The 144,179-nt window shown below is 41.4% G+C and overlaps 1 protein-coding gene and 1 non-coding gene across 2 annotated transcripts; both read left to right on the forward strand.

Annotated features, from left to right (window-relative positions):
* Positions 1-35,552: 35,552 nt before the first annotated feature.
* IL13RA1 (interleukin 13 receptor subunit alpha 1) lies at positions 35,553-111,501 on the forward strand. Its single transcript, XM_068962014.1, has 11 exons — positions 35,553-35,666; positions 41,801-41,940; positions 47,679-47,817; positions 49,025-49,145; positions 61,211-61,398; positions 64,525-64,676; positions 70,469-70,516; positions 70,792-70,924; positions 74,521-74,617; positions 78,136-78,220; positions 109,034-111,501. The coding sequence occupies exons 1-11, from the start codon at positions 35,588-35,590 to the stop codon at positions 109,124-109,126; spliced, it is 1,275 nt and encodes a 424-aa protein (XP_068818115.1). The 5' UTR covers positions 35,553-35,587; the 3' UTR covers positions 109,127-111,501.
* Positions 40,379-40,506, forward strand: LOC138072093 (small nucleolar RNA SNORA35). Its single transcript, XR_011144243.1, has one exon. It is a non-coding gene; the product is annotated as a small nucleolar RNA SNORA35 (small nucleolar RNA).
* Positions 111,502-144,179: the final 32,678 nt, after the last annotated feature.

Below are 144,179 nucleotides of genomic sequence, written 5' to 3' on the forward strand. Positions count from 1 at the left end.
GTTCTTCTGACCACTTATCCTTTTGCTTTAGACTCAAACTCAGGAAAGCAGCTTTTTTTTTTTTTTCTGTCAGTACATTTGCACTCTAGTTGCTTGGTCCCCATGTTAGAAAATTATGAAGCCAACCTCGGTCAAATTCTGACCAACAAGTCTTGTTCTTTGTGTATTGCAGCATTTTGTATTCTTTGTGTATTGCAGCATTTTGTAATAATCACTGATTCTGTAGATCACCTAGGGCTGAGAGTCTTACAGGCTCTGGACTCCTCATCTGGCATGCTGAGTGTGTGCCTCTAATAGGAAACCAAGGGAAGCTATCATATGAACTGTTGAGGGCTGTAATCTGGGAATTGTCGACCATCTGTCACAATTTTTTGATCTTCCATTGTAAGCCAGCTATACAGACGATCAAGGCTGTATTCAGCGGGTAGATACACAGGTGCGTGCTAAGTCACTTCAGTGGTGTCCAACTCTGCGACCCCTGAACTATAGCCTGCTAGGCTCCTGTGTCCATGGGATTCTCCAGGCAAGAAGACTGGAGTGGATTGCCATCCCTTCCTCCAGGGGATCTTCCCACCCCAGGGATCCAACCCAAGACTCTTGTGTCTCCTGCATTGCAGGCAGATTCTTTACCTACTGAGCTACCTGGGATAGACAGGTAAGACATTATAATCTAGTAGCTGTTCCAAGGGTGGCCTTTCTCTGTCATTAACTGGACTGGGTCTTCTCGATTCTGTGTCCGTTTGAGAGATGTAAGTAATAGTGGCTAGCACTGTTATATTTGGATGTTTGATACTGAGAAGCAAAAGCAGAGCTAATATAGACGTGGAGTTCTGTTCAGTGCAAAGCTGACCAGGTCCTATAGTGCTCCTGCACTGAATTATTTCATAATTCTTCCTTGCCATAGTCAAGATCTGCGATGCTTCCAGAGGCACTGTATCATGAAGATAGTACTAGATCTTCCCTCCATAGCCCAAACTAAATCTAAATAGACAAACACACAAAATGAAAGAGGTTGAGTGAAGGGAAAGGGCTGATCTGACAGAATTATCCCTACCAGCACAAGTACAGTGAAAGTGAAAGGCTTCTGGGAGGAAACTAGGCTGCACTTGTTCCACCGGAACCCCAAGTAGGTACAGGGTCAGCTGAATACAATTCAGGCCATATGCAAGAGAAATTATGTTCAAAGAGGTAATCTGGGGTATTTACACAGAATGTTTTGGTTTTGAAAATAAGGTAATCCCACCACCACCACCACCACATCCTCCTTTGTTATGGAAAGTGAAAGTCACTCAGTCATGTCCGACTCTGCGACCCGATGGACTGTAGCGCGCCAGGCTCCTCTGTCCATAGGATTTTCAAGGCAAGAAGACTGGAGTGGGTTGCCATCCCTTCCTCCAGGGGACATTCCCTACCCAGGGATCGAACCGGGCTCTCCTGCATTGCAGGCAGATTCTTTACCTATCTGAGCCACCACGGAAGCTACCAGCAAAACATACAAAGCTGCCGGCTGATAGCAATCAATGCTGCCATACTGGCACATGCTGACTGCATATGAACCCTGCCCTGTGTCTGTCTTCCTGAACAGTAGCCAGTTATTGATCTTTGTAGCTTCCACACACATCTGAGCATCGACCACCCATCCCTTATGCCCCCAAACTCTTGGGACCCTCTGCTTACTTCCTCTGGCTTCCTTCCACTATCAGAATTACACAGAAGTGGTTTTCGATTTGTGATTGAACTGATAGGAGTTACTCCCTCAGGATTCCACTCTGGAGAGTCTCTAAAGCCATAGCCTCCTTCAGTTGAATTTAATGTATGTTTCTCACTTGGATTTCTTCTGTCAACGTTCACAGATCACCAGCTCTCTTAAAAAAGATGAAAAAGTTTTCAGTTTCTGTCCCCATTTCTTACCTATTTCTCTGCAGCTATAGAAATCCTGTAGGGGAAAATTTGCCCAACCAATCTTGTTTAAAGACATTTCGTCCTCACTTTGGGTGATGGGACCTGGAGCGAGGTCTGCAGTCTCTGTGTCTAGCAGGCGAGTGCCGGCCCCTCCCTCCCAGGGCCTCCTGGGTCCTGTCCTCCTCTGCTCAGTCTCTTCTTCTCGACAAGAGCTCCCCACCCCCCTGTGCTGTGTGCTCTCCTCACACTAGCTGCTCAGTGCTCACTGTCTGGATGAACCAGTTCCCACACCGTGACCCATAACTCCAGCTCATCTCACTGAAGGGCATTTCAGCAAGTTTCTGCAGCCACTGCAACTTGGGGGAAACTGACAGTTAGTCAGGATCTGAGAAGCCTGCACTAGGGAAATGTCTTGAGATGGAACTGGCTGTAGTTTCTCTCTCTTTACCCCAAATCTGGAATTTATCTCGCAGATGGATACCTCTCTACCCTCAGGCTCCCTCCCGGCCAGGTATTCTGCAGCACGGATTTCTTCCTTTGCATGGCTCTCAGCAAATCAGCCCTGGCCCTGCTCTGCTTCCTCCCCCTGATCCGATGTTGGGACATCCCTAGGAAGTCAGCTACCTCATCATCCCACCCCCTCTTCCAGGAGGGAGCAGAGTGGGGTGGGTATCTTGCACTTCCTCTTTCCAGGAGCCCAGCAAGCCACCACATCTTTGTAATTGTGACAAGGTACACACATGCACCTCCATTGATTCAGGACTTTATTTTTATGTCTTTCAGTAGATAGTCTTCTCCAGCTAATGCTTTTTTTCCTTCAGGGCTAATATCTTAGACATCTTGGGTCTTCTTAGAGGAATTAAACTGCTTTATAGTTGGTAGCAGTGATAGAACTGAAATTGTTTGTCCAAGTGAACAAGTTGGAGGGTCACTAGTAGTGAGAAAGGCTTCACCAGGAAGTGGAAAGGACAGCTACAGGGATGGTGAGGCAGACCTTGAGCATCCTCAGATTCCAAACGTAGCCTGCCTGTAGACCAACTGCCAGGTTAGAAATGAGGGTGAGGCTGCCCGCTCCTGCTTGTGGTATGCAGGTATGAGTGTATAGACCCTGAGCTTCCCCACCATCACCTGCTGGCCGACCTCACACATGCTCACTTCTTTGGCTATTCCTTTGTTGTCTGGTCCCTTACATCTTAGAACTGTGGTTCTTAATTGGGATTGATCATTGAGTAGGATCAATGCCAAGACATCTGGCAATGACTGGAGACATTTTGGGAAGTGGGCTAGAGACCTGGGGTGCTGCGCAACACCCTACTGTGCCCAGGCAGCCACCCACAACAAAAATGTACCTGGCCTCTAAGGTCAGGAGTGCAGAGTACCACTACCACGTGCCTCACTGAACTCCCTGAAAGCTGCCCCACCAGCTGGTTCATCCTCAAGGACCCTTTTGCTGGTCATCCCATCAGTAAATTCACTGGGAGATCTCTTTCCTACTAGGGACTTTTTTACCCTCAGCCACAACTGTTACCCTCTTGTGTCCCTGCATACCGGGCTTCCCAGGATGGTAGCAGTAAAGAACCCGCCTGCCAATGCAGGATACGTAAGAGTCGCGGCTTCCATTCCTGGGCCGGGAAGATTCCTTGGAGGAGGGCATGGCAACCCACTCCAGTTTTCTTGCCTGTAGGATCCAATGGACAGAGGAGCCAGACAGGCTACAGTCCATAGGTTCACAAAGAGACACAACTGAAGCGACTTAGCAGGCGCACACATATGTACCTGCATACCACAAGCGGGAGTGGGCCTCCTGACCCTCATTTCTAATCTGTCATTTGTTCTACAAGTGACCTTTGCATACATGAGCTCATTTTATACTCACTGCAACTTTGTGAGGCAATTACTAATATCACCCGCCTCCTTATGACTGGGGAAGCTGAGGCACAGTGAAGCTAGATAAGTTGTTTGAGATCACACCATCAATAAGTAGTCAGCTAGAATCTGAACCCAGGGAATCTAGTGTAGAAATTCACACTCTGAACCACCACATGGAGATGAATCAAGGAAAAAAGAGGACAGAGGCAGGAGAATAAAATGATGAGGAAGCAAGGAAGGAGGAGGAAAGCTTCAGTTCCCTGACATCGGAAGGCAATTGCTAGACGGTACCCAGCCTCTTTTTCCAGGCCCTTGGATCACCCACTTCTGTCTCTGTTACCAAAGCTTCCTAAGTACATCGGACTTAGGCAACAGTTCAAATCAATGAAATAAGTGGTGTCCAGAGGAATTGACATTTTCTTTCGTTAAAAATTTTTTATTGGAGTACAGTTGCTTTATAATGTTTTGTCAATTTCTGGTGTACAGCAGAGTGGATCAGCTATATGTATACATATATCCCTTCTTTTTTGGATTTCCTTCCTATTTAGGTCATCACAGAGCATTGAGTAGAGTTCCCTGTGCTATACAGTAGGTTCTCATTAGTTATACATATACATATACATAGTAGTCTATACGTGTCAATCCTAATGTTCGAAATTTATCCCTCCCCAATTCTGAAAGAGATGGAAATACCAGACCACCTGACCTGCCTCTTGAGAAATCTGTATGCAGGTCAGGAAGCAACACTTAGAACTGGACATGGAACAACAGACTGGTACCAAATAGGAAAAGGAGTACGTCAAGGCTGTATATTGTCACCCTGCTGATTTAACTTCCATGCAGAGTACATCATGAGAAACGCTGGACTGGAAGAAGCACAAGCTGGAATCAAGATTGCCAGGAGAAAAATCAATAACCTCAGATATGCAGATGACACCACCTTTATGGCAGGAAGTGAAGAAGAACTAAAGAGCCTCTTGATGAAAGTGAAAGAGGAGAGTGAAAAAGTTGACTTAAAGTTCAACATTCAGAAAACGAAGATCATGGCATCTGGTCCCATCACTTCATGGGAAATAGATGGGGAAACAGTGGAAACAGTGTCAGACTTTATTTTTTTGGGCTCCAAAATCACTGCAGATGGCAACTGCAGCCATGAAATTAAAAGACGCTTGCTCCTTGGAAGAAAAGTTATGACCAACCTAGGTAGCATATTGAAAAGGAGAGACATGACTTTGCCAACAAAGCTCCATCTAGTCAAGTCTATGGTTTTTCCAGTGGTCATGTATGGATGTGAGAGTTGGACTGTGAAGAAAGCCGAGCGCTGAAGAATTGATGATTTTGAACTGTGGTGTTGGAGAAGACTCTTGAGAGTCCCTTGGACTGCAAGGAGATCCAACCAGTCCATTCTGAAGGAGATCAGCCCTGGGATTTCTTTGGAAGGAATGATGCTAAAGCTGAAACTCCAGTACTTTGGCCACCTCATGCAAAGTGTTGACTCATTGGAAAAGACTCTAATGCTGGGAGGAATTGGGGCAGGAGGAGAAGAGGAACGACAGAGGATGAGATGGCTGGATGGCATCACAGACTCGATGGACGTGAGTCTGAGTGAACTCCAGGAGTTGGTGATGGACAGGGAGGCCTGGCGTGCTGCAATTCATGGGGTCGCAAAGAGTCGGACACGACTGAGCGAGTGAAATGAACTGAACTGAACACCAGTTTCCCCCCTGCTACTGCCAATAAGTTGCTTCAGTCATGTCTGACTCTGTGCGACCCCATAGATGGCAGCCCACCAGGCTCCCCCGTCCCTGGAATTCTCCAGGCAAGAACATTGGAGTGGGTTGCTATTTCCTACTCCAATGTATGAAAGTGAAAAGTGAAAATGAGTCAATCAGTCGTGTCTAACTCTTCACGCCCCATGGACTGCAGCCTACCAGGCTCCTCCATCCATGGGATTTTCCAGGCAAGAGTGCTGGAGCGGGATGCCATCGCCTTCTCCGAGTTTCCCCTCTAGTAACCAGAAATCTGTTTTCTACATCTGTGACTCTATTTCTTTTTTTTTTTTTTACCCTTTTAAAAATATAAATTTATTTAATTGGAGGCTAATTACTTTACAATATTGTATTGGTTTTGCTATACATCAACATGAATCTTCCACGGGTATACACGTGTTTCCCATCCTGAACCTATCTCCCTCCCCTTACCATCCCTCTGGGTCTTCCCAGTGCACCAGCCCCAAACATCCTGTATCATGCATCGAACCTGGACTGGCGATTCATTTCACATATGATATTATACATGTTTCAATGCCATTCTCCCAAATCATCCCACCCTCGCCCTCTCCCACAGAGTTCAAAAGACTGTTCTATACATCTGTTTCTCTTTTGCTATGTGACTCTATTTCTGTTTTGCAAATGAATTCATTTGTACCTTTTTTTAGATTTCACATATAAGCAGTATCATATGATGTTTGTCTTCCTTACTTCACTCAATATGACAATCTCTAGGTCCATTCATGTTCCTAAAAATGGCATTATTTTCTTCTTTTTTATGGCTGAGTAATGGCAACCCACTCCAGTATTCTTGCTTGGAGAATCCCATGGTTGTAGGAGCCTGGTGGGCTACAGTCCATGGGGTCGCAAGAGTCGGACGCGACTGAGCGACTTCACTTTCACTTTCCCTAACGTTCTAATGTTATTTTTATGTAGTAAAAATGCAATGGTTTTCCGAAGGTATCTGAATTCAGGAATAGAAAAATGCTACATTTTGGGTTGCTTTTCCCCTCTCTGCCAAAGCGCAACCTTGGACAACAAACTCAAAAGATCCACCTATGTCCTCCCTCACCATATAGCTGTAATTTTGACAAGTGTGTGCATGTGTGCTCACCAGGTATCATCAGTCATGTCAGATACTTTGCGATCCCATGGACTGTAGCCCACCAGACTCCCCTGTCCATGTGCTTCTCCAGGCAAGAATACTGGAATGGGGTGCCACGCCCTCCTCCAGGAATCGAACCTGAGTCTCTTGTGTCTCCTGCATTGCAGGTCAATTCTTTACCCACCAAGCCATCCGGGAAGCCCACTTTAAACAAGAACAGGCCTTAAAATCCTAGGAAGACTGGAGACTAAACTGAAGATCGTTCCAATTCTCAAATAAATTCTCAAAAGCCATCTCACCTTCACCTGCACCTTGCCACATCTTTAGGGTTCTAAAAGAAATGTCAGCTTTATGGCTAAAGCAAACACTGACCCTGAGAACAAACCTGGAACTCTCAGCTCCTTACCCAGAGTGGGAAGAAGACACTGGGGTTTGGCGTGTTTACTTCGGTAGGTAGAACTGGAAGGGTGTCAAGATTCCCTGGCTTGGCGTCCAGCTGCAGCCTCTCTCCTAAGTTCTAGAGCCTATACCCAGCTGCTTGCTGGGCTTCTCCCCTTGGAGACCCATGGGTGTTTCAGGATCACCATGCCCCCACCTGACCTCCTGCTCTTCCCTGAACACCTGCTCTTCTTCCTGTGTTTCCCATCTCAGTGATGACAATATCTCCCATCCAGTTACCCAGGCCAAGAACTCAAGAGTCACCTAGGTCAGTGTACATTTTCCATAAAAAGCCAAATGGGAACAATTTGGGGCTTGGCCAGCCATACGGTCTCCATCGCAACTAGTCAGCCCTGCCGTTGCAGAATGAAAGCAGTCATTAGACAGCATGTAGCAAGTGGGTGGGGCTGTGTTCCAATCAATCTTCAATTAGGTGCACTAAAATGTTTTCACATAATTTTCATAGGTTCCACAATGATAGGTTCCTTTTGATTTTCTTCCCAGCTATTGAAAAATGTAAAATCCATTCTTAGGTCGTGGGTCATACAGAAATAAATGGGCTGGATTTGGTTGGTCTAGAATCCTCACGGTCCTTCCTTCTCACATCTAATTGAGCAAGTCCTACAGAACTCACTTCCTGAACGCATCTTGGATCTGTCCCACTTCTTCATCGATACATACACCATGTGACATCTTTTCCCATATCTACACCACTTGTCCACATGGCTTGTCCTGACATGGACAGTTAACCAAGATTAAAGACTGCAAAGAAAGATCCTCTATGACTACGGTAAGCAGAAGTACATGTCCCTCCCAGGTTACGTTCCCCACAGTGTGAAGGATATGCTAAAGAAGCGTTTGCTTCTTCCTACATCTGGTACTGCAGAAAAAATCTGTTAATGACTGCCAGTGTTTCATGAGGTGGCCTGGGAGGAGAGGGGAAATGATGCTCTGAAATCTAGTGCATGTGAAAGGGAATATGAAGCAGAGAATGGGAGAGAGCTCCTGAGTACAAGATGGCTCTGTCTAACCTCAGGGACTGCCTGGCCAAGGTCAGGGCCTTATCTCCGGGGATCTCCAGACTGAGACACTCAGATCCGTTTTGGTTAGGGGCCATGACATCTTCAGGTGGCTGCTGCTGCTACTGCTAAGTCTCTTCAGTCGTGTCTGACTCTGTGCGACCCCATAGACGGCAGGCTCCCCTGTCCCTGGGATTCTCCAAGCAAGAGCACTAGAGTGGGCTGCCATTTCCTTCTCCAATGTATGAAAGTGAAAAGTGAAAGTGAAGTCACTCAGTCGTGTCCGACTCTTGGCGACCCCATGGACTGCAGCCTACCAGCCTCCTCCGTCCATGGGATTTTCCAGGCAAGAGTACTGGAGTGGGGTGCCATTGCCTTCTCCACTTCAGGTGGCTAGAACTCAGCTAATCTGCCCAAGACAGCTGAGGCATTGCTTCTCAGTTTCTAGTCTTCTGTCCTGTCTACACTTTCAGCGCAGCATTGTAGAGCAGCAGCATTCTTCCCTGGAAAGGGAACCAGTGGTCAAACATCCCTGGAGTTCACCCTGTCTGTAGGATGACAGTCACCTAGTCCTGGTGGGAACAAGAGACGTTAGGCAAATCACTCTTTGATGTCATGCCTCCAATGTAAAGAAAGGGGAAAGCCAATTCCATTTTGATTTTATTCATTTGCTGGAATTTAAGAAGCATTTTAGATTTTTAAAAATATTATTGAAGTGTGAAGATTTCCAATGTTGTGTTAATTTCTGCTGTATAGTGAAGTGATTCAGTATATACACACATATATATTTTTTCATGTTCTTTTCCACACAGTTTATCATGGCATGCTGAAAATGGCTTTTTGTGCTAGGCAGTAGGACCTTGTTGTGTATTCATGGTATATATAATAGTTGGCATTTGCTAATCCCAAACTCCCAATACTTCCCTCCCCCACCCCAATTCCTCAAGGCAACTGGAAATCTGTAAGAAACATTTCCAATTTCTGATTGTTTCTTTTTTCTATGCTGCCAAGGATAGGATGATTAGAAGTAACTACATGTCTTTTAAAATGACCTTTTCCTTTCTGTAAAAGTGAACTACCACAGCAAAACTGCTCCTTGCATGACACAAAACTCTGTCCCAAAACAAACACCTAGAAATGTTGTATAAAATACAACATCACACATAGATATTTCACACTGTCTCCCCTCTCCTCAAACCTCCAGTTTCTTCTCTACCATGCCACTCTCAGCAAATGATCTTTCTTCTGATTTCACTGAAAAAATAGGAATCAGAAGAGGATGTCCACATCTTCCCTGCTGCCAACTCCCCCAAACTCTATGCTCCCTTTCCTCCTGATCTCCCCTCATCTCATGACCACGTGTATGCTGATGACTCCCACAGGCATATCTCCAACCCAAATATCTCTAAACTTGCAAATGCTATGCCCAACTGAATCATGTCTCCCCTTGCATATCTCACATGTAACCAGGTCTCTTGATTTCCATCCCCCAAGCCTGCTTGTTTCCCAGAATTCCTCGTCTCTGTAAATGACATCACCACTCAATGTTTGCTCAGGCCAGAAACCGAAGACTTGGTTCTGTCACCTATGTCTCACACACACCTTGTCTTGACCCTTCAGCATATACTTTTGGCTGAACCTTCACAATATACCTGTAATTTTACCCTTTCTAGTCACCCCCATTCTGCTGTCCCGTGCTAAGTCACTTCAGTCATGTCTGACTCTTTGCAGCCCAATAGACTGTAGCCAGCCCAGCTCCTCTGTCTGGGATTCTTCAAGCAAGGATACTGGAGTGGGTCGCCGTGCCCTCCTCCAGGGGATCTTACCGACCCAGGGATCGAACCTGGGTCTCCTGAGTCTCCTGCATTGCAGGCAGATTCTTTACCACTGAGCCACTGGGGAAGCCACCTCCATTACTGCCATCCTAATCTGAGTGACTTTCATCTCCTGCCGGGCCAGCCACAGTAGTCTTCTCACTTATCTCCCCCATCCACCGTTTACTACCTTAGACTCCGTTCTCAACTCTGCAGCTGAAGTGGTCTTCGTGAAACTTAAGACAAGGTCTTCCCTGGTGATCCAGTGGTTCAGCGTCCATTCTTCTGTTGCAGGGGGCACAGGTTTGATCCCTGGTTGGGAAAATAAGGTCCCACATGCAGCGTGGAGAGGTCAAATAAATAAATGAAATGTCAGTCAGATCGTGGCATGCCCCTCTGGTCAAACCCTCCAGTGGATCTCTTCTCACTCCAATAAAAGCAAAAGCCTGCTATGCTCTGGCTGATCTGGTGCTTTGGCATCTTTGGTGTACCCCTGATCTCTTTCTCTCTCTCTACTTTCCCACCATGCTCCAGCGACACACACCCTATTGTTGTTCCTTGAACACACAGTGTCCACTTCCACCTCAGGGCACTTGGTCTTCCTTCTGCCTGAAATGCTCTCACCCAAATATTGGTAACCACTTGCTCCACTCCCAGCAGTCCTCATCCCCTTAGTAAACATGCTTTACTTTTCTCCATCCCAATTCATACCCTCTGACATTATGGTATTGCATATTCTGGTTTGCTTGTGGTCTGCCTCCCTCAATTAGAATGTAAGCTTCATGTGGGCAGGGCATTTGTCTTCTTCACTGGTGTCCTCCTCTGAAAACAGTCCCTGGCTTCATAGTAGACACTCAATAAATAATTATTGAATGACTGTCTGAAAGGCACAGTTGAGAGTACAAGAAAATAAGGTACCAGAAAGGATGAGAGAACTAAAAACAAGAGGAGTATATCGGCAACTTGAGATTTGATGAGATTTGATCTCTGTGGCCAAGCCTGTTAGCCCCCAATATGCATTCTCCTGTGTATCTAAAACCAAACTCCTAATCTTCAGTTGGGCAGTCATCCAGAATAAAGATGACCATGACTAGGTTCTGACCAATGGGATATTAAAGAAAATGTCATTTGGAAGCTACTGAGAATCTTCCTTAAAAGATAGCTGCCGTGTCCCTTTTTCTTCACCTCTTGCTCTTTTCTGCTGGCTGGAATGTAAACGTGAAAGCTAGGACCTTCTTGGACTATGAAGTGACCTGAGATACAGAGGCCACATAGACTGGCACAAGAAGATAGAAAGAGCTTGGGTACCTGAGGACATGGTGAAGATAAACACTCTATGCCAGCCAAGACTGCCTTTCTCTGGACTGGCATATGAGACAATTTTGCTCTTATCGATGTCTCTAGTATTTTGGAGTATCAGGTTCAGCTCTCAGCTGAGCCTAATACTAATCCGTTCAATGTACATACAGAGAGAGGATCCAAGGCTTTGAGACCAGGACCCTCATATTAATCATGGACCATTAATTTGTTATTCCCTCAGTGAAATGGAAAATTAGGGAAAACCATGTGTCCACTGGCAGAGGAGACTAAATGAAAGATTGCCTACCTAGGCCTGGGCTCTGTCCAGAAAAATAGAGTTCCCTTGGGAATTCATAACCACTAATAGGGAAGAATACTGGAGTGAATTGCCATTTCCTTCTCCAGGGGATCTTCCTGATCCAGGGATCAGATCTGCATCTCTTGTCTCCTACATTGGCAGGTGGATTCTTTGCCACTGTCACCACCTGGGAAGCCCCACTAATAGGGAAGGGTTTTTTTAAATAAGACATAAAAAGCACAACCCAAAGGGTGAAATGATATATCTGAGGAAGATAAAGTGAAAAAACATAGTTCTGAATGACAAAAGACACCATAAATGAAGTTAAAGACACGCCAAAGAATACATAAGAAACAAAGGATTAGTGCAAGAAAACATCAAGAATCCTATAAACCACTAAGAAAAGGCAATGTAGTAGAACAATGGGAAAAAGACCTGAGAGGTACCTTATAGAAAACTTTTAATGACCAACAAACAAATGAAGAGGTGCCCAACCCATATTGATTATCATACTGATTATGGATATGGTCATTAAAATAGTAACTCACCCTTACTCAGACCCTACTATGTGCCAGGAGAAATTCTATGTGCTTTCCATAAGATATCATTTCACATCCATCAAACTGGCAAAACTTTTAAAAGCACAACACATATCAACTTTTGGCAAGGATGTGAAGCAATGGAAACTTCTTGGCACTGCTGGTGAGAATAGATGTACTATACAGAGCAATTTGGCAATATCTGTTCAAGTGGAAGATGCAAATATCTGTTTTAGATGGACATTTAGAGAAATCTATACATATACCCAAGAATTTTCAGAGCAACCCCATTTGTAATAGGGAAAAAATGGAAAGGATATAAATGTCCTCCATCAAAAGAAAGGACAAATAGACAGAGACCTTCTGGAATTCTCTACAAAAGCGAAAATGAACTAGAGCTACATGTAGCAACATGAAGGAGTCTCAGAAAGTGCTACATGAAACTGGTGTTTCAGAATGATACATGTACAGATTACCATTTGTGTATAATTGTTTTTAACTTTTTATTTTCTATTGGGGTATAGTCAGTGAACAATGGTGTGATAGTTTCAGGTGAACAGCAAAGGGACTCAGCCATATGTATACAAACTTCCCCCACCTGCCTCCAGCATCTAAGCTGCACATAACACTGATCAGAGTTTCATGTGCTATATAGTAGGTTCTTGTTGGTTATTAATTTTAAATAACCAAGCATTGTGTACATGCCCATTCCAAACTCCCTAACTATTCCTTCCAACCACAAGTTTTTTCTCTGTATATATAGTTTCAAAATATGCAAAACCCCTATATTATTTATGAATACCCTCACTGTAGTAGTAGTATAAATATACTCAAGATAAGGGCACTTCTAGGTAGAGATGGTTTCTGAGAGACTGAGAAAGGTGCATACAGGGTGTCAACTCTGTAACCTTTTAATACTTACAAAAGGAAACTCAGGTACACAAGGCCTAGGGTTACAGTTTATTTTTACTTATTTTTTAAAGTGAACTTTTATTTACTAGTTGCTTTTATTTATTTAAAAGCTCCAGACATACTTTTTATTATATTTCAAAAATTTTTTGAATTTATTTATTGGGCTGAGCCTTCATTGTGGCACAAGGGATCTTTTCCTTTCTTTTCTTTTAAGCTGTGAATGTAGGCTCCTCAGCTGTGGCATGTGGGATTTTTCAGTTGTAGCATTCGAACGTTTAGTTGGGGCATGTGGGATCTAATTCCCTGACCAGGGATCGAGCCCTGATCCCTGCACTGGAAGCACAGAGTCCTAGTCACTGGACCACCAGGGAAGTTCCTAGGGTTACAGTTTAACAAAGCTAAATAACGGGTATATGTGTGCTCAGCATGTTCAGTTCAGTTCAGTTCAGTTCAGTCACTCAGTCGTGTCCGACACTTTGCGACCCCATGAACTATGGCACGCCAGGCCTCCCTGTCCATCAGCAACTCCCGGAGTTTACTCAAACTCCTATCCATTGAGTCAGTGATGCCATCCAACCATCTCATCCTCTGTCATTCCCTTCTCTTCTCGCCTTCAATCTTTCCCAGCATCAGGATCTTTCAAATGAGTCAGTTCTTCGTATCAGGTGGCCAAAGTATTGGAGTTTCAGCTTCAGCATCAGTCCTTCCAGTGAACATTCAGGACTGATTTCCTTTAGGATGGAATGGTTGGATCTCCTTGCTGTCCAGGGACTCTCAAGAGTCTTCTCCAACACCACAGTTCAAAGGCATCAATTCTTCAGCACTCAGCTTTCTTTACAGTCCAACTCTCACACCTGTACATGACCACTGGAAAAACCATAGCCTTGACTAGACAGGCCTTTGTTGGCAAAGTAATGTCTCTGCTTTTTAATATGCTGTCTAGGTTGGTGATAACTTTTCTTCCAAGGAGTAAGTGTCTTTTTATTTCATGGCTACAGTCACCATCTGCAGTGATTTTGGAGTCCCCAAAATAAAGTCTGACACTCTTTCCACTGTTTCTTCATCTATTTCCCATGAAGTGATGGGACCAGATGCCATGATCTTTGTTTTCTGAATGTTGAGCTTTAAGCCAACTTTTTCACTCTCCTCTTTCACTTTCATCAAGAGGCTCTTTAGTTCTTCTTCCCTTTCTGCCATAAGGGCTCAGCATGTTAGTCTCTATGGAGTCCATTTCTGTGGACTTGAAATATTAACAATAAAATATATAAACAAATAAAAGTAATCCATTCATTTTGGGAAAAAAATTAGAAAATGGCTAAAAAATGACATAATTGCATCATCCAAAATGTTAACATTTTAATCCAAGTTTTTTCTTCAAATTCTAATATTTATTGAGCCTGTACTTCATGCTCAGTCAGGATATGGGACATTGTAGATGCCTTGAACCAATAAAACTATGACATCCTGAATGACACGTGCCATATGTGTTGCCAAAATCTCCAGTATAGGGTTTCAGCTCTGTTAAGAAGTATCTTTAATGTAGGTCTAAAGCTTTTCAATGCACAAATATTCAATGTTCATCAAAGAGGTCACCCACAGTTTTCTGGAAACAACGGTAACTAATACTTTCATTGAGCGTTTACTATGTGCGAGGATCTGTTCTGAGCACTTTATCTGTATTAACACATCTAATCCTCACAACAACTCTCTGAAGTAGGTGCCATTATTATCATAATCATCCCTATCTTCAACAGGAGGATGCTGAGGCACAGACAAGTTAAGTAACTTGCACAAGGTCACACAGTTGGCAAATGATGGAGCCAAGATTCAGACCAGACAGTCTTGGTCCAGAGCCCTTGCTCTTAACCACTGTGAAATCTTATTTTCAGTATCGCTAATTTTACAATAATAATGATTTCAGTTTGTTGTGTGTTGCAAATGGACATGAGTCAATAATTGAACTCCAATGTGGCACTGCCTTAATTAATTTCATTTCATGTGTATATGGCTTGTCTCAATCAGAGAGAAAGCTTCTGAAAGGCAGACACCATGTTTAAATACAATTTTTTTTTGGCAGATCACTAAGTCATTCAATAGTATTTTTTGCCCACAGAAAATCAGCAATAAATATTTACTGAATGATTGAAGGGAAATTGCCGGAGTCCAGCTGCAGCAGCCAGGGATTCAAACTGAAGGGGTGAGTGGTTTTGGCGAGAAACTGAGGCAGCCTCTCAGTTTTCTTGGACTGCCTGTTTATTTCAAGCTTATGATTCTCTTTTATACTTTTACAAAAGCATTAGGTCAGAGGTTTGATATTTTTAGATCCCATTGACCCAGATTTATTTTTCTCCAAAAATCATTGTTGCCCCTCAAAAGGAGTTCCTTCCTCAGTGATTCTCTTGTCTACTTTTTCTCATGTGTCCTTGTGAATACACTGTAACTCATGCTAATGTCTGGGCTGCATACCACATTCCTCAGTTTAATTCTTATCTTTCTAAGTCCTGTTTGCCCCTAGTATCCTAAGCTCACTATTTCTAAGAAAGGACTTCTAGCTATAAATAGCTCTAAAGTCCCTAATCTCTATAAGCTATAGTAGAATATGCTAACATTACAGCATCCCTTAAATCTTTAGCTTCTAACTATTTTAATTATTCCTAAGCCCTAAATTCAGCAAACTCCTTTGCCATAAACACTTTCCCCACAAATAGGCTTCAGATAGCAATCCCTCCCTTGGTCTCAAGCTGCGGCCTCTGTGCTCACCCTGGAACACTCTTGTAAAAGTCCTTGAACAAATGTCAATGATTAACTTTATGAATTATTCTTTGAACAGAGCTGCAGGAGGCTTTATGCCTTCTCATGCTCCTCTCAAAAACAGTAAGCACCTTAATATTCTCTTCAGTCAGCTCAGCTGAGGAAAGGAAAAAACAAGTCAGAATCACAAAGCCTAACTCCTTCATTCCAGAACAAAGGGAGGGGGTATAGGGCCGTGCCTCCATTTTGTCAGTAATGGCTAACACAGCTCCCGACAGGAAATACAAGAAAATTCATGAACCTTTCCACACAGAGGCATAGAAGGTTAATTTCTTAGGTCAATCAGGAAAGATATTCCTCGAGACTTTTCTATGATTTTGGTTTTCATGAATCTTTTTGTTAACAAAAGCTTTATTGAGATATAAAGTGAATTTAATGATTTTTCAGTATTGCCATTGAGTTGTATGATCATCACCACAATCAACTTAAAACCTTACCATCACTCTGCCTCAAAAAACCCTGTGTCCATTAACACCACTTTGCAGCCTTTCCTCTTTTCTTCCCACATCTCCTCCCAGCCCTAGGCAAGCACTAATCTAGTTTCCGTCTCTAAGGACTTGCATCTTCCAGACATCTTGCAATATGTGGTTTTTGTCTGACTAACTTCTCTCACTTAGCTTAATATTTTTAAGGTGGTTGTTGTTGTTCAGTCGCTCAGTTGTGTCCGACTCTTTGCGACCCCATGTATTGCAGCATGCCAGGCGTCCCTGTACTTCACAATCTCCAGGAGTTTGCTCAAACTCATGTCCATTGAGTTGGTGATGCCATCCAACCATCTCATCCTCTCTCATCCCCTTCTCCTTCTGCCCTCAGTGTTTCCCAGGAGCAGGGTCTTTTCCAATTAGTCGGCTCTTCACGTGAGGTGGTCAAAGTATTGGGAGCTTCAGTTTCAGCATCAGTCCTTCCAATGAATATCCCTACAATGAACTATTATTTGGCAATGAAAAGGAATGACTCATTAACAATTTTATGCAACCAACTTACTAATGTATTGCAAGATTCCAGACATATTTATACTTAGTTTTAAAAAAGTATTTGTTGTAAAATATTTGTAATACAAATTTTTCCATTTTAAGTGTACAATTCAGTGACATTACGAATATTCACATTGCTGTACAACCATCACTAATGTGCATCTCCAGAACTTTTTCATCATCCCAATCTGAAATGCTGTGTGAATTAAGTAATAGCTCCCCACTCTTCCCTCCCCTCCAGCCTCTGGCAATCACCACTGTTCTTTCTGTTTCTATGAATCTGACTCTTCTAGATAACTCTGAGAAGAGGAACAAGACAGTATCTGTCCATTCGTTACTGGCTTATTTCATGTAGCATAAAGTCTTCAGTCTTCATCATTGTTTTCGCATTGTCAGAATTTCCTTCCTTTTTAAGACTGAATAATATTCCACTACATTTTGATCATCCATCCACCCGTCAAGGGATGTTTAGGCTGCTCCCATGTTTCAGCTGTTGTGAAAAATGCTGGTATGAACATGGATGTACAAATGCCTGTTAAAGTCACTGCTTTCAATTCTTTTAGATATATATCTAGGAGTAGAATGTGTGGATCATATGACAACCTTATTTAACTTTTTGAGGAACTGCCAGACTTTTCACAGTAGCCAGTTTTCCACAGCAGCTTCATCATTTTATATTCCTACCAGCAGTGACCCAGCATTCCAACTTCTCTAGATCCTCATCAAAACTTGTTCTTTTCCTTTTTTTAAAAAAAAAATAATAGTCACCCTGATGAGTGGGAAGAGGTACTTCACTGTAGTTCTGATATGCATTTCCCTAATGATTATGCCATATTTTCCTAAGCTATACTATCCAAGAACTACCTTATGAGATTTTTAAAAATTGTTTCAGTTCAGTTCAGTCGCTCAGTCATGTCCGACTCTTTGCGACCCCATGAATCGCAGCACGCCAGGCCTCCCTGTCCATCACCAGCTCCCGGAGTTCACTCAGACTCACGTCCATCAAGTCCGTGATGCCATCCAGCCATCTCATCCTCAGTCGTCCCCTTCTCCTCCTGCCCCCAATCTCTCCCAGCATCAGAGTCTTTTCCAATGAGTCAACTCTTCGCATGAGGTGGCCAAAGTACTGAAGCTTCAGCTTTAGCATCATTCCTTCCAAAGAAATCCCAGGGCTGATCTCCTTCAGAATGGACTGGTTGGATCTCCTTGCAGTCCAAGGGACTCTCAAGAGTCTTCTCCAACACCACAGTTCAAAACATCAGTTCTTCGGCGCTCAGCTTTCTTCACAGTCCAGCTCTCACATCCATACATTACCACAGGAAAAACCATAGCCTTGACTAGACGGACCTTAGTCAGCAAAGTAATGTCTCTGCTTTTGAATATACTATCTAGGGTGGTCATAACTTTTCTTCCAAGGAGTAAGCATCTTTTAATTTCATGGCTGCAGTCACCATCTGCAGTGATTTTGGAGCCCCAAAAAATAAAGTCTGACACTGTTTCTACTGTTTCCCCATCTATTTCCCATGAAGTGATGGGACCAGATGCCATGATCTTCATTTTCTGAATGTTGAGCTTTAAGTCAACTTTTTCACTCTCCTCTTTCACCTTCATCAAGAGGCTTTTTAGCTCCTCTTCACTTTCTGCCATAAGGGTGGTGTCATATATGTTTTGGAGTTTTATTGTCTTTGGCTGCACTGGTCTTCATTTCAACATGCAGGTTTAGTTGCCTTGGGGCAAATAGGATCTTGGTTCCCCGACCAGGGATGGAAACCATGTTCCCTGCACTGGAAGGAAGATTCATAACCCCTGGACCACCAGGGACGTCCCCTCCAGCATATATTTATCTCACCTTCTTCTCCGCATCTTTTCTGTGGATTTCAAGAAATTAAACTGCTCCTATTTTCCACACTGGTAGAAGCATTCACTTTGGTGAAGACAGTTATGATACATTATATATAGTTTGTATTTTTAGAACATGTGAATCCCAGAGAGGCCTGTTGTTACTGTACATGCTAACAGGGAGGTATAGCATCTCATTCACATTGTAAGTTGATATTGCAACTTTGGAACAAATTTCAAAACATACTGAGAGCATCTATTTACCGCTTACCAGGAAGAATAAAAGTATATACAAAATTGCTATCAAAAGATTATGGGATGATTTGGGAGAATAGTATTGAAACATGTACATTACCATATGTAAAATAGATGGCCAGTGCAAGTTTCATGCATGAAGCAGGGCACCCAAAGCCGGTGCTCTGGGACAACCCAGAGGGAGAGGGTGGGGAGGGAGGTGGTAAGGGGCTTCTGATTCATGTTGATGTGTGGCAAAACCCATCACACTGTTGTAATTATCCTCCAATTAAAATAAATCACTTAATTTAAAAAGAGATTAGACTCTCATATTTGTGTGAAGCCCATTCAAAATACAGATGCTCAACACCTCAGTTTATTTCGATCCAAGCACAGAAACCACCAGAGAACAGAAAAAGACCCAAAACGCCACCAAGTTCCAGTGTTCCTCTAGTGATATAATCTCTTTCGAAAGAATGTCATGCTACACAGGACAGAGAAAAAGCGAAGATATGAAGTAAATGGGGTGAGGAATGGTCATGGCAATCAAATACCAGGTAAGAAGAAGCTTTTCTTTTTGGTCTGGGGACATTTTGCTTTTTGGAAACATAATGTGTTACTTTCTCCAGGCATCACACATGTGCACAGGCACACACACAAAGTACGCAGCTTGCTAAATTTAGCTGCAGTTCTGTCACAACAATGATAACAAAGTTTTCTCCTGACCACAATGTGTTTGAGTACAAATGGTTCCTCTTTCCAGGCTCTGCTTAGTACATACACAAATTCCTAGTATGGTGACACCCACACTCTCACAGCGGGACAACTTCTTGAGAGCAGCCAGCCAGGATCCGGCCATCCTCTCTAGGAAGAGACACAAGGAATTAAACTGTTTCCTAGCTGGTGGGTCTATGGCCTTATACCCATTTCACAGAAACTGATGATCGCAGCTGATTCTGTTTGACCGTGGCCAGCCTAGAATGACACGCAAATGCAGCCCCGTGTTGGGGGGGACCTCCATCACCTTGTGGAATGGGATTCAGTCAAGGTGCCACTGTCTTCTCCCGCACCTACTGTGCCACAGAGCCGCAGCACACAGACTCCTCCCCGAAGGGCTTCAGCACCGAGCTGCCTTGGGGATGGAGGGCTGAGTGGAAACAGGAAATCAAATGGCCGTAAAGGAGAAATGAAAGAAAAGGGACTGACAACAAATGGGATATTGTCAGCAGAAAGGAGAACAACAGAAGCGGAACCGCAAGATACAAGGGAACACTAAAGATGAAAGAGTACTCGGACTTCTAATAATAGTTCCCATTTAGGAGGGCTTACTCTGTGTTAGGCACTGGATAAGCATTTCATGTCACTTTGTTCATCTCATTCAATACTGACAACAAACCCTGTGGTATGCATATTTTACAGAAAATAAAACATGCTCTTGCAATGAAGAGCCCCCAGCCACACACACAACATTTAAAGAAATCGAAAGAGGAGGTGAGAAAAAGAAACAGAAAAAATGGGACGAATAAAAAGCACAAAACCAGACGGTAGAAATAAGTTGAAACATACTAGAGCTAACCTCTACAGTTAGAAGACAATGATTGCCTATAGGATAGAAAACAGTGATTTGCACTCTATGCTGTTTCCAAGAGCACATCTCAAACATAGCAGAGACAGGCGAGTAAGGATGTGTGGAAAGGTACAAGGTACACACTACTAACCAAAAGAAAGCTTATGAAGTTACACTAATATTAGCCAAAACAGAACCTGAGGCCAATAACATTCACAGATTACTGAAACCTACTTCGTAGTGATTAATAACTCGGTTCTCTATGTGCTCAATCCATCAGTCATATCCAGTTGTTTGTGACCCTTTGGACTGTAGCTCACCAGGCTCCTCTGTCCATGGGATTCTCCAGACAAGAATACTGGAGTGAGGTGCCATGCCCTCCTCCAGGGGATCTTCCCACCCATGGGTCGAACCCGTGTCTGCTGCATTGGCAGGCAGATTCTTTATCACTAAGCTATTGGGGAAGCCCTCGATGGTTCACTATGAAGCTATAACAGTTCTAGATTTGCATGCCTCTGATGAAATAGCTTCAAAAATACACCTTTGTAAAGCAAAAAGGAACACAATTGTAAGGAGAGCTTGATAGATCCACCATCAGAGTATCATAGTGGGAGATTGTAACATGTCTCAGTGACTGTGGGTTCATAAAGAACAGAAAAAACTCAGCAAGTGCATGGATTTGACCAACACAACCCACAGACTTGATATAATGTAAACACAGAGAACACTGGGCTCCATAATTGGAGAATTGTTCCTCAAACACTCATGGAACATTTACAAATATCAGCTATGCATTGTGTCATAAAGCAAACTGAATCAAATCTGCAAGGCTTGGTACCATCCTGGGAAGTGAGGATGCAGAGGAGTTAAGTGTTGGCCTTGGCTTCTGTGACTTAGAAGTGGGGAGGCTGGTCCAGAGAGCCCAAGGCCACGGCCCAGCCCCAGGAATGCAACACACAACGTGGTCTAGCTGCAGTCATGCTGCTTTAAGTAGCAGAGAGTCAGAAAGAGCAATCCAGGTAAGGAGCTGTGGGCGATATGGTGTCATTTCATTGGGGAACTAAATCAAGATAGGTGTTGCTCCTCCCCTGCCCTCCCCCAAGCCTGGTGCTTTCCACGTGAATAGTGAGACTTCCATTCCTTGCTTGCTGAAGCAAATGTCCAACAGCCTGATAAGCAAAGTGACCTCTAAGTTCAGTTCACTTCAGTCGCTCTGACTCTTTGCGACCGCATGGACTGCAGCATGCCAGGGTTCCCTGTCCATCACCAACTCCTGGAGCCTACTTAAACTCATGTCCATTGAATTGGTGATGCCATCCAACCATCTCATTGTCTCTCGTCCCCTTCTCCTCCTACCTTCAATCATTCCCAGCATCAGGGTCTTTTCAAAAGAGTCAGTTATTCGCATCAGGTGGCCAAAGTATTGGAATTTCAGATGCAACATCAGTCTTTACAATGAATATTCAGGACTGATTTCCTTTAGGTTGGACTGGTTGGATCTTCTCACATTTCAAGGGACTCTCTAGAGTCTTCTCCAACACCACAGGTCAAAGGCCTCAATCCTTTGGCACCAGCTTTCTTTATAATCCAATTCTCACACTCATACATGACTACTGGAAAAACCGAAGCTTTGACAAGAAGGACCTTTGTTGGCAAAGCAGTGTCTCTCCTTTTTAATATGCTGTCTAGGTTGGTCATAACTTTTCTTCCAAGGAGCTTTTCTTCTTTTAATTTCATGGCTGCAGTCACCATCTGCAGTTATTTTGGAGCCCAAGAAAAGAAAGTCTGTCACTGTTTCCATTGTTTCCTCATCTATTTGCCATGAACTGATGGGACCAGATGCCATGATCTTCATTTTCTGAATGCTTTTAGGCCAACTTTTTTACTTTCCTCTTTCACTTTCATCAAGAGGTTGTTTAGTTCGTTTTCTGACAAAAGGGTGGTGTCATCTGCATATCTGAGGTTATTGATATTTCTCCTGGCAATTTTGATTCCAGCTTGTGTTTCATCCAGTCCAGCATTTCTCATGATGTACTCTGCATATAAGTTAAATAAGCAGGGTGAAAATATACAGCCTTGAAGTGTTCCTTCCCCAATTTGGAACCAGTCTGTTGTTCCATGTCCAGTTCTGTTGCTTCTTGACCTGTATACAGATTTCTCAGGAGGCAGGTCAGGTGGTCTGGTATTCCCATCTCTTGAAGAATTTTCCACAGTTTGTTGTGATCCACACAACCAAGACTTTGGCATAGTCAATAAAAAATAAGTCGATGTTTTTCTGGCACTCTGTCCCTTTTTTGTTGATCCAAGGGATGTTTGCAATTTGATCTCTGGTTCCTCTGCCTTGTCTAAATCCAGCTTGATCATCTGGAAGTTCATGGTTCACGTACTGTGAAATCCTGGATTGGAGAATTTTGGCCATTACTTTGCAAGCATGTGAGATGAATGCAATCATGTGGTAGTTTGAGCGTTCTTTGGCATTGCCTTTCTTTGGGACTGAAATGAAAGTGGACCTTTTCCAGTCCTGTGGCCACTGCCAAGTTTTCCAAATTTTGCTGGCGTATTGAGTGCAGCACTTTCACAGCATCCTCTTTTAGGATTTGAAATAGCTCAACTGGAATTTCATCACCTCCACTAGCTTTGCTCATTGTGATGCTTCCCAAGGCCCACTTGACTTCGCATTCTAGGATGTGGCTCTAGGTGAGTGATCACACCATCTCTATTATTTGAGTCAGGAAGATCTTTTTTGTATAGTTTTCCTATGTATTCTTGCCACCTCTTAATATCTTTTGCTTCTGTTAGGTCCATATCATTTCTGTCCTTTATTGTGCTCATCTTTGCATGAAATGTTCCCTTGCTATCTCTAATTTTCTTGAAGATATCTCTACTGCTGCTACTCCTAAGTCGCTTCAGTCGTGTCCGACTCTGTGTGATCCCATGGACTGCAGCCTACCAGGCTCCTCCATCCATGGGATTTTCCAGGCAAGAGTACTGGAGTGGGGTGATCTCTAGTCTTTCCCATTCTATTGTTTTCCTCTCTTTCTTTGCATTGATCCCTGAGGAAGGCTTTCTTATCTCTTCTTGCTATTCTTTGGAACTCTGCATTCAAATGGATATATCCTTCCTTTTCTCCTTTGCCTTTTCCTTCTGTTCTTTGGAAGTGCAAACTAGCACACTGATGCCCAGAGCAGTGTCACAGCTATGCAAAGAGCCCCCTCCTCAGAGAAACGCCTTGGATAGAGGGGATGGAGAAGAGGCAGGAGGGACTGGAGGTTTGGTGTTCAGATGTAAATTGTAACTGCCCTACACATTCTAGACAAACAATGGAGGCTTTTCAGGGCCAGAAGCTGGAGGAAACTAACATGCAAATGATGTATTTGCATCTTTAAAGTGAAGAGTCCTGAGTCCTGAGGCACCAGCACAGATGGGGCTGTTGAAGACCTGATGGTGTGTACAGACTGGCCCTGCCTGGGTCGGGGAAGGGGGCAGGACCTGAATAGGGTTTCCCTCCAGGGTGGAGAGTGTAGTGAGAAGGTGGCAGGGGTCCTGGCTGAGACCTGGGCTAGGGCCCCAGTGACAGCACCCTAATCTGAGGCCAAAGGAGAAGCCCTGGACTAACAATGAGGCACAGCTGCTGCTGCTGCTAAGTCACTTCAGTCATGTCCGACTCTGTTCAACCCCATAGACGGCAGCCCACCAGGCTCCCCCGTCCCTGGGATTCTCCAGGCAAGAACACTGGAGTGGGTTGCCATTTCCTTCTCCAATGCGTGAACATGAAAAGTGAAAGTGAAGTGGCTCAGTCGTGTCCAACTCCTAGCAACCCCTGGACTGCAGTCTACCAGGCTCCTCCGTCCATGGGATTTTCCAGGCAAGAGTACTGGAGTGGGTTGCCACTGCCTTCTCCGAACAATGAGGCACAGAATCCCTGAGAAAAGAAGAGAAAAGCTAAGAGAAAAATAGCTAAGAAAAGAAGAGATGCTAAAGGCAAAGGAGAAAAGGAAAGATTTACCCATTTGAATGCAGAGTTCCAAAGAATAGCAAGGAGAGATAAGAAAGCCTTCCTCAGGGATCAATGCAAAGAAATAGAGGAAAACAATAGAATGAGAAAGACTAGAGGTCTGTGCAAAACCAATACAGTATTGTAAAGTAAAAAAATAATAATAATAAAAAATAAAGGCAAAAAAAAAAGAAAATTAGAGATACTAAGGGAACATTTCATTCAAACATGGGCACAATAAAGGCCAGAAATGCCATGGACCTAACAGAAGCAGAAAATATTGAGAAGAGGTGGCAACAATACACAGAAGAACTACACACAAAAGATCTTCATGACCCAGATAACCACGATTGTTGATCACTCACCTGGAGCCAGACATCCTGGAGTGGGAAGTGAAGTGGGCCTTAGGAAGCATCACAATGAACAAAGCTAGTGGTGGTGATGAAATTCCAGTTGAGCTATTTCAAATCCTAAAAGATGATGTTGTGAAAATGCTGCATTCAACATGCCAGAAAATTTGGAAAACTCAGCAGTGGCCACAGGACTGGAAAAGGTCCACTTTCATTTCAGTCCCAAAGAAAGGCAATGCCAAAGAACACTCAAACTACCACACAATTTCAGTCATCTTACATGCTAGCAAATTAATGGTTAAAATTTTCCAAGCCAGGCTTTCACAGTACATGAACCATGAACTTCCAGATGTTCAAGCTGGATTTAGAAAAGGCAGAGGAACTAGAGATCAAGTTACCAACATCTATTGCATCTTTGAAAATTCAAGAGAATTCCAGAAGAATGTCTACTTCTGCTTTATTGATTATGCCAAAATCTTTGGCTGTATATATCACAACAAACTGGAAAATTATTCAAGAGATGGGAATACCAGACCACCTGACATGCCTCTTGAGAAATGTGTATTCAGGTCAAGAAGCAACAGTTAGAACCAGACATGGAACAACAGATTGGTTCCAAATTGGAGAAATAGTACATCAAGGCTGTATCACCCTGCTTATTTAACTTATATGCAGAGTACATCATGAGAAACGCTGGGCTGGAGGAAGCACAAGCTGGAATCAAGACTGGCGGCCAAAATATCAATAACCTCAGATATGCAGATGACACCACCCTTATGGCAGAAAATGAAGAACTAAACAGCCTCTTGATGAAAATGAAAGAAGAGGGTGAAAAAGCTGGATTAAAACTCAACATTCAAAAAACGAAGATCATGGCATCCAGTCCAGTCACTTCATGGCATATAGATGACGAAACAATGGAAACAGTGAGAAACTTTATTTTTGGGGTTCCGAAATAACTTCTGATGTTGACCACCGCCATGAAATTAAAAGAAGCTTGCTCCTTGGATGAAAAGCTTTTGAAATCTTTTACCTCAGATTGGGACTCAAACCCACATGGCTGGGACCAGAATGCACATGGCTGAGACTTGAACCCAGCCAAAATTGTGCTTGGGACTTGAATCCATGTGGCTGGGGCTCAAATCCAGAGAAAACCCTGCTTGGGACTTAAACCCATGTGGCTGGGGCTCAAACCCAGCCAAAACTCACAGTACCTGGTTTCAGGACCTAATGAAACTTAGCTACTTGATGTCTCATCGCAGAAAGAGACAAAGTGACAGGTAAGAAGTGGATTTATTCAGATTCAGAGAGAAGCACACTCCACAGACAAGTGTGGGCCATCGCAGAGGGTGAATGCAGCCTCCATGAAATCTGGCATGGTCACTAGGGAGAACAGTGTGGAGATTCCTTAAAAAACTGGAAGTAGAACTGCCATACAACACAGTAATCCCACTGCTGGGCATACACAGTGCTGGGCATACACACCAAGGAAACCAGAATTGAAAGAGACATGTGTACCCTAATGTTCATCACAGCACTGTTTGAAATAGCCAGGACATGGCAGCAACCTAGATGTCCATCAGCAGACGAATGGATAAGAAAGCTGTGGTACATATACACAATGGAATATTACTCGGCTATTAAAATGAATGCATTTGAATCAGTTCTAATGAGGTGGATAAAACTGGAGCCTATTATACAGAGTGAAGTAAGTCAGAAAGAAAAACACCAATACAATATATTAACACATATATAAGGAATTTAGAAAGATGGTAACGATGACCCTATATGTGAGACAGCAAAAAAGAATCATATGTAAAGAACAGAATTTTGGACTCTGTGGGGAAAGGCAAGGATGGGATGATTTGAAAGAATAGCATTGAATCATGTATATTATCATATGTGAAATAGATCACCAGTCCAGGTTTGATGCATGAGACAGGGTGCTCAGGGCTAGTGCACTGGGATGACCCAGAGGGATGGGATGGGGAGGGAGGTGGGAGGGGGTTTCAGGATGAGGAACACATGTATACCCATGGCTGATTCATGCCAATGTATGGCAAAAACCACTACAATATTATAAAGTAATTATCTTCTAATTAAAATAAATTAATTAATTAAAAAAAGAAATGTGGCATGGTTAGTTTTTATAGGCTGGGTAATTTCATATGCTAATGAGTGGGAGGACTGTTCAAACTATTTTGGGGAAGGGGCAGAGATTTCCTGGATTTGGGCCACTGCCTCACTCCTTGGTCTTTTAACAGTGCTGTGGAACTGTCATGGCACCTCTGGTGTGTCATTTCACTTGTTGATTGAGGATTAAGTTCTAGTCTTGTCTGCCATTTGGTCCCATTTGATTCTAATCAGTTTATCCTGTGTCTTTGGGCTATGTCATTTTTTCAAAAGTTGTGCCTTGCCCCTTTCCCTCCTGTTACACTGTGACCAACATAGACAGCACATTAAAAAGCAGAGACATTACTTTGCCAACAAAGGTCTGCCTAGTCAAAGCTATGCTTTTTCCAGTAGTCATGTATGGATGCGAATGTTGGACTATAAAGAAAGCTGAGTGCTAAAGAATTGATCCTTTTGAACTGTGGTGTTGGAGAAGATTTTTGAGAGTCCCTTGGACTGCAAGGAGATCAAACCAGTCAATCCTAAAGGAAATCAGTCCTGAATATTCACTGGAAGAACTGATGCTGAAGCTGAAACGTCAATATTTTGGCCACCTGATGTGAAGAACTGACTCATTTGAAAAGACCCTGATGTTGTGAAAGATTGAAGGTAGGAGAAGGGGACAACAGAGGATTAGATGGTTGGATGGTATCACTGACTTGATGGACATGAGTGTGAACAAGCTCCAGGAGTTGGTGATAGACAGGGAAGCCTGGCACGCTGCAGTCCATGTAGTTGCAAAGAGTTGGACATGACTGAGCAAGTGAACTGACTGACAGAGGCCCTTCCTCCAAAGAGTCAGAAAGCAGAAAAGGGTCAGTTCCATAGAGGAAGGGTTTGCGGCCTGAAGGGAGTGAGGCCGTGGAGCCCCTGCAGGTGATATTGAATGCTCTCAAGGGGAAAGAGAGAGAGAGTAGGGATACCAGGCCCCAACCCCCCATCCCCATGTACTCTTTGTAGCAGAGTGCCCCAAGTTGTTTGGCCCATGGAAGAATCAGCCTCCAGGCCCCTGTGATCTGATGGTGGAGCCTGTACTTTGCCTAGAGGCTGACTCTGTTCCTGATTGCCCAAACCTCAAACTGTCCTTCCACTACCTTCTTCCCTCTAGACAAGAATGAAGAAGTCTTGATGACTCATCTTAGACCACCAAATCTCCTAAACACCACATATATTATGTATATCACTACCTGGTTCATGAAAGTCTCCTTATTGCTTCTGAGATCCAGCCATAAGCTGACTACTATTCACTCATGTGCTCTCTCCCTCTCTCCACTTCTCCAGCTCCCTCCCCACTTCTTTCTCTAAGTTCTGGTCATCCTTGAAGGTCTAGTTTAACTCCCATCTATTCCAAGAAGCTCTCACAAGCAATTTCAACCATATTGGTTTGTCTTGCCTTTCTCTGAAACCTGTAACACAAAAGAGCATTTCATTTACTTCATTTTCTCTAGTTGTTTTCTATGTCTTTCCACAACTTAGTAGTTCCCCAAGGGCAACAGCCAGAACTATTGCCTTTTGTTGGTTGGTTGGTATCCCTGACAGCACCTAGCAAAGTGTAATTTATTTGTTCATTCAAATATATTTATTGAGTATGTACTATGTCAGGTATAGTTATGAGTGTTGTGGATACAGCTGGGAAAAAATCAGAGCAAATTCCCTGCCCTCCTGAAGCTTACTTTTGACTGTAGAGAGAGAGAGTGACCCATGATGGGAGATAGGGTGCATTGATGTGGTTTTCAATTTTCAAGGAGGTGGTCAGGGCAGGCCTCAATGAACAATGATCTGAATGAGGGGAAGGAGTGGGGCAAGAAGCAGAGGACATAGGCAGGGCAAAGGCCCTGAGGCAGAAGTGCAATAGGCCTGTGTGAGGAGGGGACTGGAGGTCTCTGGGGCTAGAGGAGGGCACACTGGGGGACAGCAGTGGGAAAGAGGTTAGCAAGGTAGGATGGGGTAGGGCCTTGGAGGCCATTGGAGAGTTCTGAGGAGAGGAGTGCCTCATTGATTTCAAGAGTGGAGGTTCCCTAAAAAACTAAAAATAGAACTATCATAGGATCCAGCAATCCCACTCCTGGGCAAATATCTGGAGAAAACCATAATTCAAAAAGATACATACATCCCAGTATTTATTGCAGCACTACTCACAATAGCCAAGATATGGAAGCAAGCTAAATGTCCATCAACAGAGGAACGGATAAAGAAGATGTGACGCATGTACACAATGGACTATTACTCGACCATAAAAAGGAACGAAATTGTGCCATTTGCAGAGACCTGGATGGACTTGAAGACTGTCATACAGAGTGAAGGATGTCATAAAGAGAAAATAAAATATCGTTTGATATTGCTTATATGTGGAATCGAAAAAATAAAAGGCTACAAATGAACTTATCTACAAAACAAAAAGAGTTACAGACATGGTTACTGGGAGGTAAGGGGAGGGATAAAATTGAAAATTGGGATTGACAAATATACAATACTATATATAAAATAGACAACTAATAAGGACCTACTGTATAGTACACGGAACTCTACTCAATACTCTGTAATGGCCTATATGGGAAATGAAGCTAAAAAAGATTAGATATATGTACGTGTATAACTGATTCACTTTGCTATACACCTGAAACTAATACAGCATTGTAAATTATAACCCAATAAAAATTTTGTAAAGAGTCAATTTAATCATTGCTGTCAAGGGTAAAGATGTAGAGATCAATGGGTTTCAGGACATTGATGAAGACTCTGCTCAGAACCTTGCTACTCTGCCTTAGGTTAAATTCAGAGGATCACATCACAGGCCTCTTGTGTCAACAACATTGCCTTGAGTGTACCCCCGCAACATTTCTAGACAAAAAGCACTTGCTGAAGAGCAAAGAACCTAGGAGTCAATTAAACCCAGACTGATCAGGTTACATCTATCTTTGTAGTCTCCATGGTGCCACACTGTGTCTTCCCTCTAGCCATCACAAATAAACTCAGAACTTGAGTAAGATTATTGTGCTTGCATGCTATATACATGGATTCCAGAGAAGCCCCTGGTTGTTATCCCTTCCAATCAGATTGCTGGCCCTAAGCTCCTTCTAGGTAGAAATCCTGGAATCATCCTGAACAGTCTCTGGCTTCCAGAAACCTGAATCCAGTGGGAAAAATGGACATGCCTACAAACCTCTGTATTATATGCTACAGTAGAGGAATTTGTCAAGTGCCATGGGTACTCAGGGGCTTCCCAGGTGGTGCTAGTGGTGAAGAACCTGCCTGCCAAAGCGAGAGAAGCAGGAGAAGGTTTGATCCCTGGGTTGAGAAGACCCCCTGGAGGAGTGCGTGGCAACCCACTCCAGTATTCCTGCCTGGAGAATCCACATGGACAGAAGAGCCTGGTGGGCTGCAGTCCAGTGGGTTGCAAAGAGTCAGACACGACTGAAGTGAGTTAGCACACAGCACACACACACGTGACCTATAAGGGTGAGGCGATAAGGACCTGAACAGAACAGCAGAGGTGAGGATGGGAGGAGACTAGATCTGAGAGGTGGTTTCCCATCTAAGTGTTTTTGTTGAGTCACTCAGTCGTGTCTGACTTTGCAAACCCATGGACTGGAGCATGCCAGGCTTCCCTGTCTTTCACCATCTCCTGAAGCTTGCTCAAACTCATGTCCATCGAGTCAGTGATGCCATCCAACCATCTCATCCTCTGTCATCCCCGTCTCCTCCTACCTTCAATCTTTCCCAGCGTCAGGGTCTTTTCCATTGAGTCAGCTCTTCGCGCCAGGTGGCCTAAGTATTGGAGCTTCAGCTTCAGCAATCAGTCCTTCAGTGAATATTCAGGATTGACTTCCTTTAGGATTGATTGCATTTAAGTGAGTGCAGGGCTAATAGGTGGAGTGGACAAACTATGTACACTAGATTCAGGGAAGGGAGGTGTCAAGGATAAGTTTTAGCATTCATGTCTCACTGATTTTTGGTGGGCAGGGGGACGGTAGCTGGCTAGGGATGAAGTTCAAAAGATAACAGAGTATCCTAGCTCAGAATTTCTCAAGTGTTGTCTTATTGCGCTGGGAAAGTCTACTGTGGGCCCTGTGCCCACTGGATGCTAGCAGCACACGCCCCCACACTTCAAGTCATGTCCCCCCAAAATATCTCCAGATCACGCTGCCAAACGTCCCCTGCAGGGGCAAAATTGCCTGTTTGGGAACCACTGCTCTAGTGACAGGAGGGAAATTCCCTCTTTGCTATTTCCCTTTTTGCTTTGCATCGCAGTGGTGATGACGGTCTGTTCTGGTTTTGCTTAATAAAACATAGAAGACCTTTTGTGAGATCTTTGCCCAAGGAGCCAGAATTCTTGGTTAAGCCCTTAGTCTGTGCTGGGGTCTTGTCCTTTATGAACTTTGGAGGCGGCATCTAACTGGCTGGAAGGAGATTTGACATTGGAAAGAAGGATATCATTCTCTCCTCCCAGATATTTTCTTGTGCCCTTTTCTAGGGCTTCCCTGGTCGTAGCAGTAGAGAATCCACCTGCCAATGCAGGAGATGCAGGTTTGATCCCTGGGTTGGGAAGATTCTCTGAAGAAGGAGATGGCAGCCCACTCCAGTATTCTTGCCCGGGAAATCCCATAGACAGAGGAACCTGGAGGGTTACAGTCCAAGGGGTCACAAAGAGTTGGGCATGAGTTAGTGACTGAACAACAACAAGTCCTTTTCTAACTCCACTTACAGAAAAGAAGAAAGCCCTAGGGAGAAGGGTAAAGATCAAGAAAGCCAACTGGATGCACCAGTCAGCCCAGAACTCCAGCCCCACCCAGTCAAAGCAAAAAGAGCTGTGATTGGGAGTCTCACACTCAAGTCATTAGGGCACAATAGATTAAAGGTTAAAGCTCAACCTGATGCTGACTCATCAGGACTTTGATTACACAAAAACAAAATGAGAACTCTATGTTTATTGCAGTCCCTGGAAAGTCTTCCTTTTGTCTTCATTTTCTTGCAGACCTGGGCAGTGGCCTAATTCAATCCAAGACGGTCTTTGAATAAATGTACACAGAGATTACAAATAAGAGTTTCATGCTGAAGAAACAGCCTTCCTAACCCTTGCCTAGCCCTACCAAAAAATTCTTTTTTCAAATGTTGCTTGATATTTAGGATCTAAAAGAAATGAAACTGACTTATATATAAGCCTCTTACTCAGGACAGCAAGCCAGGACTACCTTGGCCATGCCACTGCCTGGGTTTTTTTTTTTATTTTCCCTCACAGTGCTGACATTTTCAGGGCCTTTTCTGGAGGCTAATGACAAGTCATGATCCTATTTTCCAATCATTTGCTGCCATTACTGTTCATTTCATTAAGTACTCGCTCAGTCTATGCGAGACAGTGCCCATGGTGGCACTCAGCCATTCGCCAGGGACTCCTGTTCCAACTGGAGACTTCTTTAAAGGCAGATAATATAATCATTTTGGAAACATTATTATAAACTTATTTATGTTATGTTATAAACGTATAATGTTTATAGCAAATGTCAACAAGTGTATGTGTGTGGTGATGGGGGAGAAGGTTCTTACATTTGAGGGTGACTGGCCTATTTGTGGGGGGATTTAGAAATAATAGTAATGTCTCAGTTCTGCTGGTTTTGATACTTTACATAGTGTTTTCATAAGCATTATTTTGTATAGTAATGTACACATGCAAAGGCTTCCCAGATGGCTGAGTGGTATAAAATCCACCTGTCAATGCAGGAGACATGGGTTCAATCCCTGGGTTATGAAGATCCCCTGGAGAAGGGCATGGCAACCCACTCCAGTATTCTTGCCTGGGAAATCCTATGGACAGAGGAGCCTGGCGGGCTACAGTCTATGGGGTCACAAGTCAGACACAACTTAGCTACTAAACAACAACAACAAAAATATACAGAATTTATTCTGAAAATTGAACCACAAGACTCAATATCTCAAGATTCAGAGCAGGCAGGCCTGCCTATTGGAAGCCTCTCTTGCCTCTGCTCTCCCATAACTTGTCCCTTCTTTGTGTCCCACAGTTCCCTGTTCTTGCCCTTATGATCTCCCCTCACAATGGCTGCAACTTTTTGTTGGCAGGGCCTGATTTTAATGACTGTCTACCTCAGTTTACTGAACTTGAGGGTCTAATACCAAGAGTGAGGTCATTGTTTTGGATACGTTAAACATTCCCGTGCCCTTTGAGTAGACTCTGCATGTGTGCTAAAGTCGCTTCAGTCCTGTCTGAATCTCTGCAACCCCATAGACTGCAGCCCGCCAGGCTCCTATGTCCAGGGGATTCTCCAGGTAAGAATGCTGGAGTGGGTTGCCATGCCCTCGTCCAGGGCATCTTCTCAATCCAGGGATCAAACCCGTGTCTCATGTCTCCTGAATTAGCAGGCAGGTTCTTTACCACTAGCGCCACCTGGGAAGCACCTGTGTAGACTCTAGACTAGGTGTACTATCAGTATTTTTATTGCTATACTTTTTGCAACAGATTTTAGGTGTGTGAATTGGCTTAATTCAACCAAACTACATCCCAGTTAGTGGGTCTCATCATCCATCCAGACAATAATCCTTTTTATTTTTTTGGCGGGGTTGGGGGAGCTTCCCAGGTGGCTCAGTGATAAACAATCTGTCTGCCAATGCAGGAGACGTGGGTTCGATCCCTGGGTCAGGAAGATCCCCTGGAGAAGAAAATGGCAACCCACTCTAGTATTCTTGCCTGGAAAATTCCATAGACAGAGGAGCCTGGCTGGCTACAGTCCATGAGGTCACAGAGTTGAACACAACTAAGCACCTAGCACACAATGACAAAATAATCCCCTCCCAATGGTGTCCATGACCTTATCCCAGACAACTGTGCATATGTTTGTTACCTTATATGGCAAAAGTGACACTGCAGGTGTGATTATATCAATGATTTTCAAAAACTAATTTTTATTGACATATAGTTGATATAAAATGTTTAGTTTCTACTGTACAGCAAAGTGAGTCAGTTATACATATACATATATCCACTCTTTTTAAGATTCTATTCCCATATAGGTCACTACAGAATATTGAGTAGAGTTTCCTGTGCTATACAGTAGCTTTTTATTAATAGAAATCAAGATTTTGAGATAGGAAGATGATCATGGATTATCTGGTAGGTCCTATATATTTTTTCCCTTTTACACTAAAAACATTTTGTACACAAATTTTAAAAGATTACACTCCATTTACAGATCTTACAAAATGTTGGCTATATTCCTTGTGTTGTAGAATACCTCCTTGCCACCTACCTAACACCCAGGAGTTTGTACCTGCCATTCCCCTACCCCAACCGCTAGCTTCTCTATAGCTGCTGGGTCCAATCAAATCACAAGGATTCCTACAAATGAAAAAGGAAGGCAGGAGGGTCAGAGTCAGAGAAAGAGATGTGACAAGGGAAGCAGAGGTCTGAGTGGTGCAGGAACCAGTCAAGGCACGTAGCGGTCTCTAGAAGCTGGGAAAGGCAGGGAAATGGACTCACCCTCAAAACCTCCAGAAGGGAACACAGGTCTGCTTACAGCTTGATTTTAGTCCAGTGAGACTTCTGACCTACAGAATTCTAATATGAATAAAATAAAATGTGTAGTTTAAAGTCACTAAATTTGTGATAATTTGTTACAGCAGCCACAGAAAAACTAAAGCGTTCTTCCTCCATCCTCATCATCCTTAATCCTCACAATCACCCATTTTCAACGTATTCAGTGCCTACATTTCCAGCTCACCTTCCATCTCCCAATATATATCTATGGAAAAGAAGTGTGTAGAAAGTTGGCTGTGAGTTTGGAAAAATCCAAGGACATAGTACGGTACTCTGTTGTGCTCAGAGGCTCTGTCCTGCCTGACTCTTGGCGACCCCATGAATTGTAGCCCGCCAGGCTTCTCTGTCCATGGGAGTGTCCAGGCAAGCATACAGGAAGTGGGTTGCATGCCCTCCTCCAGAGGATCTTCCCACCCAGGGATGGAACCTGGGCCTCCTGCATTCCAGAGGGATTCTTACCAACTGAGCCACCAGGGAAGCCCAGTATGGCACTGTCTCTCGTATTTAAAATGTAGCTTTTTTCTTTCTTTCTATGTTCAACTTAGCATTATGTATCACCAGCTTTCAAATATACCTTCCGTCGCGTTCACAAAGCAAGCTCCCACTAAGTGCCCTCTTTGGTCTTCCAAGTGCACCTTGTGAAGTCAGGCCTGGGATTTCTAACCCTGGAGTCAGAGTTTTAGGAAACAAGGGCTCAGAGGCCAGCGACTGCAAGCTCAGACTCCAGAAGGCCAGCTCAAGGCTCCTTCCTGGAGGCCGCCCGGCCCTGCTCGGGTGCTCGGCTGGGCATGTCCACGGTTCCTCGCGGCTGCACACCGTTCGCACCGAGCCCGGCGGCGCCGGGGTCGGGGCCGCTCTGCCTGGGCGGCGATCGAACTGCCAAGGCGCGACAGAGGCTCGGCTGCCGCGGGGCCAGGTGTCGCCCCTCGGAAGCCCCTGCTGGAGCCGCGGGCGCCCGGAACCTCCGCCGGCGCTGGCCCCGGGGTTACCTGCGGCCGGTGGGCGGGACGGCCCTTCCCGTCTGCGCCGGCCCCCACGCCAGCCTCCAGGGCGGCGGAGCCGGGAAGTGGGAGAGGGAGCGAAAGAGGCGGAGACTGCGGCGGCTGCAGCCCGGCCGGGCTCCGAGCGAGGGCTACATGGAGCGGCCGGCGCGCCTCTGCGGGCTGTGGGCGCTGCTGCTCTACGCCGGCCGCGGCGGCGTGGCTGCGCCCGCGGGTGAGTACGGTCCCGCGGCCGGGGCAGCGGGAATCGCGGCCGAGAGGCCCGCCGGGGCGCCTGGGGCCGAGGGCCGCGGCGGGAGTCGGGGTCGAGGGCCCTCTTCGGGACGTCCCGCGGCCGCGGCGGCAGGCGCCTCCCGCGCCTGGCTCGAGCTTGGGGGACCCGGGGCGACCGGGCTTTCCGGGATCCCGGGCGGCGGGGGCGGCGGGGGCGGTGGGGGCGGCGGGGCCGGAGGACGACGACTTGTCGCCGCACTTCCCTTGGCCGTCGGGCAGCGCCGAGGAGCCTGGCGCCACGGCCTGGGGCCCGAAAGGAGTTCGCGGGGTCGGGGGCGGGAGTGTCGCCCGTGGCCCGGAGAGGGGATGAGGGGCCGGGAGCCCGCGGGGACGGCGACCAAGGTCCGGGAGTGCGGGTGACGCGCCGAGGCTCCTTGCGCGGCGGGTCCCGCGAGGTGGCGGCAGTCGAAGGGAACCTCTGAAGCGCCTAGTCCCTCCCTGTAGCAAAGGACGGGTCTCCTCTGGCGTACAAGAAATCCATGGCAAATCCGGAGCACCATCCGCGTGGATGCCTTTTTCTCTAGTAACCTTTATATTTTGGAATAACTTTCGATTTACAGAAAAGTTGCAAAGAGGCGAGCTCTCATTTACTCCTCACCTGGTGCGGCCATTTAAATTAATCAACCAGAGTTACTGTGAAAACTTGGGGGGAGGGGCGCTAATGAATTCCTGAGGGACAGATTTTGGCCTGAGCGACCTTCTGGACGTTTTTTTGGTCGATAGTAGCTCCAAAGTTGATAGGTTTTAGTGTCCCGTGGACACAAACACCCACAATTTTTTTATTGCTTTTTCAGCCAGTGCGTTGGGCTTTGAAAGCCAAGTTGAAAGGTTGATTAGGAAACTTGGATGCCCTCTATTGATTCAGTCAACAAAACCTATGCCCACTCTGCGTGCCCTGTGCTAGGCAGTGTTCTAGGGGCAGAGAATACAGTGGTGAGCAAAACAGATCAAGTGCTTGCCCTTTGGAGCTGGCATGCTATTGCTAGAGTCAGAGTAAGGAGGGGGCGGGGTAGTAAAGTATGAGGTATGTTAGAGGGCAGTAAGCACTATGGAGAAAAACCAAGCAGTCCAGGGGGTTGCCATTGTAAATAGGGTGGACTAGGTAGACTGCCACTGAAAAGGCAGCGTTTGAGTAGAGACTTCAGGGAAGTTTGTAGTTTGTCAGTCATTCATTCAAGTGCCTGCCTTCTTTAGTACTGAGCCAGGTCTTGTGCATTGGCTTAGAGCCTTAGAGTATATTGTGTAATCGTTGTGCCCCCCATGCTCCTAGTTCACTTGGGGGGATCTGATTTCCATAATCATGGGGCAGCTAGAGTCCAGAGAAGGGAGGGGGTCACCCATCCCCTTGGTTGTCGTCATTTAGTGACTCAGTCGCGTCCGACTCTTCTTCGACCCCATGGACTGTAGCCCTCCAGGCCCCTTTGACCATGGGATTTCCCAGGCAAGAATATTGGGGTGGGTTGCCATATCCTTCTTCTGGGTCAGGGGATCTTCCTGACCCAGGGATCAAACCCGCATCTCCTGCATTGCATTGTATTGCAGGTGGGTTCTTTACTGCTGAGCCAGCAGGGAAGCCACCCATCTCCTTAGTCCCCTGATTTTCACAGTGCCACTCCAGCCCCCTCCCTCCTCCAGACTCCCTCTCCCACACACCTCACCCCTGGAACAACAAACAGCTGACCCTAGCTAATACTGGCAATCCCCCACTCATCAGGTTTGTCACAGAGGTTCATTGGTGACTTGGTTACTCAGAAATACAGAAACTTTTTCCCTTTGGAAATGTTGATACAATTGCATTAAGATATTTGGGGGGAAAAAAAGCAAAACAAAACAGGGGACCTGACTCTTATAATGGTCTGAGCTTACCCAGCTGTGGGACTTCAGGACTGGTCATTTCCCTCTCTTGTGCAACAGTGTTCTCTGTGAAAGGAGACTGAACTCCATGAGTTTCAAGGGCTCCTCCAGCTCTAATGTTTTGAGTGTTTAGAAAAATGATTAGGTTACCAGCTTAGGTTTAGTCTGTTTAGATTGGTAAGCCCACATTGTGGCATTCTTAATAACAACTAGCACTTCTATAGTGTTTACTCTATGCTGGGCAGCGTTCTAAGTTTTCCACTTGACCTATTTCATCTTTCCACAGAACCTCTCCTGTTGGTGCTGTTACCATTCTTGTTTTGTACAGGAGGAAACTGAGGCACGGCAAGGCCCAGAGTCTCGTTGGTGGTAGACTGCAGGAGGGAACTAGGCTGCTGACCCCAGCAGTCACTTCCAGAGACCATGCCCCTAACCACTGCATTCATTGCCTCTCCCTGCAGAAAGGAGGGGAGTCCTTGGCTGAGAGGGGAGCTGGGCGTCTCCCAGAGCAGCAGGGCAGGACTGGTGGGCATTCATGCAAGTATGTACAGGCCATTGGTAGAAAGCGAATGATCATGTATTGGAGACTTGCTTTATGACTGCCAGACTGTGTAGTCCAAACAATAAGTACAGTAGGCATTCAGAAGAGGGGAAACTGAGGGCTGGGAATTCTGAGGAAGAACTGAAATTTGAGCTAGACTTTTAGGGTGGGTGACATCTGAGTTGGTGGAGGAGAAGTTATTCCCAGTTTGGGAGACGAGCAGGAGCAGAGGCCCAGAAGTAACGGTGGTGGTGCCCCTGTGGGCTCAGGGAGGAGTCCAACTTGGCAGGAAGGTGCATTGGCCAAAGCAGTCAAGGCAGAAGGGCTTCATTTGACCTTGAAGCTGCGTTGGGGTGCAGACGGAGGGTAATGACACTGGAGGAGAAGTCAACAGGGAGACCTGACTGAGTGTGGGGCTGGAGGGAGGGGGGACTCACCAGAGTGCAAAGCTCCACAGGAATCTAGGATTGGAGGTGGCCCCTAGAAAGATCGGTCATGCACGCCTTCTGTCCAGGCTCAGGCCTAACTGCTGTATGTCTGCCTGCCTCACGAGACCCAGCAGAGCACCTGAGCATGATCAGGATAATTAAGAGAGGTGTTGCAAGGAAAGCACTGAAAGAGGTTGATGATTAAGATATAAAGGAAGGAGATGGATGACTCAGGTATGACTCGTGATGTCCTTGACTTTTCCCGACATATGCATGCTTCTGCCAGCTCCTGTGACTGAGTGAGAGAGAGCACAAGCTTTGAGTTAAGCCTTATTATTAGGGACAGCATTAGAAGTTAGAATGGGATCTTGCGCTAGATGACCATACAGACTCACTTGAGGTTTGAAGTTTAGTCAAGGGTAGTTAACTTGAGTCCCCCTGGCCTTCCCACTCCCGTTTCCGGTCAGTGATCAACCCCTACGAACTGGTTGGAATTAGGTGCCTAAGAAAAGTTTATCAGGCCGATAAGCTTGTTCTGTCTCTAAGGCCATGGGCAGATATCAATTCCATAGAAAACCAAAGCAACCATTCAGAACTGTTGGTCTCTTCAAAAAGAAAGAAAGCACATAGCACGTATTTACATAGCCCTTGTTCTGTGCCAGGCACTGTTTGGGGCTTTTCATCTGTCGTAACTCACTTAATCCTCATAATAACCGTTTTCTTTGGTTATAATTATCATCTTCATGTTATAGATGCAGAGAGAGGCAGAGAGGTTAAGTAACTTGCCGGCTAGTAAGTAACAGAGCTGGCATCTGAGTTCAGGCAGCCTGGCTCCATAGTCCGTGCTCTTAATCACTATACTACGCTGAAAGGAAATGTCTTACAGATGAAGAGCTGTTAGAGAGCTTTACAAGAAACACAGTCTCCACTTGTTTATGAGTATGTCTAGATGTATTATACCCACATACATGTATTCAGATACGTTTAAACATTTGCAGATTGTATTTAAACTTTCTGTGAGTGTGTGTGTTTTAAAGTATAGGAAGTTGAAGAATCTCAAGAGAAATGGAAGGAAACTATTAGGGAAAAAAGGATGGCAGAGAGCCACAAGTCCCCTAAAATGCAAACAAGTTAGATCTGACTAAAGGATTTGTGTGTGTGTGTGTGTTTGTGTGTGTGTGTTAGTCGCTCAGTCGTGTCCTACTCTTTGCGACCCCATGGACTGTAGCCCGCCAAGCTCCTCTGTCCATGGAATTCTTCAGACAAGAATATTGCAGTCAGTTGCTATTTCCTTCCCCAGGGGATCTTCCTGAGCCAGGGATGGGCAAAAAAGAAGTCCATTTGAGAGATGGGAAATAGGGGAGGCTAATGCTCCATTAAAATAACCAGGTTAAAAGATAGATTTTAAAAAGTCTTAAACTGCCTTGAAAATTGGGCTATGATTTAAAGCGAACCATAAATAGGTTCTGGCATCTGAGTTCAGGCAGCCTGGCTCCATAGTCCGTGCTCTTAATACTTTTATTGTGAGGGCTTTAATTTCTGTGTGGGAGTGGGAGGTGGGTGAGGAGGCAGTATGTCATGAAGGACTAAACCAGCTATCCTGGACTTTTGGTGCAGTGCGTTTCTGGAAACTGAACAGTAAGGGAGTTAATCCTAAAGTAGAGTGTGGTCTCTAATAGGAACAATGTTTTCACTAAAGGCTGTATATGTGATAAACGATTTGTCTTCGAAAATATCATTGACAAGATGTCAGAAAGGCCAAAATGGAATAACTGTATATTAAGTCCTAACTTAAATCCTAACTTTTAATCACTTAAAATCTTAACTTAAAATCATTGTCCCCTGAGCCATTGGTGCCCCCTGGCACAAGCTGGGTTTAAATGCAGTGCAATAGGAACTCCCTGCTTCTACAAGGACTTGGCTTGCTGTGGGCTGCTTCTCCCCATAGGTGGGCCTTTGGTCTACCTTTCAGAAATGCTAATGGTAGTTGAGTCAGGAATGGTGGGCTGAATATTGAGAATTCATGGCCGGTGCAGGCTGCCGTGTAGAAAACTGATTTTGGGGGGAATCACAACTACATAGTGCCTGTCAGATTGATGTTTTGGGACAAATGGCATTTTTTTGGTCAGTTAAAAAGGAAGGTAATGCTATAAATATTGCATATCATGTAAGAGGACCAGAGCACTCCAAAGTGTTGGCATAGAGTATAAAATATAACTACCTATTGATAAGTTAATATAGCTGTAGTTCTTAAGTAATTAATAATGATTAAGTTTCCATTAAATAACTGAGTTTTGCAGTAATTTTCGACTTATAGAAAAATTGCAAAGATAGTACGGAGAAGCCCTTATCCAGTCTCTGTGGGGGGGGCGGGGGGGCAGCGGTGGTGATTGTGGTAGTCTTGGCCTCAGGAGAAGTTCTCAGGAAAGTTTGAAATGATATTTCCTTTCCCTCTCTGTTTCCTTCCCTGCGTTTGGCAGAAGCATGAAAACTCCTTTCCCTGGTACTAAAGCTGAATCCAAAATAATAGAGTCAGTAAATACTTGGTGGAGACAGTGGTGGGTTTTCTCTAAATGAAACACATTTTTCAAGACATTGGTTCACTGTTTCTCCTCTTCTCTTCCCTCTTCAGATTTGCCAGAGCTACAGTTCCAGCTGTTTAGTGTCAGACCTCAAGGGAGCAACCAGGGCTGTTAAATGTCTCTCTCAGTACTTCTTTGGAATAGGCATAAAAAAAACAATTAGCAGGTCACGTTAGCAAGCACAGTTAAAGATGAGCCACTTCAACACATTTACAGAACTGCTGAGAGGGAAGTGTCTATATTGAGTGCCCTTTGGTGAGCAAGTGTAGGGGACCCCAAATACCCACAGGAGGAAAAGTTGGATGTTTAAGAATATACTGTCCTCTGAGTTCACCCTATAGCAGGTGATGTGGCATGGGAGCCACACTTCCTGGGTTTGCATCTCACCTCTGTCATTTACCAGCCATGGGATATTGGGCAAGTGACTCAAAGCCCTTGTCTTGGTCACCTCATCTTTACAAGCTGATAGTCCCTGTATTCTAAGGTTGTGAGGACTGAGCAGATTCATTTGTGGAGAGTACTTAGGATACTACCTGGGTCAGTAAATGTTAGCTCTCATTAACTCAGTTTTATGATTCCTGGCCTCTAGGACTTGGAGGAAAAATGAAATGAACCACTGAAAACACTGGCTGCTGTTGATAAATGTGTTTCCTGTGCTTGATTTGAACAGAATCTCAGCCACCTGTGACGAATTTGAGTGTTTCTGTTGAAAACCTCTGCACCATCATATGGACATGGAATCCTCCTGAGGGAGCCAGTCCGAATTGTAGTCTAAAGTATTTCAGTCATTTTGGCAACAAACAGGATAAGGTAAGTTTTCTGGAACAGATCACACTATGAACAACTGTGAGTTGGAGCTAAGAATGAGCTACATTCTAATCTCACTTCAAAGTGAGGTTTTTAGTTTGAGTCGTGTCCAAATTTTTTAACTGGGAAAATTATGGAAACAACTATGTCCAAAACTGAACATCAGAAAATATTTGCTAATCAAATACAATTGAGGTTATTACTCTCTTAGGAAATATTAGGTATCATTGTCTAGTAGGCACTCCAGAAATAATTAATTATGTTAAGATTGGTTCCTATAGGCACTCCATGAATAATTAATTATGTTAAAATTGGTTTTCTGTATTGTTGCCTGAAGCATTGTATTTATATAAGACTCTCAGTTTCTCAGGGAATTTTCTCCTTTACCATCTCATTAATCACATGCACAGGTAGATATGCAAGATCTATGTGATGCCAAAGAAAATGGCCATATGGAAAGTGAAAAAAATAAGATGTCCGTGACAGGTGGGATTGACTAGAAGATTCCCTGATGTTTGAGGAAAAATGAGAGAAACTTTCAGCTTTTCCCAGTCGGATGTACAACCAATTTCAGTGAATTTTTGTTAACAAGATTTCGGATTCTTTATGATAATCGTATTTAACTTAAATTTCTCTTAAGAGCCTTATTGGTTTGTAGCCCCTTATAATTGACAGGTTCCTCAAAGGACCATATTGTCTGTTCAGAACTGTTTTATACCTGTATACACTCTGGTTTCTGCATCTGCAGACTCAACCAACTGCAGGTGGAAAATATTCAGGAAAAGAAAAATCCCAGAAAGTTCCAAAGCAAAACTTGAATTTTTCAAACTGTCAACTATTTCCATATCATTTACATTGTACTAGGTATTATAAGTCATCCAGAGATGATTTAAGTATAGGAAAGGATGGGCAGAGGTCATATGCAAACACTGAGTGAAGTGAGTAAGGAAGTTGCTCAGTCGTGTCCGACTCTTTGCGACCCCATGGACTGTAGCCTACCAGGTTCCTCCATCCATGGGATTTTCCAGGCAAGAATACTGTAGTGGGTTGCCATTTCCTTCTCCAGGAGATCTTCCCGACCCAGGGATTGAACCCAGGTCTCCTGCATTGTAGGCAGACGCTTTACCGTCTGAGCCACCAGGGAAGATCCAAACACTAGGCCATTTTAAATAAAGGACTTGAGCATCCACACATTTTGGTGTCTACAGGAGGCCCTGGAACTAATGCCCCTCCCATGTAAGAGGGGTGATTCTTCTTTCAGTGTGTGGGTGGGGAAGATGGAGGATGTTTGGGATTGAATTTGCCCAGGATTTTGAGGAGGCCAAGGAGAAGTTGTTATTAATGACAGTACTTCGGCTCAGTGAACTGTGGAATCATCACGTCCAGGCAGTTTGGTGGCAGGAAGAGTCCGGAGAACTAGTTAGTGCACCATGCTGCTAGCTCAGTGGCCTGGGGTAAAGTCCTTAACCTCTCTGAGCCTTCATTTCCTTGTGTGTAAACTGTGGCTTTACACTTCTCTGGCTTGCTGGGACACCAAAACTAATGTATGGGAAAGCTTAATGAAGAAAGGTTGAAATGGGCTCTCCCTCCCGAGGGGAATTTGCTAATCTGCCTTCCCACAGAGGTGTTAATTGTAGTTTAGATGTTGATTGATAAGAGGCTGGTCAGTTCCAAGTATTTGCCTTTTAAGAGAGGTCCTCCAAATGCGGAAGCCAGTGAAACTCTGGTAGACCAGTTCCCCTTTTCACATTGTTGGCTTCTTCTTGTTCCTAAGGATGGGCCTTAGACAGTTGGAGTCTTAGTGACAGCTTCTGGTAGTTCAGCCTTGAGAAATTACAGGAAAGACCCTTGTTAGTGTGTCACCTAAATAATCTAACTGAAACCCCCAGGAGAGGTCACCATCTTTCTAACAGGGCCTTGTTCATTAGCCTGTCAGCCATGCTCAAGGATCAGTCAACTAGATATGCTGACGTGCCAGCCTAGAAGTGGGGCTGACTCCTCAGTATAGTTACAGAAACTTAGACATAAAAGTAACTTTAGGAGGCAGTCGAATCAGAATTGGGTTGGAAATTTTGTCTCTTCCCCTTTCAAGTCTTGTGGCCTTAGGCAGGCAAATCATTTAACTTCTCTGAGCCTGAGCCTCCATTTTCTTGTTTGTAAAATGCTGGGGTGGGGTGGGGGAAGGCTAGTAAAAATACTTACTTCATATAAACGATGCACATTTATGAAAGGAGATAATGTTTGTGATATACCTGGTACAGAGTTTGTGTTCAGTAACTGTTAGCTTTTATTATGATTACTGTTAGATCGAATCATGTAAAATTGTTTCTTTTATAGGTCATATGTATGGTTCGACTAGTATTATTGTTTAATCTTGGTCCCTCCCTTTTGCTCCCAAAGAGACCTATAAAGCATGGCCTCTGCTTAAGGCCTACTCACTTATTGCAGGCATTTGCATCATTGAAGGCTGCCAATGTCAGGACTGTGATAAACACAGATTATCCCTTCCAATCAGTGATGGGGGATTTTCTGTCTGGTCCTTTTGAAGTTTACAATCCTGAGTCTGAGAATCAGTGGCAGGAGAGATTTTCTTCCCCTCACTCTGTCCTTTGAATATGGCATTAATGTCTTGAGACCACACTGGGATGTATATATTGTTATTGTTTAGTCACTAAGTCGTGTCTGACTCTTTGCAACCCCATGGACTGTAGCCTGCCAGGCTCCTCTCTCCATGGGATTTCTCAGGCAAGGACACTGGTGTGGATTGCCATTTTCTTCTCCAGGGGATCTTCCTGACTCAGGGACTGAACCCACATCTCCTGCTTGGCAGGTGGATTCTTTTCCACTGAGACACCAGGGAAGGCCCATGCTTTGAAGCATATTGATGCAGTGGCATTATAATAGTTTGTGTGTATTATGGTGTTTTTGTGACCATCTAATGGTCCCAAATTGCTAAATGAGGTAAATCATTGAGGTCATTTTCAGTCTTCAGGTTGGAGAAACATTAAGATGAGACATAGAGAATCGTAGATAATTAAAAAAAAAAATAGAAGACTAGTTCAAGTGGCTGCCCTCCACCAGTGTTTTAGCAATATCTAATCTGGCAATTAGAAGGATCTGGCCTCAGATTTTAGATTTCTTTCATCATCAAGAGACAGGTGAGTCTCACTTGGTGAATAAATTAAAAGGCTGTTGTTCTGTCTAGGCATCCAAAGAAGCTAAAGGTCAAGCTGACCCCCCTTTCCTTCTGAGAAAGGATTAGGAATTGGGAAAGCTGCAGCCTAGCCAAATGAACATTGGTCTTGAGGGGGAGGGATCAGCTCAGGACTCTGGCCTTGATTTTTGACAAATTTTCAAAGGAGCCCAGACTCTCTGCGGGGTGGAGCATAATGTCATACAGCAGCTACCAGTTGAATGAGTCACCACAGCCGAAAGTCACGTGGGAGCCATCAGACATACTTCATCAAGATCTGCTGGGAGGGATCTGGTTCCTGGTCTGATAGAGAGAGGCACACTTGACTTGGCAGTCATTGACAACTGGGATTCCTACTTTATTCATGCCAGTTTAATATTATTTGCCTTGAGCTTCAGAAGAGAATTTATTTTAAGTATTTCATCTTTTTTCCAACCATGTCTTTTCTAAGTTATTTTATTATTCATTTGCTCAAAACAAAAGGTTCAGATTTAGGTACTAAAGTATGTTTTTAATTTATGAAATTCTATTTATTAAAAATATTTGTGTAATAAAATTCAGCCCACTCACTGGAACAATATCTAGTATAATAAGATAACTGAGATTTTTCATTGATGATTCTCACTGATGGCATTTGACCATGCATTTTCCCCTGGGTGTCCTCAAATGGAAAATGCAGCTTCCACACAAGAATTATCAAGGATTCTTGGTCAGGGCGGCTCCTTCAGGGGTATATAGGACTTTTGCTCAGTAAAATAGTGTGGTTGGTGAAATGTGCATTCAGAGCTTCCCTGCCATCATCAGCAAAAATCCTGGGACTGGTCGTCAGTTTCACAGGTTGAGAAACCTCATTTCCTCAGCACACATTCATCAATCCAGGGCCAGTTCCTTACTTCATCATGGGAACAAGAATGTCAAAACATTCTCAAGAGTCTTTCGAGAAACCTCATTTCCTCAGCATGCATTCATCAATCCAGGACCAGTTCCTTACTTCACCATGAGAACAATAATGGTGAAACAGTCTCAAGAGGCTTCTGTTGGCACAGCTGGTATGTTCCATCCCTGTAGGCAGCAACTGTATGGAAAGCAAAATGATAAGTAGGTTCCTTGGCAAGGAGTCAGGAATTTGTTGTGAAAATGTACTTGGCTCAGAATAGCTGGAGGCACCACTGAGGGTAGGCATGGCTTTGCTGCTGGGACAAACCTACTCAATGTTCATGGACCGAATCACCTTTTCTCCCCATCACAATTTTGTTTGCAGATATTTCTTTTTCTTTTCTTCCAGGGCTGACCAACGAACTCCTCTTTTAGAGTGCTGTCTTGCCTAGTCCTTAGAGCTATTCAGTGTCTCAAAAAGTGTTGTTTTTTCCCCTGTGTCTTTGCTATGGTTTGTTGCTTGATGATTGGCTGGCTACCTCTCAGAGGACATCCTTGGGTCCTCATTTTGAGAGTCTCTCACAGTCACCTTCATGCTCAGCTGCTGGCAGGCGTCTGAAATGGCAGAGTAGCCCCTTTAGAGTGGTAAATAGAGGTAACGCTGACAAAATTTCCCCTTCATGGCTCTCAGCACGTATATAAAAGGAAATGCTGTCTCCAACTTGAGTCAGAAAATATTACAAAACAGGAAGCGCCTTGAAACTCTGATTAAAAGCAGCTCCATTCTTAATAATTCCAACTCTGCCACCTTGGAAAATGTGAATTTCCTGAAGAGTCCTTTAATCTCGTTATTCTAAATCATAATAACAAGATTTGTGATTTTTATCTGTAGGCTGTCTATAAATTGGCTTTCTGTGGTTCCACAAAGCTTATCTACCTTTCAGAATAAGAGTGTGCTGCACTCAGTGCATGTCAGCCCTTATCACTCCTATGTTTATGTGAGATCATCAAAACGGTCAGTGCAGAAAGATGTTTGGTGAAAAGTCGTTCCTCAGCCCTCAGGCTCCCCTTCTTTACTTCCTCTCCTCAGAGGTGACCAGAGTTGCCAGATTCTTAGACCAGTTCATTTGACCTTAATCTTGATGTTATACTACGTCTACTTGGAAGTGAATTTTGATAATCTCACTGTGTTTCCTTTGAGATTGCTCTTAGATAGTTGACATGTTAGCATGGTAGGTTTATAGAAAATGTCATGATGTTTATACATGAAAATGTGTGGAACTATCTCTTATTTCTATCAGGGTTTCTCAATGGTGGCACTACAGCCATTTAATGTAGGATAATTCTTTGTTGTGGGGGGAGGGAAGGCTGTCCTATGCCTTGTAGAGGGTTTAGCAGCATCCTTGGCCTCTGCCCACTAGATGCCAGTAGCAGTTCACTCTGCCCCCTGCCCTCCCCCCGCCAGTTATGACAACTAAACATGTTTCTAGACATCAACAAATGTCATCAACGGGTGGGAGAACAGAATCACCCCCAGTTGAGAATCACTGAACTGCATACCATTTGCTAACTTTTCATTTTCTTTACACACTTCAGCATGCAAATGTTTTACTACATAAATGTATTTCTGTGTATTGGCTACAGCAATACCTTTTAAATTTCTTTACCTTAGAAAATTGCTCCAGAAACTCATCGTTCAAAAGAAGTGCCCCTGAATGAGAGGATCTGTCTGCAGGTGGGGTCCCAGTGCAGCACCAATGAAAGTGAAAAGCCCAGCATTTTGGTGGAAAAGTGCATCTCGCCCCCTGAAGGTAACAACCGAAAGCACTATCTCTTGGCATTTAGAGAATACATCCAAATTATCTACCTGCTTATGTTCATTAATTCATTCCATTTTCAAACACTTGAGTCTAATAAGTGTCAGGCACTTGTACTAGATGCTGACAACACACTGATAACTGTGAGATGCTCACAGACAACTTGAATGACCATGCCTGGTAGTTATAGAGTACTGAATAATTTGGAAAGTAATACACACTGGCACACCCTCACATGCACACACGCATGCGCACACATGCCTTTCCCCTGAATCGAGCTTCTTAAGCTTATTCTGTGAAATGACAAAGGTGTGTTATTATCCTGATTCATTTTATGAGGAAGAAGGAAACTGAGTTGCTGTAGATCTTCAGATCCTAGATCCAGTGCCTTAAAAAAATAACAAAAATATTATTCAGTATGGGTAAGAGGCTGGGAGCATGGTTTATAACAAGGAGTTTAATAATCTGAATAAAGCCTAAACTGTATTATGACCAAGAGGTGGTTGGTGATACAAAAAATTATATTATGACAAAAAGTAGCCTTTAAAGGATCACGGGAGATAGCAGGTTTGAATTTTAAACAAAGGCATTTAATTTAGAGATATTATATCATAACTTAAAAGGCTTTCTAAAGGTAGAGATTTCAGATCAGTAAGATTTTCTGGCTCCTAAGACCATAACACGCAATAGGCAGTGACTAAGTGTTATATTTTGTTTACCTTTCCCCAAAATGCTTCAAGAGGAATGTTTGTTTAATTTTTAAAACAAGATATGTCAGTATTGCTCAAATGACAGGAAGGTAAATTATAACTCAGTAAATGTATTTTTTTAAACAACAAGTAGATATATAATGGTTTTTTATGTTTTCATATTCATTTGGGAAACTTCATAGTCATTTCCTACGACTGAAATGTTGTTTGCCCTTTAAACTCTCTCTCCAGTTAGGAGTACAAGAGTTAAGGTCCCTCGATAGTAAAGATGTCTTCTTAATCTGAGGAGATGAGAGAGAAAGTTGTGAGCAAATTAGATTTGAGTTTTCTCCCTCCTGGGTGCCTTCTGGGTCAAATGGGACTGAGAGGTTAGGGGTCAGCTTTCTGGAGAAGCAGCCTGAAGCACCCCCATCACCCCGAGCCCTCAGAGTGATTGGCTAGCTGGCACTACAAGGAGAGGACAGTCGTAAACTCTCGGCTGGATGTTCTAGGTGATCCTGAGTCTGCTGTTACTGAGCTCCAATGCATTTGGCACAACTTGAGGTACATGAAGTGCACTTGGCTCCCTGGAAGGAATACAAGTCCTGACACTAACTACACTCTATACTACTGGTGAGTATGGACAGTACAGTTACTTACTGCAGAGGGACTGACTGTGATTGCATTGGGAACCTTTGAAACTAACCTAGTTAAAACGTAAACAGAATACCCTATTCCTTTCTATAGTTTGCTCTAATGAAAAATGCATCTGCTTTTGATGTCTCATTAAAAAAAAAAACAACCTTAAAAAATAATTATAGATCCACTGGTATGTTGCAAAAAATATCCAAAGAGATCCCATCTACCCTTCACCCAGTTGCTTTCAATGGTAACATCTCATATATAGGGTGCAGTATTAAAACCAGAAAATTGACATTGGTATAGTCCACTGACTTTATTCCAATGTAACCAGTGTTCCGTCCAGGCATTTGGATGTGTATGTAGTTCTATGCAGTTTTATCATATGCAAAGATGCAGAACAGTTCCATTACCACAAGGAGCCCTCTAGTTGCCCTTTTATTTATTTTTAAAAATCAGTTAATCTGTTTGGCTGCACCTGATGTTAGTGGCTACATGAGAGATCTTTAGTTGTGTTATGTGGGATCTAGTTCCCTGACCAGGGATCAAACCCAGGCCCCCTGCATTGAGAGTGAGGAATCTTAGCCACTGGACCACCAGGGAAGTCCCAAGTTGCCCTTTTATAGCTACACCCACTTCCTTCCTGCACCCCCTCTCCCCACACTCCTCTCCCCCAAGTCTCTAACCTCTGTCTGGCAACCACTCATCTGTTCTCCATCTATAATTTTGTCATTTTAAGAATGTAACAGGAACAGAATCATACAAAATATATTAATAACTGTCAGAGGCTGACTGTATTTTTCAGTCTCTGCCTAATACTCTGGAGATCCATCCAAGCTGTTGTATATATCAATAGTCCATTTCTTTTTCTTGCTGAGTGGTGTTCTCTGATATGGATGTATCAGTTTGTTTAACCTTTTATTCACTAAAAGATATCTTGGTTATTTTCAATTTTTTTGCAAGTATGAAGAAAGCGGTTATAAATATTCATGTTCAGGTTTTTATGTGAATATCACTTTTCAGTTCTCTGGAACAAATGCCTTAGGGTGTAATTGCTGGATCATATGGTAATTGCATATTTAGTTTTATTAAAAAACCGCCAAATTATTTTCTAGAGGAGCTGTATTGTTTTACATTCTCACAAGCAATATATGAATGATTGGTTTTTATCTTTCAAAAGGAAAATTATATCATTCCCAGAGTTAAAAAGTAGTTTAGTGCCCCAGAGAATGACTTATATTTCCTATGTGTGACTGTATTTATAAAATTTGTTAAATTTCTAAATTAATCTTTCATTATTTCCTTTCCTTTGGAGCCTAGAATTGCTTATTAACAACAGAACAGGTAAGAAAGAACCAGGTTAATCAACTGAATTTAGTAAAACCTGAGCATACATAGTGGGTAAAGCTCTGAATGGTGAGCAGAGATAAGAAACCCGTCTCTTTACTCCTGAAGCTTCATTGTAGAGGTGACAGCGCTGGACACAGTAGTTCATGTAGAAAGAAGAGTACATGCTGGAGGCTTGCAGAAGTGTAGACAGGCTCTGTGAGAAGTGAGGGTGGAGCTTGGCATGGTGGTGGAGTGAGGTGAGAGGCATTGCTGAAGGGGTGGACTGCCAGATAGGGAAGTGTCTCTGAGGCTGGAGGCTGGCGCTGAGACAGAATGGTCTCAGGACTGGGAGTATTTAGTTTATGTGATTCCAGGTAGGGAAGCAGGAAGTCTGATGTTGGCAGAGTGCCCTGCACGTGGCTTTGTCCCCCCATCTGTCATTCATTCACACTGTTTCTGAGAGAGTGGGGTATGGAGGGCCACATCCAGAACTTCCGAAGTTATAGGATGAACAGGGCCTTTATCCTGGAATGTCCATTTTGCCCAATGACTGGATGAAAAGTAGGAATCCTTTTGGTACGTGACAACCCTCATGGCTATATCATGGAATAGGACACCAAAAAATCACATGAATTTTTTAATGGAAACCTCCCAGGTGGCCTGGAGGTTGTCATTCCCTCTCTTCCCCTGTCCCCAGAGGTGCTCCCAGGCAAGTTGAAGGGCACTGCAGGTGAGGGCAGACAGCATTGAATTTACGTGGTTTAGTCTGGAGTCCCCCTGACTCCCCAGTACAGATCATTTTCATGTGAGGTTTGCAGTTTCACTTGCTTGCTGGTGGTACCTGTTGCTTCTCCTTTACTTTAAGCCCTTCAGTGGTTCCTGGCGCCTACGGGCTAAAGTCCAAACTCATCAGCAGGAGTAACAAAGCCTTTTATGCTCGCTCTCCTAACTGGCTCTGTCGCCTCAGTGTCATCCTGCACCCACCACCCAACCCACACTGAACTTCTTTCAGTTCCTCAAACTCACTCTTCAGACACTCAAACAGAAGAGTGGCATACAGACCCAACATTCAGGCAGAATAGTGGAAGCACTCTGCATGCCCTTGTGGCCCAGGCCTTGCCTGTTCACCTGGACATTTCTAACTTGTCCTTATCTCAGCTCAGGCATCTCTTCCCTTCCGGAAAGCCTTCCTTGACCTCTCTAGCCTAGGTACGTGCCCGGTTGTCATGTACCATAGTACCTTGTACTTTCCTGTGTCATAATACTCAGCACATTGCATTGTCATTTCCTGTTTACTTAGTGGTCATCCTCTCCAGGCTACCGTCTCCCTTGAGAGCAGGGGCTGTGTCTTATTCCCCTACACCCCATGCCTGACACACGGGAGGTGCTCTGAATAGGTTTTTTGAACGTTTGGATGACAACTTTCAGGATTGGGGTGAGGACTTAGGGGGCAAGGATAAGCAATTCAGGAGCATTATCATAAGTCATATCACTTCAGTCGTGTCCGACTCTGTGTGACCCCATAGAGGGCAGCCCACCAGCCTCCCCGTCCCTGGGATTCTCCAGGCAAGAACACTGGAGTGGGTTGCCATTTCCTTCTCCAGTGCATGCAAGTGAAAAGTGAAAGTGAAGTCGCTCAGTTGTGTCCGACCCTCAGCGACCCCATGGACTGCAGCCTTCCAGGCTCCTCCGCCCGTGGGATTTTCCAGGCAAGAGTACTGGAGTGGAGTGCCATTGCCTTCTCCACAGGAGCATTATAATTCAGGAATAAAAAGAGAGAAGGATGGATTAGATCTGTCTCCCCAAGAACTAAGCCCTAAAAGAAGCAGCCTGGCCCTGGTGATGTTTTGGTGAAGTCTGGAGAGAGCCGTTACTATAGGCTTAGGATCCCTGAGTTTATTATGCTATTAATTCCTCTTGATTTTCCTAGAGTTGTTATTGGTAAAATCACAGGGAAAACCTTCAAAGAATCTGTCTTTAGCTGGGGCAGGGAAAGGAAGGGAAGAAGTCTTAAAACTTTATCTCAGTCCACGGCAGACTGTGCAGGAAAGTAACCCAAATATAGAAATTAGGGTAGCTCTGAGAGAGATGATAGCCTAGCCCTTGGAGTTCTTATTAGACAAATTTAGGGAAGTGCCTTGGAGCATGTGTTGTTATTTAGTCGCTCAGTTGTGTCTGACTCTTTTGCAACCCCATGGACTGTAGCCCACCAGGCTTCTCTGCCCATGGGGTTATCCCAGGCAAGAATACTGGAGTGGGTTGCTATTTCCTCCTCCAGGAGAACTTCCAGACCCAGAAATCAAACCCACATCTCCTGCGAGTCCTCATTAGTTATCTGTTTTATATATAGTAGTGTGTCGTGCTCACTCAGTTGTGTTTGACTCCCTGTGGCCCCACTGACTGTAGCCTGCCAGGCTCCTCTGTACATGGAATTTTCTAGGCAAGAATACTGGAGGAGGTTGCCATTTCCTCCTCCAGGGGATCTTCCCGAGCCAAGGATCAAACCTGCATTTCCTCCATTGGTAGGTGGATTCTTTACCATTGAGCCACCTGGAAAGCCCCACCTTGGGGCATATACCAGCACAAAATGAATCTTAGTGCAGGTTACAAAACTAGCATCCCCTCTGGATGAATAAATTATCAAAAACTGGCCCAACCAAATAAGAAGGCATTCTTCCTCTGGACTGAAGTGTTCAACTTCAGAGCTGATGCAGCATCTTACCAAAGCTGACCACAGATGGTGCTTGGGCTGGTTGGCTGGCTTTCAGCCCTTAGTTCATGCTGTGGTGCAGGGATAAGCTACAGCCATGGGATGGCATCCATCCCAAGATAGTGGGGGTTCGCTGACACCCAGTGGTGGGGGGAATGCAGCAGGGACACCACTTCTTGTCATACACATTCCCAGAGTCGGTCATCAGCATGGACTCTTCCTATAACATAGACCTGTACTGTTCGATACAAGAGCCATTAGTCACACATGACTGTGTTTACATTTGAATTTAGATTAATTAAAATTAAATCAAATTAAAACTTAAGTTGCTCAGTTTTACTAGCCAATTTCACATATGGCTCCTGTACCAGACAGCACAAATTTCCATAATCCCAGAAAATTTTATTGGGCAGGCTGGTATAAATTCTGTATCTTTTACCCTTACCACCTTATTCTCTTTTCTGGAGCCATACTGCTTGGGTTCAAATCCTGACTCTCTTTCTTACTAGCAGTGTGATTTGGGGCAAATCACTTTTCTCTCAGCCTCCGTTTTGTAATCTGTAAAATGGGAGTAGTAACAATAGTGCTGCCTCTTAAGGATGTTTTGAGGGCTGTTATATGAAGAGTATTTGGAGTTGGCCTAATTGCTAACATCTGTAGAGTAAGCATGCAATGAAAGTGAAAGTGAAGTCGCTCAGTCATGTCCGACTCTTTGCGACCCCATGGACTGTAGCCCACCAGGCTCCTCAGTCCATGGAATTTTCCAGGCAAGAATACTGGAGTGGGTTACCATTTCCTTCTCCAGGGGATCTTCCCAACCCAGGGATCCAGCCCCGGTCTCCCGCACTGCAGGCAGACGCTTTACCGTCTGAGCCACTAGGGAAGCCCATATAGCATGCAATACGTGCTAGCTATATGGTTTTTTAATTATTCATCCCCACTCCCTTGAGGATGCAGCCAGTACACAGAGCTGACCTCTTCCACCACCTCACAGAATTGGCACCTAGCCCACACCTCTTCCTCTCCGCTGTCCCCTAGAGAGATCCTTTCCAATCAAAACCACAGAAGAAAGATAATGGCTCATTCATTATCAAACAGTCAGAATTGGTTTAAGTACCAGTTTAAAATCACGTCAAACAAACTGCCAGAGACTGTTTCCCTAATCTCCAGTCAGAAAAACGTGGAGTCATTTTGAAGCCCCAGGGCGATGACTTCCAGTCCTTCAGGGATAGTCTGGCATTGAAGGGAGCCTGACCTTAATAGCTACAGACTAGCCAAGCCAATAAATTTTAGGGAATTTCTTAACAAACTAATCATCTTTAGAGTGCAGGAAATAGTCTTTAATTTGTCCATTTCCTCCTTCTGTCCCGCAGAGTGATTTTGTGGATTTCAGTGCGTGGTTTGTAACAGGAAGCACTCAAATGCCTCCTATCTTAGGTTATCATCTAATCTTTCACAAGATTTCAAGAATTTTCTCTTCAAAATCAGTATTTTCCCTTTTGTTATTTTTTCTAAAGTACAACAAAAGACTTTTTACAAATTTCTTATCTGGATTCCATGAGAATATGTGAAATACTCAGGGTACAATGAAAAAGGAATCTCAAAGGTTACTCATTAGAGGAGTTCCTTTCATTATTGAAAAAAATTAACTTTCTACATAGTTCTCTTTAGTTATGTAACAATAATGTTGTAAGTTTCTTCAGTTTCTATTTCTGTATGGGTGCAAAACATTTCAGGCCTGTCTGATCTAAAAACTAGTCATGGCTGTAACTTAGTTTTTAAAAAACTGTTTTCATTCATGAACCACAGGGGCCAACAATTAGGAGAAAAAATTTATATACTATCTCTTAAAGGACAAGGTCACTTTCTGTATTGAAGCATTTCTTTGAACAGCCTTTGAAGAAGTAAATGCATTAGATCTGAATTAAAAATTTTTTTTGTTTTTGTTTTTTAAAAAAGACATTATTTAAAGCAGTTCTAGGTTTACAACAAAATTGAGAGGAAGGTACAGAGATTTTCCATATACCCACTGCCCCTACAATTAATAGCTTCCACCATTATCAACACCCCTCACCAATAGTACATTTGTTACAACTGATGAAGCTACATTGATATATATCATCACCACCAGAAATCTGTGTAGTCTATATTAGGGCACACTCTTGGTCTTCTACATTTTATGGGTTTGGACAAATGTATGACATATATCCAATGTTAGAATTACCATACAGAGTACCTTCATTGCCCTAAAAATCCTGTGTTCCACTAATTCATCTCTCCCCTACCCCAACCCCTGGCAACCATTGATTTGTTTATTCTCCTAGTTTTGTCTTTTCTAGGATTTCATCTGGTTGGAATCAGACAGTATGTAGCATTTTCAGATGGACTTCTTTCACTTAATAATACACATGTAACAGTCCTCCATATCTTTTCATGGCTTGATAGTTCATTTCTTTTTGGTGCTGAATAATATTTCACTGTCTGGATGTATCACAGCTTATGTATCCATTTAGTGACTAAAGGACATCTTGATTGCTTCCAAGCTTTGGCAATGATGAATAAAGCTGCTTTAAACTTTTGTATGCCAGTTTTTGTGTAGATATAAGGTCTCAATTTCTTTTGATAAATACCAGAGAGCACAATTGCTAATCATATGGTAGGAACATGTTTGGTTTTGTAAGAAACTGTCTTCCAAAGTGGCTGTACCATTCTGTATTCCCACCAGCAATGAGCAGGAGTTCCTGTTGCTCCACATCCTCATCAGCATTTGATACTGCCGATATCTGGATTATGGGCGTTCTGACCGGTGTGTAGTGGTATCTTGTTGCTTTCATTTGCATTTCTCTGATGATATGGTGCTTATTTGTCGTCTGTATGTCTTTGGTGGAGTGTCTGTGAAGATCTTTGGCTCATTTTTTAGTTGAGTATTTTGCTTTATTGTTCAGTTTTATGAGTTCTTTGTATATTTTGACTAACAGCCCTTTATCACATGTGTCTTTTGCATATATTTTCTCTCCCGCCCCTCCAGTGTTTGGCTTCTTTTCTTATTCTCTTGATATTATCTTTTGCAGAAGTATTTAATTTTAATGAAATTCAGCTTATCAATTATTTCTTTTAAAGATCATGCCTTGGATGTTGTATCTAAAAAGTCATTACCATACCCAAGATTGTCTAGGTTTTCTCCTATGTTATCTCCTAGGAGGTTTATAGTTTTGCACTTTACATTTAGGTCTGTGATCCATTGTGAGTTTAGCTTTGTGAAGAATATAAGGTCTGTGACTAGATTTTTTTTTTTTACATGTGGATATCCAGTTGTTCCAGCACCATTTATTGAAGAGACTATTTGTGCTCCAATGTATTGCCTTTGCTCCTTTGTCAAAGATCAATTGACTGTATTTATGGGAAAGATCTGCTTTTTATAAGACTGGATTTGTAGCACAGTCCCCTGGAGAATTGCTATCAAAATGCTTATCTTAGTCCCTGGGCAAAACCTTCTAAGTAGGATTCTCTGGGAGAGGGGTTGAGTGACCTGCATTTTTCAAATGACCACAGATGATTCTAAAGTAAACAAATCAAGGGTTTGGGACTCTTTCCTCTTAGTTCATTTTCTAAATTGTCTTCCTTTTCTGCAGAACGTTTGCACATCTCCCTTGTGACTGATGATGTAAGGCTTGACTCTGTGTATTCTCCTAGTTACTGTAAAAGAGAATCCTTTGGTAACCTAGACAAAAAGTGTAATGAGCACATTCTGTCTGCCTGTACTGTGCTGGATGATCACTGGGGAAAGGTCTATGTAGAGGTTTTTGGAAATGAGAAAGAAGATAGCAGCATTTAGAGTCACACAGTAGAGTAAGACACTTAGAAAGACCTCATGCTATGGAACATTGATCTGGCAGTGGTTCAGTTCAGTTCAGCCACTCAGTTGTGTCCGGCTCTATGCAACCCCATGGAATCTAGCACGTCAGGCTTCCCTGTCCTTCACCATCTCCCAGAGTTTGCTCAAACTCATGTCCATCAAGTTGGTGATGCCATCCAACCATCTCATCCTCTATCATCTTCTTTTCCTCCTGCCTTCAATCTTTCCCAGCATCAGGGTCTTTTCCAATGAATCAGTTCTTCACTTCAGGTGGCCAAAGTATTGGAGCTTCAGCTTCAGCATCAGCATCAGTCCTTCCAATGAATATTCATGATTGATTTCCTTTAGGATAAACTGGTTTGATCTCCTTGCAGTCCAATGGACTCTCAAGAGTCTTCTCCAACACCACAGTTCAAAAGCTTCAATTCTTTGGTGCTCAGCTTTCCTTAGGGTCCAACTCTCACATCCATACATGACTACTGGAAAAACCATAGCTTTAACTAGATGGACCTTTGTTGGCAAAGTAATGTGTCTCCTTTTTAATATACTGTATAGGTTGGTCATAGCTTTTCTTCCAAGGAGCAGGCATATTTTAATTGCATGGCTGCAGTCACCATCTGCAGTGATTTTGGAGCCCAAGAAGTCTCTCACTGTTTCCACTGTTTCCCCATCTGTTTGCCATGAAGTGATGGGACCAGATGGCATGATCTTTGTATTTTGAATGTTGAGTTTTAAGCTAGCTTTTTCAGTCTCCTCTTTCACTTTCATCAAGAGGCTCTTTAGTTCCTCTTCACTTTCTGCCATAAGGATGGTGTCATTTGCATATCTGAGGTTATTGATATTTCTCCCGGCAATCTTGACTCCAGCTTATGCTTCATCTAGCCCACCATTTCACATGATGTACTCTGCATATAAGTTAAATAAGCAGGCTGACAATATACAGCCTTGAGGTGTTTCTTTTCCAATTTGGAACCAGTCCATTGTTCCATGTCTGGTTCTAACATTGCTTCTTGACCTGCATACAGATTTCTTAGGAGGCAAGTCAGGTGGTCTGGTATTCCCATCTCTTTAAGAATTTTTCAGGGTTTGTTTTGATCCACACAGTCAAAGGCTTTGGCATAGTTCCAGAAGTAGATTTTTCTGGACTTCTCTTGCTTTTTCAGTGATCCAAGGGATGTTTGCAATTTGATCTCTGGTTCCTCTGCCTTTTCTAAATCCAGCTTGAACATCTGGAAGTTCTTGATTCATGTTCTGTTGAAGCCTGGCTTGAATAATTTTGAACATTACTTTGCTAGCGTGTGAAATGAGTGCAATTGTGCAGTAGTTTGAACATTCTTGGGCATTGCCTTTTTTGGAGATTGGAATGAAAATGGACCTTTTACAGTCCTGTGACCACTGCTGTGTTTTCCAAATTTGCTGGCATATTGAGTGCAGCACTTTCACAGCATTATCATTTAGGATTTGAAATAGCTCAGCTGGAATTCCATCACCTCCACTAGTTCTGTTCATAGTGATGCTTTCTAAGGCCCACTTGACTTCACATTCTAGGATGTCTCGCTCTAGGTGAATGATCACACCATTGTGGTTATCTGGGTCATGAAGATCATTTTTGTACAGTTCTTCTGTGTATTCTTGCCACCTCTTCTTAATATCTTCTGCTTCTGTTAGGTCCATATCATTTTTGTCCTTTATTGTGACCATCTTTGCATGAAATGTTCCCTTGGTATCTCTCATTTTCTTGAAGAGATCTCTAGTCTTCCCCATTCTATTGTTTTCCTCTATTTCTTTGCATTGATCACTGAAGAAGGCTTTCTTATCTCTCCTTGCTATTCTTTGGAACTCTGCATTCAAATGGGTATATCTTTCCTCTTCTCCTTTGCCTTTAGCTTCTCTTCTTTTCTCAGCTATTTGTACGGCTTCCTCAGACAACCATTTTGCCTTTTATTTTCTTCAGGATGGTCTTGATCACTGCCTCCTGTACAATGTCATGAACCTCTGTCCATAGTTCTTCCGGCACTCTGTCTATCAGATCTAATCCCTTGAATCTATTTGTCAGTTCTGCTGTATAATTGTAAGCGATTTGATTTAGCTCATACCTGAATGGTCTAGTGGTTTTTCCCTACTTTCTTCAATTTAAGTCTTAATTTTGCAATAAGGAGTCATGATCTGAGCCACAGTCAGCTCCCAGTCTTGTTTTTACTGACTGTATAGAGCTTCTCCATCTTTGGCTGCAAAGAATATAATGTCTGATTTTGGTAGGGACCATCTGGTGATGTCCATGTGCAGAATCGTCTCTTGTGTTGTTGGAAGACAGTGTTTGCTATGACCAGTGGATTCTGTTGACAAAACTCTGTTAACCTTTGCCTTGCTTCATTTTGTAGTCCAAGGCCAAACTTGCCTGTTACTCCAGGTATCTCTTATCTTCCTACTTTTGTATTCCAGTCTGCTATGATGAAAAGGACATCTTTTTTGGGTGTTAGTTCTAGAAGGTCTTGTAGGTCATCATAGAACCATTCAACATCAGCTTCTTTGTCATTAGTGGTTGGGGTATAGACTTGGATTACTGTGATATTGAGTAGTTTGCCTTGGAAATGAACAGAAATCATTTTGCTTTTTGGGGATTACATCTAAGTACTGCCTTTCAGAATCTTTTGTTGACTATGAGGGCTACTCCATTTCTTCTAAAGGATTCTTGCCCACAATAGTAGATATGATGGTCATCTGAATTAAATTTGCCTATTTGGGTCCATTTTAGTTCACTGATTCCTAGTATGTCAATGTTTACTCTTGTTGTTTGACTGCTTTCAATTTACCTTGATTCATGGATCTAACATTCCAGGTTCCTATGCAATGTTGTTCTTTACAGCACTGAACTTTACTTCCTTCTCCTGTCACATCCACAGCTGGGCTTTGTTTTTGCTTTGGCTCCATGTCTTCATTATTTCTGAAGCTATTTCTCCACTCTTTGCCATATTGGGCATCTACCGACCTGGGAAATTCATCTTTCAGTATCATATCTTTTTGCCTTTTCATACTGTTCATGGGGTTCTCAAGGCAAGAATACTGAAGTGGTTTGCCATTCCCTTCGCCAGTGGACCACATTTTGTCAGAACTCTCCACCATGATCTGTCCGTCTTGGGTGGCCCTACACGGCATGGCTCATAGTTTCATTGAGTTAGACAAGGCTGTGATCCATGTGATCAGTTTGGTTAGTTTTCTGTGATTGTGGTTTTCATTCTGTCTGCCCCCTGATAAGTGAGGATTGTGGTTAAAGGACACTAATAACGTCAGAGAGGTCAATCTGGAGAAGACATGAAGCCTCAAGTGATTAGGGCATGAAATAGGGTGAGAGGAATATCATAGAGAATCCCAGAGGGTTTGCAAAGAAAGAAGTAACCGAATTTGGTGATAGGATATAAAAATGGGGGGAGGGATGATTTCAGAGGCTCTAATCTAATCAAGGAGCCCAGAGGAAATGAGCTCTGGCTGATGGCAATTGGGATGGTTAGAAGAAAAGGCAGTTTGTCCAGGAAGAGGGGGCATCTGTCTTGGCTGTTGAATTTGAGGCAAGAGTGGAACTCTAAAGTAGAGCAGTTAGAAATCTGGGACTGGCTCCAAGGCAGTAGGTCAGGATTAGGAATCCTCAGTGCAGAAATTCTAGTTGAGGAGTGGAAGTGATAAATGGGCGAGTGGATGAGGGAGTAAGAAATAGAGAGGAATTCACAGAGGGCTGAAGACTGGATGTGAATTCTGTGAGAATAGAAGAAAGGAAAGGAACAAGCCAAGAGAACAAGGAAGGAGCAGACAGAGGGACTAGGGAAATTTGGAATTGAGCAGATATGGCATTTTCAGGAAGCATAAAATTTCTCATCCTGGCCTCGTACCATTTCCCATACAGAAGAGGAAAAAGAGTCGAGACTCCTATGGTTTCCTTAGCTATTGAAAATACCATATTCATGAAAAAGGAACATTCATTTCTTCCTCAAGTGTGAAATGGAGCCATGTTATAAAATAGGGCTTTAAAAAAAAAGCTACCCTGCCAGATTGCAAATATGGCTTTTCATGGATATCTTTAATCATTTAAAAACAAACAGACATCTGTATTTGTTTCTTGCATATGTAGTTAAAAAATAATGCAGAAGGTTATCTCATTTTATCTTGTAGGCACAACAGCCTGGGAAAAATTCTTCAGTGTGAAAACATCTACAGAGAAGGCCAGCACATTGCTTGTTCCTTTAATCTGACTAAGGTGAAGGATTCCAGTTTTGAACAGCACAGCGTCCAAGTAATGGTTAAGGATAATGCAGGAAAAATCAGACCATCCTTCAATATAGTGCCTTTAACTTCTCATGGTAAGTTTTAGAAGTACTCCATGACAGTGTGGATGAAAGTGTTATGTCATCAATATGAATGATAAAAAAAATGATGATTTTGGTTTGAAGATCTTCCCAGAAAAAAGGGACTATATTTATGTATATTTTTCTTTGTTCCTTGTTAAAGTAGCAAGCTTGCAAATTCTCATATTTATTGTGCACGTATGCTACATGCTTTATCCATGTTTACTTATGTATATGCTGAGCCTTAGAGCAAGCAGTTAGTTGTAGAACTGAGATTGGAACTCAGGCTCTCTGACTTTTTTAACAGTTTTAAATGTTTAGTTATTTGACTTCATTGGGTCTTTGTTGAGGCATTTGGAATCTTTGATGTTCATTGTGGCAGACAGGATCTTTAGTTACAGCATGTGGGATCTAGTTCCCTGACCAGGGATCAAACCCAGGCCCCCTGCATTGGGAGCACAGAGTCTTAACCACTGGAGCACCAGGGATGTCCCTCTCTGACTCTTAAGATCTATTCTCTTTTACTTACACTCCAGAGGATGATGCTGCAGAATAAATGTGATTTAATATAGTTCCTGAATAATCTGTCTCTTCGTTTAACAACAACAAAAAAAAGCTTAAACTGGAGATGGAGTGATCAGGAGTGATCAGGAGTGATATTCAAACTGTCTAACATTTTGAGTAACCCAGGCACGGATCAATGAGAACAAACAGTGCAGCTGAGTTTCAGCCCATTACAAAGAGCCCTCAACTTGAAAACAAAATACCTGCCTAAGGTCACTTTGGATATGGCATATACACTCTAATTTCCTCTTCATCTATAAAAGGGGGTACATAGTCCCTCTTGAACTCAGAGGATTGTTGTAAGGTCCAAATGATGTGACATGTGTAAAAGCATTTTGTATATCTCTAAAGCAGAGTCATATGTGCTTAGTCACTCAGTCTTGTCTGACTCTTTTCAACCCCAAGGACCATAGCCCGCCAGGCTCCTCTGTCCATGGGGATTCTCCAGGCAAGAATACTGGAGTGGGTTGCCATGCCCTCCACCAGGGGATCTTCCCAACCCAGGAATCGAACCCAGATCTCCTGCATTGCAGGCAGATTCTTTATCTCCTGAGTCACCAGGGAAGCCACATTATATTTACTTATTTGCTGTAGTATCACAACAGGGAGCTCTGATTCTAGCTAAAGTGGTACACAGAAAATTTACAAGCAAATAAGCATGAATTGACAAAGGTTCCCAAGTCTGTGAGCAGAACACTATTTACTGCCCTTTCAGACAGTCGTGGAAGTCAATTCTAATAGTGCACCCAAGGCAGCTTAGTTTGTAAGCAAGGGGAGTGAGGTTGAGGCAACTTGCAAAATGGGATCATTTGAAGCAAAGCCCTTCTCTCTTCTCCCCCTTGCTTGGAAGCTTGTCCTCGATGGACCTTTTAAAGCTCATTTTGCTGCTCTTCTACCTAGAGATGAGTGGTGATATAAGAGATGAGTGGGAGATTCTTGTTAGCCAGAAGAGGATGTTGTGAAGTTGTTTTCTATTAATTGTCCGCTCTCTTTTGTTGCTTGGTCTTAAGCATAGTTGACTCCTGAAAAACTAAATTGACCAGGCTAATTTATTTTTTTACTTTCTTTTAAATTATGATTATGGTTATATAACATTAAATATGCCATCTTAACCATTTTCAACTGTACAGTTCAGTAGTGTTAAATATATTCACAGTATTGTGCAGATCTCTAGAACTCTCTTATTTTGTAAAACTGAAACTTCATGCCCATGAAATACTAATTCTCCCTCCCCTACCCCTACCCCCTCCCCCGGCCCCTGGTAACCACCTTCCTACTTTCTGTTTCTATGACTTGGACTCCTTTAGATACCTCTTATAAGTGGAATCATACAGTATTGGTCCTTCTGTAATGGACTTATTTCATTAGTATCATGTCCTCAAAGTTCATCCCTGTTGTTTAGTAGCTCAGTTGTGTCTGACTCTTTGTGACCCTATGGACTATAGCCTGCCAAGCTCCTCTGTCCATGGGATTTTCTAGGCAAGAATACTTGAGTGGGTTGCCATGCCCTCCTCCAGGGGGTCTTCCCAGCCCAGGGATCGAACCCACATCTCCTATATCTCCTGCATTGGCAGGTGGGTTCTTTACCACTGCACCACATGAGAAGCCCTTCATCCCTGTTGTAATCTATGATAAAACTATGCTGATGTTTTCATTGTGGTCTTTGATTGGCATAAATGAGTGCTGGCTGGGGGAACCCCTTGTACCTGATGCCCCTCAGTACCATTAGGAAGAGTCACATCTGGACCCAAGCACTTCTTTACCCCACCCCCTTGTTGTAGCTAGATGTCTGGATTATACCCCAGCCATGCCCTAACCAGATGCAGGTCAGAATCCACATCATCTGCCAGCCCGAAAGATGTTCCTTAGATCTATTTTACTAGTCAGTTTAAGCTTCCTACAGGGGACTTCCCTTCTGGTCCAATGATCAGGACTCTGAGCTTCCATTGCAAAGGACCCAGGTTCAATCCCTGATCGGGGAAATAAGATCCTGCATACTGTGTGGTGTGGCCAAAAACAAGAAAAAAAAAAAAGAAAGAAAAAGAAAAAAAATAAGCTTCCTACATTAATTGTGATTAATCAGAAATTCTAGAACTGTATGTCTGATCATGTAAGGCCATTAAAAGCATCAGACCTATTTTGATTTACCTTTATGACCTTCATTGTCTCTATGCATAAGTGCTGTGCTGTGTTTAGTCACTCAGTCCTGTCCAGTTCTGTGTGACCCCATGGTCTGTAGCCTGCCAGGCTCCTCTGTGCATGATATTCTTCAGGCAAGAATACTGGAGTGGGTTGCCATGCCCTCCTCCAGGGGATTTTCCCAACCCAGAGATTGAACCTAGGTCACCCACATTGCAGGTGGATTCTTTACCATCTGCGCCACAGGGAAGCCTAAAAATACTGGAGTGAGTAGCCTATCCCTTCTCCAGGGGAACTTCCTGACCCAGAAATCGAACCGGGCTGTCCTGCATTGCAGGTGGATTCTTGACTAGCTGAGCTATTCAGAAAGCCCATATGTGTATCTCATCAAAATTAACTCTGGAAATTAATTTGTATTCTTCTGTTTCTGTCTTTCAGTGAAACCTGATCCTCCACATATTAAAAATCTCTCCTTCCAAAATGGTGACTTATATGTGCAGTGGACAAATCCACAGAATTTTCAAAGCAAATGCTTGTCTTATGAAGTAGAAGTCAATAACAGCCACGCTGAGACACATGATATTTTCTATGTAAGTTTTTTTTTAGATAGTAGTTGTTATTTAGAAATTTTTCTTGCATTTCTTACAGTGTAATAAGTTGAAATATCAATGAAAAGTAGCTCATAGATTTGTCACCTGATGATGGTTTCTCTGAAGCAGCGTGTGGTCAAAGGTTTGACAGTTTATGGTAGTATTGCCTCCAAGAGTTCAGGCATTCATTAATTCATTTGCTAAAGAGTTTTTTTATTACATGTCTATCATGTACTACCAGGCACTATTTTATGTGTATGTAACACCTGATTAAAAAAAAAAATTTTGCCCATGAAGCTTACCTACTAGAAAATAAGTGCATAAATGAGCAAACTAATTTTAGAGAATGAATGCTATGCAGAAATTTAAGTGGGGTGATGGCAAGGCCTGAGGGAATATTAGGTAGGGTAGGGATCCACAGTGATGAGATTTGAGATGAGACCAGAACAATGAGCAGGAGCTAGCCATTTGATGATCTGGAGGTAGAGGGGACAACATGATCAAAGACTTAGGCAGGAATGAGCTTGGCAGGAGACTGGCATGACCGAAACATAGTAGGAAGAGGTGTCTGAGCCTAGAGCCGAGATCAGATTCTGTAGCTACTTAGAGACTCCGGTATGGCCGTTCAGTTTTTTTTGGCGTTTGTAGCAGCTAGAGTCGTCAATACTGAGTAGTTAGTATTTTTTGGATCATGTACATATATGCTCTTTGGAATCTAATATAAAACACGCAGATTAGAGGTCCCTGTGTAGTAGGAAATGGCAATCCACTCCAGTAATCTTGCCTGGGGAATTCCATGGACAGAGGAGCCTGGCGGGCTACAGTCCATGGGGTCGCAAGGAACTGGACCCCACTGAGCAACTGAGCATATACGCACGCATTGGAGCACTGGGCCTAACAGGGTGTGGCATAACCTCAGGGCCCAGTTGCATTGTTATGCTTTAGAACAGAGATCTCAAACTCAGGCCTCAAACATTTTTGTTTGGACCATAAAACAAAGTGGGGTTTTGTTTGCTTGTATATTACATTTGAATTTTCTGCCCAGATTGAAAACTGTGGTACCTGAGGGTATAGTTGCCATAAGGTGGCGCCTTAGGACCACAGGAACTGTGCCACTCACTTGTGTTACCTGCCTGGGCCCTGTGTCCATTTGAGTTTGAGAGGTTAGAAACCATGGGCTTTTACAGGAGTCCTGCATCTCACATGTGGGAAGGTCCCTTGGTTCACTTGTTTTAGCTCATCATGGGAATTTCGAAAACTGAAGTATTTTATTTACTAAAATAAGCCACTGTTGACAGGCTGTAACTCTGGAGAGAGCGACCAGGTCCACAGCTGAGCAGAGCTCTTCTGGGCATTTGCAAATGAAAGCGTTTGCTCAAGAATAATCATTCTTCATCCCAGAAACCAGGGTCCCCAAATAATGCCACAAAAGGAAAAAGCAAAGGGCTTCCAAGCGGGGAGGGGGTGAGGCTTGAATTTACAACTAAGTGAGTTACTATTCCACCCTTGACTGCTCTCTTCTGTCTGAAATCCAGAGACACATGCCGCTTGCATTACTCACTTGGCACTAAATGATGTCCTGCTAGTTACCCGTGATCTTGACTAAAAATATAAGCTCCTGTAAGGGGGAAGAGTTAGGTGGTGTTTACTTTGTACTGTTCTGGCTACTAAAACCAGCTAATATGTATTAAGCAATTGCTGTGTATTAGCTATTTTAATTGGAGAAGGAAATGGCAATCCACTCCAGTATTCTTGCCTGGAGAATCCCAAGGATGGAGGAGCCTGGTGGGCTGCCGTCTGTGGGGATGCACAGAGTCGGACACGACTGAAGCGACTTAGCAGCAGCAGCAGCAGCAGCAACAGCAGCTATTTTAGTAAGTACTTTATCTGAGTTGTCTCATTTAGTCCTCACAATAACCCCAAGGATCTAGGCCTGTTACAGATGAGAAAACTTCAATCTCAAAGGTTATTCCTAGTAAGGGTTAGAATCTAAGATTTCAGCAAAAGTCTAACTCCAAAGCTTTAATTCTTAACCCCCTGGGGACCACCTCAATACTTCCTCTTGCTAGTAATAGCCATCATTTACTGCTCATGATGTATTACAAATACAGTCTTCTATGTACTTCTTATAGAGTTGCTCATAGCAATCCATGAAATTGGTTCCTTTTTAACCTATGTTTTAGTGAGAAACTAAGGCTCAAAGAGGTTAAGTAACTTGCTACAGGCCACACAGCTAGTAAGTATGACTTCAGAGGTTGGTCTCCATGTATTACATTTTAACCAAGAACACTGGGTATAAGATCATGTATACAGTTGTCACTTAATAAATTCTTATTGGATTGTTACCTTTAAAAAAAAAAACAACTTCTGAACTGAAGAGAGCACATATACTGTGGAATTTATCCATCAAAACCAGAACTGTAGTCAATTTGGAATTAACTCTGTTTATACACTTGAGTTTAATGTTCTCTATCTTAGCAGATGTTCACCAGCTGCTCCATCCTGTCATCAGCTTTTTGTGTGCTCACTGATTTTGAGCTCAGCTGGTTAGACCCTTTCTTGGTTCTTGCAAGACTTTTTGAGGAGCTATTTGGCCTGGTGTTCTAGTTAAGAGGGGGAAGTAGGCTGAAGCATGAGCTGGTGCCATCCATGGCTCTGAGTCAGGGGTCGCTTATGACAGGATCATAAAGCATGGAGTGACTTGTCTTTGGGCATGCCCATTCCCACCAGCTATCCACTTGGTGATCTGTGTCCTTGTTTCCCTTTTCTCACGGAAGTATCTGAGCAGCTGATAAACTACACAAGGAGATTTACATTTGAACAAGAGCCCAGAGCCATCACTTTACACAGCAGGCCTCTGACTCCATATGGCCAGCAATGGGGTACAGTAACCCCCGAGTAGCTTTTTCTCTGACCTTATATGAAGTATTGACAGGATGGCTCATCATCATTCAGTTGGCCTTTCACTCTTCACAAATGCTGGTAGGAACCATTCAGTGAATGACATTGAATGCCCCAAATCATAGCATGTGTTCTGGTCTTTGTCCCATGTTTAAACATCTCTGATAGAAGTTGACTATTTTTTCCATCTGTACTGAGGTGTGATTGGCAAGTAAAAATTATATGTATTTAGGTTGTACAATATTATATTAAGGTATACAAGGTTATAATAATCATATACATTGTGAGATGATTATCACAATCAAATTAACACAGTCATCACCTTACAGACTTAGCTTTTTCTGTGGTGAGAAAACAAGATCTCTCAGCAAATTTCAGGTATACAGTACAGTATTATTAACTGTAATCATCATGTGAATGTTGCTCATTCGTGTCCAACTCTTTGCGACCCCATGGACTGTATAGTCCATGGAATTCTCCGGGTCAGAATACTGGAGTGGGTAGCCTTTCCCTTTTCCAGGGGAACTTCCCAACCCAGGGATTGAACCCAGGTCTCCTGCATTGCAGGTGGATTCTTCACCAGCTGAGCCACAAGGAAAGCCAAAGAATACTGGAGTGGGTAGCCTATCCCTCCTCCAGGGCATCTTCCTGACCCAGGAATCGAACCAGGATCTCCTGCATTGCAGGCAGATTCTTTACCAACTGAACTATCAGAGAAGCCCCATTAAATCCTCAGAATTCATAACTGAAAATTTGTACCCCTGACCAACATCTTTCCATTTTCCCCACTCCCCAGCCTCTGGCAATTACCATGCTGCACTGTGCCTCACTAAATTTGACTTATTTGAATTGCACATGCAAGTGAGATCATATAGTATTTGTCTTTTTCTGTCTAACTTATTTCACTTAGCATAGTGCCCTGACGTTTCTTCCATGTTGTCACAAATGATAGGATTGATTTCCTTGGGATTGCTGAATCATATGATAGTTCTATTTTTAATTTTTTGAGAAACCTCCATACTGTTCCAAAGTGACTGCAACGGTTTATAGTCCCACCAACAGTGCATGAGGGTTTCCTTTTCTCTACACCCTCTCCAACACTTGTTATCTCTTATCTTTTTGACAACAGCCATTCTGTCATCAACAGTGTAAGATGATTGTGGTTTTGATGTATATTTTGCTAATGATTAGTGTATATTTTATACACTAGTGTATATTAGTGATATTAGTATATAATAGCGTATATTAGTGATGTTGAATGTCTTTTCATGGACCTGTTGCCAAAAGTAGACTATTGAAATGAAGCAAGAGATTTTCATGTGTTGATTTTGAAATATCTGCATTTTAGGCACTGGTTATTCTCTTTACATCATACAGCAAGTGACTTAAATTGTGTAGAGGAGAAATTTGCATTTTCTTTTCTTTTCTCTAACTCAGTCACTTAAAAACAATAATTTTGTTTAACTTTTTATTTTTGGCTGCACTGGGTCTTTGTTGCTGCATGGGCTTTCCTCTAGTTGCAGCAAACAGAGGCTACTCTTTCTTGTGGTGTGCAGGCTTCTCATTACTGTGGCTTCTCTTGTTGCAGAGCATGGGCTTTAGGGCACACGGGCTTCAATAGCTGTGGCGCATAGGCTCAGTAGTTGCAGTCCCCGGGCTCTAGAGCACAGGCCCAATAGTTGTGGCTCACGGGCTTAGTTGCACCCTAGCATGTGGGATCTTCTTGCACCAGGGATCGAACCTGTGTCTCCTGCATGACAGGCGGATTCTTTACCACTGAACCACCAGGCAAGTCCTAACTCAGTCACTTTTTGATATATTATTGGGCTTCCCAGGTAGTGCTAGTGGTAAAGAATCTGCCTCCCAATGCAGGAGACACAGTTTCGATCCCTGGGTCAGGAAGATCCCCTGGAGAAAGAAATGACAACACACTCCAGTATTCTTTTCTGGAGAATCCCATGGACAGAGTAGCCTGGTTGGCTACAGCCCATGGGGTCGCAAAGAGTCAGACATGACTGAGTGTCTGAGCACATATTCTCAACAAGGGAGCATAATATTTTTTAACTATGTATTGCTATGTAGTATACTATAGAAAAATTGCAGAAGTCATTATGGACAGCTCAGTGATTCTTCACAAATGATTTGTCACTTAGAAAACCAGCTCCCCATAAGCTCAATCGTGACCTCTTTTGGTCAGTACTTTCCCAAAGAGCAATTATTATCTGGACTTCTAATCCCACTAGTGCCACCTGAGAAGCCCTGTATTGGGATATAGCCGATTAACAATGTTGTGATAGTTTTAGGTGCACAGCAGAGTGACTCAGCCAAACTCCCCTCCCATCCAGGCTGCCACATAACATTAAGCACAGTTCCCTGTGCTGTGCAGTAGGTCCTTGTTGGTTATCCTTCTTAAATATAACACTGTATACTCATACATCCCAAACTTCCTAACTATCCCTTCCCCCAACCCTTCCCCCTGCTAACCATAAGTTCATCCTCTAAGTCTGTGAGTCTGTTTCTGTTTCATAAATAAATTCATTTGTATCATTTCTTTTTTTAATTTTATTTTTGATTGAGGTATTATTACTTTACAATGTTGTGTTGGTTTCTGCCATACAAAAAGTGAATCGGCTATAAGTGTACGTATATCCCCTCATTTCTTTTCGGATTCCACACTAAAGGGGTATCCTATGATATTTCCTTCCTCTGTCTGACTTACTTCACTGAGTATGACAATCCTAGCACCATTTATTTTTTAAAAAGCCTCCCTTTTTCCCACTATACCTGGTCTTCTGTTAATGGTATAAAAGAAAACTTGTTAAAATGGTTAAATGATATAAAATGTGGTCTTTAATTTCTTTTGAATTTATGTATTTTTTTTTATTTTTGAGGTTGAAGAGGCCAAATGTCAGAATACAGAATTTGAAGGAAACCTAGAGGTCAGTAAATTCAACTTGAGCTATTTGGACTTAAACTCATATGGTAATTGGTGATGAGGCATATCCTAAATTTGAACTGCTTTGAGGAAAACAAACTACTTTGTTCTGTGGATTATTGCCAATTTTCTTTTTTGGGAGTTAAAGTCAGATAATTTACATTGCAATACAAAGTCTTTGTCATATATAGAACTTGGCAGATAATTATATTTAGGATTCAGAAGCAGAGAAAGAGAATAAACTAGTAATATTCCTTGTGTTTTTATCTTGTATCTAAGGGTACAATTTGTTTCATGGTTCCTGGTGTTCTTCCTGATACTTTGAACACAGTCAGAATAAGAGTCAAAACCAATAAGTTATGCTATGAGGATGACAAACTCTGGAGCAATTGGAGTCAAGCGATGAGTATAGGTAAGAGAATGGGATTTCATTACAATTTAAACCATTGATGCATGGAAACTAAATTGAGGCAGAAAACATTATGGGAAAGGACTGTTCTTCATTTTTGACATCAGCCAGAGAACACTCACAATTGAGATGTACTTTTTGTTTAATTATTATCAAATCACTCAGTTAATTTACATTACGCAGCTCTTTGAAAATTTGCCATCCAAATGATGTTATTCTCTCTTCTGTCCTGTTTCCATCTTTGCAAACAACCTGAACAAAACTATAGAAGGCAGGCATGATTAAATCTGCAGATTGTGCAGTGCTAGAGGACTATCCTATGTGCTTGTAACAGAATCAAGAGTATGACAATGACCTTGATGACATTTTATTGAAATAAACCTGTATCTGGGATTCCCTGATAGCTCAGTTGGTAAAGAATCCACCTACAATGCAGGAGACCCTAATTTGATTCCTGGGTTGGGAAGATCCACTGGAAAAGGGATAGGTTACCCACTCCAGTATTCTTGCGCTTCCCTTGTGGCTCAGCTGGTAAAGAATCTGCCTGCAATGTGGGACACCTGGGTTCGATCCCTGGGTTGGGAAGATCCCCTGGAAAAAGGAAAGGCTACCCACTCCAGTATTCTGGCCTACAGAATTCCATGGACTGTATAGTCCTTGGGGTTGCAAAGAATTGGACATGAGTGAGTGACTTTCACAAGTTCAGGTTTGAAAAAAAAAACAGTTTCACTTATTAATTGCTAGAATCAAGTATAGGATTGGAAAGACATGTGCCTTATGGATACATGTATTGTGGGGTGGGGGCTAGGGTTTTATTAGATGGTAAACTCAAAGTGACTCAACATCAGACCCTTAAATGTCTCCCAAAGGCATGTATAATCATAGGCATCAGTGATAGTACAGCATCCAGAATAAGGGAATGCTGCAGCATGTGGCACAATGTCCTGGCCACATCAGAAGTGTGCAGTATCCCATCCTGGGCACCACATTGTAAGAGGTACATTAGGAGACTGGAATTTTCCCCTGAAAGCATAATCAGGATGTTGAAGAATGTTAAAATTCGGGGAGGCACAGTTAATGGAGTAAGCCTAGGGAGTCATATTTGCTGAATTCTAATATTTGAGGTAGTGTCAAGTAGAAGAGAGAACAGGCTGTCTTTTTTTTGTGTGTGTGGCTCTATAGGGCAAAACAGGACCAACTTAAGAACTTCCTAACAGCTACCTAACAATAAGAGAAACAGGCTATTGAAGTAATCAAGCCCTATTAATTGAGAGATTGAACAAGCTATATGCCAGGCTACATTATATTATTGCATAAGAAATTAGTGTCTTAAAAAACAGATATTTACTATCTCACAATTTCCATGGCTCAGGAATCTGGGCACAACTTAGCTAGGTACCTCTGACTCAAGTTCTCTCATAAGGTTCCAGTCAAGCTGTTGACTGGGACTGTGGTTCCATCTGAAGGCTTGACTGGGGCTGGAGAATCCACTTTCAAGATCGCTTATATGGTCATTGGAAATCCTCATTTTCACACTGGCTGCTGGATGGAGGCTTTAGAAGGTTTCATTTTGTGCCTCCAAAAAGATATGTTCAAGTTGCAATTCCTTGTACCTATGAATATGACCTTATTTGGAAATAGAATTTTTACAGATGTAATCAAGTTAAGAGGAGGCCATAAGGGCTAAGTGAAGAGTGAAAAGTGAAAGTGTTAGTTGCTCAGTTGTGTCTGACTCTTTGTGACCCCATGGACTGTAGCCCGCCAGGCTTCTCAGTCCATGGACTTCTCCAGGCAAGAATACTGGATTGAATTGCCATTCTCTTCTTCAGAGGATCTGCCCGACCCAGGGATCAAACCCAGGTCTCCTGCCTTGCAAGCAGATTCTTCACTATCTGAGCCATCAGGGAAGCCCTTAAGGGCTGAGAGCAGGTCCTAAATCCAATGACAGAAGAGAGAACACACAGAAACAGAGAATGCCATGTGCAGATGAAGGCAGAGATTGGAGTGATGCAGCTACAAGCCAAGGAATGTCAAAGCTTCTTGAGAGCCAGCGGAAACTAGGGTTTTGGCCTTCTGGCCACCAGAGCTATGAGAGAATATATTTGTATTGTTTTGAGTCACCAGCGTATGGTGCTTCTTTACAGCAGCTCTAGGAAACTAATACGGAGGGCTCTCTCAGTCCCTTGCCACTTGAACCTCCCCACAGGGCTACCTTATGACATGGCAGCTGCCTACCCCAAGTGAGTGGTCCAAGCAAGAAAGAGCATATGAGAGAACACCCAATATGAGAACCGCAGCCCTTTATAACCTCATCTCAGAAGGGACATTCCGTCACTGTTGTGGTTCACATATTTAGTCTGCTGCTGCTGCTGCTAAGTTGCTTCAGTCGTGTCTGACTCTGTGCGACCCCATAGACGGCAGCCCACCAGGCTCCCCCGTCCCTGGGATTCTCCAGGCAAGAACACTGGAGTGGGTTGCCATTTCCTTTTCCAATGCATGAAAGTGAAAAGTGAAAGTGAGTCGCTCAGTCATGTTCGACTCTTAGCGACCCCATGGACTGCAGCCTATGAGGCTCCTCCGTCCATGGGATTTTCCAGGCAAGAGTACTGGAGTGGGGTGCCATTGCCTTCTCTGACACATTTAGTCTAGCCCACCCTAAAGGGGAGAGAATTACACAAGGGTGTGAATATCAGGAGGCAAGGATCATTTAGAGTCATCTTAGAGGCTGCCTAACACAATGCTAGGCCCTGATGATGCTTTCCAGATGTTCATGCCCTCATGGAAAAGATAAGCATGTAAATAGACATATGCCATTCTAAGTGTTAGGTTTAGCAAGGCAGTTAATGAAAGGATTTGGAATTGGACAGTGCTGGGTTTTAGGCTTGACTCCATTGCTTATTAAACCCTCTGGACAAGCCATTAAACCTTTCTCAGCCTTATATTTCTCATCTGTATAAATGGGAAATAATATTATCTATCTCTAGAACTTCCCTAGTGGCTCAGCAGCAAAGAATCCACCTGCCAGTGCAGGAGATGTGAGTTTGATCCCTGGATTGGGAAGATCCCCTGGAGGAAGAAATGGCAACCCAGTCCAGTATTCTTGCCTGGAGAATTCCTTGGGACAGAGGAGCCTGGTGGGCTGCAGTCCATGGGGTCGCAGAAGAGTTGGATATGACTTAGCAACTAAAACAAGGACAACAATAATGCTAAGTAACCAATAAAACAAGGTAGTTGGTGTTAATGAGATGACATATTTTAAAAATATAACTTCTTAAAATAAAAATTAAAAAAAATAAATAATAAAAAATAAAATAAAGGAGAAAAAAAAATAATGTCTAAAACCAATTAAGATATCCTGGTTTCAGATAATCCCTAAGGTGCTTATTCATCCATGGGATTTTAGGCACCAGAGCAGGACTCCCCTCCCCCTGCACTAGTAACATAACAATAGATAAGATAATTGAAGAATTTAGGGGAATTTGTTGGTGTAGAGGGCAGAAATAGCTGTAATCTTGTTAGTCTAATATAACAAGATTGCTTAGTTTATTTCTCAAAGGGTTTTATTTCTCATGTCTTTCTGTTTGCTTTCCATTTTCCAGGTCAGAAGGCCAATCCGACATTTTACATAACCACATTACTCATCATTCCGGTCATCGTTGCAGCCGCAGTCATTGTCCTTCTGCTGTATCTGAAAAGGTAAGGCAGCTGATCAGGCAGGCCTGACACTTTCTGCTAGCCTGGCTGCTATTCTTTGTGGGTGTGTTTGATGTCTGCCCAGTGTGTTGGCAGCATTTTGGCTATACCTGGCTTTTGGTAGGATGGCGTGGCAAGTATTACTGTGCCCATTTTCTAGTGAGGAAAGTGTTAGTCTTCCAAGGTGCTGCTCAGGCAGTGCTCTGTTTGTACATTTTTAGAATGTTGATAAGACTTACATTCACTCAGCTCCCTAAAACACCTAATTTGTCAACCGTTAGTTGCTAGCTCATAAGTTTTAGAAGTGGAGATCATTACCAATTAAATGAGTTATTAAACCCTCTGGACAAGCCATTAAACCTTTCTCAGCCTTATATTTCTCATCTGTATAAATGGGAAATAATATTATCTATCTGTAGAACTTCCCTAGTGGCTCAGCAGTAAAGAATCCACCTGCCAGTGCGGGAGATGTGAGTTTGATCCCTGGATTGGGAAGAAAAATGAGTTGCTACTTAATGCTGCTATAGGATAAAGTACTTCAAGTTCTAAGACATGATACTCATTCTTGGAGAATTTTTTACTTTCTTGATTTCATCATAGGGACTAGTCTGGTGCTATTATTTGCTCTTTCAGGAAAATACCTAAAGTTGGAATAAGTTTACTAAGCTAGTTCTAGAATCAGTATTTTATCATTATTTCAGTATTCTTTAAACATGCATGTGTTGATTGCCTATTTATGTGCCAGCTCAGATCAGTTCAGTCACTCAGTCTTGTCTGACTCTTTGCAACCCCATGGACTGCAGCATGCCAGGCTTCCCTATCCATCACCAACTCCCAGAGCTTGCTCAAACTCATGTCCATTGAGTTGGTGATGCCATCCAACCATCTCATCCTCTGTCATCCCCTTCTCCTGCCTTCAATATTTCCCAGCATCAGGGTCTTTTCCAATGAGTCAGTTCTTCACATCAGGTGGCCAAATTATTAGAGTTTCAGGTTCAGCATCGGTCCTTCCAATGAATATTCAGGACTGATTTCCTTTAGGATTGACTGGTTGGATCTCCTTGCAGTTCAAGGGACTCAAGAGTCTTCTCCAGCAGCACAGTTCAAAAGCATCAATTCTTCGGTGCTCAGCTTTCTTTACAGTCCAACTCTCACACAACTACTGGAAATACCATAACTTTGACTAGATGGACCTTTGTCGGCATTATGTGACAGGCACTGTTCTAATTGCTAGAGTTGTGGTGCTGAACAGGACAAAATCCCTACCTATGGGTTCACATAGTGAGTAGTAAAGTTATGGAGTTGGGCTGGGGAGAAAGGCTAGGAAGTGATATGAGGCTAATCTTACATGGAATGCCAGGGAAGGCCTCTCTGAGAAAGTGACATTTGAAGATAGACTTAAAGGAGTAAGCCAGTTAGATATTCAAAGAAAGAACATTCTAGGCCAAAAGAACAGCAAGTGCAAAGGTTCTAAGGCTGGAATGAGCTTAGTGTGTCTTGTTAGAGGAGAGCATACAAGGGGAAAGAACAAGAGGATATGAGGCAGGAGAGGCTGGCGAAACCAGATCATGTAGGCTGTGGCATGGAATTGAGATGTTATCCTAAGCATGATGGGAAAATATTAGAGAATTTTAAGCAGGAGAGGAATGTGATTGGATTGACCGTCATAAAGCATCATTGTATTGTTGAGTGAAGACTTGACTTGGACAAGAGTAAAAGCAGGTAGACCAGTTAAGAAACATTGTAGTGTTTGGGTGGAAAGATGAGAATAGTGTAGGCCAGGAGGTTTGCAGTGAAGGTAGTAAGAAATATTCTCATGTAGGATGTATTTTGAGGATGAAATTAATAATAGCACTTGCTGATGGCTGCTAGTTTTTGGAGGTTGTACGAGTAATTGAGGATTCAAGGGATAACTCTTAGATTTTTGGCTTCAGCAACTGAGTGAATATTGCAGCCTTTTACTGAGATGGGGAAGATTGGCAGGAGATCTGGCTTTAGGGAAAAGGTGAGGACTTCAGTTTTGAACATGATAAGTTTGAGATGCCTATTAAATATTCAGGTAGAGATGCTGAATACATACCTGTATACATGAATCTGGAATTTAAAGAGGTTTGGGCCAGAATTAGAAATTTGGGAGTCCTCAGCATATAAATAGATTTAAAGCTCTAAGACTGGAAGAGAGTGCCCATAAAGTGAGGGACATAAAGAGGACAAAACACTGAACCCTAGGACACATCAATATTTATAGACCTAGGAGATGAGGTAGGTCCACCAGAGAGTACTGTTGGATTGGCCAAAAAGGTCGTTCGGGTTTTTCCACACTATCTTACAGAGAAACCTGAATGAACTTTTGGGATGCAAAAACAGAATTCAGACAAAACGGTAATTCAAAAAGATACATGCACTGCTATGTTCATAACAGCACTGTTTACAGTAGCCAAGACATGGAGACAACCTGAATGTCCATTGACAGAGAAGTGGATAAAGAAGATGTAGTATATTTATACAGTGGAATATTACTCAGCTATTAAACAATGAAGTAATGCCATTTGCAGCAACAGTGATGCAGTGGGAGATTATCATACTAAGTAAGTCAGAAAGAGAAAGACAAATGTCATATGATATCACTTATATGTGGACTCTAAACTGTGACACAAATGAACGTATTTGTATAACAGAAACAGAATCACAGATATAGAGAATAGACTGATGGTTGCAAGGGGGAGGGGTGTGGGAGAGGGATGGATTGGGAATTTGGAATTAGCAGATGCAAACAATTATGTATAGAATGGACAAATAATAAGGTCCTACTGTATAGCATAGGGAACTATATTCAATATCCTGTGGTAAACCATAGTGGAAAAGAATATACGTTTATATGTATAACTAAGTCACTTTGCTATACAGAACTAATTAACACAACATTGTAAATCAACTATACTTCAATTAGAAAAATTGAAAAATTGAAAATAGAAGACAAATTAGAAAAAGAAAAGAAAAAGAGGAATGTCCCCTGTTCTCAGAATTTTTTAAAAAAAATTATAAACAGCAGACTCCCATGTGATTTGTGATAAGTAAAACACCATTATTACTTAAATGGTAGGGTATAACACACACAGGCCCCCACACACAATTATAACTATGTGAGGTGATGGATATGTTAATTACCTTGATTGTGATGATCTTTTCATAATGTACACCTACATAAAACTCACTTTGTACACCTCAGATTTATACAATTTTTGTTTGTCAAGTATACCTCAATAAAGCTGGAAAAAAAATTTAAATGATAGATTATAAGTGGTCTGCTACTGATGGGTCCTTTGCTTTACCCACACTTGATACTCTTGAGATATTGATTTCTCAGCCTGGTTTAGAAATTTCTTCACAATTGCATTATCACTAAAGATGACTTGTGTACCATGTCTTTTGTCTAAGCTCTCTTTTAATATGGCTGTATTTAAGAGGAACATTTCTATGGACTGGAAGATTTGATCAGAAATGTCCCTTTTTTCTTAAAGGCTCAAGATCATTATATTCCCTCCAATTCCTGATCCTGGCAAGATTTTTAAAGAAATGTTTGGAGACCAGAATGATGATACCCTGGTAAGTACTGACTCTGTGGGGTATGAAATTGATTTTTTGAGGGGAGACTATAGTAAAGCGTCTGTCTACAATGCGGGAGATCCAGGTTCGATCCTGGGTTGGGAAGATCCCCTGGAGAAGGAAATGGCGATCCACTCCGGGACTGTTGCCTGGAAAATCCCATGGACAGAGGAGCCTGGTAGTCTACAGCCCATGGGGTCGCAAAGAGTCGGACACGACTGAGCGACTTCACTTCACTTCATAGGATTAAAAAAAAATTTTTGGTAAAATATACATAACATAAAATTTACCATTTTAACCAGTTTTAAATATACAGGTCAATGACATTAAGTACATTTACAATGTTGTTGGACCATCCTCAACCATCCTCACTATTTCCAAAATGTTATCATCATCCTAAACAGAAACTGTACCCATTAAACAATAATTCTCCATTCCCCTCAACACCTGGTAACCTCTATTCTGCTTTCTGTCTCTATGAAGTTGCCTAGTCTAGGTACCTGGAGAAGGCGATGGCACCCCACTCCAGTACTCTTGCCTGGAAAATCCCATGGACAGAGGAGCCTGGTAGGCTGCGGTCCATGGGGTCGCAAAGAGTCAGACACGACTGAGCGACTTCCCTTTCACTTTTCACTTTCATGCATTGGAGAAGGAAATGGCAACCCACTCCAGTGTTCTTGCCTGGAGAATCCCAGGGACGGGGGAGCCTGGTGGACTGCCGTCTATGGGGTCACACAGAGTCGGACATGACTGAAGCGACTTAGCAGCAGCAGCAGTCTAGGTACCTCATATAAATGGAATCCTACAATATTTGGCCTTTTGTGTCTGACTTATTTCACTTAGCATAACGTTTTCAAGGTTCATCCATGTTGTAGCATGGGTCAGAATTTCATTTCAAAATTGGTTATTTTAAAGTACATTTTGTCTAAAAGATTAAAGAGCTGATTTAAAATGTTGTATCTCAGGCCAAACATAACATTTAAGAAATCCCCGGAATACTTCACCCAGCTTGTATTGCTGGGCTTCATTCTTTCTCTGGGAAAGAAAATGTATTTGATCTAAACATGCAGGGGGAAGAGCCTCCTATATGAAACTAAACTGATAGGTAGGTCTTCTGACTCTTGGATAATCTTTCAAATTTGATTTGGGGAAATATAAACATAAGATAAACAGTCAAAGGGCCTCCCTCATGGCTCCATGATAAAGAATCTCCCTGCAATGAAGGAGACACAGGAGATGCAAGTTTGATCCCTAGGTCAGGACAATCCCCTGGAGGAGGAAATGGCACCCCGCTCCATTATTCTTGCCTGGAGAATCCCATGGACAGAGGAGCCTGGTGAGCTATAGTCCTTGGGGTTGCAAAGAGTCACACATGACTGAGCTACTGAGTACACATGCATGCAAACAGTTGAAATAGATTTTATTCATGCTATTGCCTGGAAAGCTGACCTCAGAAGACATGAAACTAGAGCAACCTCTCACCCCCAAACTGTTAGTTAGGTGGCTGCAGATATTCCTGCTGGAATTTATGGCTGGGAGAGCTAAGACCTTGTGGGAACAAAAGAGTTTGTGGTTTCTCTGATGAATACATTCACCCAAATAAGATAATAAAGACACTAAATAAAATAAATATCAATATTATTGTATGTATCTTAAAGTAATCATTTCAGGCATAAGACACTTAATTCAGGGAAATAGTAGAGCACAGTAGATAATAGCCTGTGCTCTGGAGTCAGATTGTCTGGATTCGGATCTCTGCTGTGTCATGCACTATCTATTTGACCTTAGGTAATTTCCTTAACTTCCCTGTGTCTCAGTTTTCTCACTTGTAAAGTGAAGGTAATAAGAGGTGGCACTAGCAGTAAAGAACCTGCCTGCCAGTGCAGGAGACATAAGAGATGTGGGTTCCATCCCTGGGTAGAAAAAATCCCCTGGAGGAGGGCATGGCTATCCACTCCAGTATTCTTGCATGGAGAAGTCCATGGACAGAGGAGCCTGTCAGGTTACAGTCCATGGAGTTTCAAAGAATTGGACATGACTGAAGCAATTTATCATGCATAATGTTGTTATGTGGATTAAATTAATACATAGAAACTCCTTAGTGTGCCTGGCAGTTACTTTATAGGTGCTTAGTAAATATTAGTGCTTGGGGCTTCCCAGGTGGCTCAGTGGTAAAAGAATCTGCCTGCAATGCAGGAGACCTGGCTTCGATCCCTGGGTCAGGAAGATCCCCTAGAGGAGGGCATGGCACCCTCTCCAAAATTCTTGCCAGGAAAATCCCATGGACAGAGGAGCCTGGTAGGCTACAGTTCATGGGGTCAGCAAGAGTCAGACATGACTCTTTTATTAACTTTTTAGTTAACAACTAAACAACCACAACACATGTTAGTGCTTAGTATTACTATTGATAATACTTTCTGTTTCTCTTTAATGCCCAAACAGTTCTTGTAATAACGGGTGGTTCACAGTGGCAGTGATGCTACGTGGCTAGGGAAGGAAGGCACAGAGGCTCACATGCTGTCAGAGGAGAAGTCATCTAGATCTTTTTCACCAAATCAGGGTCATAGACAGTGGGTAACTCTGCTATATAGGGCACCACCAGGCAGGGAGATCCAGAAATCAGGTGCCTGATGAAGGGCTCATATATTGTGACCGAGGTGGCTGTGGCAACCAGTGGTTCTTCACCTTTGAGTCACAGTTGACTGGAATGCTTGTAAGAATATAGAATCCTGGGCCCTGTCTCAAGAAGTTCGAACTCACTGGGTCTGGGATGGTTCCCAGGAATCTGCATACTTAACAGGAATCCAAAAATGATGCCTCTCCTGGCAAGATCATTCACCGACCACACTTTGAAAATCACTGTTACCGATATTTTCCTTAGGATTACCCCTGTATCTTCATTTTGCCAGCTACTGTGATAGATGCTGGAGGCTAAGAATTGTGCAAGTATTCTAACAACACCTGTATCCAGTGACTGGCAGTCTCCCATGTGTACACAGTGTGTTCAGTGCTCCATCTTCACACCCACCCTGTGGTGTCAGTGCTCTCAGTAGCATTTTGCAGATGAGGAATTGGACCCTCAGTGAGGTTAGATAACTTTACTGTAGTCACACAGCAAGGAAATAATAAGGTGGGATTTGACCAAGAAGTGTCTGATTCTAGAGTTCTCTCTTTCCACCATGCTGCAGGGCCTTTTGTAAGACAGGATGTTTGTCCTCAAGAGCCTCACAGTCTCCTTAGAGTTCTGCATGGTAGAAATACTGGGTTGGGATAGAGGAGTTCCCAGAAATAGATTTGGAGGCACATTTTGATTGGTCTCTATGAAAAGGTAGTAGGAATATCATTCTTTGTTTTTTTTAACTTTTCATTGGCATGGCCAATGATGCTGATGCTGGGAAAGATTGAAGGCAGGAGAAGGGGATGACAGAGGATGAGATGGTTGGATGGCATCACTGACTCGATGGACATGAGTTTGAGCAAGCTCTGGGAGTTGGCGATGGACAGGGAAACCTGGCATGCTGCAGTCCATGAGGTCACAAAGAGTCAGACACGACTGAGTGACTGAACTGACTGATTGACCTGGCCAAAAAGTTTGTTCAGGTTTTTCTGTAAGATGGGATGGAAAACCCTAATGAACTTTTTGGCCAACCTAATAGTTAAAATTGGAGTAGAGTTGATTACAATGTTGTGTTAGTTTCAGGTGTACAGCACAGTGATTCAGTTATACATATGCATGTATCTGTTCTTTTTCAAATTCTTTTCCCATTTAGGTTGTTAGGTAATATTGAGCAGAATTACCTGTGCTATATGGTAGGTCCTTGTTGGTTATCCATTTTAAATATATCAATAGCAGTGTGTACATGTCAATCCCAAACTCCCCAATCTATCCCTCTCCCCCACCCTCCCTGCCCCTGGTAGCCATAAATCTATTCTGTAAGTTTGTGGTCTATTTCTGTTCTATAAATAAGCTTATATGTATCATTTTTTTTAGATTCTGCATATAAGCAATATCATACAATATTTGTCTGACTTACTCTCAGACAATCTCTAGGTCTGTCTAAGTTGCAAATGGCATTCTTTTTAATGGCCAAGTAGTATTCCATTGCAGAGAAGGCAATGGCAACCCACTCCAGTACTCTTGCCTGGAAAATCCCATGGACAGAGGGGCCTGGTGGGCTGCAGTTCATGGGATCGCTAGGAGTCAGACACGACTGAGCAACTTCACTTTCACTTTTCACTTTCATGCATTGGAGAAAGCAATGGCAACCCAGTCCAGTGTTCTTGCCTGGAGAATCCCAGGGATGGGGGAGCCTGGTGGGCTGCTGTCTCTGGGGTTGCACAGAGTCAGACACGACTGAAGCGACTTAGCAGCAGCAGCAGTACTCTGTTGTATAAATATACCACATCTTTTTTATCCATTCCCTTGTCAATGGACATTTAGGTTGCTTCCATGTCTTGGCTACTGTAAACAGTGCTTCAGTGAACACTTGGGTGCATATATCCTTTTGGACCATGGTTTTCTCCAGATATATGCCCAGCAGTGGGATTGCCGGATCATATGGTAGCTCTATTTTTAACTTCTTAAGTAATATCCATACTGTTCTCCATAGTGGCAGTACCAATTTACATTCCCACCAATGGTGTAGGAGGGTTCCCTTGTCTCCACACCTATCATTCTGACAACAACCTGAAGGGAATGAATTAGAGAGAGGAAGTGCTGGCACAGTTGCACACTGATAATCTAGTCCTGAATTTGTCCCACAGATGTTTTGTTTGGCCAGTGTAGTGTATTTGAAATTTTTCAATTTGGGATCTTAAGCAGGGCATGGACTACCAATTCATCTCAGGCCCTATCATTCCCAATTCCCACTGTGGTTTCACACATTGACCTAACATGCTAGACCCCTGAAAGGCATTTGAGTTTGCTACCACTCTTAGTAGAATGAAGATAGTCAAAGTGCCATGACACAAATGCCCAATGTCCGTGAAAACGTGTTTGGACTCACTGATATATACGAGACATACAACCAAAGATATATGAATTTCTAGCTTATTTGATAATATCCAGTGTTAACAAATGGGTGGGAGACTGGTACTCTTCACACACCACTGGTGGGCCTGTAAAATGCCCTTCTTTCCAGAGGGCAACCCAATAAAATGTAACCAGAATCATTTTTGATCTTATAATTATTTCTTTAGGAATTTATTTTAGGAAAATAATCCAACAATGACATAAGGATGGCCAATGCAGAATTCGTTTCTAACACAAAAAATTAGAAGCCAAGGAAACATCAACAGTCAAGAATAAGTTTTTTAACAAGTTAGGTTTTCAAAGCATTTAGTGTCCTAACAAAATACTTAGGACATAAGTATAAAAAACGTATCATTAATGTGTAGTGTATTACAATCCTAATTTTTATAAAAATTCATCAATATATACATAGAACAATGAGTGGAAGGAAATAGGTCAAAATAATCATCTCTGGGCAGAAAGATTGTGGATAATTGATATTATTTTGTCTCTCCCTCTATGTTTCTGAAATTTCCAAATTGCCTATAATGAGCATGTATCACTTTTATAATAAAAAGAAACTCCATACAAGTCATTAAGGGAAAAGAGAATATATGGTCATCCAAGCCTGTGAGATAATAGGGATTTGAACTTAGGTGGTAGCAGAGGCGATTGATGCAAGAGACATTATTAAAGGAAACTCATTATGACTCAGTGACTCTGTGTGGGTGATAAAAGGTGGGAGAGTAAAACATAATTTCAGGGTTTCAAGTCTGGGTAATAGAGTGAATGATGATAACATTGACAGCAAAATCAAATCAATTATCTTTCTCAGAGATGGGAAAATTGCTTTTTTTCAATTTGCTGTCTAGAGGATAATATGTTGTTCCGATGAGTCAGATAATTCTATAATTTAGTGAGGCGGATACACTGACAAAATGGACCACTAAAAGCATAAGATGTTTTTGTTTGTGGTGGCTGCAGACCATTAAATAAAGTCAGTGTTTAAAACTAAAAGTATAATAAAAATGCCAGACAGGGGAAAGGGTAATAGAACAAATCTCCATGTTTGCTTTTTAACCAGATGACTAATCTACTTTCTGTACATGACAACAATCCTCACAAACTGAACTGCATATACTAGCAGAAAGACGGTCATTTTACTTCTAGAACCATTGAATTATGGAATGAATAATTACAGCATGAACATTGCCCGAGAGGTCATCTAATGAGGTATATGTGTACATGTTTAGTTGCCTTTAATTATAAATTTTCAAAACTCTAGATTCTAGTCCAGCCCCTCACTTTTAAGATGGAGACACTGGGAGCTGTGGAGAAATTTCTCAAGGACTATCACATAGACAGATAATTCCAGAACCTGCACTAAAAGTCACTCTAGCCCAAAGTGACCAGCTTCTAATCCCAAGAAATAATCCGTGCCCTTTCTAAACACTTTCTTCTTCCATGCTGTACCATCAGTAGTGGTACTTAAAATGTATTTCAGTGTGGCTTCCAATAAATTAAATCTTCTGTATAGTTTTCCTTACAGTTTCTAGTGTTTTGACAATGTTTTGTTTATCACTGTAGTAACATTTTGGCCAACAGCATTTTTCCGGTTGCTTTGCTGTTTTCCCTTCTTTGTGACTAATTGGGCCGCTGGCCATATTTGGGGGTGGGGGCTTTGCAGAGGGAATTGCTTTTCTTGTGCATCTGCATTTCTTTTTCATCCCTAAAATATTATCTATTCTTCCCCTGCTTCTTGGAAACCAATTTTATTTTCAGTCCTGTGCCAGTTTTGAATTCCTGATTAGAAAACAGCCTTTTTAACTTGAAGTTGACTTCCAAATACTGCTGAATTTTTTTAAACTTCAGTGTGTATCTTTCAAAGCTAAGATCACTTCTTACATAGCCAAAATAGCATGGCCTCACTTTAAAAATGATTATTTCCTTAATATCGTCTAATACGGGCTTACCAGGTAGCACTAGTGGTAAAGAATCCGCCTGTCAATGCAGGAGACATAAGAGATGCAGGTTCGATCCCTGGGTTGAAAAGATCCCTTGGAGAGGGAAATAGCTGCTTCCCTGGTGGCTCAGAGGTTAAAGCGTCTGCCCACAATGCGGGAGACCCGGGTTCAATCCTTGGGTAGGGAAGATCCCCTGGAGAAGGAAATGGCAACCCACTCCAGTACTCTTGCCTGGAGAATCCCATGGATGGAGGAGCCTGGTAGGCTACAGTCCATGGGATCGCAAAGAGTCGGACACGACTGAGCAACTTCACTTTCACTTTCACTCAGTCCAGTATTCAGCATTGGAGAAGGAAATGGCAACCCACTCCAGTGTTCTTGCCTGGAGAGTCCCAGGGATGGGGGAGCCTGGTGGACTGCCGTCTGTGGGGTTGCACAGAGTCAGACACGACTGAAGCAACTTAGCCAGTATTCTTGCCTAGAGAATCCCATGGACAGAGGAGTGGGCTACAGTCCATAGTGTCGCAAAGAGTCGGACACAACTGAAGCGACTTAGCATGCATGCACATCATCTAATGCTCAGTCCATATTTCAATCTTTCCAGCTGTCCCAGGTGTCAGGAGACAGATAATATCCAGTTGTCCACCCATAGTGAGGCTAAGATCGACCATTGTATTTAAGATGATAATAACATGTCCCCTCTTGCCATCTACACGTTGCCTCCCCTTGCCACTGGAAGATAATCTGTGTGGTGTTATGTTAGTACCCTGTCAACTCTTCAGCTGATACTTTTTATTGGCCAGTTATAGTATCCTTGCTTGATTCAATAATCTCATTGGTGGTTGTGAAATGATGATGATTTTTCTCATCTATCATTTAATCTACATTTCTAAGCTGACACTTTCCTATAAGCACTGCTCTCAATTATCAGCTAGGCTCCTTTTAATTGTTCTGGAATTCAGTTTCTGCTAGAAAGGCAGGAAACGTATTTAATTCTTTCCCTTTAATTATCAATTTTTAAAGTGAGGCTTTGAATTGATAACCACCTCAACTGATATCAAATTAGTCCCCTCCACACCACATTCAGCTATTTCTTTTTAAGCTACAGTGATTTGAAGGCATGGGGATTTATGATTCATATTGTACAATTTTCTATTGTGAATGTTGCTCTGAAGAAGACAGAGGCACGTAATCTGTCGACTTGCACATACAAGTCCAGTGTTTTGTGTGATGCTAAGGTACATGAAGCCCACTTCACCCCTGTGGGTAGTTCACTGCAGGAAATAACTAAATCTTGAAAGTACTCTTCAATTGAGACTTGATGTTCCATTATTCTATGACTTTTGTTTCTTTCTTTAAAAAAAATATTGTTACATACATGTATTTTTCTAGGATGACTAACAACTAAAAACTAGTTGTGCTCACCACTCAAACACCTGTTATTTTTTCACCTAGGATGTTTTTCATCTTTGGCCATTATTCTGTCGTTGATTATCTTATTTAAAAAATCAATCGGATAAGAATTGAGTTGTGGACTGTAATTTTATGAATTTAGGTCTTTTCTACAAGTAATTTCAAAATTAGACTAACATATAATTGGGTAATAGGTCAGAGCTTTTGCTTTTGTCCCTTTAACCTTACGTGAACATATTCACAGACAGTGCTCAAAGGCCCTGATGCTGATGGTGGGTAAAAATGAAAGTAATCAAAGTTTCAGGAATAAAAAAAAGGCAATTAAAAAATTAATGTATTTTTAGAAGCCATTTCTGCTGCAGTGTGCAGATTGCCTTTTTCCTGTCCAACACAGTTTAAGCATTGAGTCTAATGAGCAGAAACCAATGAAAATGTAATATTCAGGTTACTTTTTAAAAATTAAAATCATTTTTACAGTTATCCCTTGGTATCTGTGGAGATTGGCTTCAGGACCCCCTCAAATACCAAAAATTCATGGATGTTCAAGTCCCTCGTATAAAATGGTATAGTATTTGCACATAACCTATGAATATCCTCTGGAGGACTGACTGCACTTTTACCAGTAAATGGAAAAATAGTAACAAAAATAGTAATAACAGTTCATATTTATTGAACTTTTGCTATGTGTCAGACACTTGTCCAAGTCTTTCCTTCATTAATTTGTCTCCCTTCTGCAGTAGGTTTTATCTCCACTCTACAGATGAAGAAAATGAAGCACCAGAGGGATTATGTGTAACTCATTTGAGGTTACACAGCTGCTACCTAGCAGAGCTAGGATCTCAACTAACAAGTGTTAGAGCTGGGATCTGAACTCAGGCATTCTTATCCTCTGGTCCACAGTTTTCAAAAAATATATTTCTTTATTTTGTAACTGTACTGGGTCTTAGTTGCAGCATGTGGGATCTTTGATATTAGTTGCAGCATGTGAACTCTTAGTTGTGGCATGTGGGATCTAGTTCCATGACCAGGAATCAAACCCAGGCCCCCGGCATTGAGACTGGGGAGTCTTAGCCAATGGACCACCAAGAAGTCCCCTCCAGTCCACGCTTTTATTTTTTTAATATAGATTTATTTTAATTGGAGGCTAATTACTTATAATATTGTATTGGTTTTGCCATACATCAACATGAATCCACCACAGGTGTACACGTGTTCCCCATCCTGAACCCCCCTCCCACCTCCCTCCCCATACCATCCCTCTGGGTCATCCCAGTGCACCAGCCCCAAGCATCTTGTATCATTCATCGAACCTGGACTGGTGATTCGTTTCACATATGATATTATACATATTTCAGTGCCATTTTCCCAAATCATCCCACCCTCGCCCTCTCCCACAGAGTCCAAAAGACTGTTCTTTACATCTGTGTCTCTTTTGCTGTCTTGTATACAGGGTTATCGTTACCATCTTTCTAAATTCCATATATATGCATTAGTATAATGTATTGGTGTTTTTCTTTCTGACTTATTTCACTCTGTATAATAGGCTCCAGTTTCACCCACCTCATTACAACTGATTCAAATGTATTCTTTTTAATGGCTGAGTAATACTCCATTGTGTATATGTACCACAGCTTTTCTTATCCATTCATCTGCTGATGGACATCTAGGTTGCTTCCATGTCCTGGCTATTATAAACAGTGTTGTGATGAACATTGGGGTACACGTGTCTCTTTCAATTCTGGTTTCCTCGGTGTGTATGCCCAGCAGTGGGATTGCTGGGTTGTATGGCAGTTCTATTTCCAGTTTTTAAAGGAATCTCCACACTGTTCTCCATAGTGGCTGTACTAGTTTGCATTCCCACCAACAGTGTAAGAGGGTTCCCTTTTCTCCACACCCTTTCCAGCATTTTTTGCTTGTAGACTTTTGGATAGCAGCCATTCTGACTGGCGTGAAATGGTACCTCATTGTAGTTTTGATTTGCACTTCTTGGGTCTCCCGCATTGTAGGCAGATGCTTTTACCGTCTGAGCCACCAGGGAAGTCCTGATAATGAGTGATGTTGAGCATCTTTTCATGTGTTTGTTAGCCATCTATCTGTCTTTGGAAAAATGTCTGTTTAGTTCTTTGGCCCATTTTTTGATTGGGTCATTTATTTTTCTGGAATTGAGCTGCAGCAGTTGCCTGTATATTTTTGAGATTAATTCTTTGTCAGTCACTTCATTTGCTATTATTTTCTCCCATTCTGAAGGCTGTATTTTCACCTTGCTTATAGTTTCCTTTGTTGTGCAGAAGCTTTTAATTTTAATTAGGTCCCATTTGTTTATTTTTGCTTTTATTTCCAATATTCTGGGAGGTGGATCATAGAGGATCCTGCTGTGATTTATTTCAGAGAGTGTCTTACCTATGTTCTCCTCTAGGAGTTTTATAGTTTCTGGTCTTACATTTAGATCTTTAATCCATTTCATTTTTGTATATGGTGTTAGAAAGTGTTCTAGTTACATTCTTTTACAAGTGGTTGACCAGTTTCCCCAGCACCACTTGTTAAAGAGATTGTCTTTTCTCCATTGTATATTCTTGCCTCCTTTGTCAAAGAAAAGGTGTCCATAGGTGCGTGGATTTATCTCTGGGCTTTCTATTTTGTTCCATTGATGTATATTTCTGTCTTTGAGCTGGTACCATACTGTCTTGATGACTGTGGCTTTGTAGTGGAGCCTGAAGTCAGGCAAGTTGATTCCTCCAGTTCCATTCTTCTTTCTCAAGATTGCTTTGGCTATTCCAGGTTTTTTTGTATTTCCATACAAATTGTGAAATTATTTGTTCTAGCTCTGTGAAAAATACCGTTGGTAGCTTGATAGGAATTGCATTGAATCTATAGATTGCTTTGGGTAGTATACTCATTTTCACTATATTGATTCTTCTGATCCATGAACATGGTATATTTCTCCATCTATTTGTGTCCTCTTTGATTTCTTTCACCAGTGTTTTATAGTTTTCTATATATAGGTCTTTTGTTTCTTTAGGTAGATATATTCCTAAGTATTTTATTCTTTTCGTTGCAATGGTGAATGGAATTGTTTCCTTAATTTCTCTTTCTGTTTTCTCATTACTAGTGTATAGGAATGCAAGGGATTTCTGTGTGTTGATTTTACATCCTGCAACTTTACTATATTCATTGATTAGCTCTAGTAAGTTTCTGGTAGAGTCTTTAGGGTTTTCTATGCAGAGAATCATGTCATCTGCAAACAGTGAGAGTTTTACTTCTTCTTTTCCAATTTGGATTCCTTTTATTTCTTTTTCTGCTCTGATTGCTGTGGCCAAACTTCCAAAATTATGTTGAATAATAGTGATGAAAGTGGGCACCCTAGTCTTGTTCCTGACTTTAGGGGAAATGCTTTCAGTTTTTCACCATTGAGGATAATGTTTGCTGTGGGTTTGTCATATATAGCTTTTATTATGTTGAAGTATGTTCCCTCTATTCCTGCTTTCTGGAGAGTTTTTATCATAAATGGATGTTGAATATTGTCAAAGGCTTTCTCTGCATCTATTGAGATAATCATGACTTTTATTTTTCAATTTGTTAATATGGTATATTACATTGATTGATTTGCAGATATTGAAGAATCCTTGCATCCCTGGGATAAAGCCACTTGGTCATGATGTATGATCTTTTTAATGTGTTGGATTCTGATTGCTAGAGTTTTGTTAAGGATTTTTGCATCTATGTTCATCAGTGATATTGGCCTGTAGTTTTCTTTTTTTGTGGCATCTTTTTTCAGGTTTTGGTATTAGGGTGATGGTGGCCTCATGGAATGAGTTTGGAAGTTTACCTTCCTCTGCAATTTTCTGGAAGAGTTTGAGTAGGATAGGTGTTAGCTCTTCTCTAAATTTTTGGTAGAATTCAGCTGTGAAGCTGTCTGGTCCTGGGCATTTGTCTGCTGGAAGATTTCTGATTACAGTTTCAATTTCCATGCTTGTGATGGGTCTGTTAAGATTTTCCATTTCTTCCTGGTTCAGTTTTGGAAAGTTCTACTTTTCTAAGAATTTGTCCATTTCTTCCACGTTGTCCATTTTATTGGCATATAGTTGCTGATAGTAGTCTCTTATGATCCTTTGTATTTCTGTGTTGTCTCTTGTGATCTCTCCATTTCATTTCTAATTTTACTGATTTGATTTTTCTCCCTTTGTTTCTTGATGAGTCTGGCTAATGGTTTGTCAATTTTATTTATCTTCTCAAAGAACCAACTTTTGGCTTTGTTGATTTTTGCTATGGTCTCTTTTGTTTCTTTTGCATTTATTTCTGCCCTAATTTTTAAGATTTCTTTCCTTGTACTAACTCTGGGGTTCTTCATTTCTTCCTTTTCTAGTTGCTTTAGGTGTAGAGTTTGGTTATTTATTTGACTTTTTTCTTGTTTCTTGAGGTATGCCTGTATTGCTAGGAACCTTCCCCTTAGCACTGCTTTTACAGTGTCCCACAGGTTTTGGGTTGTTGTGTTTTCATTTTCATTCATTTCTATGCATATTTTGATTTTTTTTTATTTCTTATGTGATTTGTTGGTTATTCAGCAGCGTGTTGTTCAGCCTCCATATGTTGGAATTTTTAATAGTTTTTCTACTGTAATTGACATCTAATCTTACTGTATTGTGGTCAGAAAAGATGCTTGGAATGATTTCAGTTTTTTTAAATTTACCAAGCCTAGACTTATGGCCCAGGACGTGATCTATCCTGGAGAAGGTTCCGTGTGCCCTTGAGAAAAAGGTGAAATTCATTGTTTTGGGGTGAAATGTCCTATAGATATCAATTAGGTCTAACTGGTCTAGTGTATCATTTAAAGTTTGTGTTTCATTGTTAATTTTCTGTTTAGTCGATCTATCCATAGGTGTGAGTGGGGTATTAAAGTCTCCCACTATTATTGTGTTATTGTTAATTTCCCCTTTCATACTTGTTAGCATTTGTCTTACATATTGTAGTGCTCCTATGTTGGGTGCATATATATTTATAATTGTTATATCTTCTTCTTGGATTGATCCTTTTATCATTATGTAGTGTCCTTCTCTGTCTCTTTTCACAGCCTTTGTTTTAAAGTCTCGTTTATCTGATATGAGTATTGCTACTCCTGCTTCCTTTTGGTCTCTATTTGCATGAAATATCTTTTTCCAGCCCTTCACTTTCAGTCTGTATGTGTCCCTTGTTTTGAGGTGAGTCTCTTGTAGACAATATATACAGGGGTCTTGTTTTTGTATCCATTCAGCCAGTCTTTGTCTTTTGGTTGGGGCATTCAACCTATTTACGTTTAAGGTAATTGCTGATAAGTATGATCCCGTTGCCATTTACTTTATTGTTTTGGGGTCGAGTTTATATACCCTTTCTGTGTTTCCTGTCTAGAGAAGATCCTTTAGCATTTATTGGAGAGCTGGTTTGGTGGTGCTGAATTCTCTCAGCTTTTGCTTGTCTGTAAAGCTTTTGATTTCTCCTTCATGTTTGACTGAGATCCTTGCTGGGTACAGTAATCTGGGCTGTAGGTTATTTTCTTTCATCACTTTAAGTATGTCCTGCCATTCCCTCCTGGCCTGAAGAGTTTCTATTGAAAGACCAGCTTTTATCCTTATGAGAATCCCCTTGTTTGTTATTTGTTGTTTTTCCCTTGCTGCTTTTAATATTTGTTCTTTGTGTTTGATCTTTGTTAATTTGATTAACATGTGTCTTGGGGTGTTTTGCCTTGGGTTTATCCTGTTTGGAACTCTCTGGGTTTCTTGGACTTCAGTGATTAGTTCCTTCCCCATTTTAGGGACGTTTTCAACTATTATCTTCTCAAGTATTTTCTTATGGTCTTTCTTTTTGTCTTCTTCTTCTGGGACTCCTATGATTCGAATGTTGGGGCATTTAACATTGTCCCAGAGGTCTCTGAGATTGTCCTTATTTCTTTTAATTCGTTTTTCTTTTTTCCTCTGACTCATTTATTTCTACCATTCTATCTTCTACCTCAGTAATCCTATCTTCTGCCTCTATTATTCTACTATTTGTTCCCTCCAGAGTGTTTTTGATCTCATTTATTGCATTATTCATTATATATTGACTCTTTTTTTATTTCTTCTAGGTCCTTGTTAAACCTTTCTTGCATCTTCTCAATCCTTGTCTCCAGGCTATTTATCTGTGATTCCATTTTGTTTTCAATATTTTGGATCATTTTCACTATCATTTTTCAGAATTCTTTATCAGGTAGATTCCCTATCTCTTCCTCTTTTGTTTGGTTTGGTGGGCATTTATCCTGTTCCTTTACCTGCTGGGTATTCCTCTGTCTCTTCATCTTGTTTATATTGCTGTGTTTAGAGCCACCTTTCTGTTTTCTGGCAGTTTGTGGAGTTTGCTTTATTGTGGAGTTTCTTCACTGTGGGTGGAGTTATACAGGTGGCTTATCAAGGTTTCCTGGTTAGGGAAGCTTGTGTCGGTGTTCTAGTGGGTAGAGCTGGATTTCTTCTCTCTGGAGTGTACTGAAGTTTCTAGTAATGAGTTATGAGATGTCAGTGGGTTTGGAGTGACTTTGGGCAGCCTGTATATTGAAGCTCAGGGCTATGTTCCTGTCTTGCTGGAGAGTTTCGTGGTATGTCTTGCTCTGGAGCTTGTTGGCCCTTGGGTGGTGCTTGGTTTCAGTGTAGGTATGGAGGCGTTTGATGAGCTCCTATCAATTAATGTTCCCTGGAGTCCGGAGTTCTCTGGTGTTCTCAGGATTTGGGCTTAAGCCTTCTGCTTCTGGTTTTCAGTCTTATTTTTACAGTAGTCTCAAGACTTCTCTTTCTATACAGCACCATTGATAAAACATCTAGGTTAATGATGAAAAGTTTCTCCACAGTGAGGGATACCCAGAGAGGTTCACATAGTTACATGGAGAAGAGAAGAGGGAGGAGGGAGATAGAGGTGACCAGGATGAGATGAGGTGGAATCAAAAGAGGAGAGAGCAAGCTAGCCAGTAATCACTTCCTTATGTGCGCTCCACAGTCTGGACCACTCAGAGATGTTCACGGAGTTACAGAGAAGAGAAGAGGGAGGAAGGAGACAGAGGTGGCCAGGAGGATAAAGGGGGGAATCAAAAGGAGAGAGACAGATCCAGCCAGTAAGCAGTTCCCTAAGTGTTCTCCACAGCCCGGAACACACAGAGATTCACAGAGTTGGGTAAAGAAGAGAAGGGGGAGGGAGGATATAGAGGCAATCTGGTGGAGAAAAAGAAGAGTCCAAAGTGGGGGAGAGAACAGTCAAGCCAGTAATTTCGCTCCCAAGTAAAAATGGGTACTGAAGAATGGGTTCTTAAAGGTACAAAATTGATAATAAATACCAAAAAGCAAAGATTAAAAATCTAGAGTAGAGGTTGGATTTTCAAAAATACAATATTGAAGAAAAAGAAAAAAGTCACAAAATTATAAAATATATACATAAGAAGTTTGCTTTAAAAAATAGGGTCTCTCTTTTGTTTTGCAAAGTAATAGTAGCCTATAAAAATGAAAATTAAAGGGGTAATAGAGGACTTAAAAATATAAATTTTTTTTTAAAGTAAAGAACGATAGTAAAAATAGTAAAAATATATCTAGGACTTTCTCTGGTGGTGTTGTGGGCAGTGTGGGGTCAGTTCATTTTTGGATAGTTCCTTGATCTGGCGTGTATTTCTCAAGATCTATAGGCCCCTTCCTATGTAGTCGGTACTAACTACAGGGTTTTAATCTATTGCACCTGTCACTTCCAAGGAGGTTCCCTCTGTTTTAGCTTCTTCTGTTTGCTGGTCTCTTCAGTGTCTAATTTCCGCCCTGGCACAAAGGGGCGGTGGTGGACACTTTTTTAGGCTCACTTGTTCAGTCATGCTGTGGGGAGGGAAGGACGCTGCAAACAAATAACACTGGTGTGTGCTTGCAGTGTCTCGGCCACACTGGGTTTACCCCCACTCACAGCATGTGTGCTTTCCCTGTCTACACTGCTTAGGCTCTAGGTTGCTCTGCCAGGAACTGTCTGAGGCCAGCCCTGGTTTGTATGTACTTCCCAGGTCTAAGCTGCTCGGGTTCAGGTACTCGGGTAGTCCTCAGAGGCGCAGACTCGGTCGGGCCTGCGTTTTGTGCCCTTCCCAGGTCTGAGCAGCTCAGGTGACCAGGTGTTTGGTGAGCACGGTAGCTGTGACTTATTGCCTTCCCCGTCCCTGCCTCTTGGTTTTCTGGGTGTACAACTGGCACACCTTCTCAGGCGGATGTTGATCATCCAGTATCCCAAGAAGTCTTGGTTAGCAATGAAGCCTGCTTGCAGTTTAGTAGATAATGCCTCTCTGGGGCCACATTTGCCCCCTTCCGGCTCTGGGTACCCTCGTCTGCCTGTCACCAGAGGGGGATAGGCTGGTCTGCAGCCGGCTAGCTCTGCTCAGTCCTTTGTTCTGTGAGCAGGCCTGGCAGTGTCTCAGGTTAGGGCTTTTCACGTGGTAGTTATCCCACAGTCTGGTTTGCTATCCCAAGTTAGTTCCCTCAGATTGTCCTCGGGGCATTCAGGCCCAGTCCTTACTCTAAGCAATGTAGCCTGAGCCTCCCTGCCCAGCCCCCGCTTGCTTGTGGTGAATGCAGGTGTCTGCGCTGCTTCTCTGCTGGGGCAGTTACTGTTGGGCACCTAATCTTTGGGTTTTAATTATTTATTTATTTTTCCTCCCGATTACGTTGCCCCCTGTGGTTCCAAGGCTCGCCACAGACTCGGCAGTGAGAGTGTTTCCTGGTGTTTGGAAACTTCTCTCTTTTTTATGACTTCTTTCCTGGGACGGAGCTCCATCCCTACCTCTTTTGTCTCTCTTTTTATATTTTTTCCTTCCTCCTTTCGAAGACAATGGGCTGCTTTTCTGGGTGCCTGATGTCCTCTGCTGGCATTCAGAAGTTGTTTTGTGGAATTTTCTCAGTGTTCAAATGTTCTTTTGATGAATTTGTTGGGGAGAAAGTGGTCTCCCTGTCCTATTCCCCCGCCATCTTAGGACCACCCAGTCCACGCTTTTAACCAATCATATTATATAACATGTTTTAATAAAATGCTCACATCTTTATTTGAGTTTAACAGAGGAGAAAGAAACAGGTGGAACTGAAGGAATTTCAAAACTTTTGACAAAGCTATAAAATAATTTTTAATGATTATCAAATATAGCAAATTTTCCATATGTTCTTCCCATTCTCTCCCCATTCTTGAAGTTGTCCAGTATCTACATGTCCAATGCATAAGGTCATTATGTACTATATTTTCTCCCTTATAGCCCTTTTTAGTCTTAATTCTGTATGGTATGTATTGGATGTTAACTTCCAGTCTTTCTGTTGATGTCGTTCCATTAATTTTGGTTTTATGAAGCACCAGAAGTTTTCTCAGGATTCATGAGACCAACATTTCCTGAATTATTTACACATTGATGGAGTTTCCTTCATTAATAATTTAAAGTCATTTTAGCTAGATGTAAAATCCTTGGCTTACATGTTCTTGCCTTGGGTGTCTTAAATATGTCATCCATTTTCTTCTGGCATAAATGTTGTCAAAGTCTACTGACAGTTCTCTCTGTATTGAAACACTTGGTCTTTTTTGCCTGGTTATCAAAAGACCTTTTTCCTTCAAGTCTAATAATTTTATTAGCATATGTCTTGGTGTTAGTCATTCTGGGTTGATTTTCCAAGGTATATATTGTGCCTTTTCAGTATGTAGTTTCAAGTCATTTTTTAAAATTTCAGTAAAAATTTCTTTGCTTATAGACTTTGTTATTCTGTCCCCTTATTTTCTTTGCCTGTCTTCTATGTTTGTCACATCCTTTGATAACTTTCTTTTTTATTATTTTAATCTCATTTCTTTTTGATTTAAAAATAATCCTCCTCTTCATCTTCTGTTTCTCTTAAGGTATTATCTCTTGTGTTTATTTGCCCATGTTTCCTCTAGCTAGTCTTCATTTCTGAAATGATTATTTTCTTTTACTTCTAACTGTTTCTTGGGTTTTACCATATGCTTTCTGAGTTGCTCTTATTTTGAATTCTTATATTCTTTTATATCATGTACATTTTTCCATATCATATAACTTTTTCTTAATATCTTTTCACTAGTTTTAAAACATTAGATTATAATTTTCATCTATTTTTTGGTAGACATCTTTCTGGCCTGCTTTAATTCTATAACAATATTAATTCTGTTGCTTATTTTTACATGAAAGTAGTTTCCCTGGAGTTTTAGAAGGAGGCTTGATTTAGGATAGTTTTTTTTTTTTCTAATTTCACAGCTATAGAGTTCCATCTTCTATTATTTTTGCCAATTAATTATAGTAAATTCCTTTCTGAAATATGATTCTGCCTGTTCACCTCCTCTACTTGTATCTGGACTCTCTAGTTTATGTCTCCTGGCTCTATCTTAGCCAGTGTGGAGTCTGTTTCCATCAGTTTCTCTTCAGGGTAGACTTGGCCTGGGAAGAGAGGTTTGGGTGGTTTTGAGAGCTCAAAGGGCCCAGGTGGCTCCCAGGCTGTCCCATGGTCTCCTTGCATTTGGTCACTCTTGGACAATGCAGACTCCTACCAGACTCACTCACTTCATACATCAGCTTGCTGACATTTCAGTGAGTTGTCTTAGAGTCCTCACATCTACCAGAGGCCCTGATGATTCTGTCTCTAGACTCTCCTGTAACTAATACCATCCTGCTCTTCTAGCATCTCTAATTTGGCTACCCAGTCATATTTCAGGGTTCATTGGAGCATCACTTTGATCTGGTCTTGTTGCAGACTATGTCTGTGGATTTTGGCTTTGCCTTCCTACTTAGCCTGCAGACTCACGTTTCCTGCTTGTGCTTTTTATTGTGGCATTTGGGAAAATAGAAGAACTGTGCTGCCTTGAAATATATACATTACCATGTGTAAAACAGATAGCTAGTGGAAAGTTGCTAGATAACACAGGAAGCTCAGCCTGGTGCTCTGTGAGGACCTAGAGGGTGGAAGGGTGGGCAGGATGGAAGGGTGGGGTGGGAGGAGAGAGACTCAAGAGAGAGGGGATATCTGTATACTTATAGTTGATTCATGCTGTCATAACAGCAAAAACCAGCACAATATTGTAAAGCAATTATCATTCAATTAAAAAAAAAATTATGCTGCCATCCACGACCTTCCTCATAGGATTTCTCTGTAAACTACAGACCATGGGCCAACTCCTGTCTGCCAGTTGTTTGCATACAGGCTGCAAGCTGCAAATGTTGTGTATACTTTAAAGTAGTTGAAAAAATCTAAAGAAGAAAATTATATGAAATTCAAATTTGAGTGTCCATAAAGGTCAGTTGGAACACAGCCGTGCCTATTCATCTGTATATTGTCTATGGCTGCTTTCATGCTACAGCAGCAAAGTGTCAGTATCATGATGCACTTGATCAGTTCCCTATTATTGGCCATTTAGATTAATCTAAATTTTATTATTATAGGTATCATTTCACAGCTAATATTAGCATATATATTTCATTACTTTCTTGGGATAAATTGTTACAGTTAAGATTGCCAGATGAAAGGAGATTATATTCATTTTAAACTCTTGAATTGCCATTGACGAATTGTCATCCAGAAGGGATATACAAGTTAAATATCTATTAATATTAAGGATACTGGTTAAATAAATTATAGTGCAGTCATACAATGAAATATTATACAGAGGTTCAAGAAAATGAGGTAGGTCTATTTTACTGATATATAAAAATATATAATCTATGCTGTCTCATTAAACACTCTGGTTCAATATCTAGGGTATGATTCCTCCATATTAAGGAAATGGTGGCATTAGAATACACATACTTAAATTTTTCACAAGAGGCATTGATTACAGCTAGGTTGTACTGACTTACATAGCAACCAGTAGTTTGACTCACTGATTGTTTGGCCATGCTTTTGCCCACAGGAATGTATGTAATTAAAAAAAAAAATTCTTCCCAATGTGATAGATGAGGAAAGGGCATCCTGTTTTAAATTTACAAATCAAATTTTATATTTTTCACATGTTCATTGACTTGAATTAATTCTTCTGTGAAATTCTTGATCATTGCTTGTTTTTGCCTGGCAATATGCTTTTCCCTGATGGTTTGTAAAGCTGTTAATATATCAATTAGTAATCCTTTGGTTTGTCATTACTGTTTGCCTTTGTATTGTATTTAGGGTGATTAGTGATGTACAAAAGGTTTTTCTTTTTGCAGTCAAATCTTCCTTTATTATTTTTTTAATTTATTTGTTTAGTTGAAGGATAATTGCTTTACAAAACTTTGTTGTTTTCTGTCAAAGCTCAACATGAATCAGCCATAGGTATACATATATCCTCTCCCTTTTGAAACTCCCTCGCATCTCCTGCCTCATCCCATCCCTCTAGATTGATACACAGCCCCTGTTTGAATTTCCTGAGCCATACAGAAAATTCCCATTGGTTATCTATTTTACATATGTAAGTTTCCATGTTACTCTTTCCCTCCTCTCCTCTCCCCATGTCCATAAGTCTATTCTCTGTTTCTCCATTGCTGTCCTATAAATAAATTCTTCAGTACCATTTTTCTAGATTCTGTATATATGCCTTAGAATATGATATTTATTTTTCTCTTTCTGACTCACTTCACTCTGTATAATAGGTACTAGGTTCATCCACCACATCGGAACTGACTCAAATGTGTTCCTTTTTATGGCTGACTAACTTTATGTACCACAACTTCTTTTTCCATTCATCTGTCGATGCTTCCATGTTGTAAATAGTGCTGCAATGAACAATGGGATACATGTGTCTTTTTCAATTTTGTTTTCCTCAGGGTATATGCCTAGGAGTGGGACTACTGGGTCATATGATGGTTTTATTCCTACTTTTTAAAGGAATTGCCATACTGTCTTGCATAGTGGCTGTATCAATTTACATTCCTACCAACAGTGCAAGAGCGTTCCCTTTTCTCCACACACTCTCCAGCATTTATTATTTGTAGACTTTTTGATGGTGGCCATTCTGACTAGTGTGAGGTGATATCTTGCTGTAGTTTTGATTTGCATTTCTCTAATAATGAGCAATGTTGAGTGTCTTTTCATGTGTTTGTTAACCTCTGTATCTCTTCTTCGGAGAAATGTCTGTTTAGGTCTTTTCCCTGCTGTTTGATTGGGTTGTTTGTTTTTCTGGCATTGAGTTGTATGAGCTACTTGTATATTTTAGAAATTAATCCTTTGTCAGTTGTTTCATTTGCTATTATTTTCTCCCATTCTGAATGTTGTCTTTTTACCTTGCTTATAGTTACTTATAGTTTCCTTTGCTGTGCGAAAGCTTTTACGTTTAATCAGGTCCCACTTGTTTACTTTTGTTTTTATTTCCGTTACTCTAGGAGGTGGGTCATAGAGGATCTTGCTTTGATTTATGTCATTGAGTGTTCTGCCTATATTTTCCTCTAAGAGTTTTATAGTTTCTGGTCTTACATTTAGCTCTTTAATCCATTTTGAGTTTATCTTTGTGTGTGGTGTTAGGAAGTGTTCTAATTTCATTCTTTTACATGTAGCTGTCCAGATTTCCCAGGACCATTTATTTAAGAGGCTCTCTTTGCCCTATTGTATATTCTTGCCTCCTTTGTCAAAAATAAGGTAGCCATAGGTGCATGGGTTTATTTTTGGGCTTTCTATCTTGTTCCATTGGTCTATATTTCTGTATTTGTGCCAGTACCATACTGTCTTGATGACTGTAGCTTTGTAGTATAATCTGAAGTTGGAATCCAGCTCCATTCCTCTTTCTCAAGACTGCTTTGGATATTTGGGGTCTTTTGTGTTTCCATAAGAATTGTGAAATTTTTTGTTCTAGTTCTGTGAAAAATGTCATTGGTAACTTGATAGGGATCGCATTGAATTTGTAGATTGCATTTGGTAGTATAGTCATTTTCACAATATTGATTCTTCCTACCCAGGAACATGGATTATGTTTTTGTCATCTCTGTCTGTTTTTGTCATCTCCATCTGTTTTTTTCATCTTTAATATCTTTCATTATTGTCATATATATATTTTTGTATACAATTCTTTTGTCTCCTTAGGTAAGTTTATTCCTAAATATTTAATTCTTTTTGTTGCAATGGTGAATGGGATTGATTCCTTAATTTCTCTTTCGGATTATTCATTGTTAGTATACAGAAATGCAAGTGATTTCTGTGTATTGATTTTGTATCCTGAAACTTCGCAAAATTCACTGATTAGCTCTTGTAATTTCCTGGTACTATCTTTAGGGTTCTATGTACAGTATCATGTCAACTGCAAACAATGAGAACTTTACTGCTTTCATGATCTGGATTCCTTTTATTTCTTTTTCTTCTCTAATTGCTATAGCTAGGACTTCCAGAACTATGTTGAATAATAATGGTGAAAGTGGACACTCTTGTCTTGTTCCTGATCATAGGGGGAATGCTTTCAGTTTTCCACCATTGAGAATAATGTTTGCTGTAGGCTTATCATATATGGCCTTTACTCTGTTGAGGTAGGTTCCCTCTAGGCCCATTTTTTGAAGAGTTTTGATCACAAATGGGTGCTGAATTTTGTCAAAGGCTTTTTCTGCGTCTATTGAGATGATCATATGGTTTTTATCTTTCAGTTTGTTAATATGGTGTATCACATTGATTTGCAAATATTGAAGAATCCTTGAGTTCCTGGAATAAACCCAACTTGATCATGGTGTATGAGCTTTTTGATGTGTTGCTGAATTCTGTTTGCTAAAATTTTGTTGAGAATTTTTGCATCTATGTTCATCAGTGTTATTGGCCTGGAGTTTCGGTTTTTGGTGTTGTCTGTCTGGTTTTGGTATCAGGGTGATGGTGGCCTCATAGAATGAGTTTGGAAGTGTTACTTCCTCTGCAAATTTTTGAAAGAGTTTTAAAAGGATAGGCATTAGCTCTTCTCTAAATGTTTGATAGAGTTCTCCTGTGAAGCCATCAGGTCTTGGGCTTTTGTTTTTGGGGAGATTTTTTTATCACACTTTCTATTTCAGTGCTTATAATTGGGTTGTTCATAATTTCTATTTCTTCCTGGTTTAGTATTGGAAGATTGAACTTTTCTAAGAATCGGTTCATTTCTTCCAGGCTATCCATTTTATTGCCATATAGTTGTTCATAATAGTCTCATAATTCTTTGTATTTCTGCATTGTTTGTTGTAACCTCTCCTTTTTCGTTTCTAATTTTGTTGATTTGATGCTTTTCTCTTTTTTTCTTTTTCTTTTCTTTTATTCTTGATGAGTCTGGCTAAAGGCTTGTTAATTTTATCTTCTTAAAGAACCAACTTTTCATTTTATTAATCTTTACTATTGTTTCTTTCATTTCTTTTTCATTTCTTTCCGCTCATATCTTTATGATTTCTTTCCTTCTGCTAATTTTGGTTGTTTTTGTTCTTCTTTTTCTAGTTGTTTTAGGTGTAAAGTTAGGTTGTCTATTCGATGTTTCTTCTGTTTCTTGAGGTAGCATTGTATTGCTATAAACTTCCCTCTTAGAACTGCTTTTGCCACATCCCATAGGTTTTGAGTTGTGTTTTCATTGTCATTTGTTTCTAGAAATTTTTTGATTTCCCTTTTGATTTCTTCAGTAACCTGTTGGTTATTTAGAAACATGTTGTTTAATCTCCATGTGTTTGTGTTTCTTACAGTTTCTTTCTTGTAAAAAAACTTCATCTCATCTCATAGCGTTGTGGTCAGAAAAGAAGCTTGATACAATTTCAATTTTCTTAAATTTACTGAGGTTTCATTTGTGACCCAAGACGTGGTCTATCCTGGAGAATGTTCTATGTGCACTTGAGAAGAAGCTGTACTCTTCTGTATTTGGCTGGAATGTCCTGAAGATATCAATGAGATCCATCTCATCTAATGAATCATTTAAGACTTGTGTTTCTTTATTAATTTTCTGTTTTGATGATCTGTCCATTGGTGTGAATGGGGTGTTAAAGTCTCCTACTTATTGTGTTACTGTCAATTTCTCCTTTTATGTCTGTTAGTGTTTGTCTTATGTACTGAGGTGCACCTATGTTGGGTGCATAGATATTTACAATTGTTATGTCTTCCTCTTGGATTGATCCCTTGATCATTATGTAGTGTCCTTCTTTATTTGTAAGTCTACTTTGTCTGATATGAGGATTGCTACCCCAGCTTTCTTTTGCTTTCCATTTGCATGGAATATATTTTTACATCCTCTCACTTTCAGTCTATATGTGTCTTTAGGTCTGAAGTGGGTTTCTTGTAGACAGTATATACATGGATCTTGTTTTTGTATCCATTCAGCCAGTCTGTGTCTTTTGGTTGGAGCATTTAATCTGTTCCCACTTAAAGTAATTATTGATATGTATGTTCCCTAATGCCATTGCCTTAATTGTTTGGGGTTTGTTTTTGTAGATCTTTTTCTTCTCTTGTATTTCCTGACTATGTAAGTCCCTTTAACATTTCTTGTAAAGCTGGTTTGGTGGTACTGAATTCTCTTAACTTTCGCTTGTTTGAAAAGTTTTTGATTTCTCCATCAGTTTTGAAAGAGACCCTTGCCAGGTACAGTAATCTCGGTTGTAGATTTTTCCGTTTCAGTACTTTAAATATATCCTGTCATTCCCTTCTGGCCTGCAGAGTTTCTGCTGAAAGATCAGCTATTAAATGTATGGGGTTTCCCTTGTGTGTTACTTGTTGCTTTTCCCTTGCTGCCTTTAATATTCTTTCTTTGTGTTCAATCTTTGTGAGTTTGATTAGTATATGTCTTGGCATGTTTCTCCTTGGGTTTATCTTGTATGGGTCTCTTTATGCCTCTTGGACTTGATTGACTATTTCCTTTTTCATGTTGAGGAAATTTTCAACTATAATCTCTTCAAAACTGTTCTCATACCCTTTCTTTTTCTCTTCTTCTGGGACCCCTATAATTTGAATGTTGGTGCATTTGATATTGTCCCAGAGGACTCTGAGACTATCTTCAATTCTTGTTACTTTATTCTGCTCTTCAGCAGTTATTTCCACCACTTTATCTTCCAGATCACTGATTCATTTTTCTGCTTCAGATATTCTGCTATTGATTCCTTCTGGAGTATTTTTAATTTCAGTAATTGTGTTGTTTGTCTCTGTACATTTATTGTTTAATTCTTCTAGGTCTTTGTTAATTGATTCTTGCATTTTCTCCATTTTGTTTTCAAGGTTTTTGATCATCTTTACTATAATTATTCTGAATTCTTTAGGTGGTTTGCCTATTTCCTCTTAATTTATTTGGACTTCTGTGTTTCTTTTTTGTTCCTTCATTTGTGTAGTATTTCTCTGCCTTTTCATTATTTTTTTTTTTGTAAGTTATTGTGTTTAAAGTTTCCTTTTCCCAGGCTTTGGCATTGAATTCTTTCTTCCTTTTGGTTTCTGCCCTCCTAAGTTTGGTCCAGTGGTTTGTGTGAGCTTCGTATAAGGTGAGTTTTGTGCTGAGTTTTTGTTTGTTTTTTTCCTCTGATGGGCAAGGCTGAGTGAAGTGGTAATCCTGTCTGCTGATGATTGGGTTTGTATTTTTGTTTTGCTTGTTATTTAGATGAGGCGTCTTTCACAGGGTGCTACTGGTGGTTGGGTAATGCCAGGTCTTGAATTCAAGTGGTTTCCTTTGTGTGAGTTCTCACTATCTGATACTGCCTAGGGTTAGTTCTCTGGTAATCTAGGGTCTTGGAGTCAGTGCTCCCAAAGGCTCAGGGCTTGATCTCTGGTCAGGAGTGAAGATTCCACAAGTGGTTTGTTATAGCATTAAGTGAGATTAAAACAAATATCCAAAAACAGGAAACCAAAAATGAACCCCAGACAAATGGCAGTTACAAAATCAGGCAAATAATACTTAAAATAATGGAATATACACATATACATATACACGCATGAGCAAAATCAAAATAAGTCCAACAAAAATAAAATACAGTAGATTGACCCAGAGAACAATGGAAATCAAAAGTTATATTTACCAGTTAAGAAAAAAACTAACTGAAGCACAAACTGGAAAACAAAACTAATTCAAGGTGCCAAGTGGGGAATAAAGCAATGAAAACAAAGCTAACAAATATGTTGAGAGGAAAGGAAAGAAAGAAAAGAAAGAAAGAATAAATATGCAAAGTTAAATAGAGGTAGATGAAGAAGATTCATATACATTAAAGATTAATTGCAAGGGGAAAAGAACAGTAGGAAAGGCAAACAAAAGAGTAAATGTAGAAAAATAATAATAGGTTAAAAAAATTAAAATTAAAAAAATATAAAAAGGAAAACTCCACAGAATTGCAAAAGCCCAACGTACAGGCAGAGGTTTATAACAACAATAAAAAAATGTGACTGAGGAAAAAAAAAGAAAAAACTCAAAAGCTTAATTAGATTTCATAGTGCCAATAAAATCTGCAGCTACAACCGAGGGTGGAAAAAAGGGGGGAAAAAAAAGAAAAAGTCCAAAAGAATCAATAGAACAAGTCAAAACCTAAGAATAATAAATGTTTTTCTTGGGTCACTGCTGTCAGAGTCCTTTCCCTCTCTGGGAGTCAAAGTCCACCTCACCTCCCTAGGATGCCGTCCAACACTGTGCTGATCTCTGGACCTGCTGTGGGGGCAGCTCATATTCCAATCTGATCCAACTCCTATGTGTTCTTGCCTTCAATGTCCTCAGCTATCAGAACTAGTGCATTTTCTTTTGTGGGAGCTCTCATGACCTTTTATATATTCTATAGACAGAGTCTGCCTAGTGGACTGTGTGGATTTAATCTGCAGCTTGTACAGCTGGTGGGAAGGTTTTGGGTCTTCTTCCTTAGCCACACTGCCCCTGGGTTTCAATTGTGGTTTTATTTCTACCTCTGCATGTGGGTCTTCCATTGGGGTTTGCTCCTGAGGCTGCCCTGGAGGATTTGGGTTTGCTCCTGTGAGGGCCAGGTGTGGAGGTGGTGCACCTGCTTGGGTTGCAGGGGTTCTGGCAATACCAGGTACTCAGGGAAGTTGGCAGCTTGGGCAGCAGGAAATATAGTGCTCTAGAAGGGTATAGCAACCACTATTGGCCAATCCGCTCCAGCATTCTTGCCTGGAGAACCCCTCTGCCTGACAGAGAAGCCTGGCAGGCCACAGTCTATAGGGTTGCAAAGACTCAGACACTACTGAAGTGACCCTGCATGCACAGATGGAAGAATTTTTTTGCCTGTGGCATCTCTGCCCCAGTGAGAGTTGAGCATGAAGGTGGTACAGCTGCTTGGCCTGCGGGGACCCTGATGGCACCAAATATGCAGGGACACGGACTGCCTCTGCCACAGAAGTTATGGCCCTATCAGCGTCTTTTTTCAAGCCCCTTTTAGCTGGTGATCAGAAGGCCTCTTTGGCCAGTCTTTCTCCATAACTCCGCCCGTTCAGGCACTTAGTGGGCTCCCTTGCCTGGGGTTCTTCTGTTGTTCGGTGTGTCAGGTACATAGAGGGGCCCATGGCTGGGGTCTTATTCTGTAGATCAGTGCATCAGGCACTTAAAATCACCCTGGGTGGGGTCCTGCTCTGTAGTTCAGTACAGTCAGGGGTTTGATGGGCCAGCCTCTCTATTGTTCAGCTCCGGATGCTGGTATGTGGGGAGAGAGAGGCTATGGTGATGGCTCCACCCCCTATGCGTGACTCAGCAGTATCGCCTTGCTTCCATGGCTGCCTGGCTTTCCTCCACAGGCATTTCCCACCACAATCTCCTCCCTCACGTCCCCTCAGTTGGTCTCGCCCCAGTCAACAGAAGCCCTCACCCTGGAATTGCTCCACAATTCCTAAACTTCAGCTCCCAGCCACTGTACCTTCTAGGAGACCTGCTTCCCGGTCCGGGGTATGTATGGCTGCAGCAAGGACTGTCTTATTCTCATTCCATTTAGGCTGCCACAGATCAGCTGTTTCACTCTCAGCCTTGAATGTTTCTCCTCTGACTCAGATGATTGCCCTGATGTGGGGACTGGACCCCTGCTTCAGTTCCAGCGACCACTGAAGGCAGGTCTAGTCCTGGTAACACTCCTGCTTTTTCCCCAAGTTCCTTCGTCCTATCGAGTTTTACATGGTTCTATATATTCTTTTCCTCTGGTCAGGTACTCCTGTCTGCTCTCAGCTGGTGTTCTGCATGCACTTCTGTGTCTGATGATGTATTCCTCATGTATCCATGGAAAGAATTGTACTCCATGTCCACCTACTCCTCCACCATCTTATTCTTCCTCTTCCTTTATTTTTTATGTGTAGAAAGCTCTTTCCTACTACAGATTTATATAATTGCTCCTTAATACAGTTTTCCAGGACTTACTTGATTTTTGTTTTTCACATACAGGTCTTTAATCCATAGAGGGTTTATCCATATAGGCTGTGAGGTAGGGTTTAACTTTATTTTCCAAATGTTTAGCCAGTTGTCTTAGTGTCATTTATTAGATAAACCATTACTTTAAGGTTGTATAATGTTTTTAGATTTTTTATCAGATATCTGTGCATTTTTTTAAAATTTAGGTGTGTTAAGATTTACATACCATACATTTTACTTTTAAGTGTACAGTTAGAAGAGTTTTAGCGAATGTATGCAATTTTGTAGCCACCACTCCAATCAAGATGTAGAAAACTTCCATCATCCCTCCAAGTTCCCTCATACTCTTTTACAGTACACCCCCTTCCCTGATCCTGTACCCTTGCAACCTCTGATCTGTTTTCTATCTGTAAGAGTTTGCCTTTTCCTGAATATTATATAAATGGAATCATGATTAAAGTGAATGGTGAAAGTGTTAGTCACTCAGTTGTGTCTTACTGTTTGTGGCTGCATAGAATGTAGCCTGCCAGGCTCCTTTGTCCGTGGGTTTTCCAGGCAAGAAAACTGGAGAGGGTTGCCATTTCCTTCTCCAGGGGATCTTCCCAACCCAGGAATCAAACCTAGGTCTCCTGCATTGGCAGGCAGATTCTTTACCATTTGAGCCACTAGGGAAGCCCAAAATAATCATGCAACCCACAGATTTTTGAGTCTGGCTTCTTTCACTTAGCATGATGTTGCTGTGTTGTTGTGTGCCATTGCTTTTATTTTTATTTAACCATTTACGTGTTCAAGAACATCATGACTATTCCTGACTTTTGGCTTTTATGAATAAAGCTCCTATAAACATTCATGTAGAGGTCTTTGTGTGGACATATTTTCATTTCTCTTCGGTCAGTACCTGGGAGTGAGATTTCTGGGTCATTCAGTAAGTGGATATTTTGTTTTATAAGAAACTGTCAGACTGTTTTCCATAGTGATTGTGCTATTTTACATTGCCACCAGCAATATAGAAGAAGTCCAGGTACTCTGCATCCTCATCAGCACTCGGAATTGTCAGTATTTTTTATTGTAGCATTTCTACTAGGAGTATCACGGTTAAATATTTAGAATAATTTGGAAATTTTAAGCAGTGTTTCCCAACTCATCCCTCTATATGTGCTCTAAGACTGGATGCTCCTGACTTACTGGGTCCATCTCTAGTTGCATTTGTTTTTAGTTTTTCTTCTTTCCATTTACTTCTCTAGTCTTACAGAACCAGAAAACAGCAGAGCAGAAAGGAGCTTAGAAATAATCTAACGCAGGGATTGACAAACTTTTTCTGTAAAGAACAAGATAGTAAATATTTTTGGTTTCACAAGCCATTGGGTCTATTACAGCAAGTCAGCTCTGCTGTTATAGCGTGAAAACAGCCATAGGTGATACAGAAACAAATGGATGTGACTGTGTTCTAATAAAACTTCATTTACAAAAACAAGCAGCCTGCTAGATTTGGCCCTTAGAACATAGTTTGCTGTCCCCTGGTTTAGTCTAACAACTGTGTTTTACAGATGAGGGGACTGAGCTCACATTTCATCCTTTCCTCTGACCTGAAAGGAAGGAAGGCAAGGACTACGATATTGGCTTTCACCATAAGAGACACACTTAACTTGAGTTCAAGATGTGCTTATTTTGTATGCACAATTCCCTGTTCTTGCATGAAGTTGTTAATGCAAGGTCTTTCAAAACTTTTAACTGCACTGTCTTCTAGGATATTTTGTACATTGCCATAAACCCTGATGCCTTTCTGAGCCTCTGACAGCTCTAAAGCAATGGTCACATTTGAGCAGTAAAAAAATAAAGATAGAAACAGTTGAAGTAAGAAAAACATGTCACTGTTTCATTCTTCTACAAAAGACTTTGTTTCCAGTTTTGGAGATGTATGTCTGCATAAGTTTACCTTTTGAGATAGCTATTAAACATCATATAACAATCCCATGCTTTTTTTCTTGATCAATTCTTTTAATTGTCCAAACAGATGACGATTCTTGGGTCAAAACAAACAAACAAACAAAAAACAAAAACAAACAGGAAAACATACACTCCATGCACACAAACCTAAAAATAAGCAGTTACTGCAGGTACTCAGGAAAAGAACACTGTTTAGAAAAGTCATCATGTGTTTTTTTCTTTCCCTTCCAGCACTGGAAGAAGTATGACATCTATGAGAAGCAAACCAAAGAAGAAACTGACTCTGTAGTGCTGATAGAAAGCCTGAAGAGAGCCTCTCAGTGATGGAGATAATTTATTTTAACTTTCAATGTGACCTTGTGAAGATTCATACTGTTCTCCATTTATTATCTGGGAACTTGTTAAAGGGAAACTGAAACTACTGGACCATTTCAAAACAGGCAGCTCATAAGAGCCACAGGTTTTTCTGTTGAGTCATGCACCGAAAAACTAAAAATAATAGGCCCTTTGGAGAAAAGAACAGAGTCATTCTTGCTGAATTATAAAAGCAGACATCTTTTGCGAAGGCTTCACACTAGGGGGCAAAAGCTAGAAAGCGATGATGGCAGTTGAGTTAATCTTATCAAGAGTTGTGACAACTTCCTGAGGGATCTATGCCTGCTTTGAATTCTTTTTCTCAGATAATACCAACACATATTATTTGTAGGAGAACTCATTTTGGGTGCAAATGCTGAAGTCAAACTTGAGTCATAGAGAACATCAAACAAAACAGAATTGATAGAATCTGTTATCTATTGTTTGGGATCCCATTGAGTTGGGGCTACGGCTATTAAAACTCTTTAATATTTAATAGTCTGGAATCTTCATCCCCTCCAGCAGCATTTTCCTCTGCTTTGAAAGGCCCAGGCATCCATGTCAGCCAGCTGTGACTACAGAAAAAGCAGAGGCAGCTTCTTTACTGAGAACTTTTGAGGCCATTGCAGGCTTTTAATGGCAGTGGAGGCAGAACAACTTATGGATATTAGAGTTTGAAGGACCCAGTCTCTAATGATGAATTTCTTCTTCACCACTGCTATTCAGATCAAGTATTTAGCACACGTCCAGATTGTATTGTGCCTCCAGCTGTGAAGTGCTGACTCCCTCAAAGAATTCACAGTCCAGTTGGGGCTCAGTCAGTTTTTTCTCCCCACCAGTCATTTTCCAGACGTTTCAGCTCCCCACTCCCACCCCAATTTCCCCTTTTGCATTCTCCTTCATCTCCCTCTGTGTATTCTTTCACCTCTCATTAGCAATTAGAATATAAATCTGCTCACAGCACCTAGAGGAGCAGGGAGTAATTTGCATCTCAGGAAAAGTATGAGTAGATTGAGAAACAATGACTTATTCTCTCATATTTTGTAACTTCTATGTGAGTCTGCATTTATTTGAAGGTTTTCAGCATTTACTGTTTATGCATTTTCTACACAGAAAAGAAGTATTCTCTTCACTTAGAACTTTGATATTTGCTTGAGAAAAAAAGAATACTTATATCTTTCTCTTTTCCCTTACTCGCCCGAATGGTTATTAGCAGGCTTTGTTTCTAATACTGATAGCCAGCCATCCCAGGCTCCAACGTTAGTCCTTTGTGGTTTTTTTTTGTTTGTTTGTTTTCTGCCTATGTTAGGGCTCCATCCTCACCCATCCCCACAACATATTCATATGTGTATATATATATATTCCCTCTATTTCTGCTTCCTCTATATTAAGAGTATGGAAATGAGAAGCTCCCCTCCTCACATAGACTCAGATTACTGGTAGGAACTTGAGAACTCCATGTCACAAGTTCTTCAAACATTCATTCATTCGTATTAATAAGATAGTGCTAGTTCCAATTCCTGCTCTTAGGGGGAAGGGAGATAAGACATCCCTACTCTTTACAGGTTTGGGCAAAAGTGGCAATGTCCTTGCACCACAGTGGAGGAGAAAATTGGGGATCATGGCAATGGCAGATGTCAAGATGTTTCCTCCCTGCACTTCTATATTTGAGGTCAGGTTGAGGCTGGAAGACAGGCATGGATGTTCCATTCTGCCCTACTGTTCTCTAGAAAGAAAATTTGGTTTTCCTGTGTAGGGAGGAGATTATTATTTCCTAGCCAGATCTTATACTTCCAGAAAACACAACACCTAAATGCCTCACCCAAAGCCATTTTTCCTGTCATCCTACTTGGATAGCAGTGGTGGGGAATGCTCTAATATTCTGATGATCTAAGAACTACTGGACCCAGACAGTCCTGCAGCCTGAGAGTGGGAAAATTGTGTTTTGTTGCCATCTTGCTCTTTTAGTAGCAAAATAGTTGGGGGAAAAAATGGGGTGGTGAATTATGGAAATGCCTATGGCTGTTTTATAATTCCTGAGAAGTGATCCCCAGGTCTTGAGACCAATTGCCTAATTGAGAGCATCAGCTTAATTCCCACTACCTATAGGAAACTAGTAGGTTTATGTACTATTTGATGTCTAACCTATATGTTTTTTTTTTCTCCACATAGCTAAGTAAACCCACTGTAAGAATGGTCATTCTTATTCTTTCATTCAGATAAGTCTTTTCCTCATCTGGCACAGAAGGGATACATGAAACTATGTTAACATTTTTGGTAATGCCTTCAACTGGGGATCATTTTAACTTCTTGCAGAAAAGCTTAAGTAAAATAAATATTGTTTTTTTGTATGTCACCCAAATGTTTTCCTTTTGTCTTATTTCGAAGAAAGTGTTATGAGGAGTAGGTGGCAGAAAAAATTGGAGTTAAAAGAATGTAAGTTGGGAAAAAATTCCAAGAGTGCTAATTTATCTTACGACCATTTATCATGAGCTTCTCTGCTGTTCTTGGCATGCCTGGGTTTTCTGATAAAGGTGTGCATGTAGTTTAATATTAGCACAGCCTTTGCAAACAGTACCTGAAGGGACATAAGTGTTTGATAAATCATGGTTCTAACAAGGGAAATGGGGAACTAGTCCTTTCTGATTTTAAGCTTCCAATAGAGTGCAGTGTGGTAGCTCAGCTAGTAAAGAATCTGCCTGCAATGCAGGAGACCCTGGTTCGATTCCTGTGTCAGGAAGTTCCCCTGGAGAATGGATAGGCTACCCACTCCGGTATTCTTAGGCCTCCCTGGTGGCTCAAACGTTAAAGAATCTGCCTGCAATGTGGGAGACCTGGGTTCGATTCCTGGGTTGGGAAGATACCCTGGAGGAAGGCATGGCAACCCACTCTAGTATTCTTGCCTGGAGAATCCCCATGGACAAGGGAGCCTGGCAGGTTATAGTCCATAGATAGGGTCACAAAGCATCAGACATGACTGACTAAGCACAGCACAGAGTGTAGTGTACCTCAGGAGACTGTCATGGTATATACATGATGAGGGACCTCTAGTTATGAATGAATCACATAAGCAAGTTATATTTGAGACTAAGAAAATCCATTTACAAAAGTTTCCCTTTTAAGAGGTAGTAATATATTTCCATGTTTTCTGTAACTACAGCAAAATGGTTTGGATGTCATGGAGAGTTTCTCATTTGTATTATGTTCCAGGAGTAGGTCTTTAACCTGACATTTGTCACTTACCCTGCAACTTTCCAGGATCCAAGCCCTAGGGTATGGATAGGAGGTGCTGGTCTGGGTCAGGTTACTTCTGTAATTATTTAAAATGATGCAGGAAGATTCTGGAAATCCATCTCCAGGTAAGTATAGTTTTGATTAAGAAACTGCCTTTTGATTCTCAACACATCAACACTATTAGGACAGAAAACATTTAACTGGGGACCCTTGAGATTATATATCTGTGTGAGAGCTATAGAAAACAAATTCTTGTAGCTACAAATATGTTCACCTCATCTCAGGGGCAGAGGAGCCAGAACAATCTAAGCCCATTTGCTTTCCAGGATAATTTACTATTTTGTCATTTCCATGCAGTCCTGCTCTTTTACAAGCACAACTTTGTGCTCACATGAGTAGTGTTTCATGCTACAAGAATATTAATAGTTTTAGAAGAAAGTAATACTTTGGCCACCTGATGCAAAGAGCCAGGTCATTGGAAAAGACCCTAATGCTGGGAAAGACTGAAGGCAAAAGGAGAAAGGGGTGGCAGAGGGTGAGATGGTTAGACAGCAACACCAACTCGATGAACACAAATTTGAGCAAACTCCAGGAGACAGTGAAGAACAGGGGAGCCTGGTGTGCTGCAGTCCATGGGGTCACAAAGAGTTGGATATGACTTAGCAACTGAACAACAACAACAAAACACTTATTTCAGAGACTCTATTTTCTTGTAAACCCTAATAACTAGATCAAGCAGTAACATTTTTTGTAAATACTGTAGCAAAATCTTGGCATGCTTCTACTTCAAGTGAGGGAGGAGTTTTGCTGACATTTGGATGTACTTTTATATCAATCCCCAACATGATTTCTTCCTGAAGGTTATTTGGCATTTAGCTGTCTTTTCTAGGTCACACTTGGTTTGCCATTAGCAACAGGAAAATATTTCACTGCTAGTTTTCAACATCTATTAGGTAGACCATTATATAAAAAGAAAAAATTAATAGTTACCCAGTAGCTACTGTCTGCCAAGTTACATGTGCTATTTCACTAAATCCCCATATGAGTCTTAGGAGATAAATTGTGCTATTATCTTCATGTTACAGATGAAGAAAGCAAGGCATAATGTGATTCAGTTGGGAGTCCAAGATCACATAGCTCATGACTGGGACAGAATTGGAAAACAAGTCAGCCTGACTTTAGAGCCTGTATAATACAGCCAGTGATGTACTTATTTTTCCTAGGAGGCTAAAGAAGAAACATCTTATTTCAAATTATTACCAGATTTCTTATCAACTGGAAGACTAAGAATTTAAATCATTTCATTGCAAAGTGAGTTTTATACACTCTCTTAAGATTCATTTGTGCATTCATTCCTCTATGAGCCAGGCAGTGTGCTAGGCACTAGGAATTTAGAAGTGGGTAAGGTGTGTCTTGGTATTGAGTGGTTAGTGGGCTTTTCTGGTGGCTCAGACGATAAAGAATCTGCCCATAATTTGGGAGACCAAGGTTCAGTCCCTGGGTTGGGAAGATCCCCTGGAGAAGGGAATGGCTACCAACTCCAGTATTCTTGCCTGGAGAATTCCATAGACAGAGGATGGAATACAGTCCACAGGGTGGCAAAGAGTCAGACCTGCCTGAGCAACTAACACTTTCACTTTCAGGTGGTTAGTCAGGGAGAGGCTACTTTTTACAGGGAAAGAGACCTGGATTAGAATTTAGAAGTTTCAAATTACTTTGACAGGTATCTCTTCCTATCTGCATCTACTTCCCCGTCTAGAAAATGAAGATGTTAGACAGTGAATTATCATCCCATCCAAGGCTCATAACAATGACCATAAGCTGTAGAGCTCATTTAGAAGTGAGGATCTTTGCTGTGTGCACTAGCAATGCCATGGGCAGCTTCCTTTCTCTCTCTCAGCCTCAGTATTCTCACCTGTAAAATGAGGAGGTTGGACTAGATGGGCTCTGTTCTGATATCCTGCAAAAATTAATATGATGACGTTTGTTTTACATATCAAGAGAATATGTTTATGGTCACCTCCTATTCTCACTACAGGAGATAGTTAGCTATCAGCAGTATCTGCCAAAAATAACCAAAGTCGGTCCTTTAATACAACAGTAAGAACAAAGGAATTGATACATTGGAAGAATCCTATGATTCATCCAAATTAGAATTTTCCCAAGGGCCCAGCCATGGTTGTACCTAACAAGTATTTCTTAACATGCTTTGTGGGTCTTAGGTCATTTTGCCTAGAAATGCCAAAATGGACTTTGTATAATATAGATTGCTTGTACATCTGCTACTACATCTGATGCATTCTCTAAAATAGTCCCTTTGAATTCAATACTTGGAAATTGGGTCATTGCGATTAACTTTTGGGATTTCATTTGATCAACGTAAAACATGTACCTAATTTTAAAAGTCTTTGTGGACAAAGATCCATATAGCCAAAGCTATGGTTTTTCCAGTAGTCATGGATGAATGTGAGAGTTGGACCATAAAGAAGGCTGAGCACCAAGGAACTGCTGCTTTCAAACTGTGGTGCTGGAGAAGACTCTTGAGAGTCCCTTGAACAGCAAGGAGATCCAACCAGTCCATCCTAAAGGAAATCAGTCCTGAATATTCATTGGAAGGACTGATGCTGAAGCTGAAGCTCCAATACTTTGGCCACCTGATGCAAAGAACTGACTCACTGGAAAAGACCCTGATGCTGGGAAAGATTGAAGGCAGGAGGAGAAGGGGACAGTAGAGGATGGGATGGCTAAATGGCATCACTGACTGAATGGCATCACTGACATGAGTTTGAGCAAGCTCCAGAAGATAATGAAAAACAGGGAAGCCTGGTGTGCTGCAGCCCATGGGGTTGCAAAGAGTCAGAAACGACTGAACAACAACAATTTTAAAAGTCAAAGAGTACCATGGGGCTTGTTAAAAAAAAAAAAAAAAAACAGTTCCCCTGCCCTGCTACTCTTATGCTGATTCCTCCTCCCAGGAGAGAGGCTCACACCCTAATCCTTGGAACCCATGACAATGTTACTTTACATGGCAAAGTTCAGTCGCTCAGTCCTGTCCGACTCTTTGCGACCCCACGGATTGCAGCACGCCAGGCTTCCCTGTCCATCACCAACTCGCAGAGCTTGCTCAAACTCATGTCCATCGAGTCGGTGACACCACCCAACCATCTTATCCTCTGTCGTCCTCTTCTCCTCCTTCCTTCAGGCTTTCCCAGCATCAGGGTCTTTTCCAATGAGTCAGTTCTAAGGACTCAGCAAATGTGGTTAACATAACAGAATTTTAAGTGGGGAGATTATCTTGTATTATGAGAGTGGGTCAGATGTGGTCATTTGAGCCCCTAGAAGCAGAACCAGAACCAGAAATTTCTCTGGTTGAAAACATAAGAAGAGGAGGGATTCAAAACACAGAAAGGACCCAAAATGTTGCTGGCTTAAGGATGGAAGAAGCCATGGACAAAGTGTTGGAACTGCATCCTGCCAGCAACCTGAATGAGCCTGAAAACAGACTCTCCCCCAGTTCCTCCAGAGAGGAGCCCAGGTTGGCAAGCCTGATGTGATTTCAGCCTTGTGAGACCCTGAGCAGAGAATTCAGTCATGCTGGGCTGCCCTTCTGACCTGCAGAAATGTAAGCTAATACATCTGTGTTGTTTAAAACTGCTTTTAACATCTGTAGCTGTTTCTTTTGGCATATAACTCTTTACTTTTGAATAATACCCTAATACTTAATGCTATTTCTTATTTTTACTTAGGCTTAGAGATTATCTATTTCTAAATTTCTACTATAGAAGCTGAGGAACTAGCTTTACATACACACCATGTGCATCCATAATTCCCTTCCACAAATGCAACAAATTTGAGCTTAAATATTCAGTATTTGCATTATACCGTATAATTATTTGTCTACAGTTGATCCATGTAAAATGCCGCTAGCTGTAGTGCCTTTATTTTGTGATTCCCAAATTGTCTCTTTTGCTTTGATTTGTTTTTTTTTTTCTTCCAGTTTTATTGAGATATAATTGTCATACAGCAGTTCATAAGTGGACAGCAAGGAGATCAAACCAGTCAATCCTAAAGGAAATCAGTCCTGAATATTCATTGGAAGGACTGATGCTGAAGCTGAAGCTCCAATACTTTGGCCACCTGATACAAAATAACGGACTCATTGGAAAAGACCCTGATACTGCACAAGATTGAAGGCAGGAGGAGAAGGGGACTATAGAGGACGAGATGGTTGGATGGCATTACCGACTCAATGGACATGAGATTGAGCAAGCTCCAGGAGATGGTGATTGACAGGGAAGCCTGGTGTGCTGCAGTCCATGGAGTCGCAAAGCATCAGACACGACTGAGTGACTGAACTGACTGACTGACTTCATAAATTTAAGGTGTACAACATAAATGATTTGATTTACATATATCATGAAATAACTTCCACAATAAGTTTAGCGAACATCCATCATCTCACATAGATACAAAATTAAAGAAATAGGAAAAAAACAATTTTTTTCTTGGGGTAAGAACTCTTAGGCTCTATTCTCTTAACAACTTTCACATATAACATACAGCCATGTTAATTACATCAATATTTATCATGTTGTACATTATATCCCCAGTACTTGTTTTATCTTATAACTGCAAGTTTGTACCTTTTGACTGTGTTCATCCAATTCCCCTGCCCCCTGCCTCTGGTAACCACAAATCTGATCTCTTTTTCTATGACTTTATTTGTTTGGTTTTGAAGTGTAATTGACCTATGTTGGTTCCTGTTACACAACATAGTGATTCGATATTTCTATACATTGCAAACTGATCACTACAGTAAGTTACAACATGTCACCATACAAAGATATCACGTGGTTAGTGACTATATTCCCCACACTGTACATTTGGTTTGATTTGTTTTTCTATAAACCTACCATGTTGGCAGTTTGATCTCTGGTTCCTCTGCCTTTTCGAGTCCAGGCTCAAACTTTCTATCAAAACCATTAAACTCCACTCAGTATGGTCAAGTATATTAGGTAATCTGTGAGATTCATGTATTTTTCTTAGAGACAACCCTGGTGGAGTTTGCTGCCCTCCTGCTCCATCCTGGAATGGTTGCCCTCTTTGTCCGCTACCCAGCTGTCATCCCAGGAATTCCCTTTGCTTCTCTTCTGTGTTAGATTCCATTTCCTAGATCTCAGGTTGTCCTCTTGATTGCTTTATGATCTAGTTTTGCTGGACCATACCCTGCACTAACTTCTTTAGAAAGCTTACATGGGAGGTAATTTGAATAAAACCCTTCTGTGTCTGAATATATCTTCATACATCATTCAAAGTTTCACCAGTTGAAGAATTCTTAATTAGAAACAATTTCCTGTAAGAATTTTGAAAACCTTATCCCAATATTCTTGGTTCTAGTGTTCCTTTTGAAAAGTCTGATCTTCTATTGATTTCTCTCTTTTTTTGAAAGATTTCTTATTTTCTTGTATACAACTTTTTTTCTACAAACTTTAAATATTTTCTTTTGATCTTTAGTGTTTTAACATTAAACAGTAATATACCTTCTTATCCATCGTCTTCCATTTACTGGGCTGGGCTTTTGTGAGCCCTTTCAATCAAAAAACTTAACTTTCATTTTTGAGACATTGTATTATTTCTCACATAATATCTTTTTTGTTTTCTCTACTTCTAGAACTCCTACAAATTGGATATTGTATGTCTTAGACTGATTCTCTCATTTTCACATCTTTCATGCTCCAGTTAATTATCTTTTGGTTCCACTTTGGGGAGCTTTCCTCAACTTGATCTGTCTGACTTCAGTTCTCATCTGTAAAATGGTGATAAAAGGACCTACCTCATCAGGTTATTTTGAGATGTTGATGAAATAAACCATGTAAAGTGAACTTCAATAAATGATGGCTATAATTGCACATACTGTTTTTCTAGCATCAATTCCTTTTTTCCTTCTTATGTGAAAATGACAATCCTAGTGGCAGCAATATATCTTGCTTTTATATATCTTATTACACTATTAACCTTCATTGTACTGGATTTGTAACGGCATGACATTTTCTAATTGCACTGTTCTAGAAAAATATGGTCTAAACCTAGTTAGCAATATCAGAATCTTAGAATGCTAGAACTCGAAGCTTAACTCTTTTGTTTACATTTCTAGAAATGCTTAAGATTAAAAGTAGGGTTTTTTCCCTTTTTTTTTTCTACTTTTCAAACTATTGGGGGAAAAAAACACTTCACAGATTCACTTTCTCCCCTCACCCCTGGGGTAGATTAAAAACTGGAAAAATAATGCTAGATAGCTACTCCTTGACTCCAAAATAGGTAGTTTGGAGCCCAACTCACCATTTTCTCACTATGGGAATGCAGTGCAAACCTTGAACGTATGGAGTGATGTACATTCTGCCATGCAGCCCAAATAACCAATGCCTGCGGCACTAAGGAGGCTAACAGACAATCAGCAAAACTCAGACCCAAGAGGAGACCTGGATTAGCTATGACCTTCACAGCCAAGAGCCGCTCTGCATGCACATAGGGATCCCATGGAGACCAGAACTAGAATTATAGAGAAAGAAGGCCTATAAGTCAGGGACGATCTAACTTTGCTTTCTCTATTTATTTATTCATTTTTTTCCAACCAGGAATGGTATTAAAACTGTGACATGGGCACCAACTAATATCTGATGCCAGCTGTAATTTCTTGGTAGAGTTATAATGTGTGTGTTAGTCGCTCAGTTATATCTGACTCTTTGCGACCCCATAGACTGTAGTCCTCCAGGCTCCTCTGTCCATGGAATTTTCCAAGCAAGAATTCTGGAGTGGATTGCCATTCCCTTCTCCAGAGGATCTTCTGGACCCAGGGATCAAACCTGAGTCTCCTGCACTGTAGGCAGATTCTTTTTTTTTTTTTTAATTTAAAAAATTAAAAGATAATTGCTTTATAGAATTTTGTTGTTTTCTGTCAAATCTCAACATGAATAGCATGCAGATTCTTTACCATTTGAGCTAGAGGGAGGACTTATACTAGAATGTACCAGTCCTGGATTCAACAGACATTTATTGAGTGCCTACCATGTCCCCATACTGTACAATGCTAGGCAACTCACTTCCTTCCTCTTGGTTTCTATTTTCTCTCCTGGAAAAAGGAGTAAGTGATCTACAGGAGTCCCTTCAGGTCTGCCATCCACCATCATTAAAATGGTAACTTTTGATTGTTTTTAGACCAAAAATGGAAGCAGATATAGAAAAATAGCAGCTGACCCAAGACTGGTAGATTTGAAAATGTAGGCAAAAATAGAAGATGATTCTATAATCTTGAGAATTGGACCAGGAGTGAATTCTAAATGCCTTATCTCCATAATGTTTCCAAAGGCACTAGAGGGGAGACAAAGCCAGCTTGACCCAAAAGGTAAGTTTGTTTTACAGCTTTGACATTCCAGCTGCATCTCACTAGCCCTCACCAACATGCATACACAGGATCCCTTCCTTCTTTTGAGTCTACTACTTTTTTGCAGCATTCTCTCTCCAGCTACTACCACTCCCAAATGCTCTCTCTCTGTGGCTGGCAGTCGCTTGTCCACTCTGGCAAGAGTCTATGTTCCAAGGTTTCCCAATTTCTTCTCTTTTCAGACTCATCTGCCTCATTTCATCTTCCTTTTGGCCTCCACCTCCTTTAAGAAATTTGATCAGTTCATCTTTGCTAAAGTCAAGGATGGCCAAGATATTTGTGGATAATTATTCCTGGATAAGATTCATATATATATATATATATATATATATATATATATATATATATATATATATATGATTCATATATTTTTGAAAATCATTTGTTATGGAAAAGTTCCAGCATAAAAGTAGAGAGATTTTTACAATGAATGACCAACCATGTACTCATCATCTGGCTTCAACAATTATCAACATGGAAAATCTTGTTTCAGCTAAACCTCCACCCATTCTTTACCCCGCACACAATCAATTATTTTAAAGTAAGTCCCAGGGACTTCCCTGTGGGTCCAGTGGTTAAAACTTCACTTTCCAATGCAGGGAATGCAGGTTCAAATCCCTGGTCAGGGAGCTAAGATCCCACATGCGTGTGGCCAAAAAACAATAATAATAAAGCAGAAGCAATATTGTAACGAAGGCTTTAAAAATGGTCCGTGTCAAAAAGAAAAAAAGATAAAAAAAGTAAATCCCAAACACTATCATTTCATCAGCAAACATATCAAGGCGTATATCTGTAAAGGCTGAGGACCCTTTTATTTTAAAAGAAACAGCAATACCATTATTGCACTTAAAAATGAATAATAATTACTTAATGCTACCAAATATCCAGTCACTGTTCATATTTCCTTAATTGTCTCATAAATCTTTTTTAATTTGTTCAAGTGGGGATCCAAAAAGGGTCATGGTGGATTTTTGAATACTGATGCTCTGTGATGGGGCAACAATTTGGAAACAAACAATCATTGGCCCTTAAACTGTATGATGTTGACAACCAGTAAAGAATATGACCCTGTCACCACAAAGTAGCTTTTTTTTCCCTTTCCAGATTGCTATGACTAAACATTAGTTAAATGTTCAATTGGACTCCAGAAATTCTTCATAAGAACAGTAAGACATCGGTGAAATAAGTGAAAACTCAAGTTTGGCCTTGAAATCGCAAAGTTCTTACACAACATTGTTTTCCTTGGAGGGAAAAGAAAAACAACCCTGCAAGCTTGCATGCACACACACACATACACACACTCACCCAAATGCCAACTTTTAATATATTTAGGGAATGGTCTTGCAAATGGCAGTACAAAGCATATGTGTGTTGCATCATTTTTTTTTCCCTCAGGATAACGACCAATATAAGCATGTTGGAAATGTGATACTGAAAGAGCACTTCAGCATGGATTAAGACCAAAATAGTGCAAGCCCTTTATGATATTTTTAAATGCATTGAAAATCTGAAAGCAAGCTAGAAAAACAGGTTTATGAGTCTGAATATTAAGCTCAGAAAAGTTATGCATGGTTAAATACGTGCTCCTTAAACCTGCTGAGTGAACACTTAGTCATGCAGCTTTCAGTAAGTTTCTGCCTTGAATACCATTGGGAAATATTAATATACACCATGTCTGTTACCGGCAGGATCAGTTCAGTCGCTCAGTCGTGTCTGACTCTTTGCGACCCCATGAATCACAGCACACCAGGCCTCCCTGTCCATCACCAACTCCTGGAGTCCACCCAAACCCATGTCCATTGAGTCGATGATGCAATCCAGCCATCTCATCCTCTGTTGTTCCCCTTCTCCTCCTGCTCTCAATCTTTCCCAGCATCAGGGTCTTTTCCAATGAGTCAGCTCTTCACATGAGGTGGCCAAAGTACTGGAGCTTCAGCTTCAACATCAGTCCTTCCAATGAACACCCAGGGCTGATCTCCTTTAGGATGGACTGGTTGGATCTCCTTGCAGTCCAAGGGACTCTCAAGAGTCTTCTCCAACACCACAGTTTAAAAGCATCAATTCTTCTGTGCTCAGCTTTCTTCACAGTCCAACTCTCACATCCATACATGACCACAGGAAAAACCATAGCCTTGACTAGATGGACCTTTGTTGGCAAAGTAACGTCTCTGCTTTTTAATATGCTATCGAGATTGTTCATAACTTTATTTTTAAGGAGTAAGCGTCTTTTAATTTCATGGCTGCAATCACCATCTGCAGTGATTTTGGAGCCCCCCAAAATAAAGTCTGACACTGTTTCCACTGTTTCCCCATCTATTTCCCATGAAGTGATGGGACCAGATGCCATGATCTTCGTTTTCTGAATGTTGAGCTGTAAGCCAACTTTTTCACTCTCCTCTTTCACTTTCATCAAGAGGCTCTTTAGTTCCTCTTCACTTTCTGCCATAAGGGTGGTGTCATCTGCATATCTGAGGTTATTGATAGTTCTCCCAGCAATCTTGATTCCAGCTTGTGCTTCTTCCAGCCCAGCGTTTCTCATGATGTACTCTGCATATAAGTTAAATAAGTAGGGTGACAATATACAGCCTTGACGTACTCCTTTTCCTATTTGGAACCAGTCTGTTGTTCCATGACCAGTTCTAACTGTTGCTTCCTGACCTGCATACAGATTTCTCAAGAGGCAGGTCAGGTGGTCTGGTATTCCCATCTCTTTCAGAATTTTCCACAGTTTGTTGTGATCCACACAGTCAAAGGCTTTGGCATAGTCAATAAAGCAGAGATAGATGTTTTTCTGGAACTCTCTTGCTTTTTCGATGATCCAGCGGATGTTGGCAATTTGATCTCTGGTTCCTCTGCCTTTTCTAAAACCAGCTTGAACATCTGGAAGTTCACGGTTCACGTACTGCTGAAGCCTGGCTTGGAGAATTTTGAGCATTACTTTACTAGTATGTGAGATGAGTGCAATTGTGCGGTAGTTTGAGCATTCTTTGGCATTGCCTTTCTTAGGGATTGGAATGAAAACTGACCTTTTCAGTCCTGTGGCCACTTCTGAGTTTTCCAAATTTGCTGGCATATTGAGTGCAGCACTTTCGCAGCATCATCTTTCAGGATTTGAAATAGCTCAACTGGAATTCCATCACCTCCACTAGCTTTGTTTGTAGTGATGCTTTCTAAGGCCCACTTGACTTCACATTCCAGGGTGTCTGGCTCTAGGTGAGTGATCACACCATCGTGATTATCCGGGTCATGAAGATCTTTTTTGTACAGTTCTTCTGTGTATTCTTGCCACCTCTTCTTAATATCTTCTGCTTCTATTAGGTCCCTACCATTTCTGTCCTTTATTGAGCCCATCTTTGCATGAAATGTTCCCTTGGTATCTCTAATTTTCTTGAAGAGATCTCTAGTCTTTCTCATTCTGTTGTTTCCCTCTATTTCTTTGAATTGATCACTGAGGAAGGCTTTCTTATCTCTCCTTGCTATTCTTTGGAACTCTGCATTCAAATGGGTATATCTTTCCTTCTCTACGTTGCTTTTCGCTTCCCTTCTTTTCACAGCTATGTGTAAGGCCTCCTCAGACAGCTGTTTTGCTTTTTTGCATTTCTTTTCCATGGGGATGGTCTTGATCCCTGTCTCCTGTACAATGTCATGAACCTCAGTCCATAGTTCATCAGGCACTCTGTCTATAAGATCTAGTCCCTTAAATCCATTTCTTACTTCCACTGTATAGTCATTAGGGATTTTATTTAGGTCATCCCTGAATGGTCTAGTGGTTTTCTCCACTTTCTTCAATTTCAGTCTGAATTTGGCAATAATTTAGGATATACCAGCAGGATAGAGCAGATATATTGGAGTGAAAAAAAGAAGAAGATTAAATTGAACCATGGAGTCTGGGAACAGCATTCTTGCTGCCAGGGTCTGCTGCATTCCACTTTTTAAAAATTCATTCATTCAATAAGTCTTTAAATGAGTATAGATTATATTCAAGATGCTATTATTCAAAGAAGAATAGCATATGTTTTCTGTCTTAATGTTTTTCATAGTCTGGGGCAGGAATGGAAATTTGTTTCATCTTGTGGACCAGTTCTGCCTAGAGTACTGTTTCAAGAAGGATTTTGAGATAGAATTTGGACCCAGTAGGATTACAGCTAGGATCTAATAATGATGTCTCTTATTGGGTGCTTCTGGAGGATGAGATGAAGAATTTGTGCCACACAGTTGCCCTCCTGGGCTAAGGGATGGAAGGAAATATTCATCTATATAAATAATAAATATTATGCAAGGCAGAATGCTAAAAATTAGAGCTAGAAAAAGAGGTCCAAATAAAGTGCTGTAGACAGGCAGGGTAAAGAGTGATATGGGTTATGTGGCTGGGAGGAGAGCCAGAAAAATTTCTTAAAGAAAGTACTGGTTGATCTGCAATTTGAAGTGTGAGTAGAATTTGAAGAGATTATCAAAAGGGACACTCTTATCCTTGGAGGAGTTGGAGTGAAGGCAGAGATCATGGTGCCAGGATGGAATGTGGAGACGAGATGATGGAGACAAACAGATGAGATAGGAGCTCAGGCAAGAGGTGCGAGGATCTCCTGTGGCAGAGAAATTGGAGAAGAGGGTGCAAATCTGAAATATTTTAGAGGTGGACTCACCAAGAATGGAAAGAGTCCAAGATGACAGAGAGATGGGACATCCTGGGTGGTCCAGCGGTTAAAATGCCACCCTTCAAACCAGGAATGTGAGTGCCATCCCAGGTCCGGGGAACTGAGATCCCCACATGCAGTGTGGCAGGGCCAAAACAAACAAACAAAAGATGATAGATGTGCAGGCTTGAGTGGGGGTGGGGGATGGGGCAGACGAGAAATAGGAATTCTGTTTTGGACATGTTGACATGGATTGTTGGAGGGAACCATTGGGTCATGATTTCTATCAGGGTGGAGGGCACTCAGGGGTGACAGAGGAGAGTGACTTCAACAGTAGGGATCTCAGAAGCATAACACCAGGAAGACCGATGGGGGGCACTCCCAGGAGAAGACACATTGCAAGCCTTCTGGGCACAGGGTGAAGAAACTCCAAACCGAAGCTTACTGTGGGGCAGTCATGGGACAGCCGGAGAGACAGAGCGCTAGGCAGGACCTTCCAGCTGAAGACTAACGCACTGCTGCCCTCTGGGGGCTGTATGAAGAAACTGTAACGGCAGCTTTGTGGAAACCACTTAGTGAGAGGGGACGTATTTTGAGCCAACAAGAAAGACCTCGCCTCTCAAAACTCTTTTACAGTTCTTCCTTGATTTATTATTTTTATTTGGCTGTGCCACGTGGCTTGAGGGATTTTAGTTCCCCCAGCGGGGACTGAACCCAGGTCCTCAGCGGCGAAAGTCTCAAGTCCTAACCACTGGACCGCCGGGGAACTCCCCCCCAAATTCTTTTCCGCCAGATCGATTTCTCTGTCACCAGGGAAGAAACCTGGGGGCAAATGTTCCATAGTATCATTTCTTTCCTGAAGGGCTTGACCTTGACCACAGACTTTCCAGTCTGGCATCACAGCACTAAACTGAGATCTTTCACGCTGCCCTTGCTGTCTTGTAGCTACTGACCAAAATGCTAGCCTGGACTGCAGCTCCTTGTGGGACCCATTGAATTCTTGGTTTTGACTGAGCCACTGGCTGGCCCTGATTTTTGACACTGTTGTAGAATATCCCACATTTAGCATTCAGGGGCTCCACTTAATTGTTGAATGTTCTCTTTTGCCAGTCTCCTTTTCAGTAACGGAACTGGACCTTCATCTTTTCATTCATTCATTCAACAAATGGGCTATAGTGCTATACATCCAATTACCAACATCTGTTGGATCATCGAAAAAGCAAGAGCTCCAGAAAAAAACTCTGCTTCTGCTTTATTGACTACGCCAAAGCCTTTGACTGTGTGGATCACAACAAACTGTGGAAAATTCTGAAAGAGATGGGAATACCAGACCACCTGACCTGCCTCCTGAGAAATATGTATGCAGGCCAAGAAGCAAAAGTTAGAACTGGACATGGAACAACAGACTGGTTCCAAACTGGGAAAGGAGTATATCAAAGCTGCATATTGTCACCCTGCTTATTTAACTTATATGCAGAGTACATCATGCAATATGCTGGGCTGGATGAAGCACAAGCTAGAATCAAGAGAGAAATAGCAATAACCTCAGATATGCAGATGATGTTACTGTTATGGCAGAAAGCAAAGAACTAAATAGCTTCTTGATGAAAGTGAAAAGAGTGAAAAAGTTGGCTTAAAATTCAACATTCAGAAAACGAAGATCATGGCATCTGGTCCCATCACTTCATGACAAATAGATGGGGAAACAATAGAAACAGTAAGAGACTCTATTTTGGGGGGCTCCAAAATCACTGCTTCAGAAAACTAAGATCATGGCATCTGGTCCCATCACTTCATGGGAAATAGATGGGGAAACAGTGGAAACAGTGTCAGACTTTATTTTGGGGGGCTCCAAAATCACTGCAGATGGTGATTGCAGCCATGAAATTAAAAGACGCTTACTCCTTGGAAGGAAAGTTATGACCAACCTAGATAACATATTAAAAAGCAGAGACAATATTTTGCAAACAAAGGTCTGTCTAGTCAAGGCTATGGTTTTTCCTGTGGTCATGTATGTATGTGAGAGTTGGACTGTGAAGAAAGCTGAGCGCTGAAGAATTGATGCTTTTGAACTGTGGTGTTGGAGAAGACTCTTGGGAGTTCCATGGACTGCAAGGAGATCCAACTAGTTTATTCTAAAAGAGATCAGTCCTGGGTGTTCTTTGAAAGGAATGATGCTAAAGCTGAAACTCCAGTACTTTGGCCACCTCATGCGAAGAGTTGACTCATTGGAAAAGACTCTGATGTTAGGAGGGATTGGGGGCAGGAGGAAAAGGGGACAAAAGAGGATGAGATGGCTGGATGGCATCACGGACTCGATGGATGTGAGTTTGAGTGAACTCCAGGAGTTGGTGATGGACAGGGAGGCCTGGTGTGCTGCAATTCATGGGGTCACAAAGAGTCGGACACGACTGAGCGACTGAACTGAACTGAACTGAACTGAAAACCACTGCAGATGGTGACCGCAGCCATGAAATTAAAAGACACTTGCTCCTTGGAAGAACAGCTATGACCAACTTAGCATATTAAAAAGCAGGGACATTACTCTGCCAATAAAGGTCCATCTAGTCAAAGCTATGGTTTTTCCAGTAGTCATATATGAATGTGAGAGTTGGACCATAAAGAAAGCTGAGTGCCGAAGAATTGATGCTTTTGAACTGTGGTGTTGGAGAAGACTCTTGAGAGTCCCTTGGACTGCAAGGAGATCCAACTAGTCTATTCTAAAGGAAATCAGTCCTGAATATTTATTGGAAGGACTGATGCTAAAACTAAAACTCCAATATTTTGGCCACCTGATGTGAAGAACTGACTCACTAGAAAAAACCCTGATGCTGGGAAAGATTGAAGGTAGGAGAAGAAAGGGATGACAGAGGATGAGATGGTTGGATGGCATCACTGACTCGATGGACATGAGTTTAAGTAAGTGATGGACAGGGAGGCCTGGTGTGCTGCAGTCCATGGGGTCGCAAAACGTCAGAGACGACTGAGCAATTGAACTGACTGAACTGATAGTGTGCTAGGTGCTGAGGATATACTGAGAAGCAAAAACAGATGGGACCCTGGGACTTCCCTGGTGGTCCAGTGGTTAAGACTCCATGGTTCCAAGGCAGTGGGTTTGATCCCTGGTAGGGGAAATAATCCCACATGCTGTGCAGTGCAGCTCCAAATAAGTAAATAAGTAAAATAAAAAATGAAAGGTTTGAATTTAACCAGAGCTTGTTATTCATAATAATACTAGTAAATAGTTAAACAAATGGGACCCCTCAAAAAGTTGTATTACAGTCTTAACTACAAAGAGAGAAAAATAATCATATAAAATGTGATCATTGCTATGAAGGAAAGTTTCATGATGCAGTGAGAGCAGGTAACAAGGGAATCTGACCTAGTCTTGAAGGTTAGCAAAAACTTTTCTAAGGATGTAATATTTAAGCTGAAATTTGAAGGATTAGTGGAATTAGCCAGGAGTTAACTGTTCTGAAAAATATGGAACCCATAAGGCTGGGCAAAGAAGGAGCCATTTTCCTGGTCTTCTAGAATGATAGTGCAGTAGGGAGATTCCAAGCTTTACACAGACAATCCTTAGGAGAACCTTTAATACTGAGCTGGCATGTCAATTAAAGCGAAATGTATGTGTCTAAAATCAAAATAATAATTACAGCAACAATCAGAAAATCAGGACACATAGTAGAGATAAAAAGTAACTACAGATTAGGCTGCCCCTTTCAGAAAATAATAGATATAAGTAGATAAAGAAATATTTATTTCCTTGAAGTCTTGAAATAGTAGATTTTGACTTCTTTCTTTCATTTTTATTTTTCTAAGATAAACCAATTTTTAAAATCTCCATATATATGGAATTTAGGAAGATGGTAATGATGACCCTGTATGCAAGACAGCAAAAGAGACACAGATGTGTAGAGTGGACTTTTGGACTCTGAGGGAGAGGGAGAGGGTGGGATGATGTGGGAGAATGGCATTGAAACATGTATACTATCATGTAAGAAACGAATCACCAGTCTATGTTCGATTCAGGATACAGGATGCTTGGGGCTGGTGCACGGGGATGATCCAGAGAGATGATATGGGGTGGGAGGTGGGAGGGGGGTTCATGTTTGGGAACTCATGTACACCCGTGGTGGATTCATGTCAATGTATGACAAAACCAATACAGTATTGTAGAGTAAAATAAAGTAAAAATAAAAATTAAAAAAAAAGTTAATCAGCAAAGAGGACTTTTAGAGCAGTGAAAATACTCTGTATGACATTATAATGATGGATACATGTCATTATACATTTGTCCAAATTCACAGAATGTACAACACCAAGAGCAAACTGTAATGCAAACTGTGGACCATGGATGATTATGATGTGTCAGTGCAGGTTCATCTTTATTAAAAAATGTACCATCTAGTAGTGGTGTCGATAATGTGGGAGACTGCATGGTTTGGGGGAAGGAGCAGTCTCTGTACCTTCTCAATTTTGTTGTAAACCTAAAATTGATGTTGAGGAATATTACTTTGTTTGTTGAATAAATAATATCTTACACAACTTTCATATAACTATTACTGAGAATGTTAGAAAGCATTCTATTAAAATTTTATTAACATACCTTTCAAATTCTGATATATTAGTAATGTAGACTATGTTAGCAGTACTTCATTATTTGATATTATCATTGTTTAATTACTCCATAATTCAGTATAAGCACATTACATGTTAATGAAATTGAAATTTATGTTTACCATTAAAATATTCCATTAATGTTATTAATTATTGAAATTGAAATTTGTTTACCATTAAAATATTCCATCATTAATGTTATTAATTGTTGTATCATCATTATTGTAATTACTATCTTTAAATTCACCTTCTACTTTAATACTAAAAGTTCTAGTATAGGTTATCCAAAATCTTATTGGTTTTTCTTTGGAATTCCAGACATGACTGCAGTTGACCTGTCATCAAATCCTGTTGTTCTAGGCTCTGAGGGGTCTCACTGCCTGGGGGCTGCGAGAAGAAATTAACTTTGCTTTCATTTCAATCATATTTGACTTGTAACATTGTAATTAAAAGTTTTTAAAATGTGAAAATCCCTAAAAAAATAAAAATTAAAAAATAAATCTCCATATACACTCACTTGGACTAGAACATAATGTCTTAAGTATTCTAGCACATTGAACTTGAATCAAATTAAGATATCAAAATCTGTCTGAACTTCAGATTCCTTGTTGTTAAAAAAGGCTAATAATAAGGGCTGTATCATGTATTGGGGGGGCTGTGGGTTTGGAGACATAATGAATTAACATATCCAAAGCAGTTACACCAATGCCTGGCCTTAAGCACATGGAATGTGTTAGTGAGAGCATTAATAGCCACAGTAGGGAGGCCAGAAGTCCCCAAGCAGCAGAGAAAATAAAACTGCAAGTGGCAGGCATTTTTTTCTTTTCTCTTCTAATCCTGTATTGTCATCAGTTCACTTCAATTAATCACTCAGTTGTTTCTGACTCTTTGCAATCCCATGGACTGTAGCATGCCAGACTTCTTCATCCATCACCAACTCCTGGAGCTTGCTCAAACTCGTGTCCACTGAGTCAGTGATGCCATCCAACCATCTCATCCTCTGTTGCCCCCTTCTCCTCCTGCCTTCAATCTTTCCCAGCCTCAGGGTCTTTCCCAATAAGTCAGTTCTTCGCATCAGGTGGCCAAAGTATTGGAACTTCAGCTTCAGCATCAGTCCTTCCAATGAATAATCAGGTCTGATTTCCTTTGGAATTGACTAGTTGGATCTCCTTGCAGTCCAAGGGACCTCAAGTCTTCTCCAACACCACAGTTCAAAAGCATCAATTCTTCAGTGCTCAGCTTTCCTTATGGTCCAACTCTCACATCCATACATGACTACTGGAAAAATCATAGCTTGACTAGATGGACCTTTGTTGGCAAAGTAATGTCCCTGCTTTTTACTATGCTGTCTAGGTTGGTCATAGCTGTTCTTCCAAGGAGCAAGCCTCTTTTAATTTCATGGCTGCAGTCACCATCCGCAGTGATTTTGGAGCCCAAGAAAAGAAAGTCTGTCACTGTTACCACTGTTTCCCCATCTATTTGCCATGAAGTGATAGGACCAGATGCCATGATGTTAGTTTTCTCAATGTTGAGTTTTAAGCCAGCTTTTTCACTCTCCTCTTTCACGTCCATCACGTGGTTCTTTAGTTCCTTTTCGCTTTCTGCCGTAAGGGTAATGTCATCTGCATATCTGAGGTTATTGATATTTCTCCCAGCAATTTTGATTCCAGCTTGTGATTCATCCAGCCTGGCATTTCACATGATACACTCTGCATATAAGTTAAATAATCAGAGTGGCAATATATAGCCTTAAGGTGCTCCTTTCTCAATTTGGAACCAGTCCATTGTTCCATGTCCAGTTCTAACTTTTGCTTCTTGACCTGCATACAGATTTCTCAGGAGGTAGGTCAGGAGGCAGATGGTATTCCTGTCTCTTTAAGAATTTTCCACAGTTTGTTGTGATCCACACAGTCAAGGCTTTGGCGTAGTCAATGAAGCAGAAGTAGATGTTTTCGGGAACTCTCTTCCTTTTTCAATGATCCAATGGATGTTGGCAATTTAATCTCTGGTTCCTCTGCCTTTTCTAAATCTAGTTTGAACATCACACCTGGAAGTTCTCGGTTCACGTATGTTGAAGCCTAGCTTGGAGAATTTTGAGCATTAGTTTGCTAGTGTGTGAGATGAGTGCAATTGTGCAGAAGTTTGAACATTCTTTGGCGTTGCCTTTCTTTGGGATTGGAATGAAAAATGACCTCCTCTGGTCATCTGCTGGCATACTGAGTGCAGCACTTTCACAGCATCATCTTTTAGGATATAAAATAACTCAACTGGAATTCCATCACCTCCACTAGCTTTCTTCATAGTGATGCTTCCTAAGGCCCACTTGACTTCACACACTCTAGGATGTCTGGTTCTAGGTGAGTGATCACACCATTGTGGTTATCTGGTTCCACTTGAGCTTAACTTTATCTCAAACCTTGAGCTAATCAATGCGTTTCTCTCATGGAAATGTCTTCCTTAAGCTATGTTTTTAATAAACTATGTATTTGCTTGGAAATCTGCCTTTCTTCAAAATTCATGTCAATTGTTTTATGGCCTAGGATGACTCACCTTGTGCCAATACTATCTCAAAATGCATACTGAGAGTGAGGGGCCTGGTGCAACTCTCTCAATTTTGAGGCATTTCCTTTCTCTAATTTGCAACTTGCTAATAGGTAAATATCTGCAGTGATTAAGAAAGCTGAGTGCCGAAGAATTGATGCTTTTGAACTGTGGTGTTGGAGAAGACTCTGGAGAGTCCCTTGGACTGCAAGGAGATCCAACCAGTCCATTCTGAAGGAGATCAGCCCTGGGATTTCTTTGGAAGGAATGATGCTGAAGCTGAAACTCCGGTACTTTGGCCACCTCATGCGAAGAGTTGACTCATTGGAAAAGGCTCTGATGCTGGGAGGGATTGGGGCAGGAGGAGAAGGGGGCGACAGAGGATGAGATGGCTGGATGGCATCACTGGCTCGATGGACATGAGTCTGAGTGAACTCCGGGAGTTGGTGATGGACAGGGAGGCCTGGCGTGCTGCAATTCGTGGGGTCGCAAAGAGTTTGACACGACTGAGCGACTGAACTAAACTGAACTGAATAAGTAAATAACTTCTTGCTAAAAACTAGCAAGGGGTACTCTCTCTCTCCCCCCTTCTGATGTCTATGTCAGAAGCCTTCACTATCTCTTTATACTTTAATAAAACTTTGCTACACAAAAAGCTCTAAGTGATCAAGCCTTGTCACTGGCCCCAGATCAAATTCCTCTCCTCTGGAGGCCAAGAATCCTGACATCATTCACAGCTTGTAGCAGCAACCTTTCATTAGTATTATTATTTCAGGGCTGACCTGTTTATAGAACATGTCAGAGGAAATAGTTTCAGGCTAACTGAACACTGAGGTTGCTTCAACACCATGTCATGGAAGAGGCTGGATACTCCAGCTACACATAGGGCCAACTCTGACACTAGAAATGCTAAATGAGGAAATTTCCTGGTGGTCTAGTGGTTAAAATTCCCCTCCCAATGCAGGGGGCATGGGTTGAATCCGTGGTTGGGGAACAAAGATTTTACCTGCCTCTCGGCCAAAAAAACCAAAACATAAAACAGAAACAATATTGTAACAAATTCAATAAAGACTTAAAATATGGTCCACATCAAAAAACTTAAAAAAAAAAAGAAATGGTAAGTGGAAAAAAAGAATCAAGCCCAGTATATTGCATGTAAGTCATCTAGTTTACAGAAGTACATAGAAGCTTGTTCTGTAGCTCATGTTCAAAAGTCATCTCTTCCTTCATTCCTAACAGGTCATCTAGTCTCTACCTAAATACCTCCAACAACAGAGCGTTCCCTATTTTTGGAGAAAGGCCATTTTATTAATTGGTAGACCATTCTATAATCTTTATATTATATAGCCAAAAATTACATTCCTCATATGTCTACCTCTTAATCTTCCTTCTGCCTTGGGGAACCGAACAGAAAAACAAATCTTCCCTTGCAATTGGAAAAAACTAGAATAAAAACTGCAATAGTGTATCGCCTTAAACTTACTGAATTTGATAACTGGACTGTGGTTATCTATGGAAATGTCCTTGTCCTTTGAAATTATGCACTAAAATATTAAGAGATAAAGTAACATGGTATGTTTAACAGACCTAGTTCAGAAAAAAGTAGGGAGAGTGATAAAATGCCAAAGTAGTATAAATTGGTGGGATCTGTATAATATGGCATATGAAAATTCTTTGTAATATTCTTATAACTATTCTGTAACTTTGAAATTATTTCAAAATAAACAGTTAATTTAAAAATCCTCTGTCTTCTGTATGACAGCTCTGCAAAAGTTTGAGAACAATTATATTTATTCATTTCTACTTTGTTCTCTCTTATTCATTCATTCATTCTTTGACAAATACTGATTGAGTATTTGCTTTGTGGCAGGTGCAAAGCTGGGCACGGTAGCTATAGCAGAGAAGATAGTCAATTCCATCTGCTGTCATGGAAACTTTGAATAAATCAAAATCATTCCACAAACTAGTTCTATTCTTTCTAACTGTGATAGAATTACAAGGGGCAGAGGGTGGTATAAAAGAGCCTACCCAAAGGTTCTGAATCCAGAAATGGCCTCAGCATCTAAGGGCGTAGGGATGCAAAGGGTGGTGATCCAGAGAGATTGGTGTTCCTTTATGAAAAATCTGTTGCCTGAGGGGAAGGATTTGGGGGCTCAGGTGAGCAGCTTCAGACAAACAGCTGACAAGTTGTTCCATCTGCTTCTTTAAATGTCACAAAGCATTGAAAAAAATTGCCTGGATTTGAAAGATAGCCACTCTGTCCCAGCAATGTAATTTTGAGAGAGATAGAACAGCCTCAGGGCCTCAGTACGGGCTGGAACCCACCAAAAGTAAGAGTCCTTAGCTAATTTCTCAGAACATTGCAAACATCCTCAGGAACAAAGAGCTCCAGTTTCTGCTGTGCCCTTGCTCTTGCCCCCAGTGATCACAACCATGCCTGATGCACAGCATGGCAGATGGGCCCCTTCCCACACAATTTTGAGACTGGGTTTGAGTTGACCTTAGAAGAATTCTGAGAAAGGAAATTCCAATGGTAACTATGTCCATATCTGTAGTTGGGTTTACCTTATGGCCTAGATAAGAAAACTTTACAGCCATTAACATATATTTTTCCCCAAGAAAAAAATAGTCACTAAACGCAGAGGTGACGTCAAAGATCAAGGTGAGAATGTGCCTGTAGAAGATAGTGCCAAGGACCATGATAACAGCTCTCTAGTCCTCTGACCATATCTTGAATTGAGAGCTTAAACCTACAGTAACTCATTTTCTTGATGTAACTCTCCAGTGCAGTCAGAAACATCCAGCTCACTGTCACTGTAGTTAATTGAATACCTTACCTTTAATAGACCTATTGTTCTAGGTAATGCCAGGTTATAATTTAAGTAAATATGTTACTACTACTACTACAAAAAAAAACCCCTCCATGAATGACAGCTCTCATTCTTTTCTTGATTGGTACCAAGAGGGCTATGTGAGGGAAAACAGCGTAGCATGAGGACACTGGATATTTAATACCTGTGGGGCATCACCTTGTCAATAGAAAAGGGACAGCGCTCCAAGTGGGGAAGTGCAAGAACTTGTTTTTGTGTATCTTATAGACATAAAACAAGGACTCAGAATGAACTTCTTCACCTTATTAAGAACTTGGGTGTGCTCAGTTGCTCAGTTGTGTCTGACTCTTTGCAATCCCATGGACTGTAGCCTGCCAGACTCCTTTGTCCTTGGGATTCTCCAGATGAGAATACTGGAGCAGGTTGCCCTTTCTCCCTCCAGGGGATCTTCCTGACCCAGGGAAGTCTCCTGACTCAATGTGTCTCCTGCACTGACAGGGAGATTCTTGACCACTGCGCCACCTAGGAAGCCCTATTAAGAGTTTTAGGAAGAAATAGTAACAGATGATAGTTACCGAGCACCCAAGACCTTACAAGGGTAGTCTCCTTTAATCCTCACAATAACATTTAAAGCAAGATGGGATTATAAACTCCCTTGACAGATGTGGAAACTGAGACAGAGGAGGAGTCAGAAACTGAGTGGCAGTTGCAGAATTTGAACCTAGTTGCTCTGGCTACAGAGTCTGCATACTTCACCACAGTTACCCCATCTTCAGTGCATTGCTCAGGACCCCAAGGAGTAGTACTTCTTAAGAAAGTCAAATCCTCTTCTTTCTTCCTCTGCCCTACTTCCTGTCCACTTCTATGATGTCTTAGACTCTCACTGACAGTTAATACAGAAATTCTTTTCTTTAAATATCTGGATTGAATAACTTGGCTCAGTCCAACATTTTAACAGTTCGGTGTAGTCCAAATAAACTCATGTGAATGAATTTAATTTTATTGTTTTATCCAAAATAGGACATTTGTATAGAAATGTGCACAGAACACATATGTACATTTTAACAAACAGAAAAAGAATGCCTATGTAACCACCAATCAAGGTCAGGAATAAAATACTGGGGAAGTCTGCTGGAGGTTTCTTTTCAATCAAAACTCCACCCTCACCTGCAGGGTAACCACTATCCTGACTTTATTTAATATGTATATATTTAATATTTCCTTGCTTTCTTTTAGTTTTGTCATCTCTAAATACATGTCTGAACAATATAGTCTCACCTGTGTTTGAGCTTTATATAAATGGATCCATAGCACAAGTATTCTTTTTTTTTAAACAGCTTTATTGTGCTACAGTGTGCATCCATAAAATTCGTTCTTTTAAGGTGTACAATTCAATGTTTTTAAAAATAATTTAAAGTTGTGCAATCATCATCACAATCATTTTAGAATATTTTTATATCAGCAAATATTTTTATACTTGCAAAAAGAAACCATGGGGAATTCCCTGGCAGTCCAGTGGTTAAGACTCTATATTCCACTGCAAAGGGCATTGAGAAGGCAATGGCACCCCACTCCAGTACTCTTGCTTAGAAAATCCCATGAACGGAGGAGCCTGGTGGGCAGTCCATGGGATCGCGAAGTCGGACACGACTGAGCAACTTCACTTTCGCTTTTCAGTCTCATGCATTGGAGAAGGAAATGGCAACCCACTCCAGTGTTCTTGCCTGGAGAATCCCAGGGACGGGGGAGCCTGGTAGGCTGCCATCTCTGGGGTCACACAGAGTCAGACATGACTGAAGCAACTTAGCAGCAGCAGCAGCAGCAGTGGGCATGGATTCTATCCCTGGTCTGGGAACTAAGATCTTGAATGCTGCCTAGCATGGCCAAAAAAAAAAAAAGAAAGAAAGAAAGTCTGTACCCATTGACAGTCTCCCCCTTTTTTCTCTTCCATCAACTCCTAGCAAACATTGATCTACTTTTGGCCTCTTTACATTTGCCTGTTCTGAACATTTCCTATAAATAGAGTCATACAATATGTGACCTTTTTGTGATTGGCTTCGTTCATGGATTAGGATAATGTCCCCAAGTTTTATCCATATTGTAACATGTATCGGAACTTCCTTCCTCTTAACTATTCATCAGTTGATGGACATTTGAGTTGTTTCCATTTTGGGAGCTGTTACTAACAGTGCTGTTATGAACATTTGTGTACAAGTTTTTATATTGATATACATTTCCATTTCTCTCAGGTATTCACCTAGGGGTAGAATTTTTGCATGGTCTGGTAATTTCACATTTAATGACGTTTTGAGGAAATTCCAGACTGTTTTCCAAAGTGGCTCTATTATCTTATATTCCCACCAGCAATATTTGAGGATTCAAATTTCTCCATATCCTTGCCAACACTTGTCTCTTTTTTATTACAGACATCCTAGTAGGTATAAAGTGGTATCTCATTGTGGTTTTGATTTGCATTTCCCTTATGGTTAATGATGGTGGGCATCTTTTCATGTGTTTATTGGCCATTTCTATACCATCCCTGGAGAAATGTTTACATTATGATTTAAGCAACTTCTAAGAACACTTGTCTACTGAATGCAAGAGACTAAAGTTTTCTCGGAAAGAGTGTATGCTCAGTCACTCAGTCACTCTTTGCAGCCCCAAGGACTGCAGCCCACCAGGATTCTCTGTCCATGGGATTTTCCAGGCAAGAATACTGGAGTGGATTTATTTGTACTATATGAACTATATGTGAACTATATATGAACTATATGTGCCATTTATTTGTACTATATGAAATTGCCCGGTATACCAAGCACCCAGGCTTGATCTTATATCTTACAATCACGCTGAACTAATTTATTCATTCTAGAAGTTTTTTTAATGGTTTCTGTAGTCTTTTCTGTATGCAAAATCATGTCCTCTATAAATAAAGATTCTTTTACTTCGTTTTTCTCCATTCCAGCACTGTTTACTTCTTTTTCTTGTCTGATTTCCCTGGCTAGAACTCCAGTTCAAGACAGAACATTCTTGACTTGTCTTTATTCCTTTCTATTTCATTAATTTACATTCTTATTTTTATCATTTCATGTTGCCCCAATTTTGTTGGGCTTATACTTTTTGCTTTCTTAAGTCTTGAAATGGACACTTACCTCATGAACTTTTAGCCTTTCATCATTGTCAAAAGATACTTTTCCTTCTAAGCACTGTTTTAGCTACATGCCACAAGTTTTGATATGAGTATTTTCATTATTGTTCGACTACAAATTTTTGTAATTTCACTGTGATTCTTCTTTGACCAATCTGTTATTTCAGAGTCAGTATCTTAATTTCTAAACATAGAGGTTTTCCAGTTATCTTTTCTATTTATTGATTTGTAGTTTATTTGCATTGTTATCAGATTTAAATTTTTGAAGTGTATTGAGACTTGCTTTCTGTCCTAGTACATGCTCAAATTTTACAAATATTCTGTATGTGTATTCTATAGTCATTGGTGGGCGGTGTTCTATACATTGGCTATTAGCTCAAAATTATTAATTATATTGTTCAAATATAATATATATATATTCTATATCCTCACAGACAATTTTTTTCCTCTCCTTGATCAACTATGAGTGGTATCTATTTCTCCTTTACATAAGTTAACTTTTCCTTTATGTATTTTGGAATTTTGTCATAAGTGCAAAATCATTCCTGGTGAATTGAACATTTTATCATTAAAAATAACCTTCTATCTCTAATAATGCTTTTTGCTTTTAAGTGTATTTTGTCTGATACAAACACAGCTGTACAAGTTTTCTATCACTTAAATGTTATTTGTATGATTTGTCTCTCTCCATCTTTTTTTTGTCAACCTAACTGTATCCTTATATTTTGGATTAATCTCTCCTGAAAAGCATATGGGTGTATTTAGTAATTCCATCTGGCAATATTTTTTAACTTGAGCATGTAGTACAGAAACATTTATAAAATTATTAATATATTTGGGTTTCTGTACTTGTATTGTTTTCATCTATCTTTTTTCCTTCCATTATTTTAACCTCTTCTTTCTTGACTTAAAAAAATTGACTCAGAATTTTTTTTATTCAATTATTCTGTCACTATTATTATTATTAATTTTGGTCACACCATGTGGCTTGTGATATCTTGGTTCCCTGACCAGGAATCAAACTTGAACCCTGCCCAATGAGAACTCAGAGTCCTAATCACTGGAGCCCCCCCCCAGGGAATTCCCTGTTGTTATTATTTTAATAGTTACATCCTATTAATTCTTACATAGATAACTACCTTATCAAAGTGTAAATTTAACAAATACTTAAATCACTTCCGATATGATACAAGTCTCTTAGAAAAGTTGAACTTCATTTATGCCCCTTCTGACGTCTTTTCTTACTGTATGGTACTTAAAGTTTATTTTTAAAAAAACAACATAGACTTTTTTATGATTCCTTCTGTAGTCAATGTTACCTTAAATTGTCTACATACTATCGCTTTTCTTGCTCTTCATTCTTTCCTGCATTTAGTTTTTCCCAAATCATTTTCCTCCTGAAGTACATCCTTTAAAATTTCCATTAGTGCAGTCTGCTGGTAACAAACCCCCTTAGTTTTTGTTTGTTTAAAAATATCTTATTTCACCCTCTTGTTGAAGATTTTCATGAAATATGCCACCCTCAGGGTCCTATATAGGCAAGATCTCCTGTTAGCACCCTCACCCCGGCTTTAACTTCCAGGGCTCAGTCAAAGCCCTGGTGTGAAGTGCCTGTATGCTCTCAGTCCTTTGATGAGGGAACAGTGTCTATCTCAATAAAGTTTCAGGAGAAGCTTAAACAGGTAACAGATGAAAGTAGACAGGTAACAGAGAGGAGTAAGGCCACCAAAAGTAGCTTATACTGTTTCAACTGAAAGCTTTAGCTCCTAACCTTCAGGTTTTAAAAACTTATGTTTTTGAAATTGGAAAATAAAATATGGCTTCCTCCAAGCCACCAGAGCCTGAATCTTTGCAATTGAAAGTGTCCCCTGACACCTGGCAACATGAGACCAGAGATAAGACCGGAGACCATGCTGCTCAATAACCAGCATGCTTCTCCTAGTGCTACATGGAGCGACCCTGTCTTTGTTTTAATGACCCCACCCAGGCACCATGATACACAATCCATTTTCTTCCAACATTTTGCCAGATCTCTGAAGTCCAGTCTGTCTTTTATGATGCCACCATGTCCAACTGCAGGTCACCTGATTTGGTGATGAGGCTGAGATGGGAATCCGAGTTCTTATCTGCAGAGCCAAAGAATGGAATCCACGAACACTCAGACACTCATGGTAGCAAGTGAATAGGATTTATTAAAGAGAAGGAAAGTACAAAGTTCTCAGCATAGACACTCAGAGGAGGTTAAGAGTTCCCCCCCAACCCCCCGCCAAGGTGGGGCTTACAGCAGTTTTTATATCCTTCTTTAAATCACATTATTTCTAACCAATCAATTTAAAGGTCAAAATACTTAACTTCTTTATGGCCTCTCTTGATCCTTGGATTAAGTCTCAACCCTTTTTTATACCTTCTAGGCATTTTACCATGGACCAGATGTATGGGCTTAAGACTAATTATCACCAGTTGTTTTTCCCTCAGGCATATGGAAGTAAAGTGAAGTGAAGTCTCTCAGTCGTGTCCGACTCTTTGCGACCCCATGGACTCTAGCCTACCAGGCTCCTCTGTCTATGGGATTTTCCAGGCAATAGTCCTGGACTGGACTGCCATTTCCTTCTCCAGGGGATCTTCCTAACTCGGGGACTGAACCCGGGTCTCCCACATTGTAGACACATGCTTTACCATCTGAGCCACCAGGGAAGTCTATGGAACAGAATTTAATTATTGCCCTTCCCTGGATCTGAGTGCTGATAATTTATCAGACTAAAGACACATTCCAGAAATTCAGGACAATGGAGTGGGATGTTTACTGAACACTAGACAGAGGTCTCAGAGTTCTACACTGACTGCCTAGTAATTTCTACCTCAAAGCTATTCAAATTCAGAACAAAGGGACTTCCCTGGTGGTACAGTGGGATAAGAATCTGTCAGCCAATGCAGGGGACATGAGTTCAATCCCTGGTCCAGGAAGATTCCATATGCCATAGAGTAATTAAGCCCATGCCACAACTACTGAGCCTGTGTGCCACAACTACTGAAATCCACGTGCCCTAGAACCTGTGCTCTGCAACAAGAGAAGCCATCACAATGAGAAGCCCATGCACTGCAATGAAGAGTAGCCTTCTCTTGCCACAACTAGAGAGAGCCTGTGCAAAGCAAGAAAGATCCAGCACAACCAAAAATGAAAATTAATTCATCAATTAATAAGAAATTCAGAACAAGGATGTGATGAGAGATTAGGGTCGGATTTCACAGCACTGGGGAGCTGAAGGGAGAGTCTGAAGGTAGCCCACAAGCTACTGCCAGCATTACCCTCGACCCTGCCAGGTGACCAACCTACCTTCTCTCTTCCTCCATCACCCTCCACTCTCCACCACCAGCACCCTACTGTTCTGTCCACAAGATAAAGGCCACACTCCTGAGTTGGAAGATGCCTCATCTCCAAATTGGAACTGTCTATTCCAAAGCATCCTAACTATTGGGATTGGGAATAAGAAAGCAGAAAGGAGCAGATGAAGTACCTTGACAGGCTAAAGAGGAACTCCACAGCAGCCAAAAGACATGGGATGGTTCACTTGCTTCCAAGAAAGAACAGTCAAGAACAAGATCAACAACAACAACATTGCCCTTGGGCAGTCCACTTGTGCAGCACATGCTGCCACCACCTTGACCCCTAAAGTGCCACAGGGACCTCCTAATCACAATCTACATGAAGGAAAGTAGACATGCTTTCCCAGAACCAGAAGTAAGGGAAAAGAGAGTGTTGTGAGCTGAATTGCATTGCCCCAAAATTCATATGTGGAAGACCTAAGCCCTCGCACCTGAGAATGTGACTGTATTTGGAGATGCACATATGCATGCTCATTCATGTCCAGTTCTTTGTGACTCCATGGACTGTAGCTCTCCAGGCTCCTCTGTCCATAGGATTCTCCTTCCTTTGAAGAAGGTCGCCATTACCATCATTACTCCTGCCATAGTTTGGCCCAAACAACAGAGAGGGTACAAGCCCGCCCATCAACAGAAAATTGGATTAAAGATTTACTGAGCATGGTCCCATCCATCAGAACAAGACCCAGTTTCCCACACAGTCAGTCCCTCCCATCAGGAAACTTCCATAAGCCTCTTATCCTTATCCATCAGTGGGCAGACAGAATGAAAACCACAACCACAGAAAATTAACCAAACTGATCACATGGACCACAGCCTTAACTAACTCAATGAAACGATCAGTCATGTCATGTAGGGCCCCCCAAGACAGAAGGGATCATGGTGGAGAGTTCTGACAAAATATGGTCCACTGGAGAAGCAAATGTCAAACCACTTCAGTATTCTTGCCTTGAGAACCCCATGAACAGTATGAAAAGGCAAAAAGATATGACACTGAAAGAACTCCCCAGGTCGGTAGGTGGCCCAATATGTTACTGGAGAAGAGTGGAGAAATAGCTCCAGAAAGAATAAAGAGATGGAGGCAAAGCAAAAACAACACCTGGTTGAGGATGTGACTGGTGATGGAAGTAAAGTCTGATGCTGTAAGGAACAATATTGCATAGGAACCTGGAATGTTGGGTCCATGAATCAAGGTAAACTGGAGTGGTCAAACAGGAGAATATTGACATTCTAGAAATCAGTGAACTAAAATGGATTGGAAAGGGTGAACTTAACTCAGATGACCATCATATCTACTACTGTGGGCAAGAATCCCTTAGAAGAAATGGAGTAGCCCTCATAGTCAACAAAAGAGTCCAAAATGCAGTACTTGGGTATAATCTCAAAAACGACAGAATGATCTCTGTTCGTTTCCAAGGCAAGGCATTCAATATCACAGTAATCCAAGTCTATGCCCCAACACCTAATGCCTAAGAAGCTGAATTGACTGGTTCTAGGATGACCTACAAGACCTTCTAGAACTAACACACACACAAATAAAAAAATGTCCTTTTCATCATAGCAGACTGGAATGCAAAAGTAGGAAGTCAAGAGATATCTGGAGTAACAGGCAAGTTTGTCCTTGGAGAACAAAATGAAGCAGGGCAAAGGCTAAAAGAGTTTTGCCAAAAGAACACACAGGTCATAGCAAATGCCCTCTTCCAACAACACAAGAAACGATTCTACACATGGACATCACCAGATGGTCAATACCAAAACCAGATTGATTATATTCTTTGCAGCTGAAGATGGAGAAGCTCTTATATAGTCAGCAAAAACAAGACTGGGAATTCACTGTGGCTCAGATCATGAACTCCTTATTGCAAAATTCAGACTTAAATTGAAGAAAGTAGGGGAAAACACTAGACCATTCAGGTATGAGCTAAATCAAATCCCTTACGATTATACAGTGCAATGACAAATAGATTCAAGGGATTAGATCTGATAGCGTGCCTGAAGAACTGTGGATGGAGGTTCATGACATTATACAGGAGGCAGTAATCAAGACCATCTCCAAGAAAAAGAAATGCAAAAAGGCAAAACGGTTGTCTGATAAGGCCTTACAAATAGTTGAGAATAGAAGAGAAGCTAAAGGCAAAGAAGGAAAGGAAAGATATACCCATCTGAATGCAGAGTTCCAAGGAATAGCAAGGAGAGATAAGAAAGCCATCCTCAGTGATCAGTGCAAAGAAATAGAGGAAAACAACAGAATGGGAAAGACTAGAGATCTCTTCAAGAAAATTAGAAGATACCAAGGGAACATTTCATGCAAAGATGGGTACAATAGAGGACAGAAATGGTATAGACCTAACAGAAGCAGAAAATACTAAGAAGAGGTGGCAAGACTACATGGAAGAACTATACAAAACAGATAACCACGATGATGTGATAACTCACCTAGAACCAGACCTCCTGGAGTGCAAAGTCAAGTGGGCCTTAGGAAGCATCACTGCAAACAAAGCTAGTGGAGGTGATGGAATCCCAGCTGAGCTATTTCAAATCCTAAACGATGATGCTATGAAAGTGCTGCACTCAATATGCCAGCAAATTTGGAAGTCAGCAGTGGCCACAGGACTGGAAAAGATCAGTGTTCATTTCAATCCCAAAGAAAAGCAATGCCAAAGACTGTTTGAACTACTGCACAATTGCATTCATCTCACACACTAGCAAAGTAATGCTCAAAATTCTCCAAGCTAGGCTTCAATAGTACATGAACTGAGAACTTCCAGATGTTCAACATGGATTTAGAAAGGCAGAGAATCAGAGGTAAAATTGCCAACATCCACTGGATCATGGAAAAAGCAAGAGAGTTCCAGAAAAATATCTACTTCTGCTTTATTGACTATGCCAAAGCCTTTAACTGTGTGGATCACAAGAAACTGTAGAAAATTCTTACAGAGGTGGGAATACCAGGCCACCTTACCTGCCTCCTGAGAAACCTGTATGCAGGTCAAGAAGCAACAGTTAGAACCAGACATGGAACAACAGACTGGTTCCATATTGGGAAAGGAGCAAGGCTGTATATTGTCACCCTGCTTATTTAACTTATATTCAGAGTACATCATGTGACATGCTGGGCTGGTTGAAGCACAAGCTGGAATGAAGATTGCCGGGAGAAATAACAATAACTTCAGATATGCAGATGATACCACTC

This window comes from Capricornis sumatraensis, chromosome X, assembly GCF_032405125.1.
Source record: "Capricornis sumatraensis isolate serow.1 chromosome X, serow.2, whole genome shotgun sequence".
In the NCBI taxonomy this organism is placed as follows: domain Eukaryota; kingdom Metazoa; phylum Chordata; class Mammalia; order Artiodactyla; family Bovidae; genus Capricornis; species Capricornis sumatraensis.

Bases quoted from the DNA above. Each gene is read 5' to 3' on its own strand.
- IL13RA1 (XM_068962014.1), top strand. From the start codon at position 35,588: ATGGAGCGGCCGGCGCGCCTCTGCGGGCTGTGGGCGCTGCTGCTCTAC. The intron at 41,941-47,678 runs GTAAGTTTTCTG...TCTTTACCTTAG, and splicing joins TTGGCAACAAACAGGATAAG to AAAATTGCTCCAGAAACTCA. The intron at 74,618-78,135 runs GTAAGGCAGCTG...TTTTTCTTAAAG, and splicing joins CTTCTGCTGTATCTGAAAAG to GCTCAAGATCATTATATTCC.